The sequence below is a fragment of the Podarcis filfolensis genome, assembly GCF_964270895.1.
Source record: "Podarcis filfolensis genome assembly, chromosome: 8".
In the NCBI taxonomy this organism is placed as follows: domain Eukaryota; kingdom Metazoa; phylum Chordata; class Lepidosauria; order Squamata; family Lacertidae; genus Podarcis; species Podarcis filfolensis.
In genome coordinates this window covers 82,674,874-82,791,543 of record NC_139611.1, presented here as the reverse complement: position 1 = coordinate 82,791,543, position 116,670 = coordinate 82,674,874, and the positions used below count along the sequence as shown (strand labels likewise).

At 49.2% G+C, this 116,670-nt stretch overlaps 2 protein-coding genes and 2 long non-coding RNA genes across 4 annotated transcripts; 3 read left to right on the top strand and 1 right to left on the bottom strand.

Moving 5' to 3' along the window:
- The first annotated feature begins 6,600 nt into the window (after positions 1 to 6,600).
- LOC310769186 lies at positions 6,601 to 7,796 on the top strand. Its single transcript, XR_014551501.1, has 2 exons — positions 6,601 to 6,667; positions 7,537 to 7,796. It is a non-coding gene; the product is annotated as an uncharacterized lncRNA (long non-coding RNA).
- An 8,955-nt stretch (positions 7,797 to 16,751) lies between these two features.
- LOC310768107 (uncharacterized protein) lies at positions 16,752 to 74,141 on the top strand (the record flags this gene model as incomplete). The annotated part of the gene is made up of 14 exons (XM_083625817.1): positions 16,752 to 17,174; positions 21,628 to 21,930; positions 39,449 to 39,512; positions 41,769 to 42,023; positions 44,971 to 45,031; positions 49,390 to 49,520; positions 51,187 to 51,306; positions 55,130 to 55,264; positions 58,664 to 58,777; positions 60,592 to 60,705; positions 61,905 to 61,951; positions 63,929 to 64,105; positions 66,462 to 66,603; positions 68,990 to 74,141. 14 exons carry the CDS (start codon positions 16,752 to 16,754, stop codon positions 69,349 to 69,351), a joined length of 2,448 nt encoding a protein of 815 aa, XP_083481943.1. The 3' UTR covers positions 69,352 to 74,141.
- LOC310769245 lies at positions 22,254 to 24,275 on the bottom strand. The gene is made up of 2 exons (XR_014551568.1): positions 23,883 to 24,275; positions 22,254 to 22,782 (listed from the first exon to the last, which is right to left on the bottom strand). It is a non-coding gene; the product is annotated as an uncharacterized lncRNA (long non-coding RNA).
- A 9,395-nt stretch (positions 74,142 to 83,536) lies between the features above and the next one.
- CALM3 (calmodulin 3) lies at positions 83,537 to 94,224 on the top strand. The gene is made up of 6 exons (XM_083627774.1): positions 83,537 to 84,058; positions 89,813 to 89,843; positions 90,353 to 90,496; positions 91,363 to 91,469; positions 91,702 to 91,837; positions 92,618 to 94,224. Exons 1-6 carry the CDS (start codon positions 83,552 to 83,554, stop codon positions 92,644 to 92,646), a joined length of 954 nt encoding a protein of 317 aa, XP_083483900.1. The 5' UTR covers positions 83,537 to 83,551; the 3' UTR covers positions 92,647 to 94,224.
- The last annotated feature ends 22,446 nt before the right edge of the window (positions 94,225 to 116,670 follow it).

The window sequence follows — 116,670 nt, the reverse complement described above, 5'->3', positions numbered from 1 at the left end:
AATAATAATAATAATAATAAATAATATATTATTTATACTCCGCCCATCTGGCTGAGTTTCCCCAGCCACTCTGGGCGGCTCCCAATCAAGTGTTAAAAACAATACAGCATTAAATATTAAAAACTTCCCTGAACAGGGCTGCCTTCAGATCTCTTTTAAAGATAGGATAGCTGCTTATTTCCTTCACATCTGAAGGGAGGGCGTTCCACAGGGCGGGCGCCACTACCGAAAAGGCCCTCTGCCTGGTTCCCTGTAACCTCACTTCTCGCAATGAGGGAACTGACAGAAGGCCCTCGGAGCTGGATCTCAGTGTCCGGGCTGGACGATGGGGGTGGAGACGCTCCTTCAGGTATACTGGGCTGAGGCCGTTTAGGGCTTTAAAGGTCAACACCAACACTTTGAATCGTGCTCGGAAACGTACTGTGAGCCAATGCAGGTCTCTCAGGACCGGTGTTATGTGGTCTCGGTGGCCGCCCCCAGTCACCAGTCTAGCTGCTGCATTCTGGATTAGTTGCAGTTTCCGGGTCACCTTCAAAGGTAGCCCCACGTAGAGCGCATTGCAGTAGTCCAAGTGGGAGATAACCAGAGCATGCACCACTCTGGCGAGACAGTCCGTGGGCAGGGAGGGTCTCAGCCTGCGTACCAGATGGAGCTGGCAGACAGCCGTCCAGGGAAACCCAGCCAGATGGGCAGGGTATAGATAACAAAAATAAAATGCCAGGAGAGTGTCAGGGGTGGATTTGAGAAGCAGGAAGCAGACACAGGCAAAGTTAGGGTCCAGGCGTGCTTCTAGCTCCAGAGATTTTAGCCACAGAAATACTCAAAAGGTGTGTGTTTTTTTCTTTGTTCCCTCTGCTCTACACAGGAAATTGCACCAAGGAGTGAAGTGCATGGCCGGGACCTGTCAGCACCCTCTTTCTCCAGGCTCCGCTTATCCCCCAAACCCAAAACATCCCTCCATGATCCCCCAAACCACCTGCCCGCCCCATCTCTCGGGTTCCTGTCCCCCACATCCCAAAAATATTCCTTCCCACCCGGCAAAAACCCATAATTCATACCCCACAAGTTTACACCCTTCGCACCTCTCAAGAACCCCCCTGCTCCCCCCCCCCGACGACCGCCCCTTATAATTAAGCCCTCTCTCCCACTTAAACCCCCCATGACCCTTCTGACCCCACCCTAAAACCTGCTTTCTTCCTCCTTGTCCCCCTCTCCCTCGATCCACACTGTATCCGCCTCCCTTCTGCTCTCCCCCAAAAATATCCCCCTCCCCCACGATTCCCCCTCAGAAATTGTTCCATTCTTATGCTCCCTCTCCCTTCAGCCCACTCTGGAATATGCCCCTGTTATGTTAAGGAAAAATCTAGGTGTGAGGCTGCTCAGTCCCCCAGCTCGTCGGGCAGAGCCCGTGGGTCCCTGCGGAATAAAGGAAGGAGTCCAGCTAACCAGAGCAAATAGCTGTAGACCAAAGTTTATTGCGCAATAGGTTCAAAGAGCAAATTTTGAACCCCGAGGATGGGGTGACAAAGACTTTTAAAACTTCCCCACCGCATCCCAGAATACAGTTCGAAGGGGAGGGGTTAACCTTGGCCAACATGTCCAGACAAGTCCTTGGTACAAGACTAGCATAAGCAGACATGGCAGGGCAAGACTCAGGTATCAGATGAGCATAGACAAATATGTCTTTAGTACCCACCACCCAAAAGTACAATAGAAGTTCCTTTGCATGTCTGGATCCTGAGGCGAGTCAGGTGATGAGATTTGGCTTCCTTTGGCTAACAATGAGCCCAGCAATTGTCACCTCTGAGAACTTCCTGGAGTCCTTTTGCAAGGGGAAAATAGCTTTGGAATGGGGGGAACTGGGAAAGGAGATGATTTTATATTATTTTTAAAGCTAGGTGACTTCCCTGAGCTGTCAAGTTGGGATGATATATTCAGGCATAATATTTGTAATATTTAACTTTAAAGATGTGCCCCCCCCTGTAATTTCCGTAACAGTTATGTACTGAGTAGTATATTTCAGCCCCCCTGCCCCCGAAACGCTCCCTAAATATGCACTTTCCCCCCTGAAACTTTCCCAAAATATGCCCCCTTGCCCCTGATACCCTCCCAGAATATGTCCCCTCCACCCCTGAAACTCTCCCTAAATATGCCCCCCTTAATCCCTCCCTGAATATGCCCCCTCCCTCCCTGAAAGGTTCCCATCATATGCCCCCCCTTGCCCCTGAGCCCTCCCTGTAAGAGATCCTTTTTTGCCCCCATCCCAGCTCTGCCCTTGCCCTCTTTAACCTATACCCCGGAATACTGGGCTGAATATGATGATTAAAAACCCTCCCCCCCCCCGGAATATGCCCCCTTCCATTCTTTGCGCCCGCCCCCCCCCGTCATAAGAGAGCCAGGGTCAGAGGGGGGGAAAGGAAAATGACCCTACCAATAAAATATCAAGTTATAGTATTCTGCCTTAGAACCCCACAAGAATGTAAATTGTGCCTTGGAGAATGCATCATTTGAGAATGTATTGTTTTCGCAGTATCTAATGTGTCGTTTTGCTGTGCCTTTCTCAGTGACTTTAAAATTGCATTTCTGAATGTATCCTCACTGAAATGTATTTTTCCATGAATGTATCTTTATTGAAATGTATTTTTCCATGAATGTATCTTTATTGAAATGTATTTTTCCATGAATGTATCTTTATTGAAATGTATTTTTCCATGAATGTATCTGTATTTCTGAATGTGTCCTTACTGAAATGTATCTTTCCATAAATGTATTTTTCCTCAAAATGCTGTACTATGCTGTACTTTTCTGAATGGATCCAATTGCAGCTGCCAAAACACTCTCCACACTGCCATCTACTGGGCTGGGGACCTGTAGTTGAGAAACACTGTCCAAATGTTGGAACCCACGGAGGTGAGTCTGGCATCTTCGTAGTACAGCTTTTGACGAATGCTGAAGGTGCACTCATCTAACCTGGCCTTTGACACTTGGGTTGTACATTGGTAAAGGAGAAATCTGAGGGCTCCCTTGGACAAAAAACAAGGACACCAGCCAGGAATACCAGAGCAAAACAGCAGCCAGTAGGCTTGGTCTTGATTGAAGACTGTCGCCACAGGACTCCCACCTGCCACCAGGTGGAACAAGATGGAAGCCCCAAACAAAAGAGAACCCAAACTTTTATTAGCTGCTAATCCCCATGTTACACCCCCCCAAACTACATCACGGTTACATCATGGTTGCATCATGAAATGGGAGGTCTGGTGGCAGTAATCTGAGCATCCTGGACCCTGCCCCACGGTTCCCCTTGCCCTCCACCAAACACCCATCAAGTGAAGCAAAAGAGATATTTACATTTCCCAGCCAAGTTAATCACACCCTTTTGTCTTCATCTGGGTTTGTTATTTCTGAAATGGCTACCTGTCTGGCACTCAGGTATCAGGATGCCAGGGATTATCACTCAGGCAGAGGGGCTGCTGAACAGCTGAGCTCACATGTCTAGATGAATTTCTGAAGTTTTCAAGTGAGCCAGTACATAGATGCATTTATCAGTGAATTGTTACTTTTGGTATGGTGCAGCAAAGACCCTTTGAATAGATAGGAAGAAACTGTGATGGGGTGTTTTGTGGGGAGAAATCACAAAAGTCACAAAAGCGATTGTGCTGGTTTTGGTAGTGGGCTGCATGTGCATGATATCTGCTGGAGGGGCAACCCCCCAAAAAACCTATACATAAATTCCTGCAACAACATTTTTAGGACCTGCCTGGTTGTTGTTTCAGACTGTTTTTAACACTGTGCTTTAACTGTGTGGCCTTAGGGCGAAAGGATTATTATTAATTGTTGAGTCACTTTGAGTGAACGTCACCCTTGTTTCCAGTCCAGGCTTCCCCAAACTTGGGCCTTTGGCTGTTTTTGGACTACAACTCCCATCATCCCTAGCTAGCAGGACCAGTGGTCAGGGTTGATGGGAACTGTTGTCCAAAAAACATCTGGGGACCTAAGTTTGAGAAACGCTGCTTTAGTCAGAGCCTATTGGGAATGTTGCACCCAGGTCAGAGTAGTTTTGCTTGAGACATTCATTGATGGTTTACTGCTAATCACTTTTCTACATAAAAAGGCAACCATAATTTTAAGTGACAGACATTAGGCTAGAAGAAAAAGATCGAAACAAACTTCATCTCTATTAAGAGGGCATGCAGAGAATATAGCCCACATTTGTACCAATCAGGCTGCTTGGAATTATCAAAGGCTTTTGTTTCTGGCTAAGAAAAGTACTTTTAACCAGTACTTTTCTTCTAGGAAACAAAAAAGGTGCAAGTACTGCGTGCCCCCAGAAAAAAACCACTGGCTGGAGCTGCCCCTTTATAGTTTTGCTCTGTGAAATGTGTGTAAAATTGAATAGAAATAATTAGAAATGATTGCCAAGTACTTGCAGTTATCCATTAATATTTAGCATTGACATTTTCAGATTCTTTGGGTTTCCTAAAGCAGTTTATGCACTTTTTTATCAAATGTAGACTTACCAAGCTAAATGTTGTCAAATCACAAAAAATGAGCAGTTTTTAATTCCTTGCACCCAATATTTTCAAGAACCCTCACTTAAGAAACTTGCAAAATTAAGTTTCGCCCCCTTAAATGACACACCCTAATAGATTATGCATTTAAAACCATGATGGAGTGTTTAAATGCTTCGAGAAAACCACCGACCTTGGAACCAATGTTGGTTGCAAGGGATTCTGAGTAAAGTGGTACCTAAGATTATCAACCGTTCCCCATAAGGCTCGGTTTCCAGACCTATTATAATCTTGGGTACCACTACCCAGAATCCCTTGCAACCCACTTTGGTTCCAAAGTCAGTGGTTTTCTGGGTTAAGAGCAGACAGTGTGGAAAATGTTCTTTGTTCTGCAGGAGGAAGGTTGGAAAACGCTGCAGGACTTTCTCTCATTTGCCTACTTGAAAGACAGGCTATAAAGGGAGAGGAAGGAAGCATTGAAACACTTAAAAGAAAGGAGGGCAAGAAGGAACAGGTTCAAGGCAGAGGAAATGTCAGGCCAAGAGCTGGGAGATGGAGGAGCCTGCCTAGGCAAACACTGGGAGAAGAATATCAAACCGAGCTTGAATAAGGAGCTATTTGTTGTTGTTATTTAGTCGTTTAGTCGTGCCCGCCTCTTCGTGACCCCATGGACCAGAGCACGCCAGGCACTCCTGTCTTCCACTGCCTCCCGCAGTTTGGTCAAACTCATGCTAGTAGCTTTGAGAACACTGTCCCACCATCTCGTCCTCTGTCGTCCCCTTCTCCTTGTGCCCTCCATCTTTCCCAACATCAGGGTCTTTTCCAGGGAGTCTTCTCTTCTCATGAGGTGGCCAAAGTCTTGGAGCCTCAGCTTCACAATCTGTCCTTCCAGTGAGCACTCAGGGCTGATTTCCTTCAGAATGGAGAGGTTTGATCTTCTTGCAGTCCATGGGACTCTCAAGAATCTCCTCCAGCACCATAATTCAAAAGCATCAATTCTTCGGCGACCAGCTCTCACTTCCATGGTCCAGCTCTCACTTCCATACATCACTACTGGGAAGACCATAGCTTTTACTATACGGACCTTTGATGCCCAGGATGTCAATATTTATTCTTGCCATCTCATTTTTGACCACATCCAACTTACCCAGGTTCATGGTTCTTACATTCCAGGTTCCTATGCAATATTTTTCTTTACAGCATTGGACTTTCCTTTCGCTTCCAGGCATATCCGCAACTGAGCGTCCTTTCGGCTTTGGCCCAGCCGCTTCATCAGCTCTGAATCTACTTGTACTTGTCCTCCACTCTTCCTCAGTAGCATGTTGGACGCCTTCCGACCTGAGGGGCTCATCTTCCAGGGTCATAACTTTTATATGGCTGGTGTCTTTGTCCATGGAGTTTTCTTGGCAGGGATACTGGAGTGGCTTGCCGGTTCCTCCTCCAGGTGGATCACGTTTGGTCAAAACTCTCCACTATGACCTCTCCATCTTGGGTGGCCCTGCTCGGCATAGTTCATAGCTTCCCTGAGTTCTTCAAGCCGCTTCACCACGGCAAGGCAGTGATCCATGAAGGGGACAGACTTTATCTTCCATGAATTTGCCCAATCTTCTTTCAAAGCCACCTGAGTCGGTGGCGATCACTGCCTTCTGTGGGAGGGAGTTCCATAGGTTAATCTTGTATCTTCTTGGTTGTTTCATTTATATCCTGTCTTATATCCCCCAGAACCAGGACTTTGTGTTAGGACTCATCCCTGGGGTATGCTACAAGTTATTCTAATTTTTGAGATTGCCCCCCCCCCTTAAAAAATGTAGTGATTGAAATTTTAAAAATTAAGGTCTTTTATATATATAATAAATGTTCATAAATGTACCAAGCAAACACGTACATAAATATATAAACCACATATTTGAAGCAGCACAGGAAAACAGCCATTTTGGCTCCCCAACTGACCAAATGTTTTCTCTGCAAACGCAAAGGAAAATGGAAAAGCCTCCCCACTGTCTTTTCCTTCACAAAGTCTGTCTTGAGGGTTTGCCTGTGTATGAATAGGATGAGCCTGTGACCTGGCTCAAGAACTAAGTATTTGTCACTACAAAAGACTGGCCAGGCTCCCCTGGTAATCCAATCAAGTGACCATTAACAGGTAACCTGCCAGACAGGTGATAAACAACGCACTCAGATTTCTGCTGTAGACCGCCATTTCTGTGATGTAGGTGTGATATGTCTGGGGGGTGGTTCTTGAGCTCCACCCCTTCTGTGATGTATGTATGATGTTTCTGGGGGTGGTCTTGGACTCCAAGGCGGGCAATTTAAAATGTCTATAAAAGGGCGGACACACTTTTGTTCTGGGTCCTCCTCCTTTCCTGCGTGTGAAGGGGGCACCCTGTTGCAACAGTTCAATAAAGATCAGGCTTACTAGCTGCTTTGCTTCTCTATATTCTCTGGTTGGCCTCTGTTCTTTTCTCCGGCCGATGGAGAACCTACAAAGGACTCTATAAGGGCTCCTGGGTCCCCCATAAGGGAATAAGGGCAGATTTTCGTTTATTGCATGGTATAAGAAATGAAATAAATCACCACCAACACCACCATCATCATCAGGGCTTTAGAAAATGAAGGAGGTGTTCGTGGTGAGTTCTGGCACCTCTTTTTTCAATAATAATAATAATAATATTTCCTCCCTCAGCTGTAAACCAGTGTGATAGGAATTTTGAGATCTTAGATATTAGTTAAATGTTCATAAGTGTACCAACCAAGCACATACATAGATCAGCACAGGAAGGCCAACCTGGAACCATTTTGATTCCCAAACTGTCCCAAACTGACCAAATGTTTTCTCTGCAAGGTCAAAGGAAAATGGAAAAGCCTCCCCATTGTCTTTTCCTTCACAAATCCTGTCTTAAGGGTATGTCTGTGTTTGAATAGGGTGTGAGCCTGTGACCTGGCCCAGGAACTAAGTATTTATCACTACAAAAGACTGGCCAGGCTCCCCAGGCAACCCAATCAAGTAACAGGAGATAAACAAGGACAGGAGAAATTTCTGTTTTAGACCGCCTTTTCTGTGATGTAGGTGTGATGTATCTGAGGGGTGGTCTTAGGTTACACCCCTTCTGTGATGTATGTATGATGTTTCTGGGGGTGGTCTTGATCTACAGGGTGGCAATTTCAAAAGTCTTTATAAGGCCTTGCACACCATTTTTCTGGGTCCCTCCTCTCTGCTGCAGGTGAGGGGAGCACCCTGTTGCAACAGATCAATAAAGGCCAAGCCTACAGGCTGCTGTTTTGCTCCAAGTTATCCTGGTTGGTGTCTTTGTTTTTGTCCAAGGGAGCCCTCGGATTTTTCCATTAACACCAGTTTCCCCCAGGGCAGAGATCCTGCTGGAAAAGAGGTTGCATCATGCCAGCTCAGGGGGTGGTTCAGAGCAACTGCCTCGCAGGGGGTTGGACTAGATGACCCCTGGGGGTCCCTCTCAATTCTACAGTTGTCTGTCGGATGCATTTCTCCGACCAATGCTTGCTTGTAATCACACACACACCCTGCAACCCCCCCAAAAAACCCCCCACCCCAAACACCTCTAGGCTTAGAGCACAGAGTGAAGGAGAGGGTTGTTTTCTGCATGGAATTCACTGTGCTGCTGTCCTAAGGCAATGCAAGCCCTGCTTGCTGGTGAGCTGAGGGTTAATTCCCTTTTTTTGGGGGGGGGGGGGAGGCTTGAGAAAGGCCTGACCCTTGGCTGCAGCCAGTGGGGGCTTTTCTTTTTTCCCAGCGTTAAAGCCCATTGACTCCTTTCTGCCGGCTGCCCCCCTCCTTCTCCAAGAGAACAAAAGAGGTTTTGTGGGATTTCTGGAGAGATTTTCCAGTGAGTGGTTTCTGCTAATGCCTTAAACAAACAGAAAAGGGGGCAGTGTCCATTTTTTTGGGGGGGGGGGAGGCTGAGTAGGGTCCGGTCTACGGTGGAGCAGAGTTTCATTCTCCTAGCCCAGCTCAAAGGACAAGAAGGATGGGAAAACAAACGAATGTGATAAATTCTTCCATCATTTCCTAACTGAGGTGTCTGGGGAGCCCCCCCCAAAAAACCTGGAAGCTCTCTGACAGCATTCCTGTCAGAAGCGAAAGGCATTCTGTACGTGCCCAGAGACAATTTTCCCGCAGTTTCTCTGAAGTTTTTATAATTATTTTTCCCTGGGGAGAAGGCCGCTATGTATTGGCTTAAATATCCCTTTCCTCTAGCTTGTGTGTGTGTGTGTGTGTGAGAGAGAGAGAGAGAGAGAGATGTTGCTTTCCCTTGGGAGAAAGGCACTCCGTGCATGCCCAGGGGACATTAGGCATAGTTTTGGAATATTTAGATGCAGAAGCTGGGGCGCTGCGTTCAGCTTACGGGATCTGGACTTCAGCCCAGAAGAGATCCCTGCAGTGCCAACTGGCTGGGAACTGAGAACGCTGGCCTGATTTTTTCCCCTTTCATTCTTGGATCACATGAAGATTTAAGAAGCCCTTTCAGAGAGCTAGAGATGGTTTTTATCCTGGGACGCGGAGGGGAAGGCTGGAGGCTTTTCATCAACTCATTTTTCTCTATGAGTGATCCAAGACGGCATGTTTCTACATGACATTAGAAGCACATTTTAAAGAACTTTTTTTTTTATGTGCAGGGAACTTTTTTAAAAAAGCACCTTTGACCTCCTCCGAGCATCTGGCGTCCAAGAAACGTACCCCATCTTGCATCCAGGTTCTCAAGAGCAGCTTACTTAAACCTCCTCTTTTATATTTAAAATCCCAGAGGCCATGTTGGTGTAGCAACTTCTAAGGCGTTATTTACCTCCCCTACGCCGTAAGATCCCAGAGCAGGTTACAACAACGTTAAAAAAATATCTAGATTAAGATCAGGTAAAACAATTTCCAAACAGAAACAAAGGGTGGGTCCTATAATTTTTCTGATTATGATTGCTCTAATAACTTTTGCGGTAGGAAATGCTCAAGCAGGGATGCTGATGTCGAATAGAATGTCCCTATTTTTGGAGGAAAGTTGGAGGGTATGCATATTTGGGGGACACCGATCTTACAGACCCTCCAAGTGTCCCTATTTTCCAGGGACATCCCCACATTTACAGTAGCCATCCCAGTTTCTCATCTGATCCCAGAATATCCCATTTTTTCTTCAGGACGTCCTTATTTTCATCGGAGAAATGTTGGAGTAGAAGACATCTGAAGGCAGCCCTGTGTAGGGAAGTTTTTTTTTTAAGGTTTAGTGTTTTATTGTATTTTTGAGGTTGAATCCTGACAAGACAGAAGTACTGTTTTGGGCAGGTGTGGAGGACTCCCTGGTCCTGAATGGGGTAACTGTGCCCCTGAAGAACCAGGTGCGCAGCCGGGGAGTCATTTTGGACTCACAGCTGTCCATGGAGGCGCAGGTCAATTCTGTGTCCCGGGCAGCTGTCAACCAGCTCCATCTGATATGCAGGCTGAGACCCTATCTGCCTGCGGACTGTCTCGCCAGAGTGGTGCATGCTCTGGTTATCTCTCGCTTGGACTACTGCAACGCGCTCTACGTGGGGCTACCTTTGAAGGTGACCCGGAAACTGCAATTAATCCAGAATGCGGCAGCTAGACTGGTAACTGGGAACGGCCACCGAGACCACATAACACCGGTCTTGAAAGACCTACACTGGCTCCCAGTATGTTTCCAGCACAATTCAAAGTGCTGGTGCTGACCTTTAAAGCCCTAAACGGCCTCAGTCCAGTATATCTGAAGGAGCGTCTCCACCTCCATCGTTCTACCCGGACACTGAGGTCCAGCACTGAGGGCCTTCTGGCGGTTCCCTCCCTGCGAGAACCAGGCAGAAGGCCTTCTTGGTGGTGGCGCCCGCCCTGTGGAACGCCCTCCCGTCAGATGTCAAGGAAATAAACAACTTTCTGACTTTTAGAAGACATCTGAAGGCAGCCCTGTTTAGGGACCCCTCTGCCCATCTTGAATGCCTGAGAGGGTCTGTAGAGAATGAGGCAGTCTTTCAGACATTTGGGACCTAAGTCATTTGGGGCTTTTGACACCAATGCTTCTCTGCTGCAAAACAAACACCAACATCTTGTTGCACTAACCGATTTATCTGAGGCATACAAAATGCCACAGTGCACCTGTAACAAGAAAACTGGATGCCTTCATTTGCCCTGCCTGCAACGAAACATGTCTCTCCTGCATCGGTCTCCAGAGCCACAACAGGCGCTGCGACTCTCCAACGCTTTGACTTCACAACCTGATGGCGCAGTCCTCCGTTGTCTCCTGAGGCAGACAGATGCCAACAAAAGACTTGGTGGACTAGGGAGCACTTCACAAGACCTAAGAAAAGTTTCTGCCACAACCGATCTCTTAGCCTTTAAGGTGCTGCTAGACTCAGTTGCCTTTCCACTCAGAAGGCAAGCACGGTGCAGGAACCAATATAAAGTTCTTGCTGTGCTGGAAACAATTCCTAGTTTTCCCCGCAATAGGTGGGTGTCTTTACAGCAGCTAAGCAGAAGGGGGAGACTGCATCCTGTTTCTGACTTAAATAGTCAGCTGAGGGAAATTTGCAGTGACAGGGCCGTCTTTACCCGGGGTGCAAGGGGTGCGGGGCACCCGGGCGTCGAATTCTGGGGGGCGCCAGGCACCCGCCGCTGAAGCCGCCTAAGCTCTTAACTATCTACCTGTTATGAAATAATAAATAATTTTGATCAAGCTAGAAAAACAAAATACATATACAGTGGTACCTCAGGTTAAGTACTTAATTCGTTCTGGAGGTCTGCTCTTAACCTGAAACTGTTCTTAACCTGAAGCACCACTTTAGCTGATGGGGCCTCCCGCCGCCGCTGCGCAATTTCTGTTTTCTTCCTGAAGCAAAGTTCTTAACCCGAGGTACTATTTCTGGCTTAGTGGAGTCTGTAACCTGAAGCGTATGTAACCCAAGGTACCACTGTATACCTTGTATACGACTGTATACCACTGTTGTTGTTGTTTAGTTGTTTAGTCGTGTCCGACTCTTCGTGACCCCCTGGACCAGAGCACGCCAGGCACTCCTGTCTTCCACTGCTTCCTGCAGTTTGGTCAAACTCATGCTGGTAGCTTCGAGGACACTGTCCCACCATCTCGCCCTCTGTCGTCCCCTTCTCCTTGTGCCCTCCAGCATAATTCAAAGTTGGTGCTGACCTGTAAAGCCCTAAACGGCCTCGGTCCAGTATACCTGAAGGAGCGTCTCCACCCCCATCGTTCAGCCCTTGGTCCAGCTCCAAGGGCCTTCTGGCGGTTCCCTCACTGCGAGATGTGAGGTTACAAGGAATCAGGCAGAGGTCCTTCTCGGTAGTGGCGCCCGCCCTGTGGAACGCCCTGCCTTCAGATGTGAAGGAAATAAACAACTATCTTATCTTTAAAAGATATCTGAAGGCAGCCCTGTTTAGGGAAGCTTTTAATATTTAATGCTGTATTGTTTTTAACCCTCTATTGGAAGCTGCCCAGAGTGGCTGGGGAAACTCAGCCAGATGTGTGGGGTATAAATAAATAATAATAAGAGGCAGTCACTGCCTCTCAGCTTAACCTGCCTTGAAGAATTGTAGTGTTGGGCTTAAATGAAGAGTGGGGAGAAACTTGTACGTCACTTTGAGCTCTTTGGAGAAGAAGGTGAGCTATAATGCAAATAAATGGGACAGAAGGTTCAAAAGTGGATTAAAAGAAAAGTGATAGCCCTGACTGGCGTGAATTAGGTGAGATGCAGAAATGGTGTTTCACAACCAGGATACGAAAAGCCGGCCTCTCCTTGCCCTTTGTGTTCTCCCACGCTTCCGACAATCAAAATTGCAAAGGTCTTTTGGCTTGTGTAGCTTTGCAAAGCGGCTGATGCATTCACGGCAACATATAAATAAGAAAGGCGCAGAGGAACAACTGCCGTGCTCTCTCTGTGTGCACAGATTCATACATGGATAGATAAGGAGATCAGTCAGCCCAAGATTTATTGCTTAATGAATTAGCCTATGCCAAGACTTTGTCATTCCCGCAAGCAGATAAAATCGGGAATTAAACTGCACCCAAAGTAAAACAAAAACAAAACACGCCAGCAAACAGGGTGCAGGTTGGCAGCCCATATATTTAAAGGTATATCTTAATGTGTGCTGTCTGACAGTTGATGGCATTTGCTGCCATGAATGATATTTCCAGTGTCTGTGTGGCCAAAGCAAATTTCATAGCTCTCACTGATTTTTCTCCATTGGACAGAAGGCAAAGTCCTTGGAATTGTCCAAGCAATCCGGCAATGGCCGGATTAATTTCTGGAGGTATATCAAATAAACGGAGTCCAATATAATAATAATAATAATAATAATAATAATAATAATAATAATAATAATAATTTTATTTATACCCCGCCCTTCCAGCTTCAGAAAACCGGGATCAGGATGGCTAACGACAAATTTAAAACACTGAATTGATGCAACAAAAAACAGCATAAAATACAGTATAAAACGGGAATAACAATAAATTCAGAATTCAAAAATCAATTTAGGGGGGAAATCCATCCAATAACATTAGATGATCACCAGGGCAAGCTGGCTAAATTAGTCCTATTTGGGCCAGCGAGGAGACCAGGGGAGAATTAGCTGTGGGATCCTATACCCATATTCCTGTTAACAGGACCAATTAAACAAAGCAATACTTCTTAGTAACATGCAGTACACTGTGGGATGGGGAGAGAAAGGGTTCAGTTTTAAATAGGGTTGCCAAATTTTCCAACCAGCACCAGTGGCTGTGCCTTTTATGGCAGCCTCTGCATCTACAGAAATCAGGGAAACATTTGCTAATGCTTGTGATTTAAACTGCTGCCAACAAAGGCGTAAGAGCAGGGACCACTGTCAAAGCTGGCAACCTCATTTTAAATTTTCTTTTTTTCTTTTTCCTTCTTCTATTTTGACCCATTTTGTTGGAGAGCTTCAGAAAAGGGCAACCAAAGTAATGAAGGGAGTGGAGAGACTCCCCTGCGCAGAAACTTTGCAGAATTCGGGATTTTTTAGTTTAGGCAAGGTTCCCCAAACTTGGGTCTCCAGCTGTTTTTGGACTACAACTCCCATCATCCCTGGTCCTGCTAGCTAGGGATGATGGGGGTTGTAGTCTAACAACAGCCGGAGATCCAGGTTCGGGGAACCTTGGTTTTTTTTTAGAGAAAAGGCAAGTAAGTGGCAACATGATTGAAGTTTATAATCTCATGCCTGGCATGGACAAATTGGATAGAGAAATGTTTTTCTCCCTCATTCCTAACACTAGAAATGAAGCTGAATGCTAAAAGATTCAGGACAAAAGAAAATCCTTCTTCACACAGCGTATGGTTAGCCTACAGAACTCCCTGCCACAGGAAGCAGGGATGGCTGCCAAATGAGATGGCTTTAAAAGACGAGGCAAATTCATGTCTGAGAGGCCATCAGTGATCTCTAGCCACGATGTTCTGCCTCTCCACTGGAAACCACAGGAGGGGAGAGGGTTCGAATCCTGCATGCAGGTTTCCCATTCAGGGCAGCCGGTTGGCCACTGTGAGAAGAGGATGCTGTTCTTATGTTCCTCAGAGCAAGTAAGCCACACCTTGAGCCTTCTCAGCAAGTAGCTCACTGCTTGAAGACCCCCAGGCGGGCAGACCACCGTGCAGCGCCACTTTCTAGGTTGAAAGCCAAGTGTTTCTCCCTTTAATCATACGCCATTTAAAAAAGAGGAGAGTGGCCAGTTTTGTGGCTCCGTCATATTCATATATATATAAAGGTAAAGGTAAAGGGACCCCTGACCGTTAGATCCAGTCGTGACTGACTCTGGGGTTGCGGCGCTCATCTCGCTTTACTGGCCGAGGGAGCCGGCGTACAGCTTCCGGGTCATGTGGCCAGCATGACTAAGCCACTTCCGGCGAACCAGAGCAGCGCATGGAAATGCCGTTTACCTTCCCGCCAGAGGAAGGTACTTGCACTTCTGGGTGTGCTTTCGAACTGCTAGGTTGGCAGGAGCAGAAATCGAGCAACAGGAGCTCACCCCGTTGCGGGGATTTGAACCGCTGACCTTCTGATCAGCAAGTCCTAGGGTCTGTGGTTTAACCCACAGTGCCACCTGCGTCTCTCTCTCTATAATATATATATATATATATATATATATATATATATATATATATATATATAAATTGAAAGAGCTTTGTCTTCCTTCCAGGATCTCACAAAAGCTGCTGCCTTGAGGTTTTGGCAAACGCGGCCCCTTATTCCACAGGGGACCTCTTTCCATGAGTCAAAATACGGCAAGTGTAGCCTTCCAGATGTTGCAGCAGCCACTCCCCTCATCCACCCTGGACCTTGGCCAGCTGCAGCCCCAGTTTCCCTGCTCCCTTCCACGCAGGTGGAGCCAAGCGGGTCCCTTCGGACATTGCTGGACACTCACCAGCCCTGACCACTAGCCCTGAGGGCTGCCGCAGGGGCTGATGGGAGTGGAGGGTCTTGCAATAGCCAGTTGGGCTGGGCTAGCTGAAGAGTCTGTAACTGCAGCGCTTCTTGGCTCCCCAGCTGACTGTTGCTGGACTACAATTCCCATCATCCCTGACCACTGGTCCTGCTAGTTAGCGAGGATGGGAGTCGCAGTCCCACAGTGGAGAAGCACTGGAAGGGGCTGGGACCACCCAACAGAATGCGGCAGGAGGGCCCCTGATGGATCCCACCCCCCCACCGCCGCCGCAGGTGGGATGGCCCAGTGGGTAGAGCACCAGACTCTTAATCTCAGGGCCGTGGGTTCAAGCTTCCAGTTTGGCAAAAGAGTCTTGCATTGCGGGGGGGTTGCGCTAGATGACGCTCGGGTCCCTTCCAACCATGGGCGTAGCCATGATTTATGTTGGCAGAGTAGGGGGGCAGGATCTATGCTGGGAAGGTCTGAACCGAGCTATTTGCGACACGTTTGGTCGGTTAGTTAAGTATTTTTATTTATTCACATGATTTGGGGGCGGGGCAGCTGCCCTCCTTCGCCTTTGGAGCTTCCCAACTCTCCAAATACATGATTCCATGTATTTGGCAAGGGGTGTTAAAGACGGATATAACTTTCTTTATGTATGCTACAACAGCAGCTAGAATACTCATTGCGAAGTACTGGAAGACGCAAGAACTACCCACACTGGAAGAATGGCAGATGAAGGTGATAGACTATATGGGCTTGGCAGAAATGACGAGCAGAATCCGAAACCAGGGAAGAGAAGCAGCGCAAGAAGAATGGAAAAAATTCAAGGACTATTTAAAGAAATATCACAAAGTTAATGAAAGTTAGAATGATGTTGGACTGGAAAGTAAATGGTTACTATTAGCAATGGTTAAGACAAGGAAAATAAGGAAGAATAGTCTAAATTTAAATTAAAATAAGGGAAGATTTGCTGAACAATCGATAAGAATTTGGAATACAGAAAGGGGAGGCATGAGGAAGTCGGGGAAGATAGGATATGAAATTAGGATATGAAATGATACATGTTTTTTGTTTTGTTTTTGTTTTTGTATGTTTATGTTTGTTGTATTGTGTTTATATGGAAAAATAAAAATATTAAAAAAAAAAAAAACAAATACATGATTCCATGACTTGGCAGAAGGCAGCCACCCACCTACTCAAACGAACCCTTTCTTCCTAACCACGAGGACTAGCGCCTTAGCATCTCCTTTTGCAAGAAAGGGAAGCAGCTCTGTGGCAAGCGCGTCTGCCGGGCACGCGGAAAAACCCCAATCCCGGATCAGTCCATGTGCGCGCAGGGCTGGGGACGTCCCTCGCCTGGAACCCCGGAGAGCTGCTGCTGCTGCCGGCCAGTGCAGGCATCACGGAGCTGGCTGGGTCGCCGGTCCATCCAGGAGGAGGAAGAAGAAGAGACGCAGCCGCCCCGGCCGCGCTTCCTGAACGCAAACTGGCCCCGCGCGCGTTTCTTCTTAACCACGAGAACTAGCGCCTTAGCTTTTCGTTTTGGAGGAAGGGCTACAGCCGTGTGCGCGCAGGGCTGGGGCAGTCCCTCGCCGGAAACCCCGGAGAGGAGCTGCTGCCGCTGCTGCCGGCCCGTGCAGGCACCCAGGGGCGCGCTGCCGGCCCGAGTCCGCGCGCTCCATCCCTCGCCAGGAGGAGGAGACGCAGCGTTTCTCCGGCTGGCGCGCCCTGGGCGCAATGAACCCCGCGCGCCGCGAAGGAACCGGTTGCTCCTCTTGGCCGGTCCCGGTGCCGCCCCCTCCCTGCCCCGGAGGGTCGGGAAACGATGCTGCTTCTGCCGCCGCGGCCGCCGCCCCCTTGGCTGGGCGGAGGGCCAGGGAAAGTGGCCGGGCGACGAGGCTCCACCCCGGCGCGCGTGATGTCAGGCGGCCCTGCCCAGCGCAGCCAGAGCGCAGCCGGGCGTCTTCGGCAGCAGCAGCGGCAGCAGCGACGGCTCTGGCTCCGGCTCCCGATCCGAATCGGAGCTGCGCTCCCGGGAGGTTGGGCACCGTCGGCGGCGTGGCCTGGGCAGCGAGTCCTGGATGCCCCGCGCTGGGCGACCGGCCAGGGGCTCCCATTGCCGGGGCGCCGCGGCCGAGGGGCAGGGGGCTGCCCGCTACCCACCGCCGCCAGCACAATGAGACGGCGGAGGACCCCTGGCGACGTGCTGTGCACCTTCGTCTTCCTCCTCTGCTACGCGAGGCCCCAGGTGAGACCCCCGCTTCTGGGACACCCACCCGAACCCTTTTGCTGGGTGCCCGGGAGGTGCCCGATTGGGGCACCCAGGCACGCCTCTCCAACACTCGCGGGTGGTGTGGGCGCTTGAAATGGGTGCACCAACCCCACGCTGGGAGAGGCAGGTGCCAACTTTGCCCAGGCATGCCCAAGCCTCTGTTTACCCCAAGTTGAGAGCTGCAGGTTTTGGGTGGTAGGGGTGCCTAGCATTCTCTCTGGGGTGGCATTTGGAGAGAGGCACCATGGCATCCTTTCTCTTTGGCTGGGTGTGGGCACCGCTGGGCGAGAGGCTCGTCGAGGGCTGCTTTGAACCCGTCTCCGGGCTCTCAACCGCCTCCAGGTGCCACTTTGCCCCTGCCAACCTCAGAGAACCCTTTGCGCTCTCGTCTCTGGGCATCGCACCCTGTCCAGAGAGAGAACTGGACGGCGCAATCCCTTTGAGAGCTAGGCGTGGTGTCTTGCTGGCCAGCCACAAGGCGGGGAGCATCAATGCGCCATGTGGAGAGCATGTCTGCACCTCCACACTCGCTCCAGCGCCTGCTTGGTTGGATCCTGAGCTGGTTTTGTGTCTTTGCCCCACAAGCTGCTGAAATGGGGTTGAGAGAGGCGGGCAGGGGGTGTTTTTTCAGGGGGGCGGGGAACAGACTGGGGGAGAGATCTGTGATCATGGGGGGGGGCTCCCTTGCCTGAGTCGACATGCCACCATCTTTGGGGCATCTGGTGACACACCGACTGCTGGGAGTAAGCGCCAGCGAAGGCACCATGCGCCGGATCGTTCTCTCAGTTTGCTTGATATACCGGTTGAGCAACAACTTTCTGCCTCCCCCTCTAAAAAAACGCCGGGATTTGTAGTTTGACGAGGCAGCTAGATTGCTCTGTTATTAGATATTTTCCCAGGCGCCCCCTTCCTGTCACAGAACTACAGTTCCCCCAGTTTCCAGTCCCAGAAGGAGGAGGAAGGAACCTGGTTAAACTGGTTAGGTGTGGATGCATCTCTTTGGTGTTGAACCAGCCTCAGCCCCCAGGGTAGCTCTGGCACTGGATCAGACCCTGCTGTACTGGGCTTCCGTTTGCAGCTGGGACGTTTGTTTGCAGGATCCTAGAGGGTCCTATCTGCCCCCCCCCGCTCCCTTCCAAGGAACCTGCAGGATGAAGCTCCTGCGACCTCGCCGTGTTTCCCCCGCCGCCACCAACCGGGGGGGGGGGGTGAGAAGAGGGCATGCGATCTTGCTTTTGGTTCGACTGCTGCTGTGCTGTGTGGCAGTTTGGCAGCTGCTCTGCTCCACCCCAGAGTCAGCTGCATCTCTGGGCTGGGAGGGAAGCAGTCACCCCATCCCAGAGGCAGCTTTGAGTCAAGCTCGCCCCACGACTGGCAGCATCTCAGAAGTCAGAGCGGGTTAGGGAGGCACAGCTGGCCGAGCCTTTTCAGGCAGTGAGGTTTGGGCGCCATTAAGAGGCAGATCTGAGGGCCCTGATCCTTTGATCAGGTCTTCTGTAGAAGCCGCATGGAAAGTGGACCGTGTGGGAGCCCCTAATATCATCTGCGGGGGGCGCTATAGTTGGATCAGGGCAAAGGGCTGTCTATTCCAACATCCTATGGCCAACCAGATTTTGTTTCCTAGAACTGTAGAGTTGAAAGGGACCCCGGGGTCATCTAGTCCAACCCCCTGCAATGCAGGAATATTTTGCCCAACGTGGGACTCGAACCCACAACCCAGAGATTAAGAGCCTCTCCCAACTGAGTTATCCCAGGCGGTTTGTTTTCTACCCTTCCTCTCCTCCAAGGAACTTAAGGTGGCATGCATGGTTCAGCCCTGTCCTCAGTTTATCCCTGCAACAACCTGGGAAGGTAGGTTCGGCTGAGAGGCAGTGACTGGCCCAAGGCCAGGCATTGGGTTCCCAGTCACTAAGTGGGGATTTGAACCCAGGTCTCCCAGATCCTAGTCCAACACTCTAACCCAGGGGTCAGCAACCTTTTTCAGCCGTGGGCCGGTCCACTGTCCCTCAGACCATGTGGGGGGCCAGACTATATTTTTTTTTGGGGGGGGGAATGAACGAATTCTTATGCCCCACAAATAACCCAGAGATGCATTTTAAATAAAAGCGCACCTTCTACTCATGTAAAAACGCTCTGATTCCTGGACCATCTGCGGGCCGGATTTAGAGGGCGAATGGGCCTCATCCGGCCCCCGGGCCTTGGGTTGCCTACCCCTGCTCTAACCACTGCACCCCGCTGTCTCCCTGGGCCCACCTCCCGTTGTGCAAGAGCACTTGCGTGCCTCCTGTTTCACTTCGGCGGAATGGGAACTTCCCGGTGGATTGGGTCCCGTGGTGCTTGGCATGGAGGCGGGGCGCTCTGTGGATTTCGCACCTGGGGCGCCTGCTGCTGGCTCGGGTTCGATTTCCTTGTTCAGACACGAAACAAAAGGCTGGCAGGGTTGGTGCGTCTGTGTGTGTGTGTTTTTGAGAGAAAAGCTTCCTTTCTTGCCGCTGCAAATGTTCCGGAGGCCGCAGAGTCCTGTGGGGAGCTGGCAAGGGCCGGGTGGGCTGGACCAGGTGGGCAGCAGCCCTCCTCCCGCTGGTGGCATTTGGCATCCCTGTGGCTCCACATCTGGCGGGCGCAAAGGGCAGAATGAGGAGCCTCCCTGCCCGTAGGGCTCTCTGCAGGAGAGGGGGGCAGGGGTGAGATCCTGTCTGCTGCGATTCCAGTAACGCCCAGTATCCCCCTAGGGAAGATGGATTTCCTCATTGGGGAGGGCAGGGGACGGATCCGGCCTCCCCAGCTACGAGCGGGGAAGGAGGTGGGGGACATTTTGACCCCCTGCCCCCAGCGGGCAACACTCTCCCTTCCGACGAAAATACATTAATTCTTAGTAGCAGTTTCGTAAGTGGGGATTTCGGGGTTGGGCGTTAAATTCTTGGGGCTCTTGCCCCTCCCTGAGTAGAAATCATGCCCCCAGACCTGGTTACCTTGGCCTGGGATCGGGGCCCACCCAACCTGAAGGACCTGCTTTGACCTCGCAGTGTGACGTGTGCAATAATGGAAAGGGTGCCTCTGAACATGTGCAGAGTTCGTTTCCCTATCCACAGCCAAAGATGTGCACCTGGTGTTCCCAGTCTGAGACTGAGGTTTCTCTGCAAGCTCTTTCTTTTTAGTGGGTTCCCCTGAGCATGCGCAGATGTTCCTTTGCCAGGGAACAGGCCACAAGGGCAAGCTTGGAAATTTCGGCCGCGTGTGAGGTTTGTGACACTGTGAATGGAACACCTGGGCGGGCTTCTTTCCAGCAAAGGAGCACCTCTCTGCACGTGCTCAGGGACCGCACAGCCATAGCTGTTTGGGTGGCTGTGCATAAGGAGATGCACTCCACATATGCTCAGATACACCATTTCCGTGATTATGCGTAGCTTAACAATCAAGCCTTGGCACTCGAGACTGGATAGCTCAGTCGGTAGAGCATAAGGCTCTTAATCTCGGGGCTGTGGGTTCGAGTCCCGTGCTGGGTGAAATATTGCAATGCTGGGAGTTCGATTAGGTGACCCTCGTTGTTCCTTCCAACTATACATTTCTGTGAATCTATGGAACAGGTTCTGGGGCCCGGCTCTGATTCACAGCCAGCCCTGATCCTGAGCCAGGATAGCCAGATCTAGGTGCATAATTTCTGCTTTGTGTGTATGTGAAAATCCCCAAAAATTCCAGACAACTTGCGATGTGGGTGGGTGGGTAGGGAGAAGGGCAGCACCTTTCAGAACATGAAAACGAAAAATATTTTGCCCAAAGGCATTTGGCCTTGCTGCTGTTGACAGCATCAGAACTCTGGATGCGGCCGATCTTTTGGGTCTGAAATCACTGAAATCCGAAATCACTGTCAGACCAGGAGGACAGATTCGGATGCCAGTTTTTGGTTGGAGTTTAGCACTGGCTGAGCGGTGGACAGTACAGGATGAAATTTGATTTCAATGGCATTGAGTACTTTCGCAGCCTCATATTAAGTCTCCCCCAGATATACTGTGCTGATTTTTTGTACTTTCAATTTTTTATTTTATCGATTCATTTGATTTACTTCAATTTTTTTTTTTAATGACAAGTGTGCCTCTTTCCTAAGAACACAGGAAGAGTTTTGCAGGATCAGGCTAATGGCCCTTTTAGCCCAGCATCCTGTTCTCACAGGGGCCAACCAGACACCTGTGGCAAAACAGCCGCCAGGATTCGAACACAAGACCCCTCTCTCTCCCCTCCTGTGGTTTCCAGCAACAGGCCTTGAGAAACATTGCTGCCTCCAGCCTTGAAGGCCAGGGGTCTCGATGGATTTGTCTACCACCCTCTTTCAAAGCTGCCCAAATTGGGGGCCGCCGCTGCCTCCTGTAGCAATGAGTTCCGTGGTTCAACCGTCCCAATCTCTCCTCTCTTTCTTCTCTGCCCCTTCCAGGTCTCCGAGGCGGCAGGAACCTTTGAGCTGCAGATCCGCTTTGCCCGCAACGAGAAAGGGGTGCTGGCTGACGGGCGGTGCTGCCGCGGGGGCCTGGATCCGCCGTGCCCCGTGGCGCAGCAATGCCATGCCTTCTTCCGGGTCTGCCTCAAGGAATACCAGCTGCGGGCTCTGCCCGGGGGGCCCTGCGTGCTGGGGGCCGCCACCACACCCGTCCTAGGGGGCAATGTCTTCTCCACCACTCACCAGAAGAAGAGCGATCACGCTGGCAGGGTGGTGATCCCGTTTGATTTTGCCTGGCCGGTAAGGTGGATTCGGGGTCCTTCTCTTGGTGGGTAGGTGGGTGGCAGGTGTGGGTGCCACTAAGAGGGGAGCTTGCGAATTCCTCCGGGGGGGGGGGGAATAAGCGCCAGAGCTTAAGGAAGCTGGCAGCTACAGCCCTCTGACTTAGATGCCCTGGCTCAGTGGTGACGGGGGGAATGGCATTCTGCACATGCTCAGGGGCTCTCTTCACTTCGCTAGGGTGCCAGATCTTCAGGTCTGACCTGAAGTCTGCCCTCTCCCCCTTCCAGGTGGGCAAGAGTGGCTTTAATTTAAATAGCGCTGCACTGTTTTCACTATTTGTATTTAACAGAACTGTTTTAATTCTGATATAGTTCAATTGCTTTTCAGCTATTGCCTTCTGTAGGTTGCTAGCCTTCTGTGTTTTGTTGTTTTGATTTGTGTGAGCCGGCTTGAGTCTGGGGAAAAGGCGGGATATAAATAAATATAATAACAATTAATAATAATATTTTTTAAAAAATTAAGAAGACTGTGCATGCGGTTTACAAGCTTCACCCTAGCGGGAGCTGGCTACAAATTATCGCATAGATGCTCTGGGGAATGTTTCCCCCTCTCCTCCCTTCTCCCAATTAACTTCCGTCTCCACGGTCTACCTTGTGACATCACTAGGGCCTCCCCTCGTGACATCACCAGGGGCCGCCCCCAGGTCTCTGTTTTGGGCCCTGAAACCTGAAGCCCAGTTCCCTGTCATTCTCCTCACTAGGTAACATTCCCCTTCCGGAGCTGAGAATACAACCAGGCGTCTTGTCAGCCATTTCCCCTTGACTGGGAAGCAGCACAAACTCATTCCAGGCACTGCTCTGACTTCACAACCTAAGGCATAGGAAGAGGTGCAGACAAAGAGAGAAATGCCTGGATTAACTGAAGCCGGTGTGCAAGCTTCAGTGTTTCACAGAACGCTTTGGCACGTTGCGTCAGGGATGGCGCAGAGCTCTGTGAAACCCAGAAGCTTGCATACTCTCCCCTCCCCCTGCTGTCTTAAGTCTATCCAATTGCAAACCATTTCCATTCACCCCACAAAAATCTCCCTTTGAAGGGTGGCGATATTTTGGAGGGGTGGGTGTTAACCTCTGAAATCGGAGCCAGCTTCTTTTGCTAGCGTGGGACCCAGGTGTTCTTGGCGAGGGGCCGAGGGGGAGGGAACAGGAGAGAGCCAGGGGAGAGGAGAGCCAGATGGACTTTGCTTCGACTCTCTTTTCCCCTGGGGGAACTGAGGCAGATGCAATATCTCACTTGGCCAATCAACTGGGCAAGGCAGCTCCTGTACAAACTGTCTGCCTAGTGATTTATTGATTTCCGGAGCTTTTATCCGGCTGCCTCCGATGCCAAAGACACAGAGATAGGTGTGTGTGTTTGTGTGTGCGTTCCATTTCCTCATTCTAATTAATTAGGTCTCCGATTATATTAGCCCGGTGGGAAATGGGGGGAAGATTCTGAGAAGAGGGAACCCCGTTCCTTGCCCTTCACCCCCAAATGCCTGCAGGAGGTGGGAAAGTTTCAATTTCGAAAATCTCAGTTTCGTTGTTTTGTATGGGGCGATGACAATAAAGATTATCGTATCGTAAAGGATAGGGTTGGTCCTAACATCAGGACCCCCAGGACCTGGGAAGACTCCTGTTCCTTTTGTGATTATATGTTGGAAGGGGGAATTCTGCCATTTGCAGCTTCTCCCCTCACAGAAACACAGGGAGGGCAAAAATTGCATCCTGGCCAAGTTCTCCCAAGCTGTTCTTAACAGCAGAAGAACCTGCAAAGACCTGGATGTGGCAACCCTTGTTTTCAAAGTCAAGACCTGCAGACGGTTGCTAGGGGGGGGGGGGGGGAAACGCCTTCTTGGCTCCCCACCCACCCGCTCTCCCTTTCAGATTCTGTCTTGAAAGGGTGAAAATATAGGGTGTGGATCCGCTCCTAACCTGGAGCAATCTTTGCTCTCTGCCTCTACCAGATCCAGATCTGGTGTCGGGTGTGGTCCTCCTTGTTTTCCAAAAAGAACGTTGACGCTCATGCCTGGCCTGCCGGATAGGGAAGAGACGCTCTGCACGTGTTCAGAGGTACTCTTCTCTATATGAGTAGCCGTTTAAGTATTCCGTGGTGGGGAGCTGCTATTTGAAACAGGTCCCGGGGCTAAGGAACACCCCCTCCCCAGCACATTGTGGCTCAAGCGACGGGTTGGGTGGGTGCCAGGACAGATTTCCCAGCGTTTATGGATGCGGCTGCTTCTGTTGACATCCCCTCTCTCGTGAGAATCGAATGTAACCCATAACAACTTGTTTTGGTGGGACAGGATCTGCTAGACCTGTCTTTTAGTTGTACAGTGGTACCTCGGGTTAAGTACTTATTTCGTTCCGGAGGTCCGTTCTTAACCTGAAACTGTTCTTAACCTGAAGCACCACTTTAGCTAATGGGGCCTCCTGCTGCTGCCGCGCCACCAGAGAACGATTTCTGTTCTCATCCTGAAGCAAAGTTCTTAACCCAAGGTACTATCTCTGGGTTAGCGGAGTCTGTAACCTGAAGCGTATGTAACCTGAAGCGTCTGTAACCCGAGGTACCACTGCATCAATGTGTTTGCTTGTTGAGGTTTCCATTGATTCTGTTCATTGTAACTGATTTCTGCTGTGCTTGCAAGTTGCTTCGAGTCATTTTTATGAGCAAAGCAGCTAATAATAATAATAATAATAATTTGATGTGGCAAATGGGTGCCCTCTCAGTCCTCTTTTACCAAGAGGATTCCTTCGTTGCAGGGGGTTCGACTAGATGACTCTTGAGGTCCCAACTCTATGATTCTACAAAGAGGATGCTAGCCACCTGCAGCTCTTTAAAGCCCTGGTATTAAAAACAAGAAGGGATGTGGGTGGCGCCGTGGGTTAAACCACAGAGCCTAGGGCTTGCTGATCAGAAGGTTGGCGGTTCGAAGCTCCTGTTGCTCGGTCCCTGCTCCTACCAACCTAGCAGTTCGAAAGCACCTCAAAGTGCAAGTAGATAAATAGGTACCACTCTGGCGGGAAGGTGTGCTGCTCTGGTTCACCAGAAGCGGCTTAGTCATGCTGGCCACATGACCCGGAAGCTGTACGCCGGCTCCCTCGGCCAGTAAAGCGAGATGAGCGCCGCAACCCCAGAGTCATCCGCGACTGGCCCTAATGGTCAGGGGTACCTTTACCTTTACGTGGGCATAGGCTTGCAGCCTTAAGCAAATGCCCTACCAGATCGGGCCAATGGCTCACCTGGGAAACCAGAAAGCAGGACTTGAACACAGGATCACTCTCCTCTCTCCTGCGATCTTCAGCAGAAGCATTACTGCCTCCATCCATGAGAGCACAGCCACTGATACCCTTCCCCCTCCATGAATTTGCCTAATGTTCTTTTAAAGCCATCCAACTTGGTGGCTATTGCTGACTGGTGGCAGTGAGTTCCAGAGTTTAATTCTGTGTGCTGTTCCTCATGCACCTTCCAGCTGCCCTGGTATGTTTTGAGCTGTTGATAACCTATTGGAGGACAACATCTTTTCCCCCCTGCATATCTCCTTGAGCCAAAAACCATGAGCCTCTTAGGGCAATCGTTTTTGCAGAAGGTAGTTCTCTCTTCCAAAGGTTGTCGCTGCAGTGGTCAGAGTTAGCAAGCTTCGAATCCCCCACTCAGACATGAAGCTCACTGGGTGACCTCGGGCCAATCTCCATCTCTCAGTCTAACCTACCTCACAGGGTTGTTGCGAGGATGAAATGAGGGAAGAGAACCATGTACACCACCTTGAGATCCTTGGACAATAAAGGTGGAAGGAGGAGCAGGAACCCTAATCTAGGACAGCAGGCCAAATGGGCACCACCCAGACTGCTTGCATTTCTGTTTATAAATTTGAGTATTTCTAAATTTTCAGCTATGCATAAAAATTATGCAAATCTCTTTTAGCCTTTTTTTAAAAATACAAATCTTTTTTCGGCAATGCGTTAAGTGGCCACCCTGGTGGAAGACCAACATTTGCAGAGTAAATTAATACAAAGCACAGATGGCAGAATTTGGCTTTCGGCTTGAGCAGTGAAATCTACAAGACGCATGTCCTTCTTTTCGCAAGTGGCGCCGAAGAACTTGTCTGCGTTCGTCCTCAGGAGCGGCTCAAAGTTTAAGGGTGCTTTGTCTCAGCTGAAGTAGAATCATACGAGTTGGACGGGACCCCAAGAGTTATCCAGTCCAACCTTCTGTGATGCAGGAATCCTGATCACAGCCATCCCTGGGTTGACTCGAACCACCAACCTTCTGGTTAACAGCCGGACACAACTAAGCCATTGTGCCAGAGGATTAGGGCTGCTCCCTTGGTGCTTTTTGTCCATGGGCCCTGGCACTCTTACCTGGCGGCGGTGGGTAGAGGGGCACCTACCCACCTTTTAAATATCCCACAATGCCCTGGAACGTGGCTAAGTCCAGGGCATTCTGGGAAATTAAAATGGCAGCTAGAGGCTTGGGATTCCCAGCACTGCTTGCTGGTGGGGAGAACGGAAAGCTAAAGGGCACAGAGTGCGAGGTCTCCAACAACAAATGCCCAAGGATGCCAGATTCTGGCGCCAGCCTTGCTTGTGCCAGCAAACCTTTGGCACAGCCCTGACCCCAGACAGGTATTTCCAAAGCGATTTCCGCCATCCGCTCGGAGAAGGGAAAATGAGAGGCAGATGGACGGAGCGGAATATACAAGCCAGCGGAAGCTTTTAACCCAGAGCCAAAGCATCCCACCCACTTAGCCGCCGTGCCCTTGCGGCGGGGAAAGGCATCTGGGGCGGGCCCCATAGAGTCAAAGGTCATCAGTGCTCCGTGACCTTTCCCAGGGCCGGAGGAGAGGAATGGCTGGGCTTTCCTCGCTCTCGCTGCCTTTCCAAAGCCAGGTGGACCTTTTAAAAGGAACAAAACAGAAAGGGCAGACCAGCCTGTACAAACAGAGATCGCGTCCCAAAAAAGCATCAGTAGGGTGTGCTGGAGGCCAGTTGAAAAGCTTCGACCCCGGCATTTGAAAAGAACACTTTTCATCAGGTTAAAAGGAGCAAAAGAAAACGCTCTCTGCCCATTCACTGGGGAGGAGGTCTTTCCCCCGATTTGGATGACATTAAGGGACATTTCGGTGTGGATAAAAATAAGAGGCCTCAGAATTTTCAGAGAAAATCAACACACACTTTGTTTTTAATAGGTAAAGGTAAAGGGACCCCTGACCGTTAGGTCCAGTCATGGCCGACTCTGGGGTTGCGGCGCTCATCTCGCTTTACTGGCCGAGGGAGCCGGCGTACAGCTTCCAGGTCATGTGGCCAGCATGACTAAGCCGCTTCTGGCAAACCAGAACAGCACACAGAAACGCCGTTTACCTTCCCGCCGGAGCGGTACCTATTTATCCACTTGCACTTTGTGCTTTCGAACTGCCAACCTTTTAATCAGCAAGCCCTAGGCTCTGTGGTTTAACCCACAGCGCCACCCGCATCCCCTATGCCCACTTACCTGAGAATTAGTCCCATGGGACTTGAAGAGACCTACTTTTGAGTAAGCGTGCGTAAGTTTGTGTCGCTCATCATTAAAGCTTTTCTCCAGGTGAGGGATAGAGAGTCAGGTGAGCTGTTCCTCACAATCACATATCCTCCAACCTTTCTCTGAATAAAATAGGGACATCCCATTCCGTACCTTCCGACATTTCTCCAGTGAATGTAGAGACATCTCCCTCCCAACATTTCTTTGATGAGAATAGGGACGTCCTAAGGAAAAAAAGGGACGCGGGTGGCGCTGTGGGTTAAACCACAGAGCCTAGGGATTGCTGATCAGAAGGTCAGCGGTTTGAATCCCCGCGACAGGGTGAGCTCCCGTTGCTTGGACCCTGCTCCTGCCAACCTAGCAGTTCGAAAGCACGTCAAAGTGCAAGTAGATAAATAGGTACCACTCCAGTGGGAAGGTAAATGGCGTTTCCGTGCGCTGCTCTGGTTCGCCAGAAGCGGCTTAGTCATGCTGGCCACATGACCCGGAAGCTGTACGCCGGCTCCCTCGGCCAGTAAAGCGAGATGAGCGCCGCAACCCCAGAGTCGGCCACGACTGGACCTAATGGTCAGGGGTCCCTTTACCTTTAAGGGAAAACAGGACATTCCAGGATCAAATCAGAAACCGGGACGACATCTGTATATACAGGACTGTCCCTAGAAAATAGGGACACTTGGAGGGTCTGTAATCACCCCCTCAACAAGCCAGGGATTCTCATCACCCCCCCTCAAAAAAACCAGGATTCTTTGCAGGACTCTGCAATAGTTAAAGTGGTATCAAAGCAATATTTGTTCATGGTGCTGCGATCTCACTCTGACGCAGAGCCAGGCCTGTGAGCTCAGTGTGGTGAGGAGCTCCTAGCCATGTGCAGAGTGCTGCACCCTTGTTCTTGAATAACCGCCCTGCCACGCCTGCCCACAGCCTCTGAAGGGTTGCATTTCAGAAGGTGGAAATGATCTTGCTAGATGCGATGCAAGATCTCCGTGCGCAGCGGAAAGGTGAGCCTATAATGTGGCCGTTTTGATATTCTCTTTCTTTCTCTCTCTCCCTCCCAGGGGATTTCCAGAGCTGGGAGGGCAAAGAAGGGTTGGAATTCCTCCTCCTCCTTCTCTCCCCCCCCCCAGCTCTTTGTGTTATTCTGCCCATCCCTCTGGGGTGGGGGGAGGCAGAGAAGAGGAGCGAGATCTGGAGATAAATAACTTAATTAAAGTCTCTCTCCTTAATTGATGCAAAGTCACTTTCCTCGCCTCCTCCCCAGATGACGGCTTAATTCTCCTCAGCAGCGCTCTGGGTCTGCCGGGCAAAGCTCTGCAGGTGGAGACCTGGGCAAATTTCGGGGTCTGGGTTTTCTGTGGGTCAAACCCACATCCTCCTGTGAATTTTTTTGAGGCAGACCTGTGAGGACTGGTTTGCCCCCTCAAGTTGTTTCCTCTAAGCCAGGCGATTCAGCTGAGGTTTCCTGAAGGCAGAGGAAAAATATTGCTTGCCTCCCACATGTCTTCCAAGTTTAAGGACTGGAAACTTAAAATATATAAATATTTATTGATTTTTCAAAACAAAACAAAACACCACTTCCTGTCCCACCCACCTTCCACGGTTTCCATATCTGCCCTTAAACGCTGCATATTTCATATATAATATTCAATACATCCATCCTAACCTTTTTAATCTTAATAATTAGAAGGACTAGAAACTTGATTTAGGAGATTTGAGAGCCAAGGCAAGCAGGGTGGGAAGTTTCAAGAGATTTTTGATACCACATAATGTAGCTTGGCAAGGCTGCGGTAAAACAGACCAGAGGAAGACCATGTTCATACTATAAATTTAAAGCGCTTTGATTCCGCTCTGGACAGCTGTGACTTCCTGCAAAAACCCCTGGGAGTTGTTTGGGGTGCTGAGTTATAAGGAGACCCCCCCATTCCCCTCCCAGAGCTACAGTTCCCAGAGTTCCCTGTAAAAGAGGGGTTGATGGTTAAACCACTCTGGGAATGTTAGTTCTGGGAGGGGAATTAGGAGGTCTCCATACAACTCTCTGCATCCTTACATTTCCCCCCCTAATATATTGTTGGAAGCCTCCCACAGTGGCTGGGGGCAGCCTATTCGGATGGGTGGCAAGAAATAATAAAATTATCATCAACAACATCTGCCCAGACACTGAGGTCCAGCGCCAAGGGCCTTCTGGCGGTTCCCTCACTGTGAGAAGCCAAGTTACAGGGAACCAGGCAGAGGGCCTTCTCGGTGGTGGCACCCGCCCTGTGGAACGCCCTCCCATCAGATGTCAAAGAGAAAACAACCAGCAGATTTTTAGAAGACATCTGAAGGCACCCCTGTTTAGGGAAGCTTTTAATGTTTAATAGGTTATTGTATTTTAATATTTTGTTGGAAGCCGCCCAGAGTGGCCGTGGAAACAAAGCCAGATGGGCGGGGTATAAATAAATTATTATTATTATTATTATTATTATTATTATTATCATCATCATCATCAGGGCTTTTTTTCAGCTGGAACTCAGTTCCAGCACCTCTCAGGTGGACTCCATTGCCGTTATAAGTAAAGTGTTTTGGCACCTATTTTTTCTAGAAAAACAGCACTGATTATTATTATTATTATTAAACTACAGCTCCCAGAATCCTTTGGGGGAAGCCATGACTCTTTAGAGTGGGATCAGAGTGCTTTATATGTACATTGCGAATGTGGCCTAACACTGAGTGTTTGGATTTAGCATGTGGGGGGTTTAAACTGGGTGGGGGCGGTGTCCAGATTCAATTTAAGGTTAAAACCTTTATTTCATAACACACCCACAGAACATTAGAAAATGACTCCCAGTGCCTGGCATGCAGGGAGCCCTTTACAGAGGAGGTAGGACAAGCCATGCATAGCCTTATCCTCTGCGAATTTCCCTGATCCTCTTTCAAAGCCATCCAAGGCCATCTTTGCCTCTAGTGGGAGGGAGTTCCATAGTTTAACCACACTCTTGGCTGCAGAAGGACTTTCTTTTGTCTGCCTTGAGTTCCAGGAAATCACACCTTGTGGCTCGGAAAACCTTCCTGCTGATTTTTCTGCCAGCTCAGCGGTGAGGAGGTTGGCTCAGACCCCAGTTCTCCCAACAGCCCCAGCGGAAAGGAAGCGAGAAGAGTTTAGAGAACAGGCGAGGGGGTGGAAGTTTATAAAACCAGGCGGGACAGAGGAAAGTTTTTCTGGAACTGGTGGACGTCCAGCGAGCCGGAGATACAAGAAAGGACTTCTTCATCCAGCGCATAGACTGTGGAACTTACTGTCACCAGAGACTGCGATGCCACCGACTTGGGTGGCTTTAAAAGAGGGCTGGATGAGAAGCCTGTGATGGCTTCTAGCCACGATGGCTCTCTCTCCTGCCGCCACAGTCAGAGGCATCAAAGTTGCTGGTTCGAATCTTCAGTTCGAATTCTGAATGCTGATTGCTGGTTTCCAACAAGCTGGTGTGAGAACAGGATTCTGGATGAGATGGGCCATTGGCTCTTACGTTCTAAGAGTCCAAGCCCCCCCAAATTTCCTCGGGTTAAAAAAAAGGGACATCCTACTCCATAATAATAATAATAATAATAATAATAATAATAATAATAATATTTTTATTATTATTTATACGCCGCCCATCTGACTGGGTGGCCCTGCCATTCTGGACCGCTTCCAACATATATAAAGCATAATAAAACATTAAACAACTTCCCCATGCAGGGCTGCTTTCAGATATCTTCCAAAGCAGGCGTCCCCAACCTTCGGCCCTCCAGATGTTTTGGACTACAATTCCCATCATCCCTGACCACCTGTCCTGTTAGCGAGGGATCATGGGAGTTGTAGGCAACAACATCTGGAGGGCCGAAGGTTGGGGATGCGTGTTCTAAAGGTTGTATATTTACTTATCTCCTTGGCTCAGGGATCGCATGACTCTATACTCTCCAACATTTCTTCGCTGAAAATAGGGACAGCCTAAGGAAAAGCAAGGTGATGTCTCTAAAAAGTAGAGACATCACCTTGCCAACAAAGGTCCGTATAGTAAAAGCTATGGCTTTCCCCGTAGTGATGTATGGAAGTGAGAGCTGGACCATAAAGAAGGCTGATCGCTGAAGAATTGATGCTTTTGAATTCTGGTGCTGGAGGAGACTCTTGAGAGTCCCATGGACTGCAAGAAGATCAAACGTATCCATTCTTAAGGAAATCAGCCCTGAGTGCTCACTGGAAGGACAGATCCTGAAGCTGAGGCTCCAATACTTTGGCCACCTCATGAGAAGAGAAGACTCCCTGGAAAAGACCCTGATGTTGGAAAAGATGGAGGGCACAAGGAGAAGGGGATGGCAGAGGACAAGATGGTTGGACAGTGTTCTCGAAGCTCCCAGCATGAGATTGACCAAACTGCGGGAGGCAGTGGAAGACAGGAGGGCCTGGCGTGCTCTGGTCCAGGGGGTCACGAGGAGTCGGACACGACTAAACGACTAAACAACAACAACAAACAAGGAAAAGCGGGACATTTTGGGATCAAATCAGAAACTGGGATGGCTTCTGTTAACTCAGGACTGTCCCTGGGAAACAGAAACACATGGAGAGCAGGGAGGTGGCCCCACGGATTTTATGGGACTACAACTTTCAGCATCTCTGAGCACTGGCTTGGCTGGCGGGCAGGAGATGGAAACACAACAACAATGCCCTGGGTGGTTTTTGTTAGATGTTTCTCCCCGTGCTGACCTGCTCTGTCAGGTCCCAGGCCAGCGAGCTGAAACCTAACCAACTGGCTCACAGCCTGAGGCCAACAGCTAGGTCTTGGGTTCGACTCTGCACACACAAACACGCGCACACTCGCTCCCAAGGATTCCAGTAAGCCGGAGCCGAGACTGTGCTGAGCACTGAAAAGTTCTAATTGCATTTAATAAATAGGAATGCATTCATTTAAATGGATCGTACGATGGTATGCATTTAAATATTCAAATGTTTCGTAGGGTAATAAATAAAGAGTAGCAACAGAGCCGTCTGCAAACGTGGCGTTTTGCAAAGAATGAGAAAGCAGGGGCCGGGAACGACACAGAGAAAATGGGGTAAAATAGTGGAATAATAATAATAATTATTATTATTTATACCAGGGGTAGGCAACCTAAGGCCCGGGGGCCGGATGTGGCCCAAGCACCTTCTCAATCCGGTCCGCGGACGGTCCGGGAATCAGCGTATTTTTACATGAGGTTGAATCCTGATAATACAGAAGTACTGTTTTGGGGGGACAGGGGGCGGGCTGGTGTGGGGGACTCCCTGGTCCTGAATGGGGTAACTGTGCCCCTGAAGGACCAGGTGCACAGCCTGGGAGTCATTTTGGACTCACAGCTGTCCATGGAGGCGCAGGTCAATTCTGTATCTAGGGCAGCTGTTCATCAGCTCCATCTGGTACGCCGGATGAGACCCTACCTGCCCGCAGACTGCCTTTCCAGAGTAGTGCATGCTCTGGTTATCTCCTGCTTGGACTACTGCCATGCGCTCTACGTGGGGCTACCTTTGAAGGTGACCTGGAAACTACAACTAATCCAGAATGCGGCAGCTAGACTGGTGACTGGGAGTGGCCGCCGGGACCACATAACCTACATTGGCTCCCAGTATGTTTCCGAGCACAATTCAAAGTGTTGGTGCTGACCTTTAAAGCCCTAAACGGCCTCGGTCCTGTATACCTGAAGAAGTGTCTCCACCCCCATAGTTCAGCCCAGACAATGAGGTCCAGCGCCAAGGGCCTTCTGGCGGTTCCCTCACTGCGAGAAGCAAAGCTACAGGGAACCAGACAGAGGGCCTTCTCGGTAGTGGTGCCCACCCTGTGGAACGCCCTCCCATCAGATGTCAAAGAGATAAACAACTACCAAACTTTTAGAAGACATCTGAAGGCAGCCCTGTTTTGGGAAGTTTTTAATGTTTGATGTTTTATTGTGTTTTTAACATTCTGTTGGAAGTCGCCCAGAGTGGCTGGGGAAACTCAGCCAGATGGGTGGGGTATAAATAATAAATTATTATTATTATTATTATTATTATTATTATTATTATTATTATTAGTAGTAGTAGTAGTAGTAGTAGTAGTAGAATGTGTCCTTTTATTTAAAATGCATCTCTGGGTTTATTTGTGGGGCATAGGAATTCATTCATTCACTGCCCCCCCAAATATAGTCTGGCCCCCCACATGGTCTGAGGGACGGTGGACTAGCCCACGCCTGAAAAAGGTTGATGACCCCTGATTTATACCCTACCCATCTGACTGGGTTTCTCCAGCCACTCAGGGCAGCTTCCAACATAATATAAATACACAACTTAAACACCAAGCATTACAAACTTCTCAATACAAGGGAAGGGAAGTTTTTAATGTGTGACATTTTAATGTATTTTTAATTTTTGTTGGAATTATTATTATTATTATTATTAATATAGTGGTACCTCGGGTTACAGACGCTTCAGGTTACAGACGCTTCAGGTTACAGACTCCGCTAACCCAGAAATAGTGCTTCAGGTTAAGAACTTTGCTTCAGGATAAGAACAGAAACCGTACTCCGGTGGCAGAGCGGCAGCGGGAGGCCCCATTAGCTAAAGTGGTGCTTCAGGTTAAGAACAGTTTCAGGTTAAGAACGGACCTCCAGAACGAATTAAGTACTTAACAAGGTACCACTGTATTCTATTACAAGGCTGCCTTCAAATGTCTTTGGAAAGTCAGAGGTGGTTCTTGCAGTTACCTGCATTTAAACTTATGGGGCAGTCCTACTCAGTACATCCCACTGACTTCAGTGGGGCTGCCACCTGAGCAGGTGGGGTTAGGGTTGCAGAGAATGAGGACTTATAGAATCTCAGAATTGTATTGGAAGGGACCCGAGGGTCATCTAGACCAACCCCCTGCAATGCAGGAATCTCAACTAAAGCATCCATGACAGATGGCCGTCCAACCTCTGCTTAGAAACCTCCAAGGAGTGCATTGTGCCACGCTTCCAAGATCAGAGACAGGCTTCTTTGAAGTACCAGTTTCTGGAGAACAAGCTCAGAGCTGGTTGCCCTCACAACAACCCTGTGAGGCAGGCTGCTGGTGCTCCCCTTTCACAGATGGCAAAACTGAGGCTCTGACTTTCCCAAGTTCACAGGGGCTCTCTGGAGCAGAAAAGACTACCATACTTTTCCGTCAATAAGACGCTTCCGTGTATAAGACTACCCCTATTTTAGGGACTCCAATTTAAGAAAATGGGGGGGGGGGAGATGACACAGAGCTGTTGAGCTTTTTTTAGGGGGGGTTGCAAAAAATCACTCACCCACATGCATTGCTAAATCCATCTCCCATCTGTCCCATCGCCGGCAGAGTCGTTGAGCTGTTTTTGGGGGTGGAATTGCGGAAAATCGCTCTCCCGCCGCTAACGATCACAAAGACCCACAGCCGCCAATCAACCGCGTTATTGCCACAGAGACAGCCAATCGCGAACAGCCCTTCACAGACCCACCAATCACCCGCCCCATCGCCACAGAAAATCTCCTGCTCACGGCTGCAACCAAATGTCCCCCCCTTGCGCTACCCATGTATAAGATGAGGGCAAATATGAAAACGAATTTTTAAAGAAAACACCCTAGTCTTATACGTGGGAAAATACGGTAGATCGTTCCTGGCTGCTTAAGGAATATGCAGGCCCTTCGCTCCCATTTGATGCAATGCATCTGAAGAATATTCTAAATTTTGGGGAGCAGGTCCTCGGGGTTCTGTCGAGCCAGAGTAGACCCCCCCACTGAATTGAATGGACCTACATTAATTCCATGGGACGCGGGTGGCGCTGTGGGTTAAACCACAGAGCCTAGGACTTGCAGATCAGAAGGTCGGCGGTTCGAATCCCCGCGACGGGGTGAGCTCCCGTTGCTCGGTCCCTGCTCCTGCCAACCTAGCAGTTCGAAAGCACACCAGACCTAGTAGATAAATAGGTACCGCTCTGGCAGGAAGGTAAACGGCGTTTCCGTGCGCTGCTCTGGTTCGCCAGAAGCGGCTTAGTCATGCTGGCCACATGACCCGGAAGTTGTACGCCGGCTCCCTCGGCCAATAAAGCGAGATGAGCGCCGCAACCCCAGAGTCGGCCATGACTGGACCTAATGGTCAGAGGTCCCTTTACCTTTACCGGAGGGTCTACTCTGAGTAGGAGTCGTGTTGACCACAACCCTCATTGTTTCCTTGCATCTATCAGGTTTCTCAAACGTGGGAAATCTCACGAGACGCATTTCCAAGTCACGGTTTGGGTTGGCTTTCTGTAGAGTGCCCCCCCACCTCGAACTCTGTTTCGACAGATCCGATCCAATTTCAGATCCGAATTCCTGTGTGAACATATTCCATCTGCCCTACCTGCGAGCAAAGCTGGGTTTCCCCGAAAGGGGAGCTGTGGGGGCGATCAGGGCTTGCGACTCTCCCTTTCCTTTTCTGTCTCTCTCTGTGCCAAAACTAGATCTTTGTGTGGGCAGAAGGAATTTGCAAGGAACCTTGCCAATCTCTCTTGAGCACTCTTCCCAGCTTTGGAGTTCTAGTGGTGGTTGAGGGAGTGGTGTCCGAGGGCTACAGCTCAGAGCCAGGGAGACGTTCTCTTGTTTGTCTCCAGATCTCCCCAAGTGCAGATGAAGTGTTGGGAGAATTTTGTAATGTGCGAAAGGGGTATGTCATAGAGTTGGAATGGACCGTGTGTGCATGCGTTGGGATTTTGGGAACCCGGACTCCTGGATTCTGTCCACCGATCCTTTCTTCTCTTTCGTGTGCCTCAGTTTCCACCTCCCTAAAATGGGTGCAGCCATCTGCCCCACCCAGATCCGAAATTTTATTTATAAAAATATTTATAAATATTATGAAATATTTGTTTATTTGCAAAAAAAACAACAACACCAGAGTGGTTTACAACAAATGTACATAGAAGCCGTACAATAAAAGCAATCTTTTAAAAAAGTTAAAATCGGGAATCAGCTAAGCGTTGTGGGAAAACGTATCCTTTTTGGATGAAGTTATTATTATTATTATATTTGTACATAGCCCTTTATCCAAAGAGTCCTGGTAGTTGTATTTTGTTAAGGGCTTTTTTTTGGGGGGGAGGGTAAAGTTGTTGTTGTTGTTGTTAATCTGTAGGTCTCAGGGTGATTCACACATAAAATCACAATACATTCCTAATGAACTGCATATGAACTGGAGGGGTTGCACCGGTAAAGAATCATTTACTTCAAAGTGAAAGCGCGTTTACTGCTCAACCCTGCTTTAGTAATTACTATTTCATTTTATAACGATGGATGGAAATTAAAAGATGAAAAACGAAACTGTCAAATAGCCACGAGGAATGAGTACTTTGTGCGCGAGTTAAAATAATAACAAAGTCCAAGTGAAGACGATTGACGTTATCAGATCATCCAAGTCTAGTTCCAGATTCACCAGGCTTTGATGGGGGCTATTTTGAAAATGATGGTTCTGCTGTATATTAAATAAACGGATGAAAATGCATTCTGTGAATTGCCTGCATAGGCCTGGAAGAGTTTTCAGCTGGAGTTCAAAAGTTGAAAGAGAAGAGGCTTGCTGAATCTCTAGTGGCAGAGAGTTCCATAGGACCGGGCTGGAGAAACTAAAGGCTTGGGTTTTTTTTGTCATTGTCAAATAAGCCTCACCAACTCGGGAAACAACGAACGATGTTCCTGCAGTTGATCTCAGTGATCGAGCTGGGATTTGAGGGTGCAGGGCTTGGTAAATTAATACAAGGACACTGAACCTGGTATTTCCTTTATTTTAGGGTTGCCATATTTCAAAAAATGAAAACCAGAACACAAAAATTGTTGAGCTTCCTTCTTGGCCAAAGCTCTTGAGTTTATTTTTTGCAAAGAAGAAGTTTTAAAACTATTTTTAAGGAAAATTGCCAAAAAAATGTACACCTCCAATATGGGCAGGTTTCCCCGGACATTTAAAATGATTTACGAAATCGGGTCTAGGGTGGTATAAAATACCACCTGGACACCATTTTTGATGGGCGAATCCTGGCTATGTCCAGGAAATTCCAGAAAAATGGCAGCCCTGCTTTACTTCCTGGTATGTGGAGCCGGCCCTACCATTAGGCAAAATGAGGTCACTGCCTCAGGCGGCAAAATGCTTGGGATGTGGGGAGTAACAGGCCCCTCTGTTGGAGGACTGGGCATGTTGCTGCCTTGCCCCTAAATTTGCGCCTCAGATGTTGTGGAGCACACTGTCCTGTCACCAGTGTTGGATTAAGATTTGGTGGCCTGCCCAGTTGGCTTCTGTATGTGGAATGGGGTAGACGTTGTGGCCGCCATTTTGTCATTCACCTTTGTTGCAGAAATTTATGTATAGGTTTTTTTGGGGGGTTGCCCCTCCAGCAGATATCATGCACATGCAGCCCACTACCAAAACCAGCACAATCGCTTTTGTGACTTTTGTGATTTGTCCCCACAAAACACCCCATCACAGTTTCTTCCTATCTATTCAAAGGGTCTTTGCTGCACCATACCAAAAGTAACAATTCACTGATAAATGCATCTATGCACTGGGTCACTGGGAAAACTTCAGAAATTCATCTAGACATGTGAGCTCAGCTACTCAGCAGCCCCTCTGCCTGAGTGATAATCCCTGGCATCCTGATACCTGAGTGCCAGACAGGTAGCCATTCCAGAAATAACAAACCCAGATGAAGACAAAAGGGTGTGATTAACTTGGCTGGGAAATGTAAATATCTCTTTTGCTTCACTTGATGGGTGTTTGGTGGAGGGCAAGGGGAACCATGGAGCAGGGTCCAGGATGCTCAGATTACTGCCACCAGACCTCCCCTTTCATGATGTAACCGTGATGTATGAGTGATGTAGTTTGGGGAGGGTGTAACATGGGGATTAGCAGCTAATAAAAGTTTGGGGGCTCTTTTGTTCGGGGATTCCATCTTGTTCCACCTTGTGGCAGGTGGGAGTCCTGTCGCGCCGGTCTTCAATCAAGACCAAGCCTACTGGCTGCTGTTTTGCTCTGGTATTCCTGGCTGGTGTCCTTGTTTTTTGTCCAAGGGAGCCCTCAGATTTCTCCGTTAACACCTTGTTCAGCAAAAGGTCTTTGGCTGGCCCTACTGGGATGGCTGCTGGAGAGAGAGCCCCTTCTCCACCCTCTTCACAGCTTCTGGCAAATGGGGCATGCCAGTACCATGCCACATTCATTTAAAGCACCGTGATAGCACTTAAAACCATCATGGCCCCCCCCCAAGGAATTCTGGGAGCTATAGTTTGTGAAGGGTGCTGAGAGATGTCAGGAGGCCACAGTTCCCCTCACAGACCTACAGTTCCCAGCGTGGTTTTACAATCCATCTCTCTTCTCAGGGAATTTTGGGAATCTGTGAGGAGAATCACGAAGAGTCGGACACGATTAAACGACTAAGCAACAAGTGAGGGGGATTAGAGGTGTCCAATGACTCTCAGCACCCCTTTTAAAAAAAATAAAATATAGTTTTATTTATTTCCATTGTATAACAACAATTAAAAAGAAAAAAAAAAGGAAAAATACAGAAGCAAAATCCTTCTTTATCCCCCTCCAGGATGGATCAGTCTATTTAAGTTTGCTGAAGTCCAGTCTGTGATTTCGGTGGTTTCCATTCTTCAGTAAAATGTTTTATAAAATGATGCTATATTTCATCAGAATCCTTTCCAGCATTTGCATTATTCAACGCATGCAATCTCTTTGCCAGTTTTTCCTGATTCCGCTGTTGACCATACATTCTGTTTCCAACGAGAAAAACAGAATGATTTCCAGTTCTGTGCCACTGGTTGGCATGTTCCTACAAAAAGAAAAATAATCAGTCCTTTATAGCAAAGGTCAGATCGCCCTTAACAAACTACAACTCCTAGGCTTTTTTGGGGCTGGGGGGGAGCCGTGGCTGTTTAAATTGGGATCATGGTGCTTTACATGTATGGTGTCCCAGGATGAAAAACTCCCGTAACCAAATGCCTCGTTCCTTCTAGCGATCGTACTCTCTGGTTCTGGAGGCCTGGGATGCCGCCAATGCATCTGACGTCACCAGCCAAGGTAAGGAGCTGCTCTCTCACCTGCGGGAGCCAGCAGGGTGGGATTCCGGACAGGGACATGGTTAGGATTTGAGACCCTCCATGTTCAGAGCCATAGCTGTCAAGCGTCCCTTATTTGGTGGGACAGTCCCTTATCCCAGCGCCATGTCCCGCTGCTGTCCCTTATTGATGATGTCCCTTAAATAAGCTACTGAAGGTAATGGGGCCCTTTCTGTGTCCAACTGTCCTTTGTCAATAACAAATTGTTGCTGTTTTTTTGTGTTGAATATGTGCTATATGGTAATTTATGGACCTAATAGGTATCTAAAGCCATTTGCACACAACAAAATATGTATTTTATCAAAGTAATTGTTGATCCCTTATTTTGGCTGCTGATCCCTTATTTTCGAGGCTGCGGGTCCCTTATTTTCAAATCTGTAAGTTGACAGCTATGTTCAGAGCAGTCTACCCCTGAATATCAGTTGCAGCAAAGGAGGTCTCTTGCCTTCAAACCCTGCTTGCTTGTGGGTTTCCTAGGGCTACCTCACTGCCCATGATGGAGGTCTAGGTGAACTGCCTTTCATCTGATCCAGCAGAGCTCCTTAGTTGTCTAATAATAATAATAATAATAATAATAATAATAATAATATTTTTTTATTTATACCCCGCCCTTCTCAGTTCAGAAAACCGGGCTCAGGGCGGCTAACAACAAATTCAAAACACTTAATTGATGCAACAAAAAACAGCATAAAATACAGTATAAAACGGGAATAACAATAAATTCAGAATTCAAAAATCAATTTAGGGGGGAAATCCATCCAATAAACATTAGATGATCACCAGGGCTAGCTGGCTAAATTAGTCCTATTTGGGCCAGCGAGGAGACCAGGGGAGAATTAGCTGTGGGATCCCAGAGCGGGTAATCTTCATAAAAAGGGGCAGAGGAGGGAAGGAAGGGGAATAAAAGATCAGGCTAAGTTCAGATTGAAAGCCAGGTGGAATAGCTCTGTCTTACAGGCCCTGCAGAAGGAAGTTAAATCCTTCAGGGTCTTGGTCTCATGGGACAGAGCATTCCACCAGGTCGGAGCCATCACTGAGAAGGCCCTGGCCCTGGTGGAGGACAATCCACCAATGTGGTGGAGGCACAGAGGCAAGGAAGCTTCTGCAAAACCGGATGAATATAGTTTTGGGTTCCTTTTATGCGTTTGCCACTCCGCAAATGACTCACGGGCAGGCTGCCACACGGACCTTATTGTGGACTGGTAACTTGTGCGGGCCCATTTGCAGTGCTGTCCAGGTGCAGGACTGTAGCAGGGTGGTAAATCTCTTGTTTTTTGTGGAAAAGGTCCTGATTTTTATCCCCGGCAGCCGCTCCAGGTAGGGATGCGAATGCCCCCTACTTGGCAGCTTGGAGAGCCACTGCCGGCCAGTGCAGAGCGTATTGCCCCATTCGCTCTACGTGGAGCTGCCCTTGAGACTGACCCAGAAACTCCAGCGGGCGCAGAATGCCGCGGCGAGACTCCTTACGGGGTCCTTGCCGCGGGATCACATTCACCCAGTGCTATACCAGCTGCACTGGCTCCCGGTGGAGTACAGGATCAGGTTCAAGGTGCTGGTTTTAACATTTAAAGCCCTATACGGCCTAGGACCCTTGTACCTACGGGACCACCTCTCCTGGTATGTCCCACAGAGGACCTTACGGTCTTCAAACAAAAACATCCTGAAGGTCCCGGGCCACAGAGAGGTTAGGCTGGCCTCAACTAGAGCCAGGGCTTTTTCGGCTGCGGCTCCAATCTGGTGGAACGTGCTGTCACAAGAGACTAGGGCCCTGCGGGACTTGACATCTTTCCGCAGGGCCTGCAAGACGGAGCTGTTCCACCAGGCCTTTGGCCAGGGCACAGTCTGACCCCCTCCTTTGGCAATCTTTACAGAACTTAAGCTTAATGGTTGCCATCAATTGGATTTTAATTAATTTTTATAATGAAATGTTTTTAGAATGTTGCACTATTTTATTGTTGCTAGCCGCCCTGAGCCCGGCTTCGGCTGGGGAGGGCGGGATATAAATAAAATTTATTATTATTATTATTATTATTATTATTATTATTATTATTAAGCTTGGTGGACCAGTGGCCTGACTGGCTGCAAGTTAGCTTCCTCTCTTCTGATGCACCCAGGCAGTTTTGGCTCCTCCACCTCTGCCTCTGTTTTCGGAAATTCGCCGGGTGATGCAGTGAGTCTCCTCTCCCGCCCCCTTGCCTTTCTCGCCCTCTCCTTCCAGGCGGAGGGCAGCTAATGGAGCGGGTGACCCGTTCGGGAATGCTGAACCCTGGCGAAGGCTGGCAGGACCTGTGGCATCACGGGCGCAGCACCTCGCTGGAGTACCGGGTGCGGGTGCGCTGCCAAGAGCATTACTACGGCCCGGCCTGCAACTTCCTGTGCCGGCCCCGCGACGATTTCTTCGGGCACCACAGCTGCGACGCTGCGGGCAACAAGGTCTGTCTGGACGGCTGGACGGGAGACGAATGTAAACGGGGTATGTCCCGGGACGTCCGGCTGGCGTGGGGCGGAGGAGAGGAAGAAGGGGCTGCATTGGACCGAGGGAGGGCGGGGAGAGAACCCAGGAGTCCTGCACCGGGTGCCATTTTCCATCCTGGCCTCCTGTCAGTAGTGAAGCTTTGTTACACATCCACAAATCTGGGAAAGAGAACCTGAGGCTCTGCTTCGATCCTACCCAGCCCCTTCATTGATTCATTGATTCATTAATAATAATAATAATAATTTATTATTTATACCCCGCCCATCTGGCTGGTTTTCCCCAGCCACTCTGGGCAGCTTCCAACAAAACACTAAAATACAATAACCTATTAAACATTAAAAGCTTCCCTAAACAGGGCTGCCTTCAGATGTCTTCTAAAAGTTTGGTAGTTATTTTTCTCTTTGACATCTGGTGGGAGGGCGTTCCACAGGGCGGGCGCCACTACCGAGAAGGCCCTCTGCCTGGTTCCCTGTAACTTGGCTTCTCGTAGTGAGGGAACCGCCAGAAGGCCCTCGGAGCTGGACCTCAGTGTCCGGGCAGAACGATAGGGGTGGAGACGCTCCTTCAGGTATATTGGACCAAGGCCGTTTAGGGCTTTAAAGGTCAGCACCAACATTTTGCGTTGTGCTTGGAAACATACTGGGAGCCAGTGTAGGTCTTTCAAGACCAGTGTTATATGGTCTCGGCGGCTGCTCCCAGTCACCAGTCTAGCTGCTGCATTCTGGATTAGTTGTAGTTTTCGGGTCACCTTCAAAGGTAGCCCCACATAGAGCGTATTGCAGTAGTCCAAGTGAGAGATAACCAGAGCATGCACCACTCTGGCGAGACAGTCTGTGGGCAGGTAGGGTTTCAGCCTGCGTACCAAATGGAGCTGATAAACAGCTGCCCTGGACACAGAATTGACCTGCGCCTCCATGGACAGCTGTGAGTCCAAAATGACTCCCAGGCTGCGCACCTGGTCCTTCAGGGGCACAGTTACCCCATTCAGGACCAGGGAGTCCTCCACACCCGCCCGCCTCCTGTCCCACCAAAACAGTACTTCTGTCTTGTCAGGATTCAACCTCAATCTGTTAGCCGCCATCCACCCTCCAACCGTCTCCAGGCACTCACACAGGACCTTCACTGCCTTCACTGGTTCCGATTTGAAAGAGAGGTAGAGCTGGGTATCATCCGCATATTGATGAACACCCAGCCTAAACCCCCTGATGATCTCTCCCAGTGGCTTCATATAGATGTTAAAAAGCATGGGGGAGAGGACGGAACCCTGAGGCACCCCACAAGTGAGAGCCCAGGGGTCTGAACACTCATCCTCCTCCACCACTTTCTCAACATGGCCCAGGAGGAAGGAGCAGAACCACTGTATAACAGTGCCCCCAGCTCCCAGCCCCTCTAGACGGTCCAGAAGGATGTTATGGTCGATGGTGTCAAAGGCTGCTGAGAAGATCCAGCAGAACTAGGAAACACTTGTGTAGTGGCAAATTCAGAAGTGTAGGGTCCCATGGCCCCCTCACAGCCATGTCCCTTCTACAATTAGACAGCTTTTTAAGACTGTACAATAAACTTACAGTTATGCAATAATAATAATCAGCAACACCTTGCAACCAGCGTTCAAAACTCCCATTGTTCTAGGCGCATTTAGCGACAGGGAATTTAATGAGCGCCAGCAGTTTTTGAGCTCTGAGCTCAGCAGTGTGCCTAAGATTTCAAATTAAAACTACAGAGCGGAAGAAAAGGAGGACCTTTTTCTGCCTCCCCACTTCCAGCTACTCTCTGAAGACTGGAGAGGAGACCCTCATAAGCATATTTTGGGGGGTGGGCGGGGAACTACTAGACCATGTGAAAAATGAACATAATCTTTTAGCTGCAGTTCATTCATTTTCAGCACTGTATTCCTGTTATTAAAAAAAGCCCGTCTAGACATTCTGTTGTGCCCATAACCTAGGTTTAAGGTGCCATTTAGCTCCTAGCTTTTGGGTGGCGTTGAGGGTTAAACCACTGAGCCTCTTGGGTTTGCCGATCAGAAGGTCGGCGGTTCGAATCCCCACGACGGGGTGAGCTCCCGTTGCTCAGTCCCTGCTCCTGCCAACCTAGCAGTTCGAAAGCACGTCAAAGTGCAAGTAGATAAATAGGTACCACTCCGGCAGGAAGGTAAACGGCGTTTCCGTGCGCTGCTCTGGTTTGCCAGAAGCGGCTTAGTCATGCTGGCCACATGACCAGCTGTATGCCGGCTCCCTCAGCCAATAAAGCGAGATGAGCGCCGCAACCCCAGAGTCGGTCACAACTGGACCTAATGGTCAGGGGCCCCTTTACTTTTACCTTCATATCTCAGTTTCAAACACTGCTAGCAATGATCAGTTTCAGCTAGTTCTACTATTTTCTGTGCATGTACTTGGGCAGGTGATTTGGAGTGCTCAGATATCTTCTTTCCAAGTGACCTAAGCTGTGTTTGCTGTGAAGTTTCATTCTTATCTAATAGAACCTGTCCCTTGAAACAGAAGCACCTTGCGTTTCAGTGCTCTTAAATGCTTACCTTTGGAGCAGACATCTGGGAAATTTGACTTCTTGTTTTGACCTATAAAGCCTGGTGCAGCTCAGGACCCCAATGCCTCAAGGACCCCAATGCCTCTCCCCCAAGGAACTGTCCCAGACCCTGCGATTATCATCTGATTATCATTCTTCATGAGAAGTCCGGAGGGTGGCACCACCGGAAAGGGCCTTTTCTGTGGTGGCTCCCTGCTTGTGGAAACTCTCTCTCACAGAGACTCACCTGGCGTCATCAGTGTGCCAGGCAAAATCACTTCTTTTCTGCCAGGCCTGTGGCATTTAATTATCTGGATTGTCTTTTAGATTTATAAATTTATTAGATCGTAATGGTGATGATTCATCGCTCTGCCCTGGGCTGAATTTGCAACGCTTACATAAACTCCGCTCGTGTTTCTTGCAGCCATTTGCCGGCCGGGTTGTCACGAAATGCATGGGACCTGCGATGAGCCTGGAGAATGCAAGTATGTACAGCTGAGTGTGGATGAATGGCGCAGCTTACCGGAAAAATAAGAAATCGAGATAACAAACTTTTTATTAAAAAAAGAATGGAAATGGTTTATTGAATATTTGCAGACAAATTGTAAAACAGATAAGAACATTGGCAGGATTATTGTACTAACCTGCAGTTTCGTAAGAGTATATATTTAAAGCAGATGAATAAATGAACAAATTGAGTTAGTTTGGATATGCAGAAGATATTTAAAATAAATGTAAGGAACCGCAGAAAGAGGGGGAGGGAAGTTTTGACTAAAATGACTGTAAAATTACTGAAATGTATAAACCTGAAAATCGTAAATAAAATTAAAAAAAGTGATCTACAGATGAAGGGCGGTATAGAAATTTAATGAGAAATAATAAATAAATAGTAATAATACAAATCCTGCATTGTAGATCGTATTGGCCGCAAACCAAAAACAACAATTCAGCTGGGGAAGGAGTGATTAAAAAGAGAGGCTTTCAAAAGCACAGAACAGGAGGTGCCTGTCTCACGGGGACAGAGTTCTCTAATGCGGGTGACACCACAGTGAAGGCCCTGCTCCCACTGGCTACGTGGCACTGCCAGGCTGGCCCCCTCAGCTGAGCTCAGGCACCAGGTGGGGCTATTGGGGAGGGGGCAAGGTGGTCTCTTAAAATAACCTGGTCCTGAGTTGTTTAGTGCTTTATAGACGAAAGGGAAGACTTTAGCCTTGGTCCATTAGGACAGGGGCAGCCCGTGCCATTCCTTTCATGAATAGGAGACCCCTATTCCCTTCACAGAGCTATGGTTCCCAGGGTGGTTCAACACACCCTGGGAACAGTAGTAGCAGTGGCTTCCCCCTTCCAAAGAATTATGGGAGTTGTAGTTTGTCAAGGGTGCTGAGAGTCGCCAGGAGGCCCCAGTTCACCTCACGGACCCAACCCACGGCTTCTGGAGTGGTTTAACCACCAACCCCTCTTTCCCAGAGAACTCTGGGAATTGTGGCACTGTGAGAGGAATAATAATAATAAAAATAAAAATAAATTTTTCCTTCCAGTAGCACCTTAAAGACCAACTAAGTAGTTCTTGGTATGAGCTTTCGTGTGCATGCACACTTCTTCAAATACACTGAAACAGAAGTTGCCAGATCCTTCTATATAGTGAGAAGGTGGGGAGGGGTATTACTCAGAAGGGTGGTGGGAATGGGTGATTGGCAGATAGCTGTGATGAGCCTGTTGACGACTCTTAACGACTGCAATAGGTCTACAGGAAAAAGCAAGGGGTGAGAAGGTGAAAAATGGCTTTGTCATGTATAATGAGATAAGAATCCAATGTCTTTGTATCTGAAGAAGTGTGCATGCACACGAAAGCTCATACCAAGAACTACTTAGTTGGTCTTTAAGGTGCTACTGGAAGGAAAAAATTTTTTTTGTTTTGACTATGGCAGACCAACACAGCTACCTATCTGTAACTGGAATAATAATAATAATAATAATAATAAACAACAACAACAACTTTTATTTATACCCTGCCCTACTACACTTCCCAGCATTCTTTGGGAGAAGCCATGTCTGTTTAAAGTGGTATCATAGTGCTTTAAATGTGCCGTGTGGATGTGGGTTTTCTCTGCGTAAAATTGGATTACACAGTTACCTCTCCCCCTTTCCCTGCTTCCCAAATTCTCCCCTTGCCCACAAGGAGCTGATTTCCTGGCCGGCCCCGGCAAGTGGAAGCCCGGCAGCTCCTCTCCAACGCCGGGGCAATGGCCTAGGGCAGGAAACAGCCAGCCAAGCCCCGCTGGGAGGAGAAGGAAGTTCTGGGTCCCGGCCAGGAAAAAATGATGTCACCCTTGGATCCCAGGACCGATAAGGATGGGGTGCGGCACCGATTGCGGTTACGAGGAGGCCCAGCCCCTGATTGGGAAGGCTGGGCAGGGGCCAGGATCTTGACCGGCCGCCCAGCGCGATGGCCCCAGTGGGGCAAGAAGGCTTTTTTTTGGCAAGCTTGGGGGGGAGCCAAACCGAGCAACGGCTGTGTCAAAGATAGCTAAATGGGGTTTCCGTGGAACACGGAAAGTTCCCGATGCGACATTTACACATAGCTGTCAACGTTTCCCTTTTTAAAGGGAAATTCCCTTATTCCGAATAGGATTCCTCGCAAGAAAAGGGGAAAGTTGACAGCTGTGCATTTACACCATCTGTTTCCAAGCGCTGTGACCCTCCTTTAGACAGACACGCCTTCCCCCAGGGGATCTTGGGAGTTGTAGTTTGTTCAGGGTGCTGAGAGTGGACAGGAGCTCTCTCACACAGAGAGAGCTACAATTCCCAGAGTTCCCTGGGAAGAAGGATTGGTTATAATAATAATAATAATAATAATTTATTATTTATACCCCGCCCATCTGGCTGAGTTGTCAAACCGCTCTGGGAATTGTAGCTTTGTGAGGGGAATGGGGTGTGTGTGTGTCTCCTAACACCTCTCAGCGCCCTGGACAGGCGATGGCCCTCACAATTCTTTAGGGTGTTGTCGCTGTTCTGCATTGGCGTAGGAGGTAGAAGTCCCGCCATGTTTCTTGGAAAGAGCCTGATTTTTCCTATCACCCTTTTGAAGGCGTCTTAGCTAGTGCCCATCACTGTGTTGTGGCGGTGAGTCCCAGAGGTTAACACCACGCCTGTTCATTGTGTAACTCCAGTGTCATTGTCAGTGTCATTGTGTAACTCCAATGACTTCTAGAGTTAGGAAAAGGGGAGGAAGTTTGAAACGTCTCTGTCTCTCCTCCTCTCTGTGCAATTCCTTAATACAATAAGTATCTGCCATTTTTTCCCCTGTTCCACATGGCATGTGTTGTTGTTGTTGTTGTTGTTAATTATACAGTGGTACCTCTGGTTGCGAATGGGATCTGTTCCGGAGGCCCGTTCGCAACATGAAAAGAGTGCAACCAGCAGCAGTGCATCTGCGCATGCGCGTGACGTCATTTTGCGCGTCTGCACATGCGCGAGCGGCGAAACCCAGAAGTAACCCTTTCCGGTACTTCTGGGTCACCACGGGGCGTAACCTGAAAGAACGTAACTAGGGGGTATGACTGTATAGGAATTTGCTGACATGCTCTGTAATTTGTATATTTGTTTCCCCCACAGTGCTCTGTATTTTTATGTTTCGAATGTTTGTTGTAAGCTGCTTTGGGCACAGCTGCCCAAAAGCAGTAAACTCACCCCATCTTCTATTATTAATTAATGCCATCACTGCATGATGAGGACAAAAGAACAGTCCCTTGCCCCGAGGCACTTACAGTCTAAAATTTGACATGGGGAAGACCGCAGATGGAAGGGGTGTGAAACTGAGGCAGATGTAAACGAGGAATAATAAGAAGAATTTATTATTTATACTCTGCCCATCTGGCTGGGTTTCCCCAGCCACTCTGGGCGGCTTCCAACAAAATATTAAAATACAACGGTCTGTTAAACATTAAAAGCTTCCCTAAACAGGGCTGCCTTCAGATGTCTTTGGAAAGTCTGGTAGTTGTTTTTCTAGAACATAGCTGTCTATTCGGTTGCCCGTGCCAGGGGGTTGTGCCAGAGGACTTAACTCAAAACAGTAGATTCTGAGGGACTTGGAGGGAGGGAGGGAGGGAGGGAGAGAGAGAGAGAGAGAGAGAGAGAGAAATGGCATCAGCCAGTCCATTCTGGGAGGCAGTTCCTAGGGCTTGCCGATCAGAAGGTCGGTGGTTCGAATCCCCATGACGGGGTGAGCTCCCGTTACTCAGCCCCTGCTCCTGCCAACCTAGCAGTTCGAAAGCACGTCAAAGTGCAAGTAGATAAATAGGTACCGCTCCGGCGGGAAGGTGAACAGTGTTTCTGTGCTCTGCTCTGGTTCTCCAGAAGCGGCTTAGTCATGCTGGCCACATGACCCGGAAGCTGTACGCCGGCTCCCTCGGCCAGTAAAGCGAGATGAGCGCCGCAGCCCCAGAGTCGGTCACGACTGGACCTAACGGTCAGGGGTCCCTTTACCTTTACAGTGATATCCCAGAAATAGTGCTTCACGTTAAGAACTTAGCTTCAGGATGAGAACAGAAATAGTGCTCTGGCAGCGCGGTGGCAGCGGGAGGCCCCATTAGCTAAAGTGGTGCTTCTTGTTAAGAACAGTTTCAGGTTAAGTACGGACCTCCGGAACGAATTAAGTACTTAACCCGAGGTACCACTGTATTTTTAAAAAAGATGCTCTCGGGTGAGACTAGCATTATACATTTAAAACGATGAAGCCAGTAACTGCGTGACGAGGCCATCTCGAGCTGGCTGGCTGGCTCACATCTCCCGCTCATAACCACTGTGCTGCACCAGCTCTGAGCTTTCCCCTTCCTCCTCCCAGGTGCCACTACGGGTGGACCGGTCAACTCTGCGACGAGTGCATTCTTTTCCCAGGCTGCGTTCACGGCAGCTGCACCGAGCCTTGGAAGTGCGACTGCGAGACCAACTGGGGGGGCATCCTCTGTGACAAAGGTGAGCCCCCCCTACTTGGAGCATGCGCAATAGAGGCTTGGCTTCTATTGGAAATTGGCCAGTCTGGAATTTTCCCCAGGCTACTCTATGACTCTTGTGGAACTCAACCTCTGGGGTTCTTTGCCCTTGCTTTTCATGTTCTACTGACAGGGTCCTTTGTTTTAAATTATTTTGTGTTGCACTTGGAAATCGGTCACTAAATTTGTCTCCAGTAAGCCTGGCGATGGTAAGCCAGGGAAGGGAGCAGAGTCAGGCCCAAACAAGTAGATACATACATAAATAATTTTATTTGTATGCCGCCTTTGCACAGTTTAAACCATGCTCAAGGCAGCTTAGAAAATGAAAAAATACGTAACTACAACATAACAAAATTGGTCATAAACAATACATTAAATATTAAATACTCAACCAAACTGAACAATTTCCACATAAACCACAGTAAGATCTATATACTAAAGATACAAAAAACCCCAACAATAAATACTTCTAAGACCCAGAGAGGTCAAGATCCTGCAGCTTCTGCGCTGAAGCCACACATTGCGAAGTTTTTATTCCCAGGGATAAGAGAGTCGCCATTTTCTCTGCTGGATGGGCCTCTTCTACTTTTCTTGTACCTCTGATGATCCAAGAAGCAGAGGTCCATTTGCTGAGCGGCAAGGTTAAATTGGGGTTTCTTCTCTTTAGTTTTTCTAAACTAATTATGCAACACAGCAGCCAAAGCATGACAATCCCTAGTGTGAGGTACACCCAGATATGTGTGCGTCCTGAACCTGAAACAGGTATATTAAGGAAGAATTGAAGCACGCAGTTGTCATTTTGCTGATAAACAAGCTGGTACTCTCCAGCAAATCCTTCATAAACGTTATTGATAGCAAGGCCTTAGAAGTGCCCTTCATACGTGCCAATAGACGGGGGATACTTAGTACATCAAAGCACAATATGGGACACGGGTGGCGCTGAGGGTTAAACCACAGAGCCTAGGACTTGCCAGTCAGAAGGTCGGCAGTTCGAATCCCCGCGACAGGGTGAGCTCCCGTTGCTCGGTCCCTGCTCCTGCCAACCTAGCAGTTCGAAAGCACATCAAAGTGCAAGTAGATAAATAGGTACCGCTCCAGCGGGAAGGTAAACGGCGTTTCCGTGCGCTGCTCTGGTTCGCCAGAAGTGGCTTAGTCATGCTGGCCACATGACCCGGAAGCTGTACGCCGGCTCCCTCGGCCAGTAAAGCGAGATGAGCGCCACAAGCCCAGAGTCGGCCACGACTGGACCTAATGGTCAGGGGTCCCTTTACCTTTACAGCGATGATAATAATAATAATAATAATTTATTATTTGTACCCCGCCCATCTGGCTGGGGTTCCTCAGCCACTCTGGGCGGCTTCCAACAAAGATAAAAATACATTAAAATGTCACATATTAAAAACTTCCCTGAACAGGACTGCCTTCAGATGTCTTCTAAATGTCAGGTAGTTGTTTATCTCTTTGACATCTGATGGGAGGGCATTCCACAGGGCGGGCACCACTACCGAGAAGGCCCTTTGCCTGGTTCCCTGTAGCTTTGCTTCTCGCAATGTGGGAACCGCCAGAAGGCCCTCGGCGCTGGACCTCATGATGGAAAGATGCAAACTCACTGGAACCAAGGAATCACCTGAGCTTTCCTCCCTGCCCAGATCTGAACTACTGCGGGTCTCACCGTCCGTGCAAAAACGGCGGCACTTGTGCAAACAACGAGCCGAACGAGTACGAGTGCCTTTGTCCTGATGGATTCCACGGCCGGAACTGCGAGGAAGGTGAGTGGCGACTCGAAATGTCGGGCGAGAAAAGCCCCTCCAAGACAGTTGCCTCCCAGGGTCTCTCCCATAATCCTTTGCAATGCTGTACAGTGTTCAGGGCAGGGACAACTATTTTGGTGTGCTACAGGTATAGTCTTCCCAATGCTTTGGAGTGCAACTCCCATTGGCCGCAGCCGGTCAGGGATGATGGGAGTTGTAGTCCATCTTCAGGGCACCTCATTGGCCACTTCCTTTCCCCCCACTTTTATATTGTTATTAATTGAAGCCCATGATATCATACACAATCTTAAATACACGTACAAAGAAAAGGTAATAGTGATGATGATGATAATAATAATAATAATAATAACAACAACAACCTTAAATAATTATACAGTCATATCTAGGGATGCGGGTGGCGCTATGGGTTAAACCACAGAGCCTAGGACTTTCCGATCAGAAGGTTGGTGGTTTGAATCCCCGCAACGGGGTGAGCTCCTGTTGCTCAGTCCCTGCTCCTGCCAACCTAGCAGTTCGAAAGTACGTCAAAGTGCAAGTAGATAAATAGGTACCGCTCCGGCGGGAAGGTAAACGGCGTTTCAGTGCGCTGCTCTGGTTTGCCAGAAACGGCTTAGTCATGCTGGCCACATGACCTGGAAGCTGTATGCCGGCTCCCTCGGCCAATAAAGCGAGATGAGTGCCGCAACCCCAGAGTTGGTCACGACTGGACCTAATTGTCAGGGGACCCTTTACCTTTATCTTGGGTTACAGACACTTAAGGTTGCGTTTTTTCAGGTTACGGACCGCCGAAACCCAGAAGTACCGGAATGGGTTACTTCCGGGTTTCGGCGATTGCGCATGCACAGAAGTGCTAAATCACGCCGAATCGCAACCCGCGCGTGTGCAGACGCGCAGCTGTGGCTTGCGAACGCTGTGGCTTGCGAATGTGCATCCCGCACGGATCACGTTCGCAACCCAAGCGTCCACTGTACCGTTAAATATTGATTTAAACTTGTACTTTTACGTGCTCTTTTCTAACTAAACAAAAATAAACCAAAGTAGAATCAAATAAACTAAACTAGCAAAGTGGTTGGGTGTCAGAGTTGAATACGGGTGGCAGGGGTCTCTACCCCCACTCAGCCAGCGAGCTAACTGAATGAGGTGCCCCCATTTGTTATAAAGCACATTTCCAATCTCCCCATCATCATAAAAGCCTCAGGGCAGGGATGCGATACAAATCGCACTTCCCAAAATATACGTACCACAAAACAATCAAAGTAACTAACAAAAGAGGATAAATACAGCAGACATCTTAAAATTACCAAACAAAAAAACAAACCTTGTAGAATACGCAGCTTACTTTCTGACTGAAATACTGGTACCTTGTTAGTACCCAAGGAAACAAAGTGACATAACCGGGAGCTATATATAAACTTATTTCCAAATATACTAATGTCGTTTATTTATTTTTTATATCTTTCGTAAAACTCATATACCACTTGATTCTGTGAAAAAACCTCCACGCAACCTAGGAGTCACCTGACTTATAAGTAGGCCTAGATTGTTTATTTGATTAATCAGGTAATCAGTTTAAAATTTCACCTTCTAAGAAATAAATATTTACCGCAAAAAGAGGTGCCCCCACTTCCTATCTATGCCATCTGCAGCTCTGTGGAGGAAGTTTGAGATAGAAACATGGTACATAAAATATAATCTTGCAATGCATTCTACTTGGTGGGGTCGCTTGTATATCTGGGTTGTCCTTGGCTCCCAAAAAAGATGATTAATTTTTAGCTGCAGCCAGGAAGTGCCTTTGCATTTTGGGATGGGACAAAATCCCCTCCTTTTCCCCCCGTCTTGCTTCAGAAATGTTTTCTCAGCTGTGCGATGCGAGGGACTGGAAATCAGAAGCCGGTCTGTTAGCAGAGAACTGGGCGGAATGATAGTCTGGGCATGGAAAATGACTCCACTCTTTGCTCCAGGAGGAGAGGCAGAGGTCATAAAGGGAGGAGGGTTCTTTTTCCAGTCCAGGCTGGGAGAAGAGACCTGTGTCTCCCACGCCCATTTTGCACCAGCTCTGGAAATTGGGTGAGATTCAGCAGTCAAATAGGGGCTTGGAGAAGCTGGGAGGACTTGCTTCCTGAGCTACCGCATTTTTCGCTCCATAGGGCGCACCGGACCATAGGGCGCACCTAGTTTTTAGGGGGGGAAATAAAGGGGGGGAAATTTATTTTTCCCCCCAGCCCCAAAGAGCAAAGAAGCCAAGACAGCGAGCAGGATCCATCCCGCTGGCTACCTTGGGTTCCTCTTTAGCCGCATGCAACCTCTCCAGCCGGGAGAGGCTGCGCGCGGCTTTGGCAGAAGCCAAGACACCAAGCGGGATGGATCCTGCTCGCTGTCTTGGCTTCGGTTTTAGCCGTGGGGCTGGGGCGGGGGAAGCCCGAGCTTCGCCCGACCCCAGCCCCCAAAACAGGTCCAGGAGCGGCGGCAAGATTGCGCACAACCTCGCCACCGCTCCCGGAGCTTGCGGATAGCTGCCTGAAGCCCGGGGAGCGCAGCGGGAGTTGGCACTGTGCTCCCCGGGCTTCAGGCAGCTGTCCGCAAGCCTTCGGAGCCTGGTGGGAACTCCCGCCGCACTCTGAAGGCTTGCGGATAGCTGCCTGAAGCCTGGACAGCGAGAGGGGTCAGTGAGCACCGACCCCTCTTGCTCTCCAGGCTTCAGCGAAAGCCTGCATTCGCTCCATAGGACGCACACACATTTCCCCTTCATTTTTGGAGGGGGAAAAGTGCATCCTATAGAGCGAAAAATACGGTACCTGCCTGCACTGGCGGAGGAAGAGGACTGCGGGAAGAGCGCACTGCCCCCGGCGGCGCGATCCCAGTGGGGTGCCATCGCGGCTGCCGTCCCTGCCCGCGTTGGGTGCCTCGCCCCCACAGGCGTCGTGCCACGCCCCCAGGACACGTGCCACGCCCCTGGGACGTGTGCCAGCCCCGCCCCTGCCTGCTCTCTCCCCCCCCCCCCCAGTGCCGGAGCATGAAGCTCTGCCACTGCCTGCCTGATTGCCTTTGGTGAGGTGAGCATACAATACGATATGATCATCTTTATTGTCATTGTCCTATACAGAACAATCTACGTCAGACATTCAGAAACCAACAAGCCTGTTATCCCATCTATCCAAGCCTGGTTAGCCCCCTAAAAACTCTTATACCCCATAATTGAATACAATATACTCCCACAGATACTACCTTAAAGGTAAAGGGACCCCTGACCATTAGGTCCAGTTGTGGCCGACTCTGGGGTTGCGGCGCTCATCTCGCTTTATTGGCCAAGGGAGCCGGCGTACAGCTTCCGGGTCATGTGGCCAGCATGACTAAGCCGCTTCTGGCGAACCAGAGCAGCGCACGGAAACGCCGTTTACCTTCCTGCCGGAGCAATACCTATTTATCTACTTGCACTTTGAGGTGCTTTCGAACTGCTAGGTTGGCAGGAGCAGGGACCGAGCAACCGTTGCGGGGATTCGAACCGCCGACCTCCTGATTGGCAAGTCCTAGGCTCTGTGGTTTAACCTACAGCGCCACCCGCGTCCCAGACACTACCTTACACTGTATTTAAAACCAAAATCGCACTTGAATAGAAACTGTTTCTCTGGATAATTTCCAGGCGAACAGAGGAACTTCATGAGAGTGGGGACTTTTTTTCTTTTAATGCCCAACCCATGGCGGCCGTAAGCATGAAGGGGAGGACCAGCTAGTAGACCTTACTGTGGACTAGCAGCTATGGGGCAGGCCTGTTTGCAAAGCAGCCTTGTGCCTTCTCTTTCCCGTGTCTCCCCGATTCCAGCTCTCCTTCCGTTACCCGTTGCCGAATTAACTTGCACTCCCGAGCTCTGTGCCAACGGCGGAACGTGCCTCAACACCTCACCTGGTTTCCGGTGCGTGTGCCCCCCAGGATGGAGCGGGGAGTTGTGTCAGCACGGTAAGTGGCTTCTAGCTTGGAGGAACTTGGGGAGGTGTGGGGGAGAAAGAGAAGTCAGTGATAATGTTCGGTCCCACACAATGGCTGTTCTCTGCCTCCACGGTTGGACCCAGCAATCCTTTTGAGTACCAATTCCTGGAAACCCCAGGAAGGGAGAGGGTCTTGTGTTCAAATCCTGCTTACGGATTCCCCACAGGCATCTGGTTGGCCGCTGTAGGAACAGAATGCTGGATTAGATGAGCCATCGGCCGGATCCAGCAAACACTTCTTAGGTTCTTTTTTTTAAAAAAATTAATTTTCAGTTTTTTACAAATAATATTGTTTATACTTAAACATAATCATTTTATGGGGTTGCAGACTCCCCCCCATGGTTTCCAAAGTACTGATTTTTCTGTGTATAAGACTAGGTCCCCCCCCTAAAAATAATGTCAAAAATTCGGGGGTGTCTTATACTCTGGGCCATCTCCCCCCATTTTCTTAATTTGAGTCCCCCAAAATAGGGGGGGTCTTATATATGGGGGCATCTCATAGATGGAAAAATACGCTATATCTGCCCCCCCCTTTTACTGCATCTAATTTCATTTATCCAACTTTCTTTACATCCATTTTCAACCCTTACCAAATTGCATTACAAGTGTTATAACAATCCTGCTAACGTTTTTAGTTGTTCACAGTGCTCCTTAATGTAATCTATAAAATTATGCCATTCTTTATTAAATTTGTTATCACCTTGGTGTCTGATCTTCCCAGTCATTTCTGCCATTTCTGCGTAGTCCATCATCTTTATTATCCATTCTTCTTTAGTTGGAGTTCTCTCTTCCTTCCATCCTTTTCTTAGGTTCTTATGACTCTTCAGAGCCTCTCTCTCTCTCTCTCTCTCTCTCTCTCTCTCTCTCTCTCTCCCTCTCTCCCTCCCTCCCTCCCTCCCTCCCTCTCTCTCTCTGCCCCTTACCTCTGTTCTGCCAGGCAAAGTGTGTCCTCTTAGAGCTGTGGGGAACCTCATGCGATTTCCATAGCTCTGTTGTTGTTTAGTCATTTAGTCGTGTCCGACTCTTCGTGACCCCCTGGACCAGAGCACGCCAGGCACTCCTGTCTTCCACTGCCTCCTGCAGTTTGGTCAAACTCATGCTGGTAGCTTCGAGAACACTGTCCCACCATCTCGTCCTCTGTCGTCCCCTTCTCCTTGTGCCCTCCATCTTTCCCAACATCAGGGTCTTTTCCAGGGAGTCTTCTCTTCTCATGAGGTGGCCAAAGTCTTGGAGCCTCAGCTTCAGGTTCTGTCCTTCCAGTGAGCACTCAGGGCTGATTTCCTTCAGAATGGATCGGTTTGATCTTCTTGCAGTCCATGGGACTCTCAAGAGTCTCCTCCAGCACCAGAATTCAAAAGCATCCATTGTTTGGCGATCAGCCTTCTTGATGGTCCAGCTCTCACTTCCATACATCACTACTGGGAAAACCATAGCTTTTACTATACGGACCTTTGTTGGCAAGGTGATGTCTCTGCTTTTTAAGATGCTGTCTAGGTTTGTCATTGCTTTTCTTCCAAGAAGCAGACGTCTTTTAATTTCGTGGCTGCTGTCACCAATTTGATGTTTGCTTTTACCAATCTTAACAGTCTTAAGGGCATTAAAAAAAATAAACAAATGACGGTGTTTACTTACGAGGAAGGAAATAAGAGTGTTAGCACTCTCACTTGCAAACTTTGGCAACAGATGTAAAGATTTTCAAAGGTGGAAATGCACAAATTTCTGCTTTGGTAAAAGTTGTCGAGGAGAGATGCGTTTGATGTGTGTAAGCACTCAGCTTTGCAAATTTTAAATCTGAATGGAAAATGCTTATTAAACGTTGATCTTTTACTGAGTTCAGACCATTTAATAGATGGGCATGAAATTTAGAAGATCGAGCCTACTTAATCATTTATTCCACATGCCTAATTTTTATGTGAGTTCAATTTTTCCACTGAGTAGGAAGGGAACCTCAAATGGATGAATAAGTGTTTCCTATTTTCCCTCGCTTTTTCCTTTTTTGGTGTTTTTCTTACTTTTATTTTCTCCCTTATTGAGGTTCTTCAACCTTATTGAGGTTATGCAAAATCCGACTTTGCATCTTAATTTTGCTGATAGATTATATGAATTAAAATTCTGTATATGCCAACTGGATGTTTAAGAAATATTTTTTTTAAAAAAGTTGATGTTTCAAACATCAGTACCTGCAGCTAATGGGATGACCTCCTCCTACTTTTGGGGGGGGGGAGGACTGATGAGTTTTGGGGACACACATGGATGCTTAAAAATGAGACACAGTCTAGAGATAGGCCCCCAAAATTCTAAACTGCATCAAAAAATATAGGCTACTTTTTAAAGTGCAAAGGTGTCAGAAATTTTTTGGATTTCAGATTTGGGGAATTGGGTTGCCCAAGGTGTTTCCAAAGAAGAAGACAAAGAAAGACAGCTGAAGTTTGGGAACTTCAAAGCTGCAGTAAATGCTAAACTGGTATTAATTTATTCCAGTAGAATAGCCATGTTTGGGCTACTGCAGCAAAACCAACAAAAAACAAGCCAACTGAGACCTTCCCCCAGCTGCTTTGGACTACAGCGCCCATCAGCCCCAGTGCAGGATGGGAGTTGTAGTTCAGAGCAGCTGGAGGACACCCGATTGGTGATGGCTGGGCTGGACTGACAAGTCTTTTGTGACAATACATTGCATGGTTATCTACAGCAGATGCTTCAGTTGAGATTCCTGCATTGCAGGGGGTTGGCTAGATCAGGGGTAGGCAAACTAAGGCCTGGGGGCCGGATCTGGCCCAATCGCCTTCTCAATCTGGCCCACGGATGGTCCGGGAATCAGCATGGTTTTTACATGAGTAGAATGTGTCCTTTTATTTAAAGTGCATCTCTAGGTTATTTGGGGGCCCGCCTGGTGTTTTCACATAAGTAGAATGTGTGCTTTTATTTAAAATGCATCTCTGGGTTATTTGTGGGGCATAGTTCTCGCCCCCCCCCCCCAATATAGTCCAGCCCCCCACAAGGTCTGAGGGACAGTGGACCGGCCCCCTGCTGGAAAAGGTTGCTGACCCCTGGACTAGATGAGCCTTGGAGTCCCTTCCAATTTTCTATTGAATTCCACACGCTTTCTGTGTGGTTTCAGTTTCCCCAACGCTGTAGCCGTAAGAGCCAGAAACCTTAAAAAACAGCCTCTCTGTTCTTTTCCTGAGACAAATTAGGTTCAGCTTGCCGTAACTGCTAGCAGAAGTGCAGTTTTGCAAACCGCCGGGCGCTATGTTAATTCCACTGTCGTTAGATGGCTGTAAAGTTAAGGGATTATTAAGGCGCTGGGATTTCCCTCTGCCTCTGTTGCCGGATCCTCCTAACCACAGCGCATTGTTTTGCTGCCCCCTAGAGGTGACCGACTGCCTCTCACAGCCCTGTAGCCACGGCGGGACTTGCAAGGACCTCCCTGACGGCTTCAAGTGCCTCTGCCCTCCACAATGGACAGGGAAGACCTGCCAGATCGGTGAGGATTTTTGCCCTTCGTTGCGTGACATTCTGTGGTCCAGAGTCGCTCCTTCCTCCTTGGGTTACATCACCCCCTCCTACCCTTTTCCCCAGGGTCGTCTTTAGCAGATGCGATGCCGGGGTGCAAATATCTGCCCAGCGCCCCCAAATTATCACGGATGGGGGGGGGAGCTGCGTACTGCCAGCCACATACCGTATTTTTCGCTCCATAAGACGCACCTAGTTTTTAGAGGAGGAAAACAAGAAAAAAAATATTCCGAATGAAACAGTGGATGTATGATTTTTGTGGTTCATGCTGTGGCCACAGCCATGATATGTGATTTGACGGTGAGTTTGGGGTAGCCCAATGCAAAAATCCTGAGAATCCATGTGGATCCGTGCTTTGTAACCATGTTTTTGCGCCATTGCGGCCCCACGAAACGGTGGATGCATGATATTTTTTGGTGCAGGCTGTAGCTATGGACATGCTGTGTGATCTGATGGTGAATTTGGGGTGACCCAATGCAAAAATCCTGAGGATCCATGTGCTTTTACCTCCCCCCTCCCAGGCAGCCTCCTTTATCACTAGCGTCCCTTATCTCTCTCCTGATCGCTTGCTGATCAGCTGCTCAGTGGCTTCCTTTCAACACCCCCTTCCCCCTTTCTTTAAAAAAAAAGCATGATCTGCTTTTCGCCCTTGGGCAATTTGGCTCCAGGGACCACGCATTCGCTGCATAAGACGCACAGACATTTCCCCTTACTTTTTAGGAGGAAAAAAGGGCGTCTTATGCAGCGAAAAATACGGTAGTTAGCGGGGCGCAGCTTCCATCCTAAGCCTCTGCAGGAATCGCTGTCCTCCCGCGGAGGCTTGGTAGGCAAGCTGCACACCCGCCAGCCATATGGTTAGGGTTAGGGGAGGCCGCTGGCAAAGCCGCGCAGCTCCCTCACTCACTGGGGTGCCCCTGAGAGGCCGGCGCCCTGGCGCGACACACCACTAAACCCTATGGGAAAGACGGCTCTGCTCTTCCCAACGTTCCACCTCCTTGCCCTCCCAACTGGTCCCGTGTGATTTTCCTTTTCTTTCCTGTCCCCAAATCAACACCCCTCTTTCCCTCGCCGCCCCTGCCCTGTTTTCAGCATTCTGGAAGGCTGGGACTTCTTCCTCCTCGGATGTTAGAATGTTTGTGCTCATTCCGCTGCTCCACAGTAGAACTGCCACTTAGGGGAGGTGAAAAACCGGGAGCTTTCAGCCTTTTAACAGGGGCAGGCTTTTGGTAATCTTTTGTAATGTGGCGCCCTGTGCAAGGCCAAAATTGGGCGCCCCCAAATGGATCTTTCCCCATTAGGGATCTTTTCAATTTTGCACCCCCTCGACTCGTGTGTTGGTTTCAGGTTTTTCTCTGTAACCGTGAGGCCAGGTACTTGCAAAGTGGTGTAATCTCTCTGGTTTTTCTCCTGAGTCAGCTAGTTTGGAGTCCCTGGGCATGACTTCTGTCTAAGCATTATGGAGGTTCTGAACCCTGATGATTAACTGGTGTGATTTACAGTTGCCACAAAATACACTCTCCTTAGATGGCTTTACAAATCAGACCGGGCATATTGCTGGAGGAAGGGTGCGTTTGGGTTTTAGTCACATACTTAGACTGAACCTCCATTTACAGGAGTAGTATATCTCTAGTGGCTGGGTACAACCAGCGAGAGGCAACCCTTAGGCCATCATGCCCCTGCTTCCTAGAGGAATCTGGCTGATCACTGTTGGAAGCTGTTGGTGCTGACCAGGGTGGACCTTTGCTCTGATTTGGCTTGGCCAATTTCCCATGTTCTTGTTTCCAGATGTGAATGAATGCCAGAAGAACCCATGTCTCCACGTGCGTGGGTGCAAAAACCTCATCGGGGGCTATTTCTGTGACTGTCTGGATGGCTGGACTGGAACAAACTGCAATATCAGTAAGGACGGGGGACCCCAGTGGGGTGCGACATGCATTCAGGAGTCGGGGCAAAGTAAGCCTTAATCTGGCTGGCACACTGCAATTTGTACCCGTAGCAAGGAGAAGGGTTGTCACCCAATGATAAGAACACATCCACACCTTAGCAAGGCTAGGGGAAAACCTGTGCCTGAGACCTCAGAGAGACCTTTGTCCAATCAGATGAGAGAATTGAGCCCTGGAGGGATGACTGGTTAGAGACTCTGAACCAGGCAGCTATCTTCCTATAGACATAGAACTGTAAGGCTGTCGTCACGCAGCCGCCTTTGGAGGACTGGGGATGCCACATCACAGTTCTGGATTTGCATCACGTCAGGGTGCAGGAGGGGAGCAAAAGAGAAGGCAGGTGTTAAAATGGTGGTTTTAAGCAACAGCAGAGGTTTGGATAAAGCGGGGATGGAGGTGTTGTAAGGTGGATTTGTAGACCAGAAGTTGCCCACTGCTGCTTTCGAGCCAGACAGCTCAGCTGAAAACCGTCCTAGCCTTTTGCAATCTGGTTGGCTTCCTTCCTGAACATCAGGCACATGACTGAGGGCAGATCCACACCACCGATTTAAAGCACAACTCGCACACATTTAAATCCCATGCCCCCCCCACCAAAGAATCAGGGAACTGTAGTTTGTTAAGGGTGCCACAAATTGTGGCTCTGTGAGGGGAAAACTACAGTTCCCAGAATTCTTTGAGGAAAGCCACATGTTTTAACTCCGCACTGGATGCACTTTCAATGCATAGTGTGGATATGATGTACGACTTTTTCGTTCCGGCAGACATTTTAAGGTAGTGTTTGGTTTTACGGATAAAATGTTTACTGTTTTATTGGCCTGTTTTCCATAGATAGTTTTTTATGTACACCGCTGAGAAAGGGGAATAATCAAGGGATACAGAAATGTCTTAAACCAGTGGTTCCCAATTTAGCGAAGTACTGCGGACCGGCTGTTTTTCAAAAGCCAAGCCATGGACCCCTTTACTTTTGAAAATTTTGATATGTCTATGGTAGTTTTTGCTATGTGAATTGTGCCACAGAAGCCCTAAATGGATTATGTGGAAGCACCCATTGGGAACCACTGTCTTAAATAAATAGTGTATTTCTCTCATGGGAACTGCTTAGAACTTCAGTGATCACACACCCATTCTCTACTTTACCCCTTTATTCCCAAATAGGAGAAAACTCTTGCCGGAGACGATGTCGCAATGGAGGGACCTGCCAGGTAAGTGTGTGGGTGCTCAGGTCGGATTGAAAGAGAAAAATTTCAAAATCAAGAATTGGGGGCTGCCATTTTAGGGATGCTACCCTGAGAAATCCACCCAACTCTGTGATGGCAGAGACTTTCTGCCAGGTTGAATACTTTCTGCCAGGTTGAATATCATCCTCACAGCCTTGCTGGATTTCTTGGACCACTGCCCTGCTGCCGCAGAAGCCCACCAACCAGTAATCACAAAGTTCAAAGACGGATTTAGCTCTTTGCTAGCGAAAACACCATCTCCACAGACTGGGCTGAGTTTCAGGCCCAATTTGGCCCGCCATCTTGATTCAACATGGCGTCCAAACAGAGACAAAGATTGCCTCCCTGCCAACTCCCCAGGAACCCTTGTGCCGACTTTGGCAACGAGATATCAAGAAACAGCCGACCCTATAGAGAACAGACAGGATGGACAACTTTCCAAAATATATAGTAGACGGGTTGCCTCAGTATAAAGTAGCTTAGGTATTCTAGATCTGTGATATTTGCCAGCCCATGATCTTTCTGTGGGCCTTACGTCTGCCTGGAGGAAGACTTCCACTTGGTAATCCTCACAGAACTCTAGCCCAGTGGTTGCCATTAATTTGACTTTGAATTGATTTTAGAATGAATTGATTTTAGAATGCTGTGTTACTTTTATTGTTGTTAGCCGCTCTGAGCCCGACTTCGGCTGGGGAGGGCAGGATATAAATTAAATATTATTATTATTATTATTATTATTATTATTATTATTATTATTCGTTCTGGCATGGGGAACCTCTTTGACTGCAGATCCCACAAGCTCAACCCAGCGTGGCCAATGAGCTGGATGAAAAGGGTTGTGGTTTAGCAATACTTGGGGGCCAGTTTCCCTTTGTGCAAGTTCATCTGTGAGTTGTCCGCAATTTCGTTTAATGGGATCCTCGTTAGCCCATTTGCGTTATTCCTGCATTGCGGGAAGTTGGTCTAGATGACCCTTGGGTACTTTCCAACTCAACAACTCAATAATAATAATTTATTATTTATACCCCGCCCATCTGGCTGGACTTCCCCAGCCACTCTGGGCAGCTTCCAATAAAGTATTAAAATACAGTGGTCTGTTAAACATTAAAAGCTTCCCTAAAGAGGGCTGCCGTCAGATGTCTTCTAAAAGTCTGGTAGTTGTTGTTCACATCTGAAGGGAGGGCGTTCCACAGGGCGGGGGCCACTACCGTGAAGTCCCTCTGTCTGGTTCCCTGTAATTTGGCTTCTCGCAGCGAGGGAACCGCCAGAAGGCCCTCAGTGCTGGACCTCAGTGTCCGGGCAGAACGATGGAGGTGGAGATGCTCCTTCAGGTATACTGGACCGAGGCTGTTTAGGGCTTTACAGGTCTGCACCAACACTTTGAATTGTGCTCAGAAACGTACTGGGAGCCAATGTAGGTCTTTCAAGACCGGTGTTATATGGTCCCGGCAGCCACTCCCAGTCACCAGTCTAGCTGCCACATTCTGGATTAGTTGTAGTTTCTGGGTCACCTTCAAAGGTAGCCCCACGTAGAGCGCGTTGCAGTAGTCCAAGCAAGAGATAACCAGAGCATGCACCACTCTGGTGAGACAGTCCGCGGGCAGGTAGGGTCTCAGCCTGCGTACCAGATGGAGCTGGCAGACAGCTGCCCTGGACACAGAATTGACCTGCGCCTCCATGGGCAGCTGTGAGTTCAAAATGACTCCCAGGCTGCGCACCTGGTCCTTCAGGGGCACAGTTACCCCATTCAGGACCAGGGAGTCCTCCACACTTGCCTGCCTCCTGTCCCCCAAAAACAGTACTTTTGTCTTGTCAGGATTCAACCTCAATCTGTTAGCTGCCATCTGCTATGACTCCATGATTCCTATGCCCCTTCCTGTGTTCCACAATTCCCCTCCCTACGCAACTCGAAGACTCGCTAACGCCAGTTCCTCTCTCTCTCCTCCTCTCTGTTCCCAACAGGTGAAAGGCGGAAGGCACCTCTGCACCTGCCGGGAGGGCTACACAGGCGCAGAGTGCGAGACGGAGCTGAGCGCCTGTGGTGGCGCCCCCTGCCTGCACGGAGGGCAATGCCAGGAGATGGAAAACAAGACCTTTCTTTGCAACTGCCCTCCCGGGCTTAGTGGCAGTCGCTGCGAGGTACTGAATGAATTTTATTATTAGGGTCACAGACCAGTTCCGGCTCACTTACAATATCAGGAAAATCATAAAACACAACAGGAATACATTGAATTGCAATTGGGTATAACAGAGACAGTACAGTTATAGCGGCAGTTAAAAATATATGTTAAATCTTGGTCACTAAAATATAATCTAAAATTGACATTTAAAACCTTTAATGCTGTATTGTTTTTAACTTGATCGGAAGCTGCCCAGAGTGGCTGTGGAAACTCAGCCAGATGGGCGGGGTATAAATTAATAATAATAATAATAATAATAATAATAATAATAATAATTATTATTATTATTATTATTATTATTATTATTATTATTATTATTATTATCACCATTTTGGTAGTACAGCTTGTTCCCTAAGTTTTAAGGCAGTCGCACAGAATTTGGCCACCCTTAGCGTGATCTCTAGTTCCTTGTCCTCTACCAGGAGTTTTAGACATTGAAGTTCGGACCCGTTTGGAGATTTTTGTATAACAGGAGTGATAAATACCGAGCGTATGCCCCCGTAGAAACAGCAGCGTAACAAGACATGAGAGACAGTTTCTACCCCCATCAAGCCGCAGGGGCAGACTCGTTCCACGTATGGTTTACCCTCGAATCTGCCCTGCTATAAGGCAGATGGCAGCATGTTGGTCGCTGTGAGGTAATTGTCCCCTGGTCCTGGGGTGTCTGGCGCTTCCTGTGGGGCAAGGTCAAAGCACCAAGCTAAAACTCTTCAGTTCCTAAAAGGATCACACGGCAAGGGTGCCGAGACAGTGCTGCGCTGATCTTTTTCATTAATCTGGGTGTTGTTTTTCGTGAAGCCTCAAAAGCTGAGCGCAATCCCCTGTGCCTTCATAGAATTGCAGAGATGGAAGGGACCCCAAGGGTCATCCAGTCCGAGGGAGCCTGCTGTCTAACAGCTCTTGCTGTCAGAAAGTTCTTCCTGATGTTTACTCCGAATTTCCTTTCTTGTGGTTGAAATCCATTGGTTCAGGTCCTACCTGCCAGATCAGTGGAAAACACATCTTCCATGTGAAAGCCCTTTGGATTGAAATGGCCGTAATTTTAATAATAATAATAATAATAATAATAATAATAATAATAATAATAAGTGGTACCTCGGGTTACAGACGCTTCAGATTACATACGCTTCAGGTTACAGACTCCGCTAACCCAGAAATAGTACCTCAGGTTAAGAACTTTGCTTCAGGATGAGAACAGAAATTGTGCTCCGGTGGCGCGGCGGCAGCAGGAGGTTCCATTAGCTAAAGTGGTGCTTCATGTTAAGAACAGTTTCAGGTTAAGAATGGACCTCCGGAACGAATTAAGTACTTAACCTGAGGTACCATTGTAATAATACAGTCATACCTCGGGTTACAGACGCTTCAGGTTGTGCGTTTTCGGGTTGCGCACCGCACCAAACCCGGAAGTACCAGAACGGTTTACTTCCGGGTTTCAGCGCTCGCGCATGTGCAAAACTGCTAAATCGCACTTTGCGCATGCGCAGAAGCGCCGAATCACGACCCGCACGTGCACAGATGCAGCTCTGTGGGTTGCGAACGTGCCTCCCACACGGCTCACGTTCGCAACCTGAGCGTCCACTGTAATAATAATAATAATAATAATGATAATAATAATACAGTGGTACCTCAGGTTAAGTACTTAATTTGTTCCGGAGGTCCGTACTTAACCTGAAACTGTTCTTAACCTGAAGCACCACTTTAGCTAATGGGGCCTCCTGCTGCTGCCGTGCCGCTGGAGCCCAATTTCTGTTCTTATCCTGAAGCAAAGTTCTTAACCTGAAGCACTATTTCTGGGTTAGCAGAGTCTTTAACCTGAAGCCTATGTAACCTGAAGCATACGTAACCTGAGGTACCACTGTAATAATATTTTTACTGTTTATACCCCGCCCACCTGACTGGGTTTCCCCAGCCACTCTGGGTGGCTTCCAACATATATAAAAGTGTAATAAAACATCAAACATTAAACAACTTCCCTGTATATCATATCACCTCTCCATCTTCTCCAGGCTAAACAGTCCCAGCTTCCTCATAAAGCTTGCTTTCCAGAACCTATGTTTTCGTGCAGTGCATTCACAAAGTTGAATATGTTATGCAAAATGCATGCAGATGCGCTCACTTTGAGTGACGTATGCATCGCAGAATGTTGTCTGTGCAAATTGTGCCTTTTCAAGGGGGGGGGGGAGAGAAGAGTGGAGTCCAGATGGTCGTCTTTACAACCACCTCCGGCGATCTGGAACATTTTTGCCCCACCCGGTTGCAGCCCCCCCTCCACCCCTCCGCAACCAATTTGTGTCCTTGTTCTTTGGATCCGGCAGGTCTTTGTGGATCCCTGCTCCTCGAACCCATGTCCCGACAACGCTTCCTGCGTGGGCAGCGAGGGCAGCTACGTCTGCTCTTGCCCCGAAGGCGCTGCTTGCCGGCAGCTGCGAGAGGCCTGCCTGGACGGCGTGTGCCAAGGTAGGTGCCAGGAGCCGCTGGCGGGGCCCAGGATAACGCTGCCAGAGTGCTATAGGGGAGTTCAACAACGGCTGCCACTTGCATGCACACCCCTCTCTGTCCTCTGAACAAACACTGTCATTACAATCAGTTTTTCTTAATTTTCATTCTTACACATACACATATTACACATATACTCATTATACATTTATCCATCCACCTAAACCTTAAGCTCTGCCAAGCTTTGGACTTCCCTCCGTCTCTTTGGTAAGTATCATATAGTTATAACATCGCATATTCTATTTAATACTATTTTATCTTATGCTGTTAGAGTTACTCCAACCCTGACAGTGTCTTTAAAGTTTTACAGTTTACTCTTACGTACACCAAATATTTACTTCAATTTTCAACAAACTTCTTTTCATCTTGGTCCCGTATTTTTCCCGACAATCTAGCCAGTTCTGCGTAATTCATCATTTTGGTCTGCCATTCCATGATTGTAGGTATAGTATCAGTTTTCCAGTTCTGGGCCAACATAGTTCTAGCTGCTGTCGTGGCGTACAGGAAAAGATTTTTATCCTTCTTTTTAATTTCCTTCCCTGTCAATCCCAATAAAAAGGCTTCAGGTTTTTTTAGAAAAGTGTACTTAAATTTTTTTTTAAGCTCATTACATACTGATTCCCAAAAACCCTTCACTTTCCCACAAACCCACCACATACGATATAAATCTCCTTCTGCCTCACCACACTTCCAGCACTTCCTATTTTTTATTCTATACATCTTTGCCAATTTCACCGGCGTGAGATGCCACCTATATATAATTTTCCACATATTTTCCTGTAAAGCCGTACACGCTGTAAATTTCATGTTAACATTCCATAATTCACGCCACGCTTCCTCTGAACAAACACTGTCAGGCACATTCCAGCCCGGTGAAGGTTGCAAAGTGAGGCTGGTGAGGGGCAGGCCTGGGGAAAGCCCTGAGGGGCCGCATAGAGAAGCCCGGAGGGCCACGTTGAACCCACAAACAAAGTGTCGAAGAGCGAGCCAGCAGTAAATCACACCATTCGAAGTTGGAGTTAACCGTTTATTAGCCAAAAAACCAACAATCTGCACAGCCTTGGTTGAGTGTCAGGCCGAGGGGCACAGCAACTCACCCTGGTAGGTTTGGGCCCATGAATCAGTTGCCAAGGCTGAAAGTCCCTGCCTTCCCACAGCAGCCTATGTCCCCTCCTCTCCAAGCAAAAGGAGACGGCGTATTTCATGCCTCTTCTGGTCCTGGGAGAGCAGGCAGGAGGGAAGCTTGTTGAAGCAGGAGTGTAGCCTTATTGGAGTTCACCGATTGGGTCTGCGTTGCTCCGGGACAGGAGGAAGGAAGTCAAATGACACTGAGGTTGGTTCAAAGAAAGAGTTTATTCTGCTCTCCGGATAGCAGAAGGCACTTGCGTGGTGAGTCCACAGCAAGTCCAAAGAAATCAGAGATTACCTGCAATATATATATCCTCCAGGCACCCTCTTCCTCCTTCCCCAGGACTCCAACCACGTCAGCCTATGTACACAGGTTGACATCACATATGTTCTTGCTCTGGTATTCTTAACCATAAAAGGGTATTCCTTCCTGTACTTCTGACCATAAAAGGATCTTCCTCTTCCTACTCTTATCTTGGAGGAAGAGGTCGTCATCTCCGAGAACACGCTCTGGCGTTGTTCCCGGACTTTGGTCTGTGCATCTTTTGTGGTCAGGACATAAGATAAGGCTTCTCTGTTCTACTTGTTCTCTGTTCTACTTGTTCTACATGTCTTCTCTGTTCTTCTGGTACAGTCAGGGTCATTCCTTGCCGTGACTGATAAAGGAGAGAGTTTGTTTATACAGCTGTGTCCTTGTTATGCATTTGCTCAACAGCTCAAGTTTTATGCATTTTAGACTGCTCTCTTGGAGAAACAAGAAAAGGGGGGGGTTGAGTCAGTTTGACTGCACAGAAACCCATTCCTTCAGGAGGGGGTGGGACTTTCTGGTTTCCTCACCAGCCTGCCCGATCTCTGCCTCTTGGCCCTGCTCCTCTCCAGCCTCTGCTTCTGCCTCTGCTTCTGGACTGCTCTCTGCCACAGACTCTTCCAGCTCACTAAGCCCCGTTTCTTCTTCAGGCGATTATGGGAGTTGTAGTCCAGCAAAACATCTTTCCCATCCCTGGAGAGGCCTAGGACTGAACCTGGAGCCTCCTGCTCTGCTTACAGAGCCCTGGGGTGATTTGGGACCCCCTTCCTCAACCCGGAGCCCTCCAGACTACAACTCCCATCAGCCACGCTGCCTGACCGAGGATGATGGGAGTGGTAGTCCGAAAGACCAGGTTGGGAATGCCTGTTTTTTTGTTTCCCAAGGCCTCATTCATCCTCCTCTCCCTTCCAGGAGCCGCCAACCCAACGATCCTCTATGTGCTGCTGCCGCTGGCTGCCCTGCTCATCCTGGCGGTCCCCCCCTTGGTCCTCCTGGCGCTGTGGATCCACCGCAAATCCCAGGGGACTCCTCCAGCCGCACCGGAACCCGCCACCAACAACAGCCTGCAGCCCGACGCCGTCCACCTGATCCGCAACTTCACCCACGGCGACGCCGAGCAGGGGCCCGGGGAGGAGGAGGCCACGGCCAAGGCGGGGCGACCCCCAGGAACGCGCCCGTCCTGCGGGCTCCCAAAGACAGACATCTCCAATGAGGAGAGGGCCAAACTGAACCGGCTGAACGCCGCCCCAGCCTTGCCAAGGCCTCTGCTCTGACCCAGCGGGAGAGGGGACGGTGTTTCAGCTGTGTGCAAAAAAATTAAAAAGGCGGAGAGGGGAATTGGACCCGCAGAGGAGGACTCCGTCAGCACTGTGATCAGGGGCTAAAGAGCCCAGTGGCACTGCCCCCCCCAAAAAAGTGGGGGGTGCAACCCCCAAAGCACCTTCCTGACCAATCAAGCCTTTTGTAGTAGCAGTCCGTCCACACTTGCCCAGCGCTGCTGTATTTCTGACTTGGAAGGGATTCCAGGGTTCCTTTCACTTTAGGGCAGCGAGGAGCAGCTTCTGTGAAACACGTGTGCTGGCAGGCGGAAGCCCAACAGGTTGGGTCACCGGATGACGACCCCGCCCCTTAAAGGGGGATCGGTTGGGGAGATTAGTTCTCTGGATGCGAGGAAAGCTGTCCCTCCAAACTTTAGTCTGGCAAAGGCAATATGGAAGCCGGGAGGATTTTGGCTCCGCTGCCGGACTTTTCTCAGAGAGTCCAGGTTGGCCGGAGGACGATGAAAAGTCACCTTGCCTTGCTTCTGCTTCCAAAGGGGTTAAAGGTGTGTGTGTGTGTCTAATTTGAATGGAGAGAAGGGATTGGAGGAGCTGGACCTAGCCACCGATTGGCTACATGGTCCGGAAAGCAACATTATGGAGTGCAGGGGGGCCAGGGCAGAAGATTGCCTCGTGGCCAAGCGTTGCTGACAACTGCCGGCCGTTTTGCCACGAGGGAAAACAGGAAATGCCAGCCCTTGCTTCCTCCTCTGCCTGAGGGGACTGGAGGAGGGCCAGGGAAGGCAGCAGGGGAGAAGAATGGAGACCCCCGAAAAGCAGGCAGAGGGGGCTGGTGTTGACAAAAAGCGCAGGAAGCAGCGAGTGCCACACGCCTTGGAGGGCTGGATCTGCCACCCATCACAGCCTGCTGCCTGAGGCAACTGCCTCATCGAGCGTCATGATGGGCCGGCCCTGCTGGGAGGGGTGGCAAATGGGCCAAGGAGAAGCCCGTCAAAGGCCCTACATCCCCACCAATTGTATCAGCCATCTCTTGTCACAGGGCATCAAAGCTAAGATCTCCCTTCCTGGATCAGACCAGAGGTCATTTTTTCTGCCTACAAGAGCCTGTCAGGTGACTCAGAGGATGCTCCTGTGGGGGTGGGCACGCTGTCCCCCCACCCTAAATCTAGTGCCTCTGTGCTCCTGGATGTTTCAAACCAGGGATGGGGGAACCTGTAGTCCTCTGGGTGTCACTGGACTACAACTCCCATCCGCTCCAGCCAGTGTGGCCGTTGGTCAGGGATGATGGGAGCTGTAGTCTAGTGAACGTCTGGAAGGCCCAGATTTAGTCCATCATGGTTAAGAGCCATTTGGTGCAAGACTTTCCATCCTCGAGAATTTTCCTAGCCTCCGGAAGCAGCAGCTGGTTAGTTCTGGGTATAGATAACTAGCGCCTTGACACCTGCTCTGCTCCCTGGCCAGCTCCACAGCCATGAAGGGGAAGGTCCGGTGGTCTAAACCAGGGGTCAGCAACCTTTTTCAGCCGTGGGCCGGTCCACTGTCCCTCAGACCATGTGGTGGGCTGGACTATATTTTTTTTTGGGGGGGGGGGAAAGAATGAATTCCTATTCCCCACAAATAACCCGGAGATGCATTTTAAATAAAAGGACACATTCTACTCATGTAAAAACACCAGGCAGGCCCCCAAATAACCCAGAGATGCATTTTAAATAAAAGGACACATTCTACTCATGTAAAAACCACGCTGATTCCTGGATCATCCACGGGCCGGATTTAGAAGGCAACTGGGCCGCATCCGGCCCTCGGGCCTTAGTTTGCCTACCCCTGTTCTAAACTGAGACTAAAAATGTAATCTCCAAATGAGCTGGGGTGTTGGTCCTAATGCATGATGGGGTGTAGAAGCCGCTCCACATTAGGAGATGCCCGCTGTGGTTTCTGTTGCAGAAGATGATGTACATTTGCACAGTGAGCAGTTGCGGAGGGGAAAGCTAGCGCCAGCCCTACCATTAGTCCAAGCAAGCAGCTGCCTCAGGCGACAGTTAGCAGGGGGTGGCAGCAGTTTCTCCACACAAACACACCCCAATACTCAACTCCCCTAAACTAGCTGACTCGTCACCTCCTAAGCTAGCTTGATGACCTTCAGATGTGGTGGAAGATGCCAACCTAGTGTTGAAATCAGAGTCGCCCGTCGGTCTGGCTGGATTCTGTACGCAGAACCGGGCGACGCCATCTTGCCATATGCCTCCGGCTGTGCTGGTCCCAAGGGCTAACCGTGCAGCGAGGTCCGAGTCCAGTCCGAGGTCAAGGGTGCGGTATGGAGGCTGTCCATCAAAGCTGAAGCGGGGTCCAGGGCGGGGAGTCGGGTGGGGTCAGGAACTCTGGCAGAAGAGCAGGACAGGGTGCAGGCAGGAACAGGCTACCAACAATGTTGCTCCTGCAACTTGGGACTGGGGCTGACTGGCTTTTATCTGCCCCAAGGCATAGGGCGGCCCCGATCCTCTGGTGACTCGCCTCTCCTGGCCTGGAGGTGAGCACTCCTCCTGCAGGAACTTAGTTCCCTCCGCCTCTCTGACCTGAGCCTCTGCAGCTCAGGAAAGGCTGGAGGGTTACCGGACCCAGAGGCAACCTCAGCTTCCTCTGACGGGTCTGAGAGTGGAGCACCTGCAGGCAATGAGTCCTCCATCACCTCAGGAGCCAGAGCAGGCTCAGCTGATGCCTGCACCTGAGGATCCAGCACAGGTGAGGACCCTTCAGGATCAAGCCCCAGCCCCGGCTCAGCTGGTTCTGGAGGCGGGGAATCCTGTGCAGGCTGGGATCCCTCAGGTTCAGCCTCTGAGTCCGAATCCCAGGCCATCACACCGGCAGCATAGTGTCATGGGCAGGCCCCGGGGAAAGGCCTTGTCTTTCCCCTCCCTGCTGGGGTATCTTATTGTTCCCAGTTGCGACTGTCTGGCAAATGGCCTGTTTGAGTCTGATTCAGAAAAACAACCCCTTTGTGTCTCCTTATCTGCCTCCGAGGTGGCCCAGCTGCTAACCACTCCTTTGTGAAACCATCCCAGTTGCCGTAGTCTTGCGAATTGCATACCCCAAGTTGCGCTTGGTGCTTCCAAGGAGATGTTGAATCGTTGGTTACAGCAGGGTTCATCAACCTGGTGCCCTCTGGATGTTTTGGACTACGACTCCCATCAGCCATTGCATGCTCTTTCAAACGAGATGAGGAAAGACTCTGATTATCTTTCTCTTTGAATTCGGGGAAATGCTTGAGATCAGTTTATTGAAGAACAAACAAGTTTTAAATATACAGTGGTACCTCGGGTTAAGTACTTAATTCGTTCCGGAGCTCCGTTCTTAACCTGAAACTGTTCTTAACCTGAAGCACCACTTTAGCTAATGGGGCCTCCTGCTGCCGCTGCACGATTTCTGTTCTCATCCTGAAGCAAAGTTCTTAACCCGGGGTAATATTTCTGGGTTAGCGGAGTCTGTAACCTGAAGTATATGTAACTTGAAGCGTATGTAACCTGAGGTACCACTGTATTCAGAATGGTTTCTCAAATGCGCGCCCTTAACTAGATGTGGCACGGAAACGCGGAGACTGGAGCTGGCAGCTAATAATAATAATAATAATAATAATAAATTTTATTTATACCTCGCCCACCCTGGCCAGAGCCAGGCTCAGGGCGGCTAACACCAGTAAAATTACAGTAAAAACAATAGGGGGAAAAAAACACCAATTTAAAATACAGGTTAAAATACAATTTAAAATGCAGCCTCATTTTAAAAGTAGCCCATAGATCAAAACCATAAGGGGAGGGAAACATAAAGGGTCAGACCGAGTCCAAACCAAAGGCCAGGCGGAACAGCTCTGTCTCGCAGGCCCTGCGGAAAGATGTCAAGTCCCGCAGGGCCCTGGTCTCTTGTGACAGAGCGTTCCACCAAGTCAGGGCCAGTACTGAAAAGGCCCTGGCCCTAGCTGGGAAAACCAAAATAATACATTATACATGTTCAACGTATCCTTGTCAAACCATTACCTATTGCACGTTTAACTTCCAGCATAAATAGGGAACTGAAGTATCTGGGGAAAGAGCGACGTCCCAAAAACTATACAGGAGGCAGCAACGTTAGCTGACCAAATTAATGAAATTAGAGACAGGGGCTGATGGGAGTTGTAGTCCAATACACAGGGTGATGAAGATCGCGAATGCTCATTGCCACAGATCCGCCTGCCTCCATATACTAGGCTTACCGCATTGCCAGCAGGGTACCCCACCGTCCCCTTCCTTAAAATCATATAAAGTTGGAAGGTACCCCAAGAGTCCAACTCCCTGCAGAGCAGGAAATATTCTGCCCAACGTGGGGCTCGAACCCACAAAAATGCGATTTAAGAGTCCCGCGCCATATCGACTGAGTTATCCAGAGTTTGTTGGGCATATCTGGACCAAAGTCCGCCAGCTGCCGACCCAAATCGAGGACCGACTCTCCCTCCTTCCCTACTGGGCAGAGTATGCGTTATTGCTAGTGTCATTAATAAGAATAATCCATTATGTACTCTGAATCAGATGGAACTTGTACAGATTTGAAAAAGGGGAGGAACAATGGGTGGGAAGGTAACAGTATCCCCAACCCAACTGGGAGTGGGCTGAATGTATTTAAATTGTAATATACTGTAAAGATGACTTTATAGCTTTTTGTTGATGATCTTCTGGATACTTTTAAGATGATAATTGATGATTATTTTGTACTGGGGCACAGTTGAAGAAACCTGAGTAAATACTTTATTTGCCTCATTTATTGCCTTGGGAGAAATTTCATTTCCTGGCTTGGGGTGGTCTGTCCCAGAACGGTTCCGATTGTCATTGCGGATATTACAGCATCCAAACCACTTGACCAGAGGACAGCTTTAAACAGGGGACCCTACTGGCTCCCTGTGTCACTAGAGTGTGCCATTTTAGGGGGTGAAACTTAATTTTTGCAAATTTCTTCAGTGAGGTGTCTTTAAAATATTTTTGGGTGTGAGTAATTCAGATCTGCTGGGGTTTTTGTTTTGCAATTGGATAACATTTGGATTGGTAAGTCTGCATTTGATGAAGAAGAAGAAGAAGAGTTTGGATTTGATATCCCGCTTTATCACTACCCAAAGGAGTCTCAAAGCGGCTAACATTCTCCTTTCCCTTCCTCCCCCACAACAAACACTCTGTGAGGTGAGTGGGGCTGAGAGATTTCAAAGAAGTGTGACTGGCCCAGGGTCACCCAGCAGCTGCATGTGGAGGAGAGGTGCATGAGAGGTGCCAGTAAGTTCCGGCTGAAGAAAAGCCCTGAATTGAACCAAAATCCCTTTTGAATTCCCAAGTCATACTGCAGCTTCTTGGCACCCCTCATTTTTGGAATTTGAAAGTTGGAAAATTTGATGCGCCCTCCTTTCCCCTGACCCCTGATGAGGCACGGGTACTGTACCACCCTCCGGCCCTCAGCAAAGAACCTCGTACCTACGGGACCGCCTCTCCCGGTATGCCCTGCGGAGGACCTTAAGGTCCATAAATAGCAACACCCTAGAGGTGCCCAAAGGAAGTCAGATTAGCCTCAACCAGAGCCAGGGCCTTTTCAACACTGGCCCCGGCCTGGTGGAACGCTCTGCCTCATGAGACCAGGGCCCTGCAGGATCTGATTTCTTTCCGCAGGGCCTGTAAGACAAGAGTTGTTCCGCCTGGCCTTTGGCTTGGAATCAACTTGATCCCCTTCCCCTCTATCCTTTCTCCTTCTGTGGGCAAAAATAGGTGTCTCTCTGCCCACCCCCCGGTTGTTTTGGGGTTTTTGAGTGACAGCAATGCCAGCCTCTGACAAACCCAGGCTGACGGGATCTCCTCTCTCGCTTTTCCCAGGGAGCGAAACCCCCTCCGGGCGCTCCTGTCTTGGGCGCGAGGAGTATCAGTTTCCTTGGCACCCGATCCCCATCTCTGACCTGTTCTGCCTGGCTCTCTCGCTCTCTGCACCTCGCCACCTTCCTCGCAGTAGCCGCAGGAAGAACGGGTGGCCATTCAAAGTGGAGCACAGCTCATTCTAGATGGCAGTGATTTGGGGGGCAGGCTCTGGCCTGCCCTTGCCTTGCCCTCGGCTCCTGAGAACAGAGCGAGGCTGTGTTTCTGGGTTCCTCGGCTCCCAACCTGTATGGGCAGGGCAAACTGTTCCCAAAACACACATACACACACACAAAACGGCATCAGGGCTCACTGGGCGCACCACACGCAAACATATACACACCAGCTGCCGGCCCCAGTGGCTATAGGAGGGCGTGGGACTGGGATGAAGAAATCCCGGTGAGGTTGGGAATTTCCGACTCTTGAGCATTTCAAAATAACCAGCCACCCGCAGCGCGGAAACAGGGGCAGCGCCAACCGTCACTTTGGAGCGAGTTTCTAGACCTCATGGCTCCACACCGGGGTCGGCAGCTGAGGTCTCATGCATTTACATGTTACATTCTAAGTTACATGGAACCAGGCAGAGGGGCTTCTCGGTGGTGGCGCCCGCCCTGTGGAACGCCCTCCCACCAGATGTCAAAGAGAACAACAACTACCAGACTTTTAGAAGACATCTGTTTAGGGAAGCTTTTAATGTTTGATGCATTGTTGTTGTCGTTTAGTCGTGTCCGACTCTTTGTGACCCCATGGACCAGAGCACGCCAGGCACTCCTGTCTTCCACTGCCTCCCGCAGTTTGGTCAAACTCATGCTGGTAGCTTTGAGAACACTGTCCCACCATCTCGTCCTCTGTCGTCGCCTTCTCCTTGTGCCCTCCATCTTTCCCAACATCAGGGTCTTTTCCAGGGAGTCTTCTCTTCTCATGAGGTGGCCAAAGTATTGGAGCCTCAGCTTCAGGATCTGTCCTTCCAGTGAGCGCTTAGGGCTGATTTCCTTCAGAATGGAGAGGTTTGATCTTCTTGCAGTCCATGGGACTCTCAAGAGTCTCCTCCAACACCATAATTCAAAAGTTTGATGCATTACTGTATTTTAATCTTTTGTTGGAAGCTGCCCAGAGTGGCTGGGGAAGCCCAGCCATATGGGTGGGGTAATATAATAATAATAATAATAATAATAATAATAATAATAATAATAATAATAATTTATTCATGCATTTATTTGACAATATTTCTGTGCTACTGCTCGTAAAATATACCTGAGCGGTTTGCAACAATTATACATATGGCAGAAAGCTAAAAGCAGAAGACTGCAATTGTGGAAAGATGTGCACTTAACTGTCAGCACGAGGTGTCTAGGCATTTTGAGCAGACCTTTCCTCAAAAGCCTGGCCTGGCCTTACATACGAGTAATATTCACCATTGTAGAATAGGGGAGAGTTCCTCTGAGCATGTGCAGTTCTGCTGAGCGACATCTGAGAGGAGGACCGTTTTGGAGAGAGAGGGGAGCCCAGGGAGCAAGCATCCCCTCAGTGTCAGAGAATCCTATTTCCTGTTACTGATAAACTGTTCTTAATACGCTGTTGAGGGAGAACCGGGACATACATCTTTGGAATAGGGAAGAGTGGCGGGGGAAATTAACCTTTATGTCTATTTGTACTAAGTGAGGCTGAATAACTGCCATCGCGACGACATAGCGGCCTCCGCTGGCAAGGGGTCACCCCCCCCAAAAAATGATGCAATATGTGGGGCATTCTGGGAAAACAAAATGGCAGCCCTCAACAGCGTCTGCGAAAATTATTACAGCCACCACCAAACTAAAAAGGAATGTGAAATGCAGCAAAGCAGATGGGGAACTCGACAGTTTCATTTGTGAGAACGAAAACGGATAGAGTAACAAAAAGCCCTTTATAAACTTCTCTGTTCATGCGCCATTCCTGATAAGACCTGAAGCAGCATCGATTCTGGGTGGAATTAGAACCACCAAGGTCACTTTTTTTTGGCTGTAAAAGCGGCAACAGCAAAAAACAAGTTCGTCTCGCAGGCCGGGCACTCTCTGCCCTGCTTAGAAGGCTCCAGGGTAACATTATCTTCCCTGTTCAAGCTCACCGAAAGTCCATTACAGTCCATGAAAGGCAGGCGAGTCAGCGGGCGAGAGGAGGTCTCTGTTACAGGATCCATGGCCCAGAGTCATTTGCTCAATCGTTAATAAACTCCGCGCCGAGAGATCAGGATACGGACAGGCGCCAGGCCAGGTGTGTGTGTTTCTGGATAAGCATTTAGCATTTAGAGGTTGGTGAGGAGGAGAATGAGAGACGAACCATCTCGAAAATGAAAATTGTGCAGCTGGAAAAGGGTTCAGGAAAGGGCGAGCAAAACGACCGAGGCGATGGAGAAACAGGACAGGTTGCAACATTTGGGGCTTTTTAATTTAGAGGGAAGGTGAGCAAGCAGGAGGTGTGTACGATTATGCCTGGAGTTCAGGAATTGGACAAGGAGATGTTTCCTCATCTTCTTCCATGGTACTAGAACCGAGAGCCACCCAGCGAAGCTGAGGGTTGGAAGATTGAACACAGGGAAAAGGAAGTGCTTCTGCATTCAGCGCATAGTTAAACTGTGGAACTCCCTCCTGCAGGCCATGGACTTGGATGGCTTTAAAAGAGGGGTTAAATATAATATAATATAATATAATATAATATAATATAATATAATATAATATAATATAATATAATATAATATAATATAATATAAATATAATATAAATATAATATAAATATAATATAATATTTATACCCCACCCATCTGGCTGGGCTTCCCCAGCCACTCTGGGCGGCTTCCAAAAAAATATTAAAATACTATAATACATCAAACATTAAAAGCTTCCCTAGACAGGGCTGCCTTCAGATGTCTTCTAAAAGTCTGGTAATTGTTGTTCTCTTTGACATCTGGTGGGAGGGCATTCCACAGGGCGGGTGCCACCACCGAGAAGGCCCTCTGCCTGGTTCCCTGTAACTTGGCTTCTCGTAGTGAGGGAACTGCCAGAAGGCCCTCAGTGCTGGACCTCAGTGTCCAGGCTGAACAATGGGGGTGGAGACGCTCCTTCAGGTATACTGGACCAAAGCCGTTTAGGGCTTTCAAGGTCAGCACCAACACTTTGAATGGTGCTCGGAAACGTACTGGGAGCCAATGTAGGTCTTTCAAGAGCAGTGTTATGTGGTCTCTGCGGCCGCTCCCAGTCACCAGTCTAGCTACCGTGTTCTGGATTAGTTGTAGTTTCTGGGTCACCTTCAAAGGTAGCCCCACCTAGAGCGTATTGCAGTAGTCCAAGCGGGAGATAACCAGAGCATGCACCACTCTTGTGAGGCAGTCTGCAGGTAGGTAGGGTCTCAGCCTGCATACCAGATGGAGCTGGTAAACAGCTGCCCTGGACACAGATTTCACCCGTGCCTCCATGGACAGCTGTGAGTCCAAAATGACTCCCAGGCTGCGCACCTGGTCCTTCAGGGGCACAGTTACCCCATTCAGGACCAGGGAGTCCCCCACACCTGCCTGCCTCCTGTCCCCCAAATTTGTAAACAAATTTGTGGAGGGTTAAGGCTATGTTCTGCCTCCCCTCTTGGAGACAGTATGCCGCTGAATACCACAGTTGCTGAGACTTTAAAATCCTCAGATTAATATAGTGGAAGTGTTTGGCTAGGCTCCCGGCTCATACCCCATCTCAGCCACTAACCCTTTTCTGTGCTGCGTCTGTAAAATAGAGACAAATGTGACCTGTTATCAAGGCAACAATGACTGAAGGCTGTCAAATACTTCGCCTGAAGTTTAACCCCTTGAAAAGTAGCAATTTGCTGATTGAAAGGTTAGGCATCACCCAGGGACAAAGCGCAGCGGCAGAGTGTCTGCATGCAGAAGGTAACGGGTTCAAATCTGGGAGCATCTCCAGGGAGGCCAGGGGAAAGCCTTCTTGCATGAAACCATGGAGAGCGCTCGCCAATCTCTGTAGAACAAGGTTTCCCAAACTTACAATAATTGCATCCCGCTTTGGAGAGCTGAGTCTTACCAACATCCCCCTTCTTGGGCAAAGATAATTTGGGGGAAGTTTTCCCAGTAGTGATATATGGAAGTGAGAGCTGGACCATAAAGAAGGCTGATCGCCGAAGAATGGATGCTTTTGAATTCTGGTGCTGGAGGAGACTCTTGAGAGTCCCATGGACTGCAAGACGATCAAACCTATCCATTCTTTAGGAAATCAGCCCTGAGTGCTCACTGGAAGGACAGATCCTGAAGCTGAGGCTCCAAGACTTTGGCCACCTCATGAGAAGAGAAGACTCCTTGGAAAAGACCCTGATGTTGGGAAAGATGGAGGGCAGAAGGAGAAGGGGACGACAGAGGACGAGATGGTTGGACAGTGTTCTCGAAGCTACTAGCATGAGTTTGACCAAACTGCGGGAGGCAGTGGAAGACAGGAGGGCCTGGCGTGCTCTGGTCCAGGGGGTCACGAAGAGTCGGACACGACTAAACGACTAAACAACAACAACAAATATTTGAATTGTTTTCTGGAGGTAAAAGAAAAGCCCTATGATAAAGTAAAATAAAACATTCTGCTGTGTATTTGTTGAAATTCTTTAACGTACCCTTATGGGTACATATGCGTACCACACTTTGGGTGACCCGTGGCCTGGTTCAGTAGAAGGCAGCTTCCTAGGTCCTTACCTCAGCAATGTCTGGAAGGCCTTTTGTATGTTCTCAGAGGCACTCTTGTCCCTAGGAGCACTTCATTTCATGGAGGCATAACTGGAAACAAAATGTTAGATGCTTTCCATATGACCCCCTTCAGCAGCGCGAGCCAAAGGTCTGTGTTGCCCGTGCATTTTAATGCGCGAGATCCTGTTCCTTATGCTTTTCCCCCTCCAAGCAAAACTCCACTTAAAAAAAATTAATAATGAAAGGAAGGAGGATCAAATTCAGTGATTTCATAGGGAGATATTCTAGAGTTCCTGTCTACTGTACTTCCCTATAACTCCTTGTGAACATTTTGCTGACCACATTATTCCTCACCTGCTGAAAGATGGTGTCTGTGGTTGGAAGGGGTGTGAACTGATCTACATTTCATGCATTCAAACCGTTTTTAACAGGTAGAGAGAGCTGGGAGGGCCTGTTGTCTCAAACCCTGACTGGAGAATCGCTGGCAGTCTGTGCAGGGAATACTGAGCTTAAGGTAAAGGGACCCCTGACCATTGGGTTCCGTCGTGGCCGACTCTGGGGTTACGGCACTCATCTCACTTTATTGGCCGAGGGAGACAGCGTACAGCTTCCGGGTCATGTGGCCAGCATAGAATCATAGAATCATAGAATCATAGAGTTGGAAGAGACCACAAGGGCCATCGAGTCCAACCCCCTGCCAAGCAGGAAACACCATCAGAGCACTCCTGACATATGGTTGTCAAGCCTCTGCTTAAAGACCTCCAAAGAAGGAGACTCCACCACACTCCTTGGCAGCAAATTCCACTGTCGAACAGCTCTTACTGTCAGGAAGTTCTTCCTAATGTTTAGGTGGAATCTTCTTTCTTGTAGTTTGGATCCATTGCTCCGTGTCCGCTTCTCTGGAGCAGCAGAAAACAACCTTTCTCCCTCCTCTATGTGACATCCTTTTATATATTTGAACATGGCTATCATATCACCCCTTAACCTCCTCTTCTCCAGGCTAAACATGCCCAGCTCCCTTAGCCGTTCCTCATAAGGCATCGTTTCCAGGCCTTTGACCATTTTGGTTGCCCTCCTCTGGACACCTTCCAGCTTGTCAGTGTCCTTCTTGAACTGTGGTGCCCAGAACTGGACACAGTACTCCAGGTGAGGTCTGACCAGAGCAGAATACAGTGGCACTATTACTTCCCTTGATCTAGATGCTATACTCCTATTGATGCAGCCCAGAATTGCATTGGCTTTTTTAGCTGCTGCGTCACACTGTTGGCTCATGTCAAGTTTGTGGTCAACCAAGACTCCTAGATCCTTTTCACACGTACTGCTCTCAAGCCAGGTGTCACCCATCTTGTATTTGTGCCTCTCATTTTTTTTGCCCAAGTGCAATACTTTACATTTCTCCCTGTTAAAATTCATCTTGTTTGTTTTGGCCCAGTACTCTAATCTGTCAAGGTCGTTTTGAAGTGTGATCCTGTCCTCTGGGGTGTTAGCCACCCCTCCCAGTTTGGTGTCATCTGCAAATTTGATCAGGATGCCCTTGAGTCCATCATCCAAGTCGTTGATAAAGATGTTGAATAAGACCGGGCCCAAGACAGAACCCTGTGGCACCCCACTAGTCACTCTTCTCCAGGATGAAGAGGAACCATTGATGAGCACCCTTTGGGTTCGGTCAGTCAGCCAGTTACAAATCCACTGAGTGGTAGCATAGTCAAGACCGCATTTTACCAGCTTCTTTACAAGAATATCATGGGGCACCTTGTCAAATGCCTTGCTGAAATCAAGGTAGGCTACATCCACTGCGTTCCCTTCATCTACCAGGCTCGAGATCAGGTTCGTCTGACATGACTTATTTTTCAGAAATCCATGCTGACTATTGGTGATCACAGCATTCCTTTCTAGGTGCTCATAGACTGTTTGCTTAATGATCTGCTCCAGAATCTTCCCTGGTATTGATGTCAGACTGACTGGGCGGTAATTATTTGGGTCCTCTCTTTTCCCCTTTTTGAAAATAGGGACAACATTTGCCCTCCTCCAGTCTGCTGGGACTTCGCCTGTTCTCCAGGAATTCTCAAAGATGACTGCCAGTGGTTCTGAAATCACATCTGCCAGTTCTTTTAATACTCTTGGATGCAGTTCATCTGGCCCTGGAGACTTGAATACATCTAGACTAGCCAAGTATTCTTGTACTATCTCCTTAGTTATTCTGGGCTGTGTTTCCTCTGCTGAATCATTTGCTCCAAGTTCTTCAGATCGGGCATTGTTTTCTTTATCGGAGAAGACTGAGGCAAAGAAGGCATTGAGGAGTTCAGCATGACTAAGCCGCTTCTGGCAAACCAGAGCAGCACACAGAAACGCCGTTTACCTCCCCGCCGGAGCGGTACCTATTTATCTACTTGCACTTTAACGTGCTTTCGAACTGCTAGGTTGGCAGGAGCTGGGACCGAGCAACAGGAGCTTCGAACCGCCAACCTTCTGATCAGCAAGTCCTAGGCTCTGCGATTTAACGCACAGCGCCTCCCGCGTCCCAAATACTGAGGTTGTTGTTGTTTAGTCGTTTAGTCGTGTCCGACTCTTTGTGACCCCATGGACCAGAGCACGCCAGGCACTCCTGTCTTCCACTGCCTCCCGCAGTTTGGTCACACCCATGCTGGTAGCTTCGAGAACACTGTCCAGCCATCTCGTTCTCTGTCGTCCCCTTCTCCTTGTGCCCTCCATCTTTCCCAGCATCAGGGTCTTTTCCAGGGAGTCTTCTCTTCTCATGAGGTGGCCAAAGTCTTGGAGCCTCAGCTTCACGATCTGTCCTTCCAGTGAGCAGGGCTGATTTCCTTAAGAATGGATCACTGCCTTGCCGTGGCGAAGGGGCTTGAATAACTCAGAGAAGCTATGAGCTATGCCGTGCCGGGCCACCCAAGATGGACAGGTCATAGTGGAGAGTTTTGACCAAACGTGATCCACCTGGAGCAGGAACCGGCAAGCCACTCCAGTATCCCTGCCAAGAAAACTCCATGGACAAAGACAACAGGCATATAAATACTGAGGTTAGTGGACCTTTATTTCTAATGTGGCCAGATCAACAGACAGGTGAGAAGCCAGGGAGAGCAGCTGCAACTTCTTCATTGACAGGCTGCAGTTCAACAGGTAAAGCGCCCCATCACTGCATTGCCCTGCCTGGGGAAAACTGCGGTTGTTAACACCCTGTCTCTTCCACGTAGGAAAAGGAAACGCACCAGGCTAGGAAAAAAATTGCAGGTAAAAAGTTTGGGGGCGGGGAAACATGGGATGGGCGTGGCCAAGGACAGGGGTGTGGCCTATCTGATTGCGATGAGCGCGTGGCTGCATGAAGGAGGCAGGGCTATTGCCTGCCTGGTGGTTATTGTGGCTCCGCCCCCTATTCCCAGATTGATCTATTTGTGCTGGGAGTGGGGGGGGAATAGTTGGCTTGTACCATTCGAAAGAGCGCGAGCGGCTGCCTTCCTCCCTGAAACCCACGAAACAAGCAGCCCGCTGCCCCGCTGGCTACCCTGCCTTTCCGCCCATTCCTCCCGATATGGTTCCTCCCTCCACCCCCCCTCTTTCCCGCTCCGACATGGCCCGCTCCGATTTTGACGCATTGCAGGTGAGAGGCGACCAATGGCCGCGGCAGTCTCAGCCTGCGCCTGGCTCCCCAGCCAATGGGGGCGCGTGTCACAAGTGCGCCGTCACAATACTGTGTCCTTCCGCTGGAAGGCGGTTCGAGGGAGGGGCGGACGAAGAGAAAAAGCGGCGGCGGGCGGAGAAAAAAGAGAGGAAAAATAGTCCCCCTCTTCTTCACCCCACCCCACTCCGCAAAGAGGAGGGGGAAGTGGGCGGGGCTTGCGCGGCGGCCGAGAGCAGCTCAGACGCGCGGAATGCGGGGAGAAGGAAGGGGGCGGGGCGCTTCCCTGGCGGCCGTTGGCGGAGGGATCCCTCTCGCGCCGTGTGTGTGCGTGAGGCGGCCCGCAGCGGGTTCCGGCTAGTGCTGCTCCCACCTCCCTTCCCCACATCGCCGCCGCTGCCGCTGCTCCGCGAAGCCTCTCGACGCTCCAGCTGCTGTCGCCACCCGGACCCGGCCATGGTGAGGGGCGCGGGCGCCTGAGGGGTTAATTGAGGAAGGGGGGGTGGGGGCGAGGGGGGAAGGGGTTAATGGAGGGGGGCTATATGGGGGGGAGGGGGCCGAGGGTCTCTGAGGAGGGGGCCAGTTAAGTGCCCCATTGATTTTATTGTGTGTGGGGGGGTGTTAATGGGGGGGCAGGGGAGAAATGGCGCCAGTGAAATGCTTGTGGGGCGTGCAGAGTCAAATGGGGGGTATTTGGGGTGCGTGAGACGGTGGGGGTTCACCGCACTGCAGGGCACATGGGGAGGGGGTCGGCGCGTGCACGTCCTGGGTTGCAGATGGGGGAGCACTGGTTGGGGGAGTTTTTTTTGGGGGGGTGAGTGAATGGAGCTGGAGAGGAAACAGATGTGGGGAGGAGGGGGGCAGTTTGAGCGCAGGGTTTTGGGGGTGCCAGCTTGACTGCAGGGGAGGTTTTTTGGGGGGGAGGCTTAGGACGCCCTTCCTACGGAGTGAAGGGGGGTGCAATGAGCATTTGGGGGCTGGGACGAGTGGGGCAGCGAGAGAGGCGAGGCGTGGGGGGAGGCTGATCTCATTCCCCCCTCTCTCTCCTGAGCCTTCCTTCCGAAGAAGCACGAAGGGGAGAGGCGAAATGTGATAAGATGAGCAGTGTGTGTGTTGGGGGGGGTTTGTTGATGCTGGATTGTGTGCTGGGGGGGGGTCCAGGGGGTGAGGCTGGGAAGAAAGCGCTGGCGTAAATTCTCAAGAAAGCTGGGAGGAAGTGCCCTGGATGATGGGTTTTCCAGAATGGGTGGCTACCTGGCCGGTTAGGTTCTTGGGCAATTGGGGCAATGAGCAGGTGGCAGGGTTAATGGGAGTGGAGCAGAAACGCAGGGCTCGTCTCAGGTGTGGATCTGGTTTCAGGGAGCTTGGGGTGGGAGGTGATGTGGGGGTGGCATCACCACAGGTACTGAACAGAGGAGGTGATGGCAGCAGGGGCACTGGGCAGAAGGCCCACCTGGCTGGGGGATGTCATGGGGCAGGAGGGCGGGTGGGGCTGGATAAGGGTGGCAGCTGATCATCACAAGGCCTTTGGCATGAAGCCGTTGAGGGTGTTTGGATCTGCCCTTCAGGAGTACTTTGGATAGGGGTCTTGTTTCTGGAGATGTTCTCTTGGGTAGCAGCGCTGTAAGGCTGCTAAATGATGATGCTGAGAGTGGGACACTTGATGGCCATGGGAAAAGGGCTGGAGGTGATTCGTTGAAGGGGATGTGTGGGAGATGGCATTTTGTAGCCCATTGTTCAGAAGCCGACAGACAATGAGCCTTTGTGGGAGGTGGCCATGTAGAGTATCTGGTGTGAGATGAGTTAATGGTGGTAGAATTCGAGGAAGTGAACTGACAGGACCCTCAAAGGTCAGGCTGGTGTTTCTAGGAGTGGAAGATGTAATGGGCAGAAAAGATAGGGAGGGAAGTGTATTGAGAGAGCTTCATGATTTGAAGAGAGAATGCATGGAGTTGGTGGTCTTTTGAATGGTCTCCTCATAAGCTGTGTTGGGGCTGGAAATGGTGTGGCTGGGTTGCTGATGAGAATTCACTTTCCATCATCTAGAAGAGCAGAGAGGCTTGTCTTGGGGATGCAGGAGAACATGGGTGTGGATCTTGACAAATATGAGCTGTCTTCTTAATGAAGGTTTTATTGCATGCATGTCCTTCTGTTCCATGAGGCTCCTGGTGGTCTGCTTTCCAGGTTACTGTTTAGCTGCAGCATCTGATGTTCTCATGCACTGGGCCTCAGAAGCCACTTTGGTTTGCCTCAACAAGGAAACTGACAAACTCCTGACTCAAACAAAAGCATGGAAGTAACCAATCCATCCTGTGTCTCACCTCTGACTGGCTTTGGGGGGAAGTGGGGAAGCCATCCAACATGATAATTTGAAATGTAGTGGGGTAGTTCTGGTCTAATTGCAGCGTGACAAACAATTTGGCAAGAAATAATAGTGTGAAGACTACTTTGTAGTCTGGTGATGAGGAGAGGGAATCCTGGGGACCTTAGGGATGCTTGGAGAGGAGCCATAGTTCAGTAATAGAGCCACATGCCTTGCATACAGAAGGACCCATGTTTTAGTCCCTGGCATCTCCCAATAAGGCTGCAAGAGACTCCTGTCTGAAATTCTGGAGAGCCGCTGCTTGTCAGTGTAGACAGTACAGTAGCCCAGATGTAAAGCACAAGGTTTGGTGTCTCAGTATTACAAGGTCACTTGTCTGTGGGTGGGAAGAGTGCTCACAATGGAGAAAGAATGCCTTTAAAGAGCCACCCTCCTGTAATGAAGCCAGGGGTCCTTCTAGTTTTGATCTTCCTTTCCCTGCTGCAGCTTCCGGCGCGTGGATGACGCACTAATTCCTTCAGTCCCTTGCTGGAGCCTCCCTCAGCCCGTTGCAATATAGAAGAGTGGCTTCCTGTTTGAGTCTGCATTTCCCTCTGGCGGCTTGGCTTATCTACCAGAAGCTATTAGATTATTATTTTCATGCTGGCTGCTCTTGCCATGCTAACCTACTTTCCAGAGCATCTTTCCCTCAGGCCATCTAGATTGGCTACCCTGAAGGGCCACCATCTCTTTCTTTCTCTCTCTCTCCAGCAATTATTGAGATGTAGGCCATCTTAAGCAATGCTGAAAGGGCCAGTGAGATTTGGGGGGGGGGGATAGCATGATTTGATTGGGGAGGGGGATGAAGGCCAGGACTGTCCTTCCTTGATCTTACCACGGCCCTTGGTCTTCTGTCCTGTAGGGGTGCCATTATAAATGCCAAGCCACTTCTGAAGGCTGATTCTGAAGAGCAATGCAGTTCTTCTTGCTCTTTGCGTTTCCCTCTCGTCTAGCAGACCCTGTGTAGCTTATGCGATCTGACAAGTTTAGACAGGGATGTCAGAGTTCAAGCTTTTGCCCTGAAGAAATCTTTGGTCAAGATGAAAGTCAGGTGGCTGTTCTGACCCCCTCCTGCCCTGTTGCCCCTAACAGTTCTGTGCCTGAGCTCAAAATGAGGATTTTTCCCTCTCTTGGCTGGGATGTGGGTGGTCCCACCCACCCTTTCCTGCATTGATGTGACCCTTTGTGGTGCAGTGTATTAAAACCTTCCCCAGATCCTCACTCTCTGTCGCTGCATTGGAAGTGCTTTATCATCCTTGTTTCCTTTTCTGACAGTAGAGGGCTCCTAAGTCCACTGCAGTCTGTTTAACTGAGCCCCTGTTAATCCGGGGTAGCATTAGATTCTCTGCAAAAATACCTCTAGCTCTAAAGCCTAAATGGGTCCGTCCCCCCCAGAATGTGGGGCGTGGGGAGGACTTCATATGGCTGCATCTGGACTTTCATTGGGGGCTTTCCTTCTTCTCCCCCTCCCCCAGCGGACTTTGCCCTTCTGCATGTTGCACCCTTGGCAGTCCTTGGTGATATCTGCATTTTACAAGGAGCGACTCTCAGGTGGTATCAGGTTTGCCTTGTATCTTCTGCTCTGGCTCTTGCTGTGCTGCAGTGTTGGACTGGCTGGGACTGCAGTGAAGGCTGGAGTCCAAGCAATCCTCGTGTTTTGCAGCTCTTACTTCCAAAAGCACTGAAGTAGAATGTTAAAACTCCTTTTTTTAAACAAGTGCACCGTAATGGGTGTGAGCTGCAGGCTGCTTCTTAGCCAACGCAGAAGCACGATGGAATGGTGCAGCCAACTTCAGCAAGGCCAGACAAGGGGGAATGCGGCAGAGATGCTCTTGTCCAGGATCTCAGAAGTCCCATGATGTGGTAATACAAAGGTGGAAATGTGCCTCACTTCCCCTTGGAATCCACTTTACTCAGTACCTGTACACTGCTGATAAACACCCTCACTTCTCCTTAGGCCAAGATAATTTGCATTTCTATTCCCACCATTTTTCTGAGATATTAATCATTCTCACCGCAATGCTGTGACATAAGGTAGGCTCAGTTATTAACTTGCCTACGGTCACCCATTAAGTGCCATGGCTGATTAAGGATTTGAACCAGTGTCTTCCTGATTCAGTTCTAAAGCTTTGCCCTTGTCATCCCAGAGCCCTACATTTCTGCAATAACATTCAGCCAGAAAACTGCCTTCTGAATGTTGCCTTATTTTAAGAAAGAACAATACTGGTTGGGTTCAGCCATTGAATGCTCAGGTCGAGTCGTGGATCCCAGCAGAAATGAGTCTGCAGTGTTGCACTGTCTGTCCTTTTTTTATCCTGCCTTTCCTCCATTCTGGGGCAGCTTAGCATAAACCCAAAGGCAAAGCATTAATACAGTGCAAATAAAACATCAATAAAATCACAAATTTGCAATATAAATACAATGAAACAGCAGAAATAGATTATCTGTGTCTAAAGGCATGCCATTTTGGGTTTCATTTCTGAAAGCATTGTAAATGGGAAACAGGAAGAAATCATTGCTTTGAGATCCTTTTCCAGTTCTGTTACTTCTGGCTGTGTAAATGGCCACCACCATATCTTGTGGCAGTGAATTCTATACTTGATGGTCAAACTAGCTAATGACCCCACCCCTGTGGCTTTTTTTCAGTCCTTCATGCATGAAGCAGCTGGCACTGTTGGTCTCTGCACCTTTTGCTGTGCATCTGCTTTCTGGTCATGATACACTGTGGCTTAGATTGCAGAACCTGACTTGTGAGAGGCCAACGGGTGGGTGGGTGCTGCCACTGCTCCTGAAACTGGCATGGCTTCAAGGGCCTTTTGGTGTCTCCTGTAAACATAGGCATGATGCAGAAGGGGGCTGGGTGTGTCTAGCTCAGAGCAAAGCTTGGGGGAAGTGGGCTTGAGAGTGTTAGGCTTAACTTCTATGGTATTTCAGCAGGTGCTGTAAGTTACTTGATGAAGAATCCAGCCACCTAATAAAAGAAAAATCCTCCTGACTTGCTCTTAATTATTTATTTGCTCCTTCCTGACAATTTTTGAAAGCCAGCAGAAAGAGGAAGGAGAATGTTATTTCACCAGGGTCATCCCTTTAAAGAGGACACAATCCACTGGGTCAGTGCTCAGCAAAGCAGGCATAGATTGGCTGTTGAGGGGTTTAATGAAGCGGGCTAACCGGTGAGGTTCAGGACCCACCTCTCCTGCTCTGAAACATTTAGGTTTCTCCATGTGACTTAAAATCATAGCACTGTAGAGTTGGAAGGGACCACGAGGGTCATTTAGGAGAACCCCCTGCAATGCAGGAATCTTTTGCCCTGCTTATTCCAATGATGCAGCTGTCGCCGTCCACCTGCAGTTCTTCTGCATTGTGCCATCTTATGGGGGATGTGCATAGCTCCAGGTTTAAGACTTCTTGGTGAGAGCCAGGGTGAAGGAAGGCAGCAGTGACAACCATAGGGAGGAAGCAATAGAATGATGGACAGGCTTAGAGGCCATGGTCCGTCCTGGTATGAGGAGGGGTGTGCTTGGAAGCCCCTTCTCACCCTCGGTGGATAGGGCTGCTGCTACAATCTCAGCTCTGTAGCCCTGAATTGCAGAACTGAGGCTGGGGGTTAAGCCAAATGCAGCCACATATAGCAGGTTGGTAGCAGGAGACCCTTTGGATACTGCAGGTGGACTGCATCCAGCTTGGTAGGTCACAAGGTGTGCGAACCTGAGCTGGGGGCTTACAGGTAATGTGGAAAATGGCATGGGCTCTGCTGCTTCCCCACCAGGGAGGCTGAGAAAAGATGTAGAGAGGTTTGACTTGGGGTGACTCTTCATTTTATATGTGTTTTTCTCTCTCACTTCTTTCAGGCTGACCAACTTACCGAAGAGCAGATTGCAGGTGAGTCCTCAGCATACAGTGGCAGTAAATATTAACTCGGCTGGCACTGAATTGATCTGCACGTTGAGGGAAGACGAGCAGTACATCCCCTTGTCTACTGGCTTTGAAGCTGGGTTAACTACTGCTGAAACTGAGCCAGAATGCACATGGTGAGGGGCAGCTTGTGAGCTTCTTTGCAGAGAAGGAGGATTTTTTTTTCTGGTAGTCCTTAAAGTGCAGAATCCTTACTACAGTTCCTTTAGGAGAGATAATTTCCCCATCTGCTGGGTTTGGGTGGTGGTGTGAGGGCAAGGCCACAAAAGATCAAAACAAATCCCTGGGAAAATGTGAACAGGCTTGTGCTGCCACCAGCATTTTAGGCACTTGAGATTTCAAATGCATCACCAGACTCACTTGGTTCCCCTCTCTCCCAAGTCTTTGGAATGGGGCTGGCTAGACTTCCAGGATAATCACTGGTTGCAAGTACATGATCTCTATGTAGCTTACATCAACCCTGCTTCCCCCTGCAGAATTCAAGGAGGCCTTCTCCCTCTTCGACAAGGACGGGGATGGCACCATCACCACCAAGGAGCTTGGCACTGTGATGAGGTCTCTGGGTCAGAACCCCACCGAGGCAGAACTGCAAGACATGATCAATGAAGTTGATGCTGATGGTAAGTGGCCCCAGCACTAAGGGGGCCTGGGCAGAGTAAGTGATCCAAAACCCATGGCTTCTGCCAGTAGTTTATGCAGAAATTCAGCGGGAGTTGCTTAGATTGGGGAGCAACCTTTATTCTTGGCGGACGAGAGGAACAGTTTACCACTTGCCCACTGAGCTTCTTTGACTCCTGTGCTTAGATATCCACCCATCCCTGCTGTTTCCCTGCCTTTTGTGACTGAGAGGCAAGTTAAGAGGGAGAAGCAAGAGGGATATTGATTTATTTGATCTTGCCAGACTAACATAGACTGGCCTATGTATTAAGTTGCCAGTGAATGCAATGGTGGGGACTGGTTCTGATGGGGTACTAGCTAACAGTGGAGTGGGGGATGGGTCAAGGCTTCTGAAGGAACCAGAAAGCCAGTAGTTGTAGTAGTAATAGCAATAATTGGAAGTAGCATCCTATTTCCTTCCAGGGATAACAGAAGGGTGCAACATGAATGTCTTGAAAATACCACTCACTTTCTTCAGTGTATATACTGCCTTCCAAGTTGCACTGTCCAAGATGCTTAAAATAAAAACAAAATACCAGCAGTTGGGTAATGCCTGCAGTATCTTGAGATATTCTTTGTGATTGCTTCACAGGCAGACCGTTTAGCAGGCACTAGTTTCAGTGCTGGGGTGTGGAACTCCTTTTGTGCCATAATGTGTCCAACTCCAACACATTCCACCAGCTAGTTCGGTTCCCTTCAAGTGGGGCTTCTGTCTTCCGAGGCTGGCTTTGTCCTAGGGTGGCTATTTGAGATTGGCCTCGGCATCCCAGTCTTCAGCTGCTTTGGTTTCTGCTGGCTTCATCTTACTGGTGCTCATTTCTGATTTCAGGGAACGGCACAATTGACTTCCCAGAGTTCTTGACCATGATGGCAAGGAAGATGAAGGACACAGACAGCGAGGAGGAGATCCGAGAGGCTTTCAGAGTGTTTGATAAGGTGAGGAAGTTGAGAAGGACCACCCGCCTTGTGGAGGGGAGGGAGGAGAGTGGACAGAACACTGCCATGCATCCCTATATACTCTCAGGGAGAATGGCAAGGAAACAGCAGTGTCCACTTCCCTTAATCTGGAGCATACAGAATGGAGAAGGAAATGCCATTTGCCAGGATAAAAGTGGAAGGTGCTGCCTTGTTGTGCTGCTCCCTGCTGAACTGATCCCTTTGCTTCCAGGATGGGAATGGCTACATTAGCGCAGCAGAGTTACGCCACGTGATGACAAACCTAGGGGAGAAGCTCACTGACGAGGAGGTGGATGAAATGATAAGGGAGGCAGATATTGATGGGGACGGGCAGGTCAACTATGAAGGTGAGTCGGGGATGGGATCAGCATCTTGCCTGCTGCCGTTTTGGCAGCCAGAATGTTGCATGAAAGAATTGAGGTTCTGCTTCGGCAGAGGGTCTCTAAAGAACTGTATGGGCCCTCTTCTGGTTTTCGAGGGCCGTAATTGTGTCACAGACTTCAGCCATCTGGGTGGCGTGGAAGCACCATAACCATTTTTACATATCTTGTTGAGGGGGAGATGCCTTGGATTATACATGTATCACACTTCACTTTTGAGCTGTGTGGAAATAACCCCAAATTTAATACTCCCGAGTCCATCAGTGAGGTCCACATATATGCAAAACGTATTCAAAGGCTTTGAAGTTTGCTTTTTTTATAGGCCTTGGCTGGATAGAACCAGGGCTTTCTTAGCCCTTCCCCTCAAATCTTGATGGTACTATTCTGGGGACTTTTCTTTGCTTCTTGAAGCCTACGGTACTCTTCACACATTGTTCAATATAGCAGGGTACACATTAAGGTCGTGTTTAGTGATGGCGGTACCGTTGACTTCCCCTCTGGTAGTTTTCTCTGGATGAAGGCATTATGAGAGTGGAGCAGATACAGTTCATAGCATTATCACAGCTCTGTTTGCTTTTATCTTTTGAAAACTACATCGAGTGTAAAAGTCGAATCATGTCAAGCCCGAAGTAACTTTGTGACCGCTGCCTGGACTGATGTCTAGGGAGCTTTTTGACTAGGTGATCTCAAGTCTTCCAGCTTCAAAGGCTGTACTGACTTTGCTTCCTTGCACTGTGTCTCTTGCAGAGTTTGTGCAGATGATGACTGCAAAGTGAAGCCCGCAGAGTGGGTGGCTGGCAATGCCCATTCTCCTTCGATACTTTTCTCCAACACACTCTCTCTACTTAAGTAACCTGGTTCTCTAAGCAAAACAATCGGCTGTGGAATAAATCTGACCAAGCAATTAAAAAGAAAAAAAAAGAAACTCCCAAAGCTGCATGATTGCACTCATCTCTCCCTCCTTCTTCTTGCTCTCCCTCCTTCCCCCTCCCCGCCTTTCCTTCCTTCCACCTCTTCTGGTGCATCCCCCCCAAAAAACCTCCCCGAGAACCTCCAACCTTGTGGATGTCTTTTGTTTCCATCGGGTCTTCTGTTCTGCAGCCAGAGCTGGCCTGTCTCCCAGGGCGCAGATTCTTTCTCTTTCTTTCAAGAATCCACACGATGGGGGTGGAGAGAGCGCAAAAACCTTCTTAATCGTGTTGCATGTGTCTGGCACTGTGGTCGTGCGCATTGACATGGCGGTTGCCACCGAAGGTCTTGCCCCAGGGAACACCGAGGAGGGGTACAAGGAGGAAACTGGGTTGTTGTTTTTCCCCCCCTTCGTTTTCGTGGGAGGGGGGGCGCTATCCCACCGCCGGGGGGCCTGTGGCTGAAGGCGGGTTCCAGAGAGCTCCGTCAGCATGATGTGGGGAGAAGAGGCTGTTAAAAAGAGGGGGAGGGGGGAGCGTCCGACAACTGTCCGATTGGCTCTTTAAAGAAAAAAGAAAAACACACACGCAAAACCCAACCAACCGCCCATAATTTTAACTTCTGTCTTTGTTCTTAATCTTCTTGTATAAATTGTAAATGTCCTTACAGTTTCCTAAGCATTGTGTCCAGACATTGGAGCTGCTATGTAAATACCTGATGCTACAGGCCCCTTTTGCGGGGAGGGGGGGGTCGCCCCGCGTATGGCGACGGCGAATGCTTTTGATTGGCAGCTTGGGGGGGTGGGGGAGGCGTCGGAACGGAACCGCAATAAAACAGTGAAGCCGCTGCTGAGTGAATGCCAACTGCGCCAGAACGCCCTCTTCTCCCTCCCTCCTCCCCCGCCTTCCTCATGCGACGCTTCATTTTTTTCGTAGTGGCTCTCAGTTTTAACGCTTGTGCCGCACCTTTGGCTTCGGTGTCTGTGCTCTTTCAATGTTGCTTCCTTAACTCCACCTGTCCCCACCCGCCTCCCCTTTCCTCGCGGCAAAACAGCATGGGCCGCAAACTTGCTTCTCTTTACTTTTTTTCACTTTTATTTTTTAATCCAAAAAAAAAAATTAAATAAATAAAGAAGAAGAGGAAAAAAACCAGTTTTGGAGGGGGAATCGAAACAGAGCTGCAGAATTTCCCTGAAACCGGGTGAAAGAAGAGTGCTTTGCGCAGTCCGTGGCGGATTTGACCACGCCCCCTCTTATTATTATTTCCTGTCTTCTGCACTCCTGTGTGAGCAGAGGTGGAGGGATCTCACCTGAGAACTTAGGCAGGGGGCGTGGGGAAGGTTGGAGCAAGAATGTCTTTGAAAGCAGGTGGTGTTGTGTTCAGTTCAAGCTGTGAAAATAAAATTATATCAATGTTTTCCAATAAAATGCAGTGACTACCTGAAATGGCTATGTTTGCTTTGGTATTCCCTGTCCCCTTAACTGGACCGCCTCATTCTGTTGTTTTGTTTCACAGTTGCTGGAACAGCTTAAGATGTGAGTGTCTCTTTTCCCCATGGGCGAATGCAGCAAATTCCCCTTGGGGAAACTTTTTGAAAACAAATTAAATTGGTAAGAGCTTTCCTCTGAAGGTTGTAATCGCTGAACCACTTCCATGGGCTCCTGGTATAAGCCTGGAGCTACTTGCGTTGGAAAGCATCGTTTGACTTAGTCGCTTTGAGCAGAAGCAGCTGCGTTCTTTATGTTGCTTCCATTGATCCTGGGTGGGCAAAGGAAGGAAATGGAGGACAAGGGAGCCAAAAAATCGCAAAAGAAAGGTAAGGAGATTGCAAAGGAAGCTGAATGAATTCTTTGCCTCTCTCTTCACAACCAAAGGTACAGGCAGATCCCAGTACCTAAACCTAACCTTTGCAGGAGGCAGGTCTAAGGAACTGGGGCAGATAGTTGTGATGAGAAATGATGCTCTAAGCCTAGTAGGCAACACAAAAATTGAAAAATAGAAATGGAAATACTTTATTGTCACTGTACCACTTGTTTACAGTAAGATTAATCACTGTGTCCAGATGCCATCCACCCGAGAGGTTATAAAAGAACTCAAATGTGAAATTGCTGATCTTCTGTCTAAAGTATATAACTTGTCCCCTCCATTCTTGGGGACTAGAAAGTAACCAATGTAACACTAGTTGTTGTTTTTAAAGGATGCGGGGGGAATGCTGTTAGCATACTGTCTGTCCCAGGAAAACTGGTGGAAAGTGTTAAAGATAAAATAGCCAAACATAGAGGAGAACAAGCCTCGCTGAAGCAGAGCCAGCATGCTTCTGCAAGGGAAAATCTTGTCTCGCAATTCTGTTGGAGTTCATTGACAGTGTCAACAAGTATATGGGTATAGATTGGTTAACACAGTGTACTTGGACACTGAAAAGCATTTTGACGAAGTACCTCATCAAAGACCCCTGAGTAAGCTTAGCGGTCAAAGAATAAGAGGAGAGGTCCTTTTATGGATCAGGAATTGCCTAAGTTGCAGGAAGTAGAGTAGGAACAAATAGACAATGGGGAGAAGTAGAAAGGATCAGTATTGATACCTGTGCTATTTAACTTCTTCATAAATTCTCTAAAGAGGTGAGCAGTGAAGTGGCCAAGTTTGCAAATGATATTAAATGGTTCTGGGTCATTAAAGCAAAAGAGATTGCAAAGAGCTCCAGGAGGACCTCCCAAAGCTGAATGGGTGATAAAATGGCAAGTGCAATCAAAGGTAAAGGGACACCTGACCATTAGGTCCAGTCGTGACCAACTGTGGGGTTGCGGCGCTCATCTCGCTTTATTGGCCGAGGGAGCCGGCGTACAGCTTCCAGGTCATGTGGCCAGCATGACTAAGCCGCTTCTGGCGAACCAGAGCAGCGCACGGAAACGCCGTTTACCTTCCCGCCGGAGCGGTACCTATTTATCTACTTGCACTTTGACGTGCTTTTGAACTGCTAGGTTGACAGGATCAGGGACCGAACAAAGGGAGCTCACCTGATCAGCCAGCCCTAGGCTCTGTGGTTTAACCCACAGCGCCACCTGTGTCCCACAGTCCAAGGTAAACAAGTGTAAAGTGATAAAGTACTGGAGCAAAAAATATTAATTTCATATATGCTCATGGGGTCTGAATTGGCAGCGACTGACCACAAATAAAAAAATTGGGGTTGAAGTAGGTTGCTTGATGAGGGCACTGACCCAGTGCGTGGCAGCTGAGGCAATTTCCATGCTATGGGTCATTAGGAAAATGAATTGAAAATAAAATGGTTGATATAATGTCGTTACAAACTTCCATGGTGCAACTGCGTTTGGAATACTGTGTGTGTTTCTGGTCACCTCACCTCAAGCAGGATATTGAAGAGTTGGAAATGGTTCAGAAAACGGCAAGAGAAAGGTTGCAGCGTTCAGGACTTTTTAGTTAAGACAAAAGGTGAGTTAGAGTGGACAGGATAGAATTTAATGACATCATAATACATGGCATGGAGAAAGTGCATAGATAAAAGTATTTCCCATTCATAACACTGCAACTGGTTGATCTCCAATGAGACTGAAGGTTGGAAAATTCAGAACAGATACAACAATTTCTTCTCTCTACGCATAGTAGGAACTATGGAACTCATTGAGGCATTGGGACACTGCTGCTGCTGCACCGTGAGTGTGGGGGAAGGCCGCTCCCTCCTCAGGCTAACTCCATCGGGCCTAGGGGCGGGGCCCAGGCTCACCTCTGTGACAGCTTTGAGGACACCGGTGCTGCTGCAGCAAATGTTAAAGATGTTTTTATATATTTTAAGGTGTTTTAAAGGTGTTTTTATTGTTTATTCTGTTGTACCACCGTGAATGGTGGTTTTTATCTATGTATTTTTGTTTTGTTCCGTTTTGTTTTGGTTTGGGGTTCGATGTTGAGTGGGGTGGGGATTGGTTTTGTTTGGGTGTAATTGTTTTGGTTGTTTTGTTTTTCTGTTTTGTAAATGGAGGCAAGTATGAGGCTTGGGATTGCTACCGTGGAGGGGCGAGGGAGGTATGGCGGTGGGGGCAGATGTTATAGGCGAAGGGGATCGAGATACGGATATGCTCGTACCCCTTCCAATCTGCGCCCCATCCCGAGGGACGAGGGTAGGGTGAGCAAGGATTACTCACCTCCGTCACTGGTGTTGTGCAATGCCAGGTCTATAGGCAACAAAACCGCCACCCTGCGAGATTTCTTTACCTCGCAGGGGGTCGATCTGGCTTGTGTGACGGAGACCTGGGTGCGCGAAGGGGAAACTGTTACCTTACGAGAGATGGCGCCCCCGGGTTTCTCCGTCCTCCACCAGTCACGGACTGTGGGCCGGGGGGGAGGGGTGGCATTATTAATCCGGGAAGATTGTTCTTTCAGGGCTCTACCATCGCCACTGATCCCCGGCATTGAATGTGTTGGCCTAGTGTGGGGCTCTGAGGTGAGCTTGGCTGTCTGGCTGGTGTACCGGCCACCTAGCGCACCAGCAGCCACCCTGTCAGGCCTGCTGGAGGCGGTGGCTGGCTGGGCCTTGGAGTTCCCTAACCTATTGGTATTGGGGGACTTCAACATCCATGCTGATGCCACTCCCTCCTCACAGGCTCTGGACCTGGTGTCTTCCATGGCAACACTAGGGCTCTCCCAGTTTGTTTCGGGCCCCACACATCAAGCAGGCCACACGCTGGATTTGATCTTTGGCGCCGGTATAGATGTGATCATGTCTCCTTTGATGAAAGTGCCATGGTCTGATCACTACGCTCTGAAAGCCAGGATTGACTTTCCACCCCCACCCTGCTTAGGTGGCGAGCCGATTTGGGCTCGCCCACAGAGGCTGATGGACCCTGATAGATTCCGTCAAGCCTTGCGGGACCTTGCTCCCCCTGGCGACTCATTGACTGAGCTTGTTGAGGGCTGGAATACCCAGCTCCTGGCAGCCATCGATGAGATCGCACCTAAGCGCCCTCTGCGACCCCACAGAAACCGGGCTCCCTGGTTTACCGAGGAGCTTCGGAAAATGAAGCGGGATCTCAGACGGCTAGAGCGAGTATGGCGGGGTGCTCGTGACGGAGCCTCAAGAACATCTTATAGGGTTTTTATGAAAACCTATGAGATGGCAGTGAAGGCCGCTAAGAAGTCTTACTTCTCGGCCTCCATTGCATCCGCTAGCTCTCGCCCGGCGCAATTATTTAGTATAATTAGGTCTTTAACGTCCCTTGAAGGACAGCCAAATTTAAATAACAATCTGACACATAGCTGTGAGGCATTTGCGAGCTTTTTTGCGGAGAAGGTCCTGTTGCTCCGCCATGACCTTCCTGCCAATTTGGATACAATAAATGAACTGGAGGCCCCTCGACTGTCCTCGGGTCCAGTATTGGACCACTTTGACCGGATATCTCCAGCCGATGTGGACAGACTCCTCCAAGCTGGAAAGCCCACCACCTGTCCTCTTGACCCGTGCCCGTCATGGCTGATTAGAGCGTGTCCAGATGAGGTACGGGCCCCCCTGGGGGATATCATCAATTTGTCCCTTGGCACCGGGATATTCCCAGGGGAACTGAAGGAGGCAGTGGTGCGTCCGCTCTTAAAGAAAACATCATTAGATCCCTTAGATCTGTCCAATTACCGCCCGGTTTCGAATCTTCCATTCCTGGGTAAGGTGATTGAGAGAGCGGTTGCTGAACAGCTTGGTAGGTTTCTGGATGAAACATCGGCTCTCGATCCATTCCAGTCCGGCTTCCGCGCTGGTCATGGGACCGAGACGGCTCTGGTCGCCCTAACAGATGACCTCCGCAGGCAGCTGGATCGAGGCGGGTCAGGGCTGCTGATTCTTCTAGACCTGTCAGCAGCCTTCGACATGGTCGATCACGAACTCCTAGACCACCGCCTTGCCGACGTGGGGATCCAGGGCACAGTCCTCCAATGGCTGCGCTCGTTTCTCTCTGGTCGGGGACAGAGGGTGGCGCTTGGGGGGGAATTGTCATCGCGCCACTCCCTGGTGTGTGGAGTGCCTCAGGGTGCGATTCTCTCCCCGATGCTTTTTAACATCTTTATGCGCCCCCTCGCCCAGCTTGTTCGGAGTTTTGGGCTGGGTTGCCATCAGTATGCCGATGACACCCAACTCTATCTGTTGATGGATGGCCATCCTGACTCGGCCCCAGACACACTGACCAGATGCCTGGAAGCTGTGGCTGGATGGTTACGTGGGAGCCGGTTGAAGTTAAATCCTTCGAAGACAGAGGTCCTCTGGCTGGGACGGGACGATATGGGACTGAGGGGGCAACTCCCATCTCTTGCGGGGGTGCAGTTAGTGCCAGCACCGTCCGTTAAGAGTTTGGGTGTAATCTTCGATACCTCCCTCTCTATGGAGGCGCAGATTACAGCTATAACAAAGGCGGCATTTTTTCATCTCCGCCAAGCTAAGCAGTTGGCCCCTTATCTCTCTCGCCCTGACCTAGCCACTGTGATCCATGCGACGGTCACCTCCAGACTGGATTATTGTAACTCGCTCTACGTGGGGCTGCCCTTGAGACTGACCCAGAAACTCCAGCGGGTGCAGAATGCCGCGGCGAGACTCCTTATGGGGTCTTCGCTGCGAGACCACATTCATCCGGTGCTATATCAGCTGCACTGGCTCCCGGTGGAGTACAGGATCAGGTTTAAGGTACTGGTTTTAACCTTTAAAGCCCTATACGGCCTAGGACCCTCGTACCTACGGGACCGCCTCTCCTGGTATGCCCCACAAAGAAACCTACGGTCTGCAAATAAAAACATCCTGAAGGTCCCAGGCCTCAGAGAGGTTAGGCTGGCCTCAACTAGAGCCAGGGCCTTCTCGGCTGCGGCTCCAATCTGGTGGAACGCTCTGTCACAAGAGACTAGGGCCCTGCGGGACCTGACATCTTTCCGCAGGGCCTGCAAGACAGAGTTGTTCCACCAGGCCTTTGGTCAGGGCACAGCCTGACTCCCTCCTCTGGTAACCTGCACAGAGTTTTGCTTAATGGTTGCCATCAACTTGATTTTAATTAATTTTTATAGTGAAATATTTTTAGAATGTTGTTTTATTTGATTGTTTGATTATTTGAATGTTGTTAGCCGCCCTGAGCCTGGCTTCGGCTGGGGAGGGCGGGATATAAATAAAATTTATTATTATTATTATTATTATTCCCTCAGGAGACAGTGATGGCCACCAACTTGGATGGATTTAAGGGAGGATTCAACAAATTCGTGGAGGAGAGGGCTATAACTTCTCTGTAGCTTTGATGGCTTTGCTGTGCCTCCACAGCTGAACCACAAGAGGGGAGAGTTGCTCTTGTTCTCAGATCCTGCTTTTGAGGGTTTCCTATGGTCAACTGGTTGGTCACACTGAGAACAGGATGCTGGACTAGATGGCCATTCGCCTGATCCTGCGGGCATTTGTGTGTGCCTGTGTGTGTCTGCATACACTTAGCTGCAGATGAGGCAGTCCAATTTGCATTTCAGTGCAACATGGTCTGCAAGACCTAGCTAGAGCCGTGCTGGCTGTGGACGATGGGAGCTGGAAGTCTCTTTAACATCTGGAGCACACCAAGTTGGGGGCAGCTGCCCAAGAGAGTTGATCTGCGGCCTGCGCTCTTACATTCTACACTAGCTGCCAAAACCCTGCCCCGCTGGCCACCCAGTTCCTCTTGCATGCAATATTTATTTACAGTATTTATAGGCTGCCCTAGAACACAAGTCCTCTTGGTGGTTGTCAACAAGAAGAGAAATTAAAATCCGGGAACAGTCAGAGCAGCCAGAAACACAGGATAGAAACGCTTAAATCTGCAGCTGTTAAAAGTATAGCGTGCACTTGGGGGGGTGGTTTCTAATGCTTGTGGTTTTTGCAAGTTGCAAGAGCGGAAAATGACACCCTCTGCCGTGGAACATGGCAAAGACCTCTCTTAAAGTTGAGGAGTTCTCAGAAATACGGGTATTTGGTTACAGCTGCTCGACTGACGCCAACTTTTTTGCTCATAGGGGGTCAGCCATGAGCTGCTTCGAGGCAGAATCCCAGCCGCCCTGGATCCATAATAATAATAATAAATTTATTATTTATACCCCACCCATCTGGCTGGGCTTCCCCAGCCACTCTGGGCGGCTTCCAGCAATATATTAAAATACTGTACTACATCAAACATTAAAAGCTTTCCTAAACAGGGCAGCCTTCAGATGTCTTCAAAAAGTCTGGTGGTAGTTCTCTTTGGCATCTGGTGGGAGGGCGTTCCACAGGGCGGGTGCCACTACTGAGAAGGCCCTCTGCCTGGTTCCCTGTAACTTGGCTTCTCGTAGTGAGGGAACCGCCAGAAGGCCCTCAGTGCTGGACCTCAGTGTCTGGGTAGAACGATGGGGGTGGAGACGCTCCTTCAGGTATACTGGACCGAGGCTGTTTAGGGCTTTAAAGGTCAGCACCAACACTGGGAGCCAGTGTAGGTCTTTCAAGACCGGTGTTGTGTGGTCTCGGCGGCCGCTCCCAGTCACCAGTCTGGCTGCCACATTCTGGATTAGTTGTAGTTTCCAGGTCACCTTCAAAGGTAGCCCCACGAAGAGTGCATTGCAGTATTCCAAGTGGGAGATAACCAGAGCATGCACCACTCTGGTAAGGCAGTCTGCGGGCAGATAGGGTCTCAGCCTGCGTACCAGATGGAGCTGGTAAACAGCTACCCTGGACACAGAATTTACCTGTGCCTCCGTGGACATCTGTGAGTCCAAAATGACTCCCAGGCTGCGCACCTGGTCCTTCAAGGGCACAGTTACCCCATTCAGAACCAGGGAGTCACCCACACCTGCCCGCCTCCTGTCCCCCCAAAACAGTACTTCTGTCTTGTCAGGATTCAACCTCAATCTGTTAGCCGCCATCCATCCGCCAACCACCTCCAGACACTCACACAGGACCTTCACCGCCTTCACTGGTTCTGGTTTGAAAGAGAGGTGCATCCATTCATTGCACTTAAACCCCACTTATGTGCTGGTCCGGGGGGGGGGTACCGTGAGGCATGGTCCGTGTCCGGTCCAAGGCTGAAGCGGGGTCCAAGGCAGGGAGTCGGGTGAGGTCAGGAACTCTGGCAGAAAGCAGGACAGGGTGCCAGCAGGAATAGGTAACCAACGATGCTGCTCCCGCAACCTGGGACTGAGTGGGCTGACCTTTATCTCCTCTGAGGCATAGGGGCAGCCCCGGTCCACAGGTGACTCACCTCTCCTTACCTGGAAGCGAGCTCTCCGCCTTTCTGCCCTGAGCCTCTGCAGCTCCGGAGAGGCTGGAGGGTTACTGGACCCAGAGGCAACCCCACCTTCCCCTGACAGGGCTGGGAGAGGAGCACCTGCAGGCAATGGGTCCTCCATCACCTCCAGAGCCAGAGCGGATTCAGCTGGTGTCTGCTCATGAGGATCTGGCACAGGTGCAGGCCCTTCAGGTTCAAGCCCCTGCCCCGGCTCAGCTGGTCCTGGAGGCGGGGACTCCTGTGCAGGCTGGGATTCCTCAGGTTCAGCCTCTGAATCCGATTCCCAGGCCATCACAACTTAGCTGGAGGTGTCCGAAAGCTGCTCTAACCACTTCACCATCCAGGTTCTCTCGGGATCAAGTTTAAGCTTTCCTATACTTTGCTTTTATTCACATACACACCCACCCTTGCTGGAGCCCTCTCTTCTGTTGCTAAGATGGATTCGTCTCCCAACTGGAATGGGTGCTGAGATGCAATGGAAAGCCCTCTCTTGAGAGAAGTTAAGATGATGCCTCTGTTCAAAGATGCAGCGGATTGACTTGCCCTGGAAGAGGCTGTTTGGAATAAGGTGGGGCCAGACCAGTGACTCTCAAAGCCTCCTTTGATGGTACCCTCTTGTGAAAGCCCCTGAGGTTCTTTCAGCACACTTCTCAGTTGTATCCTTGGCAAGCCTAAGTCAGGGCGATGTCTTTGCTGCTCCCCCTTTTTAGTGGTTTGGTGTTTTCAAACATGGGGCCCTCTAGATCAGCGTTCCTCAAACTTGGGTTTCCAAATGTTGTTGGACTACAGTTCCCATCATCCCTGGCCATTAGCTAAGCTGGCTGGGGATGATGGGAGTTGTAGTCCAGCCACAGCTGGGGACCCAAGGTTGAAGGGCTTTGCTCTGGATTCTGATTCCCATCAGCCCCAAGCTATGTGGCCAATAGTCAGGCATGATGGGGTCTGTCTTGCACTCAAAACACCTGTTGTGAAAATGAGTATTACAGTATTTAGAGATGGTTTCATTATGCAAACATCAAACGTGTAGGATAGAGCAGAAGCAAACATTGGTAAGAATAGGATATGATAAATATAAATTCAACAGCGTCTAATAAATGATAACCTGTGGCTAGGTTCCTAGCCCTGAATTGTTTGGATCTAAAAATAAAAATTTGGGTTCATCTCTCCCCTTCCTAAAGGTGATGGTTGCCTCTTTCACTTTTTCCTCCTACAGGACCAAGCATTTGCCAGCTCCGATCGTCCTCCTGAGATTCTAAATAGGTTATAGAGGTTGATGGGGAAAGCTGACTTTTTTCTTCTTCTTCAAAATAGCCGGGGGCATCTCTGAAATCTCTGGCGTTTGCAGTTTGAAACAATGGGAGGGCAGATTTGGGAGCTCACTTGAAGACAAGCGGAACTGACTGCTGGCTGTGAAGTTGACGGGAGACAAAGCGTATCTGAATCTGCAACGTCTCCTTGAGCACAGCAGAGGGAGCCAGCCGCCATGGGGAGATGGCGGCTGGAACAGGCTTTCCTACTTGGGAACTGTCTAAGCCGTGTCCTCTTTCCAGCTAGGTCTCGCCTGCCTAATCTCATTTGTTAGGTACCTGCTAGGTGCAGACTATGTTCATTACATGGCTGCAGCTTCCATGCTTTCACATGCAACCCTTTGCTTCTCCTGCCTTCTTATGAATAAGCCAAAGCCTTCAGGCTAGCCAGGATCTCATTCATAGCTTCTGGACTCTGCCCATTTTATACACAATTTTTTAAAAAATCTGCTATGGCAACTCAATATCTTGCATGTAAGGGGGAACGTCAAAAAGTAAGTGTGATTACACTGGGGTTGCTAACCTCTGCACCTCAAGAGCTTGGACCCTAACTTCCAAATAGCACCAGCCACTAGGCAATGGGACACGGCGCTGTGGGTTAAACCACAGAGCCTAAGACTTGCTGATCAGAAGGTCGGCGGTTCGAATCCCTGCGACGGGGTGAGCTCCCGTTGCTCGGTCCCTGCTCCTGCCAACCTAGCAGTTCGAAAGCACGTCAAGTGCAAGTAGATAAATAGGTACCACTCCGGCGGGAAGGTAAACGGCGTTTCCGTGCACTGCTCTGGTTTGCCAGAAGCGGCTTAATCATGTGGTCACGTGACCCGGAAGCTGTACGCCGGCTCCCTCGGCAAGTAAAGCGAGATGAGCGCCGCAACCCCAGAGTCGGCTACGACTGGACCTAATGGTCAGGGGTCCCTTTACCTTTAAGATGGCTTTAGAAGAAGATCAGATAAATTCATGGAGAAGAATTTGTGGCTACATACCATGGATCATAGATTTGAAATGGACCCCTGTGGTCATTTAGTACAACATCCCTGCAATGCAGGGATCTCAACTAAAGCATCCCTGACAGATGGCCATCCGTTCCACTTTCAAAAAGCTCCTACTGTCAGAAAGTTCTTCCTGATGTTTGGTCGGAATCTCCTTTCTTGTAACTTGAAGCCATGGGTTCGAGTCCTGCCCTCCGGAGCAAGAGAAAAGCTTGCTCCCTCATCTATGTGCCAGCCCTCCTCTCTCTCTCTCCCTGTTTTTAAAAATATTTTTATTAGCAATTTCAACATAACAAATTATCAAACCATATAATTGCATACATTATTTCCCCCTTCCCCCTTCCATCCCCCCTCCACCAGAGACTTCAATAGCAAAGGATGATGGGAATTGTAGTCCCACAACCCCGGACGGCTACAGGTCAGCCAGCCCAGATTGTGGCTGATGTTTGCTTTATTAACCACCTTCTAAACCATCATCTCAAGGTGAATCTCTGCAGAGAATGGACTGTGCCTCTGGGGGTGAAGTCAAACTACTGGAGAATCACAGCAGTTGGTAGCTGCAGAGACGGGTAACTGCATTGATTTTGCTGCATTAAAATCACCAAAGTGACCTCCCTGGGGCGCAAGCCTGAGCAATGTGTATAGGGGTCCTGGGCTGCCCGGACAACAAGACCTGCCCCCCTCTCAGCCTCACTGTTGTGGCCAAAGGAAAGCAGAGCAAGACGTTTGGCACTAGCTGGGCTGCAGGAGTTGGTAGAAGGAGGCATTCAAGGTGCCATCCAACTGCCTTAGGGACTCCACTCCAGATTTGTGTAGGTTTACTCCTGAGCCTTTTCTTCTCACAAAGATAGCCCGCAAGGCAGCGGGTACAGTTTTTCCTTGAGTGTTAGGTACTGAGTTGAATAGGATCCAAAATGCAGCAGTCTGATTGGTCCTAGAACAATAGGATCCAAAATGCAGCAGTCTGATTGGTCCTAGAACAATGCAGCAGTATGATTGGTCTGCAGGAGCCACCCAATCCAGCTCCAGATGGAAGTGAATCCACAACCTGATTGGCCTACAGGAGAATTCTGGAATTAGCCAATCACGTGCAGCCCATTGTGCAAATAATGTATATAAAGCAGATACTTTGAGGGGACTTTCATTCCTCCTCACCACTATGAGCTGAATAAAGAGCATGAAATCCACTCTCGACTCTGAGTATATTTCATTGAGGTTAACTCCTGAAGCCTTCTCATGAATGAGTATAGTTGCAAGGGAGCAGAACACACAAAATATGTTTTTTTTCCAAGCACAAAAAGCATACATTTAGAACAAAACTGAAAATCTACCAAGTGGACACTTGTGGTGGAGACCCATTTATCCAGCTGAGAAAGCCTGAAATGTCTTCAACTGTTTCTGGAAAGTGCAGAAAGCCCCTGTCTTATTTTCACAGGGATGCTATTCCACAGAACAGGAGCAACCACATTACAAGCCCTGCTCTGAGTGACTGTGAAGCAGCATTCTGAGATCTTTGCAGGGGAGACCACAGCAATCTACTGGGTGTTAGAGTGTTGAACTAAGACACATCGAGCCATGAGGCGCACTGGGTGTCCTTGGGCCGGTCACTGCCTCTCAGCCTAACCTTCCTCACAGGGTTGTCGTGGGGATTAAATGAGAGGGGGAGAACCATGTGTGCCACTTTGAACTCCTTGGATGAGGTGTGGTATGTTGTTGTTGTTTAGTCGTGTCCGACTCTTCGTGACCCCCTGGACCAGAGCACGCCGGGCACTCCTGTCTTCCACTGCCTCCCACAGTTTGGTCAGACTCATGCTGGTAGCTTCAAGAACACTGCCAACCATCTCGTTCTCCGTCGTCCCCTTCTGCTTGTGCCCTCCATCTTTCCCAACACCAGGGTCTTTTCCAGGGAGTCTTCTCTTCTCCTGAGGTGGCCAAAGTATTGGAGCCTCAGCTTCGGGATCTGTCCTTCCAGTGAGCACTCAGGGCTGATTTCCTTCAGAAGAAGAAGAGTTTGGATTTGATATCACGCCTTTGACTCCCTTTAAGGAGTCTCAAAGCGGCTAACATTCTCCTTTCCCTTCCTCCACCACAACAAACACTCTGTGAGGTGAGTGGGGCTGAGAGACTTCAAAGAAGTGTGACTGGCCCAAGGTCACCCAGCAGCTGCATGTGGAGAAGCGGAGACGCGAACCCGGTTACCCAGATTACGAGACTACCACTCTTAACCACTACACCACACTGGCTCACCACACCATTTTCCTATCAGAATGGAGAGGTTTGATCTTCTTGCAGTCTATGGGACTCTCAAGAGTCTCCTCCTGCACCATAATTCAAAAGCATCAATTCTTCGGCGATCAGCCTTCTTTATGGTCCAGCTCTCACTTCCATACATCACTACTGGGAAAACCATAGCTTTAACTATACGGATCTTTGTTGGCAAGGTGATGTCTGCTTTTTAAGATGCTGTCTAGGTTTGTCATTGCTTTTCTCCCAAGAAAGGTGTGGTATAAATGCAGCCAATCAATAGAAGATAAGGCGGCCTCTCAAGTAACCTGGTCCTGAGCTGTATTGTGACTTCTGTGTTAGCTCCAGCACCTTGAACTTTCTTCCATAGCTTCTGGTTGACATCAGATGTCCCCAGCTTGATGTCCCCCAGATGTTTTAAGACCACAGCTCCAACCTGTCCTGTGGCAGATGGGAGTTGTATTCCAGCTGCAGAGGAGGGCGACCGAGATGATCAAGGGTCTGGAAACCAAGCCGTATGAGGAACGGTTGAAGGAGCCATGTTTAACTTGGAAAAGAGGAGACTGGGAGGAGATCATCTTCAAATATCTCAAGGGAAGGAGGGAGGGATAAGCGTCGAGTGCGTGACATGCTGCCCTGCCTGGGTGCTGTGTTCTGTCTTTTGCTATCTTTGCGGGCTGTTCTGGAGGAAGTGGAAGAGCTGCTCCAAAAAGGGACAGCTGCAAAAACAAAGCAGAAATGGCTAAAGAAAGGTACGCATCTGACCTTAAGCAACCGTGGCCACCATTCTCTCCCTTACCCCCCCCCCCTGCGTTGTAGCATGCTTGGATTTGTATATGCTAAGTGACTGTTTATATGTAGCTGTTTGTCCAGGCGGCAGCAAATTTAAGGCTTGCGGTCTTAGCCTGGGAGCAGCTGTATTCAGCACTCTTTCAAGAGGAAGTCCTCCCTCTCCAAATGGCCGTTGTGTGGTTCTCTGTTTAATCTGAATGGTACAGCATGGAAACATCTGTGTTGACTCTGGTTGAGGGTGGATGCAGGAACTGAGCACTTCTCAGGTAGAGCTGCCGCAGAACTGGGTGCTAAGACACAGCCACCCGTCAAAATGTGTGCCTCTCCTGATTTTGCAGTGCAGTCCTCCAGCCAAGAAGGGACGCAGGTGGCGCTGTGGGTTAAACCACAGAGCCTAGGACTTGCCGTTCAGAAGGTCGGTGGTTTGAATCCCCTTGACGGGGTGAGCTCCCGTTGCTCGGTCCCTGCTCCTGCCAACCTAGCAGTTCAAAAGCACATCAAAGTGCAAGTAGATAAATAGGTACCGCTCTGGCGGGAAGGTAAACAGTGTTTCCGTGCGCTGCTCTGGTTCGCCAGAAGCGGCTTAGTCATGCTGGCCACATGACCCGGAAGCTGTACTCCGGCTCCCTCGGCCAATAAAGCGAGATGAGTGCCGCAACCCCAGAGTCGTCCGCGACTGGACCTAATGGTCAGGGGTCCCTTTACCTTTACCTCCAGCCAAGCAATGCATGCAAAATGGCACATAATGGAGGAAATCACCCATTAAAAATGTGTATTAATGAAAATAATGCACTATTTTAGGAGAAATTGCTTTGCAAAAAATGCATGCGCGTTATGAGAAATTAGCATTAAAAGGCTGAGACGTTTTCAGTAAAAAAACAAAAAGTCAACAAACTGATGTGAAAAAGTAGAGGACTGCACTTAAGATTTTGAAAACGAGAAATAGGGTGGGGGGGGGGAAGCTGAAATTGAGAGATGTTTTTACTCCGGACATTCCCTTCAATCTTGGAAACACAAGGGCTGGTCTAACTTAAGGGTAGGTAAGTGGTGACTCTGCTTTTCCCTCCACTACTCTAAAATGGGTTGAAAACTTGTGGTCCCCCAGACATTTTACCTTGAAAGTGGGCTGAAAGCATATTGGCAGCCAGTTCTTCTGGTATTGTATGGATCTTATATGATACTCTTTTTTTAAAAAAAAACTTTTCATTTTGCTTTTGCAATATTAGCCACGGCAAACAATGACATCGAAGGTTTGGCACGAGGAATGCATGATGAGTGAAAATAGCATTTAGCTGTGATTCCTGCATTGCAAGGAGTTGAACTAGTTTACCCTTGGGGTCCCTTCCAGCTCCACAGTTCTGTGATTCTCTAAATCCCATCATGCCTAACCATCCCAGTACGTTTCCGAGCACAATTCAAAGTGTTGGTGCTGATCTTGAAAGCCCTAAACGGCCTCGGTCCAGTATACCTGAAGGAGCATCTCCACCCCCATCATCCAGCCCGGACACTGAGATACAGCACCGAGGGCCTTCTGGCGGTTCCCTCGCTGCGAGAAGCCAAGTTACAGGGAACCAGGCAGAGGGCCTTCTCGGTGGTGGCGCCCACCCTGTGGAACGCCCTCCTATCAGATGTCAAAGAGAACAACAACTACCAGACTTTTAGAAGGCATCTGAAGGAAGCCCTGTTTAGGGAAGCTTTTAATGTTTGATGTATTTTGGTATTTTAATATTTTGTTGGAAGCCGCCCAGAGTGGCTGGGAAAACCCAGCCAGATGGGCGGGGTATACGTAAATAATAAATTATTATTATTATTATTATTATTATTATTATTATTATTATTATTGGCTAGGATTGCTGAGGCTGATGGGAACTGTAGTCCAACAACAAATAGAGGGCCACAGGCTCCCCAACTCTTCTCTAAAAGGACTTTTTTTTGGGGGGGGAGAGCTGAAATGTGTGGCCATCGCAAGCAGAAGTAACGCTTTGGCTACCAGAAGTGTGGGGGCCCTTGGAGAGAGAGGTTTGCCTGCCCCCGCCCTACTGCTTGAAATAACATTGGAAAAAGTCACTTCTCACCAATATGAGCACCTAACAGTCTGTATCTGGCTGCTCTGCCTTCTAAGTAGCCAGATCCGTCAATAATGTTTCTCCTCTTTCACTTATATGAATTCAGTGTGATTGATAGGTTGGGTGTGGGGTCTGCCCCCCCTTCCTCCTATCTGCATGCAAGGACAGTTGAGATCTATGGGGACTATATGGGATTGGCAGAAATGACTGGCAGAATCCAGGACCAGGGAGAAGAGGCGGTGGAAGAAGATTGGAAGAAATTTAAAGACTATCTACAGAAATATTGCAAAATTAATGAATGTTAGAATGATGTTGGATAGAAATTAAGTGGTTTCCAGCTGTAATGCTTTAAGAATATGGAAAAAGGGTATAAATAGGTTAAAACATAATTAAAATGATGTTGGATTGTAAATAAGTGGTATTTGTAACAAAGTTAATAAGAATATGCAAAAATGAATTGATAATGGATGAAAATACTGAGTTATAAAATGTTAAGTTATAGAGATAAGATAAACAAAAGAGGGTAAGGATTTGCTGATTTGATTAATTAAATGGGAATACAAGAAGGGGAGGTGTGAGGAAGTCAAAGAAACAAGCAAATGAGTTTTAAATTATGAAAAAGAATTGTTTTTAATTTTTTGTATTTTTGTGTGTGTGTTTACTCTTATTTTTTTGCTTTTTTATTATGTGTTTTTGTATATCTGTTTTTGTAAAATCTTAATAAATATTTCTTTAAAAAAAAAGAGATCTATGGGGTGCTGATGCATTGACATTCCACCTTGGGATTGATGAGATGCAGGCGCTGCTGTTTATTCAAAGGCAGCCAGGTCAATGCCTTGTTTGGCATTTTTTCCATTGCACCAGGTGCTTTGACTCAAGCATGCAGACGCGCGCGCACACACACACACATCGCCACTTGACTTTTCGGAGGAGATGGCATGCAGTAGCAGGCATGGTACAAATGGACTCATTCTTCCTCCCTGAGCCATACAACTGCCATTTCTGCACACTCCTTAGAACTTCACCTAAAAGGTAAAGGTAAAGGGACCCCTGACCATTAGGTCCAGTTGTGGCCAACTCTGGGGTTGCGGCGCTCATCTCGCTTTACTGGCCGAGGGAGCCGGCGTACAGCTTCCGGGTCATGTGGCCGGCATGACTAAGCCGCTTCTGGCGAACCAGAGCAGCGCACGGAAACACCGTTTACCTTCCCGCTGGAGTGGTACCTATTTATCTACTTGCACTTTGACGTGCTTTCAAACTGCTGGGTTGGCAGGAGCAGGGACCAAGCAACGGGAGCTCACCCCGTCGTGGGGTTTCGAACTGCCGACCTTCTGATCAGCAAGTCCTAGGCTCTGTGGTTTAACCCACAGCGCCACCTGCGTCCCTAGAACTTCACCTACTCGTTCATTAATTTTAATTGGTTGACTCTGAGTAAGGGCTCCTATGCACATTCTATGGTCCCGTTTGAGCAAGTGGCAATTCAGGTTTACCCCGCATTTCCCTATCTCTCACTACCCCGCCATTTCCCTATCTCTCACTAAAGATTGAGTTTTCCCTTGGAAAGGAGCAGCTCGGGGAATAAACTGCTTGAACCCATGCTCGGAAGGTGTGTTCAAGCAAAAAACCACCCATCCCTGTGCTTTCTAGGCACAAGCAGAAGTGTGAATGAGCCCTAAAACTTAGCTGAATACCACCTTTCTCTCTCTGTCCATCTGCTACCTCTACTTGCAGTTTGCAAAGGGTAAAATTAAATTAGGGCGATGGCTGACGCATGCCCACCTAAGCCCAATTGTATACAGAGAAAGCCAGTGTGGTGTACTGGTTAAGAGCGGTAGACTCGTAATCTGGGGAACCGGGTTCGCGTCTCTGCTCCTCCACATGCAGCTGCTGGGTGACCTTGGGCCAGTCACACTTCTCTGAAGTCTCTCAGCCCCACTCACCTCACAGAGTGTTTGTTGTGAGGGAGGAAGGGAAAGGAGAATGTGAGCCGCTTTGAGACTCCTTTGGGTCAAAGCGGGATATCAAATCCAAACTCCTCTTCTAAAGCCACCTCTTTTACACATACAAAATCCTTGGTCCATCTTTGGTGGAAGGATCTCAAGGCCTGGGAAACATCCTAGAGAAGCACCACCAGCCAGACGAGACCAAATGGGTATGATGGACCAGTGACTCTGTAGAACATGGATGGGGGACCTTTGTCCCTTCAGATGATGCTGACTCCACCATCTCCACCATCCCCAAAAGAAATAACGCAAGCTGGACCACACTCTGCCTGAAGGAAAGGTGCGGGGCAGGGGGCTTTCCTCGGTGACTGACTGCCCACCCCCAACCTTCTCAAGCCCCCACCAGTGACCAGGACATCCTTCTGGCCTGCTTTGACCAATTCCCATGTTACATTTGCTTTGTTCATCCTCCTAAACTCTTTGAAAAGGAAAGTCAGAAATAAGTCAGTGTCTCAGTTGCCGTTAAGATACAAGTATATTTTAGTGCACGCTAATAAAAGCACATGCTTTAAAACTGCACCATCATTCTCCTTCCACAAATAGTCTTCCGGTGGGTTTCTCTGCCAGCATAAAGAATGAAACAATGCAGCTTTGCAGAAGCTACATTCGAGCCTTTATCGCTGTCAATTTGACTTCAATAACGTGATGCAATAATTAAGAGGTCCAGGGGTGGGTGTGGACCTAAAACCCTTTCGCGTCTTAAAGTGCTCCTACAGGAATGAAGTGTGCAAACTTCTGCAGTCATCTGGGCATTGTCTTTGCTTGTGAAAAATATCCATTTTTCGTCTTGGACTTCTTTTTCCTCTGCTCTCTCTCTGACGGCAAAGAGATCGGGATTTGAGCACAGTGGAGTTAACATAACAGGGAGTCAGAACATGCAGAGGTCCTGTGACTGATGAAGACGTCTCTGGCTGTACCCTTCTTGAAGCTCACTTGCACTACCAGCCAGCAGGGATGCAGAAATTGACTAAAAATGAGAGAGCTGTGATGCACTAAAACTAGGGCCCATCTGGCCCAGGGCACTGTTCCTAACAGTGGTCAGCTGAAAACTCCAAAGCTGAACATGGAAGACAAAAACTCCCCCTGTTATTTGTCCCAGCATCTGGTGTACACACCATACATTTAAAGCACACCCCCTCCAAAAAAGTATCCGGGAAACTGTAGTTTCTTGTGGGTACTGGTAATTGTAGTTCTATGGGGGGACTACAGTTCCCAGGTATCTGGGCCTTTTTTGGGGGGGTGCTTTAAATATACAGGGCAGAATTCAACTAATAAGCCCCACCAGCAGAAAACCTGCACAAATGATTCCACAATGGGGCTCCCCCCCCCATCTTCTCCCCCTGTGCACTCCCTGAAATTGCCTTGGCTGGGGGTGTCGAGGGAAAAACAACTGGCCATTTTGCAGAAGCACCTCCCTAAGTTTCCAGGGCTTTCTGGAACAACATTTTCTCCAGCAGCTAGAACCAGGGGCGGTATGTGCAGGCCACCTCCTGTGTGTTTTCCTGGGGGTGAAGCGCACGAAAATTTTCTGATGCTGACATGTACCGTATTTTTTGCTCTATAAGACGCACCAGACCATAAGACGCACCTAGTTTTTGGAAGAGGAAAACAAGGAAAAAAATATTCTGATTCCCATAAGCCAGGACAGCAAGAGGGATCTCTGCGCAGCGATCCCGCTTGCTGTCCTGACTTATGGGATAGCCACTCGCAGCCTCTCCCGGGCAGCAGGAGCCTTCATCCCCTGCCCGGGAGAGGCTGTGCATGGCTAAGGCTCCCCCAAGAGCCACGCTCCCTTTAAAGAGCGTGCAGAGTGTATGTGCGGCTCTTGGGGGCTTTTCCCCAAGGAGGGAGGAGGGCTCCACGCGGCTCTTTAAAGGGAGCGCTGAGCAGAGCCTCCGCCTGCATTCGCTCCATAAGACGCACACACATTTCCCCTTACTTTTTAGGAGGGGAAAAGTGTGTCTTATAGAGCGAAAAATACAGTACTCTGGGGTAACTCTGGCCGCTCCCCACCCACTGGCGTCGTTTCCTCCAGCCTAAGTCAGGGGTTGTTGCAAAGAAGCACAATTGCTCAAACCGTTGGCCTGAACCACCCCTAGGACAGCAGCAGGAGGAAATGCCTTTGCATCCTGCGAACTCATCTGCCTGGCGGATGGCAATGACCAGGCACTTGCGCAAGGCGGGTCATGTGCACAGAAAGAGGTGGAGGGTCAGGAAAGTGGTGGGAACTTCTTGAACGTGTTGCACCAGACAGAGGAGGTCACCCCCTCCAGCATTCAGCTTCACTGGAAGTCTTTGGGTTCGAGGGTAAAGAGAGAGGGAGACAAACTTTTCTCTGCCCAGTCTCTCAAAGTCGAGCATAATTCGGTAAACTTCTATTGTGTCGCCCTCTCGCTTGCCTTTTCTCTAAACTAGAAAGTCTCTCCTGCTGTGGCCTTACAGAAGAGCTGCCCCATCCCCTTAATCATTTCAGGCTCTTTTCCAAACCTTTTCCAGCTCTAGTTACAGATAGGTAGCCGTGTTGGTATCTGACGAAGGTATCTGACGAAGTGTGCATGCACACGAAAGCTCATACCAAGAACTAACTTAGTTGGTCTTTAAGGTGCTACTGGAAAGAAAAAATTTTTTTTTTGTTTTTCCAGCTCTGCAATCTCATAGCTGTCAACCGTCCCTTATTTGGCGGGAAACTCCCTTATCCCAGCACCGTGTCCCGCTGCTGTCCCTTATTGATGATGTCCCTTAAATTTCCCGGGTTTCATGCTCGCCCGGCTCGGGAGGGAAGCAGCGGCTCAGGGTCCTCCGCTGTGAGATAGAGCACGCGCACGAGCTGCCATGTCTCCGTCTTTCCCTTTTCCCCCTCAGGGGCGTGTTGTGAGGAGACGGGTGGCGGCGGGCGGGCAGGCAGCCCCTCTCTTGCGAGACTTCCGCTGCGCTGCCAGGGGAAGCCGGAGGCGGCCTGAGGGAGGAGGAAGAGGAGGGTATGGGGAGGGACGCAGAAGGGCGGCACTTCAGCGGCGCCGCAACCGCCTCATGCTGGGCTCGGGGGTGGCGTGGGCAAGAGTCTCTCCCCCCCCTCAGGCGGGGAAGGGCCGATGGAACTCCTGGCACCAGGACGACGGCAGCCCCAACGTGCTGCTTAGCATCCCCTCCAACCAGTGCAGCATCTTAATGTAGTGATTTCCCCCTGTGCATCCCTTTCACAACTCTATTTTTATAAATCATTTGTCCATCCATAGTTCAATTTTTTCTACAAGTTTTCTCTCAATCCCACCAATGTATGTAACTCTTTACAATAGCTTTTCAACTGAATTATAAACTTTCCCCATTCTTTATTAAAGAGGTCCTCTTCCTGATTTCTAATTCTGCCTGTAAGCTTTGCCATCTCGACGTCGTTCATCAGTTTTGTCTGCCACTCTTCTTTGATGGGAGTTGTAGACCCTTAGGATCATCTAGTCCAACCCCCTGCAAAACACAGACAGTGGCAGCAAAAGCAGCATGGCTCCATCAGTGGCGGATTTCTGTATAAGCTAAGCAAAATCCCTTATTTTGGCTGCTGATCCCTTATTTTTGAGGCTGCCGGTCCCTTATTTTCAAATCTGTAAGTTGACAGCTATGTGCAATCTCTTTTCTGAGGTGGGCCAACCAGATATCTCTTTCCTCGCATTTCCATCCCGGCAGCTCCCTTTGCTGGTCTGCTGGAGGTTGCTAAACCTGTTGCATCTTGCTTTGGTGAGGTACGGCGACCTGGTATCTCCGCTTCCTGGAAGAGGCATTGAGAGGTTCACACTTGGCAGCAAAGAGCTTTTTGAAGCGAGACTTAATGGTGCGTGGCCCCCGCCGATTGAGCTAAAGATGCTGAATCCCCCCCCCAAAATGAGCTGGCTCTTGACTGTGCAGGGATAATGGAAGGGCTGGAACCATCCTTTTGTGCTGTCAAAGGATGCTGGTCTCTGCACCGGTCCTTGGGGGTCCAGTGCTTTGATTCTCTTCCAGGAAAACTGGATCGGGCATTACACCTCCCTGCTCCTGGGCAGTACCAGGACAAACTCGCTGCTAACTGGTATTACTCAGAAGGGTGGTGGGAATGGGTGATTGGCAGATAGCTGTGATGAGCCTGTTGACGACTCTTAACGACTGCAATAGGTCTTATAGGAAAAAGCAAGGGGTGAGAAGGTGAAAAATGGCTTTGTCATGTATAATGAGATAAGAATCCAATGTCTTTGTTCAGACCAGGTCTCTCCATGGTTTTAAGTTTGGTAATGAGTTGCAATTCAGCAGCTTCTCTTTCCAGTCTATTTCTGAAATTCCTTTGTAGTAAAACAGCTACTTTGAGATCTTGTATAGAATGTCCTGGGAGATTGAAGTGTTCTCCAATATATATGGCTAAAGTACCACCCCTAAAGTACTCACCCCTTGCTTTTTCCTGTAAGACCTATTGCAGTCGTTAAGAGTCGTCAACAGGCTCATCACAGCTATCTGCCAATCACCCATTCCCACCACCCTTCTGAGTAATACCCCTCCCCACCTTCTCACTATATAGAAGGATCTGGCAACTTCTGTTTCAGTGTATCTGAAGAAGTGTGCATGCACACGAAAGCTCATACCAAGAACTAACTTAGTTGGTCTTTAAGGTGCTACTGGAAGGAAAAAAAAATTTTTGTTTGGTCTCCCAAGTCAGTCTACTTCCAAAAGCGGGCGTTCGGAGAGTAGCAATCTAAGCAGGGTTGACACTGAGGCCCCATCCTGCCATGCTCAGCTCTCCCACTGGTCTTTAGCCTAAGGTTACCAGATTTTTTTTCAATGAATCTGGGGGCACTTTTCAACTTCAGTGGATTTTGTATGGGGACTGATTTGTAAACCCGGGGACTGTCCCTGGGAAACAGGGACATCTGGTAACCTTACTTTAGCCATATATTTTCAAGTTCACCCCGATAATCATATGATCTAGCAACTTGATTCTCTTTTGAGTGGAAGGCTGTAGGCTGGAGAGCAGAAAGGCGAAGTCAGCTGGAAAGAGGGATTATAGCTTGTAGGCTCGCCCCACTTTGAGCCTCTGGGGAAAAGATTTTGGCTGCAATTCTAACCCTGCTTACCCGGGAGTAAGCAGCATTGAATTCAGCAGGACTTATTTCTGAATAGTCTTGTTTAGGATTGGAGTGTTAGCTGGCTTGTATTGGCTGAACAACATGGCAATAGAAAGTTGTGTACGCCTTGGACACTTTCCCCCAACCTGATACCCTGGAGA

Bases quoted from the DNA above. Each gene is read 5' to 3' on its own strand.
- CALM3 (XM_083627774.1), top strand. From the start codon at position 83,552: ATGGCCCGCTCCGATTTTGACGCATTGCAGGTGAGAGGCGACCAATGG. The intron at 89,844-90,352 runs GTGAGTCCTCAG...TTCCCCCTGCAG, and splicing joins TACCGAAGAGCAGATTGCAG to AATTCAAGGAGGCCTTCTCC. The intron at 90,497-91,362 runs GTAAGTGGCCCC...TTCTGATTTCAG, and splicing joins CAATGAAGTTGATGCTGATG to GGAACGGCACAATTGACTTC.